Below are 131,375 nucleotides of genomic sequence, written 5' to 3' on the forward strand. Positions count from 1 at the left end.
TGAGTGTTCCTTTTTGGCCTCACCACATCCTGCGTTCTCTTGTGGGGAGCGGGAGCAGAGACCCCGCCGGACGCCCTGCACGACACATGGCGTAGTCGGCAGGTTACGCAGGCTACGGTGCCGGTCAAAGCTCTCTGAAGGTCGGTGGAGCAGTTTCTGGGTATGAACACTCAGTCTCAGGAAGACCAGGAGGAGCAGCTGCCAGAGAGCTGGACCCCGTGGAGAGGTGGGAAGATGTGGACGGCTCTCCAACCAGCATAGGCCGGAGAAAGCGAAGGTCTTTGCGGCCCTGTGGGCTGGGAAGTGCTTGCTGAGGCAGCCTGGATGCAGGACTTGTCCCAGGAGGAAAGGCTTGCTGAGTCCTCCTTGGGAGATGAGGGTGAGGTTAAGGTCATCCCTCACCCCCAGGACAGCCTTGGCGAATGACTATGGACTATGGGGAATTGCCTTTCATCCCTAATTTAATGGACCGCCTGACTGTTTGGGAACATACCACCATGTAGTGGAGCTGGCGGATGTTTGCTTTTGTGTCTTGACTGGCCGTCATTGAGACTATATAAGCACCTTGACTGTGAGTTGCTGTTGTTCTAGCATGGTACCCTGAGAGGCCTAGAGAGAGTGGCAGTGCCCTGAGAGCCCTGGCTGAGTCCAGGAAGTCTGGCTGTTCCCAGAGAGAGTGGCAGTGCCCTGAGAGCCCTGGCTGAGTCCAGGAAGTCTGGCTGCGCCCAGAGAGTGGCAGCGCCCTGAGAGGCCCTGGCTGTGCCCGGGGAGACTAGTGGTACCCTAAGAAGCCCAGGAAGTCTGGCTGTGCCCAGAAGTACTGGTGGTGCCCTGAGAAACTCTGGCTGTGCCCCGAGAGCCTAGCTGTGCCCAGGATATTGCATTCACCTCCAGGCTCCTCTCACAGGGCCCCTCGTGGAAGACGCTTGTCGTGCAGATTGTGAGGTGAGAGACTGTAGGAGTGGAGTGTGGGGACAGAGCCCCAGAAAGCAGTTTCCAGGCTCTCGGCCTCACATAGAAAGGTGCTGGCTCAGGTAGTAAATGGCCATCAACTGTGATTGGATGGCCATCAGCTGTGGCTAGTTGGCTGTCAGCTATAACCAGTGAGCCATTGGCCACTAATACAACTGTTGTGGCTACGCTAGCAACAAAATGGGGGCTAGCAAGAAGATGGTGGCTGGCTGGCAAGCGCGGATTGCAGTTAGGATGGCAGGTTGGGGACAGTGTGGATCCTGCTTCCTGTATCTCCGGCCCAGCCGCCAGTGAGAATATAGTAATATGACTCCCATATCTGTGCTCCGTGAGTGTTCCTTTTTGGCCTCACCAAATCCTGCGTTCTCTTGTGGGGAACAGGAGCAGAGACCCCGCCAGACGCCCCGCACGACAACATGTTTAGCTCAGTATATATTGTTGTTCCTTAAAGCCTTTAGTAAGTGCTCCAGGAAGTCACTACTGGACTTATCCCATAAGTTTTTCCCACAGACCGTGAATCCTGAGAAGTGTGGAATTAAAACAAAATTGGTGTTCTGAGAATCAAACCAAGTTAAAGCTCTTTCTAATTCCATTGGAACAGATTTTTTTGACCAAAGATGGAATAAAACATAAATAGAAGTACACTAAAAAGAATTTTCTCAGTACGTTGGTATCATAGCTAACACAAAGTGAGGGGGTAATGTGAGCAATGGCAATAGCCCAATGAAAGCCCCCCAAACGGATTGTCTTGCCTCAACCTGAGTTTGAAATCTGGACTTATGAGGACAATAGAGCAGACAGCTGACATTTTACCTTACCCTGGGGCCCTTCTACTTACGTCAAATAAGAGATGGGCCTGTTGAACTATGTGATGCTTCTGACCTTAAATAATAATAATAATAATAATAAATCTTTTTGTGTCTGATTTCTTCCCTACTAAGATGCTGGGTCTGTAGGGTAGAAAGAATTGTATGAAGTAAACTTGGTCTACTCAGCTCTCCTTTGGGCAAAGATAAGGCTAGGATTTTTCCAAAAGTTTAAGGCCAACCTCCATTGGAGCCTGTGGTGATAGGACCTGTGGTGAACAGACCATGACTGATGGGTCTGGGGTGGGGTACCCTGTTCCAGAGGAGTACCTTTTATGAGATGCTGAAAGAGAAACAGGGTAAGGCCTCTCAGTTGAGACATTCCAAGGAGTAGGAGCAGTTTAGTTGCTTTTTGGCGACATTTGCATAGCGTAAGGATAATAAGGGGCAGCTACTGGTTTCCATAATCAATTAGGTTAGCTGAGAGTATTGAAGTGGGCATGGGAGGGTGTTATGTGGGTATGTTGGCAGAGATGGGGAACTATTGTGCCAAGTACATTTTTAATGTTAATTAAAAGTAAAGCTATGTGGGAGGGTGAAACACTCTCAAAGATTAATCCACAAGAGAAAAATCAAAGACCCAGCTTGCAACCTGATAAAAAGAGACTAACTACAATTAGAACTCAGTCCTGGAAGTGATCATATCACACTCTACGTGTTAGTGATTCATCCTACAAGCCCCAGAGAGATGAAGGATTAACTTTTTATGTTTTATGACCTAATAGACTTTCAGAAATATAAAGAAGATTTTACATTAGAAAATAATTTACTTTATCACATTAACATAGTAAAAGAGAAAAATCTTGTGATCACCTAAATAGCTGGAGAAAAAGCATTTAATAAAAATTCAACACCCATTTATAATATAAATTCAGAGCAAATTAGGAATATAAGGAAACATTCTGAATCTCATATTAAAGGATTAACTTTAAATAGCCGACTAAGTTATCTCCTGACGGTTTGGTTGACTTCCTCAGAACCATTGGCCTAACCTGATGAGAGAAACATATGAATTACTTCATTAACTGGATTTTTTAATCGATTCTCAGAGTCTTCCATCTCTCTGTCATCCTTTCCAACAAAACGCATAACTTAAGGCTACATTTACAGGATCCTTATGATAAAGAAATTCTCATTTAGCCAATCTGCTTACTTGTTCAATTTCCATCGCTTTAGTCAGTTAAGCAGCTTCCACTATGATTTTTGTTCAATGTTGAAATTATTCAGTTGTTACTGAACCCAAGTTCGTATGCCTGATGTTTCGAAAAGACAAAACTCAAAACAGCAGAGTTTGGAGTAAGGAAAAGGTTTATTGATCGAGAAGTTGCCAACAAAGAAGATGGGAGACCTAATGGTACCTCAGAACTATCTTGCTCACTGGACTAGGTTAAGGGTTTTTAAGGGGCTAGGGAGAACACATATGTGGAAGTACGGGTAGAGCAAGTTTTCATTGGAGGACCTTGGAATTTGGTCATTTATGACAAGGGGTTCTTCCTGGAAACTTTGCTTCTAAAAGCATTCTGGTGTTCAAATTCCAGTTACATCCAATTATTTTGTTCCATGTGGAGGGGAGAGGGGAACGAGACTTCGATGCTGGGTGCAACTGGAGGTCAAAGTTCTCTCCTCTGCTCATGCTTTATCTGCATGACATGAGGATTTGATCTCTTGTCTCTGAAAAGTAACTCAGTATCCTGTTAAAAGGATAGGACCATTTTGAGCTAGTTTTGTGCTTACACATATGAGATGATTTGTTGGAAAGTCCACCAAAAGTTCTGCCCTTTTGATGGTTCCCACAAAGAACAAAATGATGTTGCATAAATCATTTTTACAAGGGTATCATAAAATTTAATTTCATACAAATGAAACAGTTCAATTCCCTTGAGAAATGGTCCCCTTATTGATTATTAACAAGCAGAAGTTGTTTAAACTATGCTTTTTCCAGATGCATGGAACCATTTCAGTTCCAGAGGACTCAGGTCAGGGAACCTGGTGCACTCGGGTTCATGGTCCTGTTCCCATTAACTATGTGTGTCACCTTGACCGGGTCACTTCCCCTCTTTGGGCCTTATTGTTATTTTCTTCTATAAAACTAGACCCGTGACTTTCAGATTTACTCATGTGAAGGAGCAATCAGAGTCAAGGGCTTTTCCTTGAATACCATATTCTTTACTGAACACCATAAAATAACGGCAAATTTAGTTGGACTAAAAGGAATAGAAACAATTTTAGACTTAGAAAACTGTGGGGACAGAGCCAGGAGTGCAGTTTCCAGGCTCTCGGCCTCACATGGAGAGGTGCTGGCTCAGGTAGTAAATGGCCATCAGCTGTGGCTAGTTGGCCGTCACCTGTAACCAGTGAGCTATTGGCCACTAATATAACTGCTGTGGCTACGCTAGCAGAAAATGGGGGCTAGCAAGAAGATGGTGGCTGAGCTAGCACGGCGGGTTGCAGCTAACAAGTGGGGTTGGTTGGTTGGCAGAGAAGCGGACGGCAGGTTGCAGATCGTGTGGCTCCTGCTTCTTGTGTCTCCAACCCAGCCGCCAGTGAGACTATAGTGGTATGACTCCCCTATCCATGGCTCCGTGGGTGTTCCTTTTTGGCCTCACCATGTCCTGCGTTCTTATGTGGGGAGCAGGAGCTGAGACCCCGCATGACACCCTACATGACAAAAACATAACTGTATTATAATATCCCTGTACCGGATCAAAACTAGGATCACAGAAGCCCATTAAAAAGAAGAGAAAGGAAAAGAAAAAGGTCACCCAATTAAACATGGTCAAATATTTGCAAATTACCCTCATAAGTATTTGTTTTCTACTTATTCATTCCATCTTATTGTCAGCCTTCACTTTCGGTGCCATTAGTTTTAGAGAAATGGATGGGAGAAAAACTTTAAAGAAATTCTGCCCACTAACGATTTCTGCTAATTGAGAAAAGTCTGATTTTCAACTGTAGCTGTGAAACCCCTCAATCTTGCTGGGGAAACAGCGATGGCCTGTGAAAAGAATGTCCCCACTACTTTAAAAAGTCTCACATTCTATGCTTTACCATATTTCTGTGGTTCAACGAAACAGCCCACTTGCCTCACATAAATATGGTGTCTGAGAGCCCAAAGAGTTTCTAGTCAAATCCGTAATTTGCAGATGAAGTCACGCCTAGAGAGGTTCTGAGGTTTCCCTGAATTCACCGGGCTGCTTAGTGGTCAGGCGGGGCTTAGAACCGCGGTCTCCTGTTTCCCGGTGTTTTTCTACTCAGTGAGCTTGCCTCATGATAAATAACACACACACCCCAGTGCACATGTAGTTAATTCGTTGTTAATGTTCTATCACCATTTGTGACTTAGCCAAAAATTATTTCTTCACTTGAGAATTTGACATTAGAAATCTCATCCCTGGGGAAAGAAACTTCTACCTAATCCACCTTTTTCTGTCATTACTATAGTCCTTTAGATAACTGAAAAATAGTTGTTTACAGACCAAACCCCATCTGTTAGTGTTGCTGATTTTCACCCACGATTTGAATGCTGCTGAGTCAACTTCACGGCACCGTTTCTTTATCTGAGAGATTAATTCATTCTCTCAATCTTTATTTACTTTGCCTTTGAACTTAGATCATGTCATAATAAACATCCTTTGAAGTTTTACTTAAATAGCTGTTTCATAATCTCAAAGAGCAGAGACCTCTGCAAGCAAGTGTTCAATGTCAAATCATAGTCATATTAAAACAAGACAAATACGTTTATGTTCTGAGTTCACAGTGTAACATAAAAAGCCCCAGAAAGGTGGGCATGTGGACAGTTATCATCTGTCTAGATGAATCCTTAGACTCCTGAGCTGGGATATCTGTTCTAAGTTAGCCTGTTTAGTAGCAAAACAGAACTTTATTGAAGAAAATCCTGCCCCAAAAGAATTCATCAGTCACATCTATTTAAGGAGATAAAAATCAAACAAACCTTAATCAAATAGTCTTAGCTCCAAGAAGCACTAAAAGGAAACCTTATTTAAAATGAGAGTCGCATGGCTTATTTTAGGTTCTTTTTACAAGAGCCTGCTTTCTGTCCACCTTCCCAAAATTAAAGCATGAGCTCCCTCTGCTGAGTGAATTAGTCTTGTGTCGATGAAACACAATCTAAAACATTTGTGCATTGCTTATTAGTTCCATTTAAAAAAAACCTCATGACTATAATATGGAGTGGAAAGGAAAGGTAGAGAAAAGTAATTTATTAAGGTAGAGAATCTTGAGGGTTTTTTTTTTTTTTTTCTCTAAGCACTGACCCCTGGAATGGCAATTCTTTGTAACCACCGATGTAATTACCAGAAAGTGTTTACAAGCCCGTTCTCACACCCACCCTATTATCTGGCTTCAATTCTTCATAGCACTTATGTCTGAAATTATATTACTTATTTATTCATTGATCTGGTTATGGCTGTCACCCCTACTAGAATGTTGACTTCCTGATAGCATAGATGTTGTCTGTGCTTTCAGCACCTAGAACAGTGCCTGGCACACAGTAGGTACAGAGCAATATTTGTTTAATAAATGGAGGGAGAGAGGGAAGCAGGCAGGCCAGCATTTACTTATAGTGTCACTTAGGATTATGATTCAATTAGAGAACGATTCCGTGCCAATCACGGAACTAGATACAAATTTAGTAGGAAATGAAAAAATGAGAAAATTAATGAAGCATAGTGAAAGGTGTGGCATTCAAGCTCAACCTGAAAGATGGAAAGGGTTTAGTCAAGTTAGACAAAGAAACAAGCATTGTGCTAGGCAATAGGGATACAATCTTTAAAAAAAAAAAAAAAAAAAAGGGGGTGGACTCTGCCCTCATGAAGCCTACAGCCTGATGGTGAAGACAGATGTCAAACAAATAATCACACAAATAAACGGTAAATTTGCAACTGGGCCAAGAGCTGCAAAGGAGAGATAGATGATGTTAGAAGAGCAGATAACAGGGTGCTCCAACTTTAATGGGGGGTCAGGGAAGGCTTCTCCTACCTAAGATCAGAAGGTAAGGGGCAATGACCAGGTAAAGAGTGTAGACGCAGCATGTACCAAGTGCCAGAGACCGAAAATAGTGCTGTGGCTGCAGAGTGAGGGGAGAAGGCAGGTGAGGGACCACACAGCACCTGGTGAGGGAGCGTCGTCTTTGTCCCAAGAGCAATAAATGGTCCTGGTTGTTTTAGCAACTTTTTAAGGATTCTAAGTTCTTTTTACGTTCTGTTCCCTATGTTTCTGTATTTATAAGATGGTCTACAACAAGTATGTGTTATTTCAGTAATCAGAAAAACAATAGAACATTTATGAAAGAGAAAAGTATAGTCTTCTTTCCCTAATTGCCTTATTCTTTTCCAGGCTTGCAGAATATTAATGAAGGTATTTAATTATCAGAGATGACCCTAATGGCGGCCCAGGTGCAGGACATCCTAGGAGATAACACCCCAAAGTCTCTGAAGAGAAGACGCGTCAATCATCTGAGAGCTGGACAACAGGTCAGGAATCTGGTGTATATTCTTTTTACAAACATCTGAATGTGGCGACCTTAGTGAGGAAAGTTTGTATCATCTAATACTCCTACTGTTTCCTGCTATGTCCATCTGTGTTTTTCACATGACTGAGTCAGATAAAATGCCTAATTTCAGATAATTCTGGTATAAGTTTTAAGAGGGGTGGCGGGACTGCCTTCCTGGTCCTCCCACCCACGACCCAAATCTTGTCTGCAATTTTCTGTTGAGGATCTATCTGGTCCAGAATGGTCTATATTTCACAACTTCCAAAAGTGTTCTTTAACTTGTTACCTAATAAATACAACTAACGGATTCTTTAAGAATAATTGACCTGGTAACAAATACAAATAAGAACAACACAATTTACTCTACCTTTGAGGGGAATTCTTTATTATAACAACTATGATATATAACAAATAGCTATATAATATTTACTTAAATAAACATATACATAACTATAAATAGCACAGCAGAGTTATTCTGGTTAACCCTCAATCTCTTTGTATAAAAGAATTGTTGGGTTGTCTGTGGCCCAGTCTAAATCCTCTGTTTTGAACACTGTGGCTTTGCATTCCTGCTGGTCTCTTCTGGACCCTGTGCTGTTCACGTTCTAGACTTCCTGCACTAGAATGGTTGCATTTCTTATGAGGGCCTTTAACCAGAGAGGGTAACCTCCATCATTCTGTCTGCAATCCATGCTCACGGTGAACTCTTCAAAGATGGAATCCTCAGCAATTGCCTCCTTGGGAGGCAGCTTCCCCAGACCGAAGGTTGTGACAGTGTGTTGTCCACAATCCATCTCTCTTCCACCCCCTCCCACCTCTCTCCGTGCTTATCAGCTCTGTTCTACTTGTATCTGTACTGCAAGGGTTTTCATAGTGCCCGGCTGGGAAGATAAACATTTATCCTGTTGCAGATGTCACTGTTTCAGGAACGCTGCCTGGTCCTTTCTTTCAAACACGCTCTACCTCAGCAACTGCCTCACCCCACAACTCACTCTCTTGCCTCTTGTCCCCCCTTCTCTACCTTCCTCCATATCGTAGTCCGTTTGGGCTGTTGTAACAAAATGCCACAGACTGGTAGTTTATTTTTCGTAGTTTATTTTTCGTAGGCTGGAAATCCAAGATCATGACACCAGCTAGGTTACATTCTGGTGAAAACTTTCTTCCTGGTTCCAAGCTGGTGCCTTCTTCCTGTGTCTTCACATGGTAGAATGGATGGGGAACTCACTGGAGACTCTTTTATAAGGCACTAATCCCATTCATGAAGGCTCTGCCCTCATGACCAAAGCACTTCTCAAAGGCCCCTCCTCCTAACCCTCTTATCTTTGTGGGTTAGGATTTCAACATATGAATTTGGGGAGTACACATTCAGACTACAACACACACACACACACACACACACACACACACACACACACACACACACACACACACTACCCATCCTGCTAGTCCCAACCGGCTGCAGGCACCCAAGGTGACGCTGCTTAACCATTTCTTGTCTATCATGCAAGCTACACATCCATAGTTTTCCGAATAACTTCTTCATGCATAAGTGATAATTTGAGTCCTTTTTTAAACTTTTTTAAAAGTTTATACATTGGTATCTTTTATGGGAAAATTTATAACTATAGTGGAATCCTCATAAAAGGATTCATGAGGATCGTAAGACATATTTCCTAGTGTCAAGAGCCTAGTGAATGTAAAATATCTAATTTTATCTTGACTTATCAGGTAAATTAATTGGAAAGGGAAGCTTCAAAAGGACCAGCCTGGGGGCAGTGCCCCTATGTGGTGAAACAGAAGACAAAACAGAACACTTCTTGGTTTATAAACTACACAAGAAAAATCAGTCTCTTTTTCACTTGACTTTTGACCAAAAAAAGTGTGTTAGCCAATCTGACCCACGGCCTTATCCATCAAGCTGGCTTCTGAATGTCTTTTACCTCTTACCACGAATCAAACCCATCTTCAAAGGGTAAAGATTTATTGCCATGGAGACCACAGGCTTTCCAAGAACATCCCTCCAAAGAATTCCCAACATGTCTTGAGACAGATAGCACTATTGAGCTAAATGTGTCTTCTCTCCCAAGATAACTACTTCAAGGGGAGTAACAGCTGTTTGCGTGTCCATCTTTCAAGATTTGGGGTTTAAATAATCCCATGACTTTATGGCTGTCTTTCATGTACTGATGTTACTGCTGTCATTTGTATTTCGTTTGTCAACGTCACTGTTCTCATGAGCAATACACCCGTGACTACCATCGAACCTCTAGAGACATTTCAAACTCACTGCGTGCTCTCTCCCACAACATGCCCATCTATCATTGTCACCACATGTACCCACAGACTCAGATCCTTCTGCCCTACAAATCTCACATTGAAACTTTGCCAGTGTGCATCCCATTAGGTGGAGGGCTTCTGCTCGGTCAGCACAGGAAAAAGCCTAGCTTTTCCAAGACAGGGTCCCAAAATATTTCTGGATATAACCCGATCATGGGAGAGTCATGATACGTGTGGTTACTTTTCAATTTCATTTTAACTTTAAAATGCTTTTTTATAATAAGAACACTACTGGACTTAATAAGATATAAAGTAGTTTCAGTAGTATATGTTACCTTTAAGTGAAATGCTTTTTAATTCTTAACAGAAGGAACACAACAATTTTTTTTCAACTGGAGCAACAAATACAAACCTTAAGCCAGAACAAGTCCTGGTGTCTGTTTTCATTCCTGTCTCCGGAAATGTACAAGAATATGAAACGTATGATGTTCACTTTCATCTGTTTGATTTTAGTTGCTTTATTTTTATCTTGAATTAAATTCCAATCATAAAAATAGAATTTGCAGTGAACATTTTATACATTCCAAGGTGAAAACAATAACAGAGTAAAGGTTGATCTGCTTTATTAGAGAACTTCAGGAGAGTGCATGATTTCCTTATCCTTCTTTTTCAAATGCTCTGAAAACCTAGGTTCTTTGGAATCACAAATCATATCATTTAAAGAGACTAATAAGCTTATTGTACAGGTAAGGAGATTGAAATCCAAAGAATTGTGATTATTTCAACACAGTTTCACAGTGAATGGGTGGCAGAACCAGGACCAAAATACGGAAACAATTAGCATATTCTTATATGCCACCAACAGGGGGCAGCAGAGGCCTTCTGTCCTGCTTCCATGTATTTTATGTTCGTTTTTCAAAGTGGCGTTTTCTCTGATGCGGTTTCTGAAGTTTCAGAATGCAGCAAGAAAACACATGTTATCAGTTCTTGTAACAATGAGTAATCAGGCAGTGGCTGGCTAGGTGGTATCTCTGGGGCCTTCTCTCCAGCCTAGAATACGCACATCCAACATGGCAGGAGTCTTGCTGTCGCACCCCTCAGAGCCCAGTGGATGGCAGCACCTCTGTTCCTAGGTTATTACTGAGTCTGGCCGCTGTCTCTGCAGGAAGCTGGCATTGAAAGCACTGGGGCTCAAATCTGGATTTTTCCGTGAGAATCTTTTCCAGTAGTCAATAAATTAAGCGACTAGAAACTAGTTAAGCAACTGAAGCTAGAAAATTTCCGGAAATTATTTACATTCTAAGCAACTACCAGCACAGTCATATTATTTGCATGGCTTCGGGGTTGGAAATGAGGCGTGCTTGGGAGGGGAAGATGAAAGATAAAATCAGAGTGTGAGTGCAAAGACCTAGCCTGAACCAGCTCCCTCCCGTTTGGGGAAACTGAGGTTTAGGGAGTCTCCCTCTCTAGTCCGAGGCCCTCAGGCTCCCTGCCCAGACTGTGGCCCCAGACTCCTTTCCCTGCTGTAGCCCGGTTCCTCCTGTGGTCCTCTCTGCCTGCCCTCTCCTGGTCCACCCTTCCCAGTCCCTCACCTGGGACTCAGACTCCAGTTTCCATCAGTGAAGGGGCATTGTGGGGGAGGAGTGCATTCTTATATTCTTATCCTTGTCCTCACCTCCCACTGAAAAGGCAATCCTGTGCCCAACTCAGCATGGTGGAAATGGATTTTATCAGCCTTAACCTCTTCTTATCCAGCAATGCAGATTGGTTTTCAGGGAGCATAATAACACCTTTTTCTATATGTCCCATGGAGTAAGTATCTGCCCTGTCAACTGCAAAGCCACTTTTAGAAGTCCAAGGGGAGGTAGGCTTTTCACTGGGTACAGGGTCAAGGAAAGCATGGACTGAGAATCAATATAGGACGTGTAGGTGTCCTATACACATATAAACATACACACAGAGGGTGCCAAAAAATGTGTACACAATTTAAGAAAGAAAAAAACTGTATTAAAATTGTAATACTCAGTATATACCAATAACAAAAGATGAATACAAGTCGTGTATACATTTTTTGGAACCCCTGGTATTCGCACTTTCTCATGAGAAAAGTAAGACATGTCCTTCAATGAACATTTGACCAATACAGAAGAATATAAAGACAAAAAGAAAAATCTCTTGTAAACCTACCACCCATATACGTCAAAGTATTTTGAAAATATTAAAAACTTGATTCTCATGTCAACCTAAAGTAAGCGCATGTCAAAGATTTATTTAACTCACTAATGAGGGAACCAGCGAGATGATAAAACTGAATGAAAGTGAACTTGAGAGACAGAATAAACAGGCATTGCAAGAACAATTGAAGAATATTTTTAGTTTAGATACAAAACTGGTTAATATCTTACAGAGAATAAAACTGGAAACTTTGAGGGCAGAAATAATTTAATTCACAACTGGGAAAATATCCACATGTCATCATGTAACTTCGCAGACTCTAGGCTGTAATCAATAACAAATAATAACTTAAAGAAATGTTCTCCTAGGTAATCAGATTATCATCGGGTGGACCTGCTAGACTGTTCCAATAAGACATGTAAGGACAATAAGCATTCTTTGGCCTTTTTTCCAAGTCTCGGAATTTCTTAACATACCATTATAATTTTAATAGATTTCCTTCCAACCTTAGAGTTGTTAGCATATATATAAATATGTGAATAAATAAAACATATTTTTTACAAAGTGAGGATTATATTGTATATATAATCACACATATTTCTCTTTTCACTTAACCATGAACATTTTCTCATGTCACTAAATAGTTTTCAATAACAGGGTTTTTGATGGCTATTTTTTTTATTCAAATAAATGTGCCATAACTTATTAGCCAATCCCCATTGTTGAGGGAAAAATCATATTTTAGTGAATATTCTAGTGCATAAATCTTTGCACACATTTCCAATTATGTCCAATTCGAATTGATTCCTAGAAGTGAAGTTTCTTCATTTTTGCATACTTAATACTAATAGCCTTTAGAAAGATTGTTTAAATTTACCCTCTCAGTAACTGGTATGATTATACCCATTTCATTACACTCTTACCAACATCGGATATTATATATTTCTAATCTGTGATATTAGAGAAAAATGGTATCTTGTTATTTTTCATCAAAATTACTTTAATTATCAATGAAGTTATACTTTTTTCAGATGTTTATTGACCATTTATAGTTCTATCATGTTTTTATGCCATTGAAATCTCAGAAAAATGAACACCACTGACAGACTTAAAGAACAGAAATGTAACAAAAGGGCAGCTGGAAGCCCGAGGGAAATGTAGGGGGAAAGGATTTTAAAGCTGACCCCTGTGGCTGAAGCAGAAGGACTTATGTGACATACAATGATATGCACATGACCTTCAGGATCCGAGGCTAACCCACCACTGTACACCCAAACCGCCAGGGCAGAGAAGACAGAGAAGTGGTCAAATTTCTTTCCCAGATTACAGAGCCTCTTTCTACCACTGGCACCGACTGATCTGCTGTAGCTGGGGTGATTATTGGTCCATGTAGTTTTACCAGATCGCAGAAGAGAACCTTTTATTTGAAGAACGGCCTAGGAGTCATACCCAGGATCAGCGGAAGACATCTGCGAGGGTCGGGAGTGCTCATTACGTACCTGGTTACACAGAGTCACAGAATGTAAGAACCGACACCCCTTAAAAATCTTCTTTCACATATTGTCCCCTTGCCTGATGGGACTTTATCCTCACTCCACCTCCAAATTTTGAATTTCAGATGAGGTGACGCTATGACAATAGTGTGTAGGAGGATTAGTAGCGGCAGCTGCTATTTTCCAGGCACTTTTATACACATGACCACATGTAGTCCTCTTAACAACCTTAGATTATTTATTTGTACTAAGCCTTGCTTCAGAACGAATTTGAGGCACCTACGGACCCTGGTAAGTTGGCATGGATGTCTCCATCTTAAGATGAGGATACTGAGGCTTCCAGAATGCTTGTAAACTTCCTGAGGTCATGTAGCTAGTGGTGGCAGAGCCAGTATTCAAACCCAAGCCTGTGCTCTGCCCTACAAATAACCCCACAAATATAATCCAAGAGTATGTCACCCCCAGCTGACAGGGATCTTGCTGATGTATGTTTTGTTCCCTTCTGGCATATAACGGTGAAGATCGTGTATCAAGAGGTGGAGCCTGTGATGGTGGGCATTTAGTCAGAATCCAATTGGTCTTTTGATCACGAATCTTTACAGAAATTCCCAAAGCATGTTGTTACCATGGTACTTGAGAAACCACTTTATCTTGTGTGGCATTTCCCAGCTGTTGCAGAGATAACAGACTAAAAAGCACAATTAATCCTAAAAATTACAGTCTGCTTTTCTTTCTCTTACTACTGTCTGGGAATGCATCCTCTCAGCAATAGCAGGTCTCTACTTGTGCTCACTGCCCCTAAGTGGAAAAATGTGGAAAAATATTTGTGCAAAGAAAGGTCATAAATATATAAATATATATATATGTAAATTTGCTTGTATTTGCATAGAAGAACTCTAGAGGAACATACAAGAAACTAACAATGGTGGTCACCTTTGGTAGGAGTAAGTTGGAACTAGACAGAGAGACAGGGCTAAGAACAAGACTCTTCATCAAATATATTTTAATTGTTTCATTTTTAAAACATTTGTGTTGCCTCATTTTGAAATATAAATTTAAAATATAGCCTCAAAAAGTCTCTGAAATTGCCCATAAAGTCTAGAACATAAGATTTTCTACATGCGCTCCTACTCTGTAATGTTTATGCAGACTAAAGTTTGAAAACAACTTGACTAAAATAAGGAACAAAGGTTAAGATGCTATGCAGGTGTCTGGGTACTGAAATCATTCTCCTTTAACACACCTACCAAGTCCCTGGTTGGGAGTGGATGGGAAATTCTAAAGAGCATGTGCTTGCCTGCAGGGCTTAGGCTAAACCAATTATTAAGCCTCCAGAACAGGTGAATTTCTTCTTGTGAGGATTAAAGGAGTCCCAATTCCAGAGAAGGTTGAAATTCGTAGGTAAATTAAATATGCATGTAATGGGATCCTATTACATGGTGGTCATCTTTCCTGAAGTGTGCCAGGTCAGGGTACATGGTCTGAGAAGGGCAGCTGTCCCATTGAGGCACTGGATGTACTATCTGAAACCTGTGCTGTCCTAGCGAATTCTAGGAGTGATTATGAACATCACATGTGGTTTTCAGTGTGAGGGATACGTAGGTGACCAAAGTCAGAAAACTTGAATGCACTACCTGGGTAAAAACCCTTTTCTTTGTTACCTCCCACAGGATGCAAAATAACACAAATCATTCACTGGACCTGCAAAAAAAAAAAAAGGGGGGGGAGAGCAAGAGAGAAAAAACAAGGAAACATTGAGGAGGCATTTGATTCTATTGATCAAATCATTGATAGTGAATTCTTAAGTCCCTTATTATCATAAGACTTTTTAACATACTGATGCAATTTTAATCAATGACGTGGCTTCTGTAGAACTTGTATGCTATCACTCATTTTACGTTTTCTCATGGAAATTAGTAAGGAAATGGACCATCCAGAACATCAGACTCAGAGAGGAGAGGTGGTTTTTATGAAGGACCTTGATTCCTTGGCCAAAAAATTAGTACTGGTGCCGTAGACTGTGGAAGACATTTGAGATTTTGAATAGGAACGTGTGTGGGAACAGAGCCCCCAGAAAGCAGTTTCCAGGCTCTCGGCCTCACATAGAAAAGTGCTGGCTCAGGTAGTAAATGGCCATCAACTGTGATTGGATGGCCATCAGCTGTGGCTAGTTGGCCGTCAGCTATAACCAGTGAGACATTGGCCACTAATATAACTGCTGTGGCTACGCTAGCAGGAAAAAATGGGGGCTAGCAACAAGATGGTGGCTGAGCATGCAAGCAGTGCAGTGAGGGTTGCGAACAGTGTGGCTCCTGTTTCCTGTTTCTCCAACCCAGCCGCCAGCGAGAATATAGTAATATGACTCCCCTACCTATGGCTCCGTAGGTGTTCCTGTTTGGCCTCACCATATCCTGCGTTCTTAAGTGGGGAGCGGGAGCAGAGACCCCGCAGGCCACCCCGCACGACAGGTGGGGAGCGGGAGCAGAGACCCCGCCAGACTCCCCGTAGTCGGCAGGATCCCCTGCGTGTCAACGTGGTAAGAGCAAAATTTCCCTCTGGTGAACCTGGCAGTGCAGTTTAGATTGACGTGGGAAGAGACTGTCCACTGGAAACAAGGGTGAAGGTCACTACAGTATGCCACGTAGGAGATGATTGTATACTGTTTTGGGATACCCTTGGCTGTTGGCAGAATATGAAAGAATTCACAAGACTCAGAAAAATAGGAAAGCAAATTAAGGAAGGATGCCCATGGCAGAGAAGACAGCTGCCGTGGGTTTCTGTTTAGCTGGGGTTTTGTATTTTTCTGTGCAGGATGTAGGGTGCTTCTCAGTTTGCAGGGGGTTGCTGTTATAATTGGCTTCTTCTGGGAACTATTCTGTTCCCATCTATGATGGATGTAGGGTGCTTGTCAGCTTGTAGGTGCAGTGCTAGTGGGGGATTCAGAGCCAATTGGTTAATTTTTAAGCTCATTCCTGCTAACTCACAAGCTTGCTCCTGTTAACTCTTTACCTGTATCATCACAAGCTTGTTCCTGTTGCTCATTACCTGTCTCATCAGAGATGACTGGTGCGTTGAAGAAAAGAGGAGAATTTAAGTACAAGTCACCAACTAGGTGTGAAGAGCAAAGTAGAATCAAAGGAAACCTTGAAATAAGAGATTGGTTGGCTGAGGGAAAGAGGCATCATTAATGACATGGGAGACATATGACATGTTTGGAGGCAAGCAGATGAGGGATTTAAGGGACCAGCAGGGCATTCAAAGGGCACTGTCCACAGATGGTCAGAAGGGAATTCTGGTGCTTTGAGAAATGCTGAGGCTGGAGATGGGATGGGAGAAGCCATGAGAGTGAATGAAGTCACCAAAGGCAAGGATAATATCTAAAAATCTTGTGTGTGTGTGTGTGACATTGCACTTTCTTTATTTTATTAATGAATCAATACATCTTAAATGTTTAATTACTTATTTGAAAGCCCATTCAATGAGGTCCCAGAACTATTCTAATGGTGTATAGTTTGCATGCATTTGTAGAGAGTCTAAAAATCTATTTTAAAAATATGTATCTTACCTAGTTCTACAGAGGTTGTTATGTGGCCTTCAAATTAAAAAAAAAAAAAAAGAAAGAAAAAAAAAAAACACTTTAAGACAAAAATCTGAAGTATTAATAAAAGGGGTGGAAAGAGAAGGAATCTGATGAAAATTATAGCCACCAAACACAGAAGCTGGGGGAAAGGAGACCAAGACGAGATAGATAGAGAACGAGAGAAAAGCCCTAAAGATAGACTCTTCAGCAACACTTTCAGTTGGAGTTATTACTAAATTCCCAGAATTCTGTCACCTAAATCATTAAAACTGGATGAACCCAATAATTCCAGGATGCCCATCCTAGACACTTAAGGGTATGAATTCAAATGCTGCTCATATATAAATATTTTCTAATGCCAGGTCAGTATAAATCTGTATTGATGGGTTGATCACTAAATACTTCACCAAGTCATCCCAGTTGCCCTGACACTTTTCTTGTGCCATCTGTAGCTTCTTGAATGCAAGCAAACTTTATTTTTTAATGCCTACGATTCATTACAGATTTCTGAACATTCTACATCCTACTTGGGTAAAATTTAGAACAAAAGATCCATCCTCCCTCCTTCCTCCTCTTCTCCCCTCACAGGCAACTATTTCTTCACAGCTAAGGTCCCTGTGAGGTTTAAAGAGGCCTCTTTCAGTGGTGCCAAATGGTGGTTTGGGTTTAATATTTATAATAAATAGAAAAAGAAAGAAAAACAATGTTGGGTTTCACTGTTGAAGTACAAATTTCTATATGCCATATAAAATCATCCTTCGCGACGTCAGGCTGTTTCATTACAAAAATGGATTCACCCTTAGGTGAGAACATCTTATCTGATGATTGAGTTGTTGCTCACATGAGTGATAATCAGTTTCTAGTTCTTGGGAATGTGGGCAGGTAAGGACACGGAGCCAAAAGTGTAAGAGGTTTTAATCATTGCACATAATTGCTCAATTATCTTGTGTAAAATAATAAGCATCTGTGTAAATTTTGTCATATTATATTCTTTGAAATCAAGACTGGAAAGCACATATTATCCCCATGACCTGAAAGAAAATAATATTAACATTTAGTAAAATGCAGTACATTCTGTCTTGAATATATTTAAATTAAGTACAATGGTACCTTGGTTTTCAAATGGTAATCCATTCCGGAAGTCCGTTTGTGTTCTGAAACGTTCAAAAACCGAGGCACCGTTTCCCCATAGAAAGTAATGCAAAATGGATTAATCCATTCCAGACCTTTAAAAGCAACCCCTAAAACTGCAAATTTAGCATGAACTTTACTATCTGATAATACCATAGATCCATAAAATTTACCGCGTTTGTAAACCGAAATGTTCGTCAACAGAGACAACTGAGGTACTATTACATCTCTAAAAATCAGACCCCCACCTGTTTGCTGTGTTTAACAGGGGAAGTACACCTTGGAGGACAGGAACATTTTTATGGGGAAATTCAAGGCAAAGGATAAAGAAATGGACATACATGTGTCAAGCCAGGATGCAGCATTCACACAGGTTGGTTCCTATCCAGTCATGATTTTGGGGCCATGTTGATGCATTTCTAAATGAGATGTTGTGGGGACAGAGTCCCAGAGACAAGTTTCCAAGCTCTCAGCCTCACGTGGAAGGGCGCTGGCTCGGCTATTAGATGTCATCAGCTGTAATCAGATGGCCATCCACTATGGCTGGGTGGCCATCAGCTGTTACCGGTTAGCCATTAGCCACTAATATAACTGCCGTGGCTATGCTAGGGGTTGGTTGGTTGGTTGGTTGGCAGAGAAGCAGACAGGCAGATTGTGGATCGTGTGGCTCCTGCTTCCTGTGTCTCCAACCCAGCCGCCAGCTAGAATATAGTGGTATGACTCCCCTACCTATGGCTCCATGGGTATTCCTTTTCGGCCTCACCATGTCCTACATTCTTGTGTGGGGAGTGGGAGCAGAGAACCCACATGACAGATGTCATTTTCTTGATTGATAGCTGTGGAACCCTGTATAAGACATAATGTTTAATCAAACATTGAACATCAAGATAGAAGCACAGCTCAGTCCCAATTTTTATTAGTCTTCTTCCCCTCCCCCTAATTCATTAATAATAATAATAATAATTGAGGCCATCAGGTATGAACTGCCCCGATCCCCATCTCCACTTCTCACTCCCACCACACACACAGTTTCAGAGGGTGAGGGGTCCTCCCTCCTTTCCAAGGCCAATCTTTATACCCTCATCTTTGATTCCACTCAGTGTCCACAACTGACTCACTTACAGGTGAGGTGGCTTGTATCTTGGGCATTCCCAGAGCACTCAACTATCCCGTGAAAAGTGTTGGAGGAGCCTTCAGAGGGAAATCGAGCAGGTCTCCTGAGGGGTGGGAGTGGCAAACAAGTATCGGAGAGCCACACACTCACAGAGACTTAGGGGCCCCTATATTCCAGTTATTAGCCCTTCACTCCTACTATGTCTATGACGTCTCTCAAAAGACACTCCAGGTTAACAGCCAAGGGACTGCCATTACCATCAGGCCTCATTAATGAGGCCCAGCTTTGGGCATTCCTCCATTTGTGCTTGTACCTGAGTCGGCAGTGGTGGTTGCATGCTATTTCAATATTCTTACTGCTATTAGCTTAAAGTCATTTTTATTTTCTAACAGCAAAAAAAAGAAAGAGTAAGTAAAACGTGATATGATTTGTCGAAAGAATTTATTTGGTTTAGAAGATAAGATAAGAAAGTACATTCATATTAGCTAAGATAAGAAAGTACACACCTGCTTATAGCTGTGCTTCCTGGAAGAGCTATGGAGCTGCAGGATGGAAAAGTGGGAGCCTCTACAATGAATACCTTTAGAATGTTTTGGATTGTGTAATATGTACATATATTACCTAGTCAACAAAATTATTATTTTTCTTAAATATGGAACCATCACTGATGCACATAGCCCATAAAGGAATGCTGATATGATGCTGGTGGGACCAGATCATAAATTTTGCCTCTTTAAAGCAGACCAGACATGTTCTTATGTAGCCCAGCTTCTAGGTAGAGTATCCAGGTATTCAGGGGCCATGAACCGTTACACAGACACACACACGCACACACACACACCATTTTTCAGAAAAGAACATACATGTAATTAAAAAGGCATGGGGCATATGTTCAATTTTAGTACTCTAACCAAAATTAGGTAGACTGTGATCTTAAGAGCTTCATCCAGGAGGTAATATTAGCTGAAATATTGAATGAAGAAAAGAGTGGGATTCAGTATTCTAAAGGGAAACCACTAGGTTTGTTATGGAAGTCACAATCCAAGTGATGTTTTCTGAGGTTTCTCCTGCTATTTTTATGGAGTAGACTGAAGATGGACATGGTCAGAGAAGACTCTAGAAATTGAACAACTGCAGTAGTCTGGATGTAAGGAGCTGAAGGCCCAAACAAGGGAATGGCTGTTGAAAGAGAAGAATTGGATCCTAGAAATGATGTGAGAAGAAATGAATGGCAGGGTTTGAACATGGTTTAATATTTGGATGAAGAATGTGAGAAATCAAGACTTTAAACCTTGCAGGACAGTTAAATGTTGATGCCATTAATATAAATGGAGAATCTGGCTAAAAGGTAGTAATAAAAGAATCAGAAAAATCACACTACACAGAGGTGATCCAATGAATAGCTGTTGATGACCAATCTTAAAAACTGAGAGTTATGCACAAAAACAATCACAAAAAGTGGTCTATTGTGACTCCTAAAAAAGAGCAACAGAATAGGAACTTCTTAAACATAGAGATAACTTCCTTAGCTGCCTCATTTGTTAGAAAGAACCAAGAAATGTATACTCTTTCCTGGAAGTAATTCTAATCTTTGTCTCTTAACTCGTATAGGCAAGAGGATGACAAGGTTTATGGAACGTTCCACAAACCCGAACTTGCAATCTCAAATCACTTAAATTTGTGATTCTTTTTTTTTTCTCTCTGGGACCAATCCGTTTTATTCTAGAGTGTGGTGATGACATATTAATAACTGGAGGATGCCACCCCTACTTAGGAAATGTATGGTGAGAGTAAGTCATTAGACCCAATTCAAATTCAGTGATTCACTAACTTGCAACTTCAAGTATCTGTAGAGCCTGTGCTCACCCTTATGTCTCTCAGATAATGCGATTGCTACACTAGATGACAATCTAGTGTATTGCTGCACTAGGTGACAGCTGAGTCAATCCACATGAAAGAAAAGGGGACATTAATGCAGGGAATGAGAGAAAGGCTAAAAGCAAGATGAAGCTATGACATTTTCAGATCTCCCTGTTTCTGGGGGTCTCAGGAATACAGACATATTGGATTTGGGGCGACCCTAGTCCAAGCCTGATTCATACTATGCATTTTATGTTGTAAAAGTGCTCCCACCTCGCTGACGGATAGTCTTCTGGCAACTTCAGCACTGTGGAATATAGCCTTGAGTCCAGAAAGACGCAGAAAATGCTGCTGAGAATCTGATAGCCATTGAAAAGCTCAGGTACTAAACCCCAGAGGTTTCAGCCTGTAAGTGGGATATTCGGTTCTCAGAGCCGTATCAAGCCTAATTTATAATCATGGATGGTTTGCACTCCACCATGGAATAGGAAGAAATCTTTGCTCACAAATCACCTTCTCTAGGAAATCCCTGAGTGAACCTGGATTCCCTACACAGTTAGTTCATTTAGCATCATAATTAGTGAATGTTTCCCAATGCCGAGTGCTGTCTTTCCAAGACCTGTGCAGACTTCCAGCCTTGAACATGTCATTCTGAATCAAATGGCTGGTCACAAGCCCATCTCTCTCCAGACCACTGGCTTCTTGTGGGAGGCAGGTTTCTGTCTTTGCATCTCTATTTTCTTGGTATCTAGTACACAAAATACACATAAGGAGGCTCACTAAGTATGTGCTGAAATGCAGTGTGTGATAGCAGAGTATACCGGAGTCGGGGAGTCAGGCAGGAAGAGGCCCCAGATGCCTGCTCTCTTTGGAGTGGTCATTCATTCAACAGATGGATAACCAGTTCGGGGTCTTTTCATAGGACTTGCCAAAGAGTACCAATAAGTCAGCCAGAACAGTGATTGAGAACTACATCACTAAAAATCATGGAAGAAACTCAGAACATTTAGTTTGAAGAAGAAAACTGAGGTGAGAGTGTGGGTGCTCCCATCAAGAGACAGGAATAACCCCAGGGAGGAAAGACTGCACATATGGATGCTCAAACAGAACAAAACACAGAAACTGGTCAGCCAGGACAGAATTCCCACACTTCCAGTCTCACCCCATCCTCTCCCTATAGTCTCTAAGGTGGGGCTCACTGGATTTGGTTGTCACACCCCTCTGGCAGCTACTGTTGTACATAGGAGCTCCTAACACTGACCCTCTGCAACCCCATCTTCAGCTGATTGGGCAGCTGGGATGAGGACCCGGCCCCGGCCAGCCAAAATGCTGTCCCTTCTCAAAGTTCCGCAGGGCTGTGGCAGGAGGGGTAGAGCCATTCATTTCTCTGAGGGAAGGTGCAGCCAGAAATAGTTAGGTCACTGGTTCTCAAAGTGTGGTCCGTGGACCAGCAGCAACAGTGTCACCTGGGAATTTGTTAGAAATGCACACGCTCATGCCCAGGCCTGCTGGATCAGAAACTCTGTGTGGGGGCCCAGACATTTGTTTTCATAGGCCCGCCTTTATAATTTTAATGCAAATTAAGTTTTGAGAACCATCAGGTCAGGTACAGATTAGAGCCTGTCCCAGGAAAATCTCTCCACTGCTTATAACAAGGGGAACCACTTATCTCTCTCCTGTCACTTGGCCTAGATGGTGTGGTATTGGGTGAGGAGGAAGAGGAAACTGGGCGACAATGGTGGATGTGGTGCTGGGTCAAGATGTTTCTTGTAACCTATATATGTCTTGGTTGAAAAATACACACCTTGAAAAGCAAACCACAGAAAGAGAATTGTGATACATCATTATGGCTTTTTCCTTGTGTACTTCTGAAACTGGACAAGGTGACGCTCTCCCCAGTTACTGCCAAACAGATAGATTATCCTAGAATTTGAAAGGGTCACAATCGTTGGAAAGGAGATTCTTCTACCAGTTATACCCTGTGTTTAGCCAAGGTGATGGCATTGTTGGGTACATTAGAAAGGGCTCCTTCCTCCTGGTAGGTGCCCCTCACAGGTCGGGGCCTGGTGGGAGGGGAGTGGAGGCTGGATTTCACCCCATTGCCCGGAAGCCCATGTGCAGGAGCCAGCCTGCACAGCCAGGCAGGATGGGATGACAGGGCCTTCTGCAGAGGACAGGGCGAGTGAGTGCCCCTGACACAGCTGAGCAAGGCCCACGTGCCAGGCTGCTTGGATGACTGGAGAGGGAGATATGTAAAGACATTAGGAGGGAGGGACCAGGACTCAGGATTGTGTGTGTGGAGGGGGTGGGATTCAGGCGGCAGGTGGACCCTAGTCACCATGGTGGGGGTAGGCAGAGAGGAGAAGACTAAAGGATTGGAGAAGGATGGTAAACAATACCCTTTCACAGGAGGAAGAAGGTAGGGTTGGGGGTGTCAGTGGCAATTGGCAATTGAAAAGGATATGGAAACATATACCCTCAGAATACGTCCCAGGGCACATCTAACCCCGAGACCCTCCCTGGCAGGCAGCGCTCACCAAGAGGACACATTGGAATCTCCAAAAAGGAACATGTATTCCTTGAAGGAGGATTGACTCATTGATGGCATACTCTAAGTTTATACTTTGGGGGATAAAGCCGATTATTTACTTAATTTGAAGTAGAGAGGATAAACATTTGGCACAGGCCTGACTACGAGTGTCAGTCAAAAAGTAAGATATTTCTAAAGTTTTCTCATGTAAAAGCTGGGATGGTGTGGATAATGCCTGAAACTGCAGCCAGCCTCACCCATCCCACCGACACAGTGCCCTCGGGCCTGTGCCCTCCAGGACTTGCTAGTCTCCCTCACTGGTTGGCAAGCTGGGCCAGCTACTGGATTACTGCCTGGGCCTACCTTCCTGCAGAACAGAGCTCCTTCAGGGTCTATAGTTCCTTGCACAAATAGAAACCAAGATCTGCAACCAAGCTCAGAGCAGCCCTGGAACTGGTCATAAGGGGCAGTTGAAAACACCATCACGTTAAAAAAAAAAAAAAAAAAAAAAAGAGCCCAGGCAGGCATTTATTTGGAAGAGGCTAGGGACTGTCAGCCAGGACTGACACGTTTAATCGGTGGTGTATTTATTCAACAAGCATTCTCTGAGCCCCTGCTTGGTCAGTAACTGGGTCAGGCTGGAGAATACAGCAGTGAACAAGACAGAAGTCTCACTTCATCTTTTGCTTCCCAGTGGCCTTCCAGCTGTATGTTCCAGGAATGCAAGGGAGGGGACCCGTTCAGATGTTTTTCTAAGTCACCTAGGCAAGTGGTCACTTTGGTCACTCCCCATGGGCTAGGTGTCCTAAGACATGTTTATTAAAAATCTTCCCTTTTGATTTTATCTCCTCTACCCCCAAGGACTAGGTAAGTCAGGAATGTTTCTAGGGTTTTCTGTGTTCTTTACCATAACAGACCCTGTGGCTGCAGCTGGCAGGGCGAGGGGCCTGGCTCCAATTTTGCAATGGACAGCCCAGCCACGCCAGGGCTGGTTCAAATGGCCTATGTGAATCAGTTTGCACACCTGGTATGCGGTCCCTCCTCCCTATCTGGGAATTCTCACAACTCCTTCCTGATGCCTGATGCACATGGGGGCGGGAGACATATGTCAATTTAAAGGTGAACTTGTAAGTTCAACAAATAGAATGCTTTCATTTGGAAAATAAGAGTTACCCGTTTTTAAGTTTCAAATAGAAAGCTGTAAGATGTTTGTATTTATCAAAAGGAAATATGGATTTTAAAGGATTGCGACTTGGTGCTTACTGTCTGTCTAGGCCCGCAATGGCTTATAGGCAGACTATTGATCCTTTGAGCTGTGCAGCAACCTTCAGCCACAGTCAACCTCCTCCACTTACCCCAGGTGTGCTGCACAATATTATCATTTCCAAAGAGTGCCATGGCCTGGAAAATGTTGGGAAGTCCCACCTACAGCTCCAGACCTGCGTTGTCCAATACCACAAACATGAGACACATGGGGTTACTGAGCCCATGAAATGAGGCCAGGTCAGATGGGGACATGCTGTGAGTGCGAAACCCACAGCAGATTTTGAAGACATGTTACCAAAAGAGAAAAATGTCAAATGCTTCATTAATAATTTTATAATGATTAGATATTGAAATACTATTTTGGCTATGTTGGGTTAAGTAAAACATATGATTAAAATTAATTTCACCTGTTTTATTTTTCTTACTCTGGCTACTAGAAAATCTTTGATTGTATATGTGGCTTCCCTCTATGGCTTCCATTACATTTCTATTGGACAGCACTGATCTGGCTATCCCTACTGCAACCTGACCTGAGAAAAAAAGACAAGACTTAGAGGCACTGGCAGTTAGAAGATATTTAGTGGCTGTAGGGGGCCGTGGAAGGAGATCAACCCTTTAATTGTTTAAAAAATAAACTTCATAAGATTCAGAATGAAAAGGCACATACCAAGAAATAAAGAGAGGGAGGGGAGTGGAAGGGGGAGGAAGGCAGGACAGAGGAGAGGAAGGAAAGCGAGAGAGGAGTGAAAAAGCAGCAAAGGCAAAGGACCTCTGTCTCAGTCAGTTCCGGCTGCTGTAACAAAGTACCATAGACTGGGCGTCTCAAACAACATTTATTTCTCACAGTTCTGGAGACTGGGAAGGTCAATGTGTCAGCAGATTTTCTGTCAGCTGAGTGTCGCTTCCTGCTTCACACATGGCCATCTTCTCACTGTGTCATCACATGGTGGAAGGAGCAAAATTGCTCTCTGGGGTCTGTTTTGTAAGAGCAATAATCCACTCATGAGAGCTCCGGTTTGACTCTCGTGACCTAATCACCTTTCAAAGGCCCTGCCTCCCAATACCATCACCTTGGGAGTTAGAATTTCAACACATGAATTTTTATTCAGGGGTGGGGGTGGCAGGCCACAAACGTTGTCTATAACAACCTCCAAACTGTATTCATCTCTCAAGTCTCCTCCCTGAACCCCCCAATGACCCCACTCAGACTGACCGGCTCACATCTGCCCTGTTATTACATTTGTTTTCCGAACAACAACACTATTTAGTAGTTTGGTTTAGTTCCACAAGCACATTTTATGTACCTGCTCTGTGCAATACATTGTTCTGGGTCAAGGGAGAGCTATCGTAAGGACACATGCTCCTGCCCCAAGGCGACCAGAGTCTGCGGAGGAATAGACATGGAAGCAAGCGATTGACACACAAACCTCCCAGTACTGGTGTCTGACCACTGAGGGAACCGAGAACTGAGAGCGCTTTGCTCATCCCCAGTGTTTTCTGATTCTCTCTTTGTCCCCAGCTGCATTGCAAGCTTTAGAGCAGGAAGCTTGTCTTATTTCTTCTGCCTCCAGGACTGAGCTCCAATATTCAGAAAATGCTGAGTGATTACAAAATTTCAAATGACACCGGGACTTTAAAACCAGATTAACTTGATTTGTATCCCAGCTCTGCCACTTAAACCAGCTGTAAGCGTGACTTTGGGCAAGTTTTGACCTACCTGTGCCTCAGCTTCCACACCTGTCAAATAGAGAAAATATGGTACCTACCTAGTAGGGTCCCTGTATTAAATGAGCTTGGATGTAAAAGTGTTTAACCCAGTGCCAGCACACATTAACAGCTAAATTAATGCTACCAGTGATTATTATAATAATGATCATTACTACTCGCCAGCCAGTCCTCTACGCTTCCAGCCTTGTGTTTTCTGATTTTTCTAACCCACAACACCATAATGGAGAACTGAGCAAAGGAAGACTTTCTGAGTCACAGTGGCAAAGAAGATAGGTGTTTAAGGTTTGGCAGGGCTGCTATAAACATTAACCCATTATTCTAACTTAGTATCGGTTGATAATTACTTTAAGCCACTGAATATGTGCAAACCTGATCTGATTAAACATTTTAAGATGCATGTGAAAAAAATGTAGCTCAGTTCTACATTTTTGATCTGTAAATCAGGCAACAGATCAATTGTTCTATGGCAGTAATTTTTGTGGGTTAAACTGTTAGTCATTTCTCTCCAGGAGCTAAGGCAAGAGAGGGAGGAGAGAGCAGACTGAGATGCATAGTCATTCAAATATTTATTCACCACGTTTTTACGGAACACCTAAAAAGTTGTGGCCAGGCATTTAAGGAATGGCAAAAATAAATCAGATATCCCACCTCATGGAGTTTATAATTTAATTGTATATGGTCTTATAATGAAAGCAGCCCAAAGTAGAAAGTGTTGTGCCAGATGCAGTCCATAGACAGTAAGGAGGAGGAGGCGACATGATCTAGAGGAGTAGACACAAGGAAAAGCAATTCCAGTTGGAGGCAAATAGAGCTGCAAAGGCTGGGGGTCAGAAAAGTACCAGGCATGGATCAGAACATAGATAATTCCGTTTGGCTAGAGGATAGAGAATGAATGGGGGAAATCTGGAGAGAAAACTGGAAAACTATATTTTCATGGATCAGGCATGTATCGGATCATGGCTTAAATACAAGTTAAAAGTCCAGGTTGTATTCTGTCAACAATGCAGACCTTTGAAGATTTATTAACAACGAAATTACATAATCGCATTTAATTGTATAACATGACAGATTGTATAACATGAAGTAGCATGGGACATAAAGTTGGAAATCTACTGGAATAGTCAGACGGTGACAAAGGCCTGAGGGAGAACAGTGCCGTTGGTAATAGAGATTCCAGCCCCTGTCATCTGATAAGACAGAGTGGACAGAGGAGTCAAAGATAAATCTAAGATCTGCTCAGGTGAGTGGGAGGACATGGTAGCAATAGGCAGCACAGGAGGAGGAGCTGCTTTCAAAGGGAACAAGGTGAATTTTAGATTTATATACCCTGGTAGTCAGCCAAGGGATTTATCCAACAGTTAATCCTCGGTTGGCAAAGGTTCTCGGATGCAGATTTATGAGGCACGGGTGCACTGAGCACTTCGAGCCCTAAGACTGGAGAAAAGTCACTAGTGGGTGAAACTTCAGAGAAGGAAGAGCGAAAAATGTAGATGGCGAGGAGTGAGAGGGAAAGAAAAGAAGGAAAACAGGGAGGCGAGAGGGGAAGGATTGAGCCAGGGAAGGCTCCACAGGAAGGCAGAGCTGAGAGGTGGGTGTAGGGAAGGGAAGCACTAAGCACCTTGAAACTAAGGGTGGAGTGCTGAGGCTCCGTTCTTACTCATCGCAGGAGCCCCCCTTCAGAAAGAGCCGACCTCCCACCTGCAAGGAGGTTGCTATTAGCCAGCAAGATGTTAAAGGCCCTGAAGAGTCCCCCACTATATGCCTCACCCCCCCATCCCCACGCACACCTCCTTGAAAAACAAAACCCTCTCCTCTGTTGGCCTGAAAACACACACACACACACACACACACACACACACACACACACACACACACACCACCACCACCACCCCCCTCGGATGGAGGCAGCCGGAGCACCAGGAAGCCTCTGTTCATGTGCCCCCAAATCCCGGGGTGTTGAGGGCCTGGGTGAAGTATGAAAGCCCTGTCTCCTGCCTCACGGCTGTCCCGTGCTCCTACCACACCCACGAGACTCCAGTGAGGCGCCATGGATTCCTCTGTACAGACTGCTGGGCAAGTGTCATTTGGTAGTGGCACAGATGAAGCCACTTAATGCCAAGGGAGCTCACAGTAGGACAGGACCGGGAGGGAGAAGCCCTTCCGGAACATGAGGGAGCGGAAGTCACCAGAAATGGGTGTGTGGGCCGCGGGGACCTCCGGGTGACCTGTAGGGGGAGACGTGCAGACTCAGTTTGCCTGCCTCTGTGGCCGCTGCGCGGGAACTTGGTGGTTTGCAGTTAAGCCAGCCCTGGCCAGAAGCCAACAGGCCGTTCTGAGCCAGGCTCTCCCGCTGCCCAAACTCTCGGCTTTGCCAATAATCTGAGCCCGTAAAGGTGTGGCGAGGTCCCCGCGGGGACGCGGAGCTCCTCGTGATGAGCGCAGAATTATGGTTGGGCCTGAAACGTTACTGCTTAGCTCAACCGACATTGTGCGCTGCATCGCGGATACACCAACAGTCAACAGACTGTGGCCCTCCCTACACCACACCGGGATTCTGTGGTGTAAAGACCCCCGGGAGGGGGGGTCATCAGGACCTGGGACTGAGACTGGGCAGCCGGGTAGGGTTTCATAGCCTCTCACCTGGGGGCCCACAGGTGCCAACGTCCGCCCCTGTAGGCGCAGAAACATGCGGTGGTTGTGCACGCGGCGGGCGCTGTTGTCCTGGTGGTGCCGCTGCTCTCAGTGCTGGGGGCCAGGATCTGGATCCGCCAGTCGGGGCTTCTTAGCTCAAGACCACAATCTCAGGGGCTTGGTGACAGCGACCAGGCCAAGCAGCAGCCACTCCTCAGTACTGCCCCCAGGACATGCCTGTAAAGAGCACACCCAGTGCACTTGAGGACCCTAAAGCACAAGGTGAAAGGGGTGGCATTTATCCTTGTGCTCTGGAGAAAAGAGAATTTAAGCAGAGCATGTTAAGTCATTCTGGCCTTTTCTGCAGTAGATTCAGTGGTTCTTAAAAAACATCTTGGTAGGAAACAGAAACTGAAAACTACTTGGCAGAGGCTGAAGGAATCCATTCTATAAAGAGAAGGGTCTTAAATAGATACCTTGAATGTTTCTTAAACCCAGTCTTAAACCCGAGTGTCGAACTTCTCAAAAACTCAGTAAAATATTATACAATTCATTTGTGTTTTACCGATGCAAGTACAAATGGATGTACAAGTATATTTGGCTTCCAACAAATGGATGTTTCTTCATCTAGTGCCTTCTGGATACAGGTAAGAGAGTTTACCTGAAGCAGGTACCTGGCTTCCCAAGTGTAGGAAAGGTCTAATTCCTCCCTTGAAGCTAAGCAAGGACAAAAACGTGCCAGCATTAATTTGAGGATTTTATCACCAGTGGTCTGTCCTCCCTGGGAATATTGGACAAAGCATTTCACTATTGCAGGGCTGTCCTCATTTTTAGGGTATTGGTTTGCTATGCTCTGGACCTAGGAAACAAGTGAAGAAGAACTGGAAGGAAAAGCCTGAAATGCCAGAGGAGCTGCCCAGGCTGGTGAGTACAGCTGGTGTGCACTGGTTGAGCTAAGTTGTCACTTAAATTGTTAGAAGTATTTTTGTAGCTCAAGACACTGAATGCGTTATATGGTAGATCTGTATGCTTATCACTTTGCAGAACCAGTATTCAGATTACATTCACCCACTTTCCATAGTGTTGAACTTGAACAGTAAAATTCTTCTTTGTGTGTCTGCTTATACTTTCCTGTGTACGTAACTTCCTGTATATATATCAGAAAACTGCAATTGACAAAACTGCTGACAAAGCTATAAAATGCAGAAAGATGACTGTTTCATCAGCTGGAACTTTGCAAACTTGTTCGCCTGCTTTAAATTTAATGACAACACTTCTAAGGTGACTAACAGTGAAAAAAGCCCTCTTTTAATAATTTTTCTGATTTTTTAATTTTTCAGTTACAGTTGACATTCAGTATTACATTAGCTTCAGGTGTACAGCTGTAATGATGAGCAGGGAAAAGAAAAGGGGAGGAGAACACTAGAGAGGGCCTAATATTTATTTATTTATCTATTTATTTATTTAGCAATATCTAATTTATTTAGCAATATGCAATAGCAAAAGACAAAGGCAATTAATTGAATATGCTAATGACAGGAAGTAAAGGTGGTTAAGACCAAACTATTTATATTGATAACAATTTCATGTCGAAGGAGTGCACATACATATAAGTTTAAGAGATCCCAACATATGTTTACTATTGATCAAAAATCACTTGGCTAAATACACAAATAACATCGATAAGGAGTATCCAAAAGCAGTAATAAACTCTACACAATAGTAACTATTACAGTAGATGACAAAAGCTCATCAAACCATAGGAACAACAACATGGAACAGTCAGGAATCAAAACCTTGCCAGGTCTGCAGCTGAGAGAAACTCAGGCGTCTCCCACTGCTGCTTGCTGGTTCCCAAGAATGCTGCTGCTGTTGCTGCTGTTGTTGTTAGAAGTTAGGGAGTCTTCTGATACTGCAAACTGCAAGCTGTATACAAGTTCCCAAAGATGCTAGAATGATGACAATTCACCAACAAAAGAAGTCTCTACTGTCCATTGAGGCAAGTTCCGATCTCTTACTCTGAAACAATCCAATCCTGAAAGGCAGTCCTGGAACAACAAGTCTTCTGAATAGCAATCTCTTGAAATAGCAATCAATCAATCCTTATGCCACCTAAGGTCTGTCATATATTTTCTCACATGTACCTTAGAGCCAAGCTCCTTGTTCCTGCCTCCCCCTCTGGAAATGGCCAGTTCCGGGAGGGTCCGGCAGTCGATGATAAAAATATTGCTTATTCGGCTGAAGGTCTAGTTCATCCAGACAAACAACATCTACTGTTCCTGCTTGGGACCATCGGCCCAAGGTCTTCCAAAACCTGGCAACATGCCTGTCACATCATCCTGCTATAACTTAGCTACTTCTTTACTTCATCTGCTGATGTGGGCGAAACAGACAGAAAGCAACATTATCTCGTATATAGAAAAGCAGCCTCATCCCATATCTCGCCTGCTCTGGAGATTGAGACCCAGAAAGCAATATCATCTCGTACCTCCCCTACTCGGGAGAATGAGACCAAAGGGGGAATGTACTCAACCCCTAATCACAGCACAGACTTCTTTTAACCCTAAGCTAACCATTACCTCATATGTAGTAACAGACAAAAGCGAATAGACAAAAGCTCACATCAACCAATGAAGGCAAATTTTCTCCAACATCTTCTCTATAATTCAGCCTCAAATTTTCTGTTCATTGGTAATCACATGCAGTCTCTTATGTGAGAAAACAAAGAGTCAACAGACAAAATTTAACCATCATCTTACATGTAATCTCTCATGTGAGGGAGCAAAAAAACTAACCAACATGTAGTCTCTCATGTGAGGGAACAAAGAAACAGACATAAGCTAACCATCACCTCACATGCAGTCTCTCACGTGAGGGAGCAAAGAAACAAACAAAAACTAACCATTGTCTCACATGCAGTCTCTCATGTGAGGGAACAAAGAAACAGACAGATAATACAACCCTAACCATCACCTCATGAGGGAACAACCCTAACCTCAATGGGGGAGAAAAACAACATCACCTCAATGAGGGAGAAAACAGATAAAAAGAAACAATGGAGTTACATCAGGAGACGTGAGGGAGGTGTTTATGGGGTTCATACCTGTGGTTAACGCTGCATGAAGAACATTGGTACAGACACTAGCGTGAGACCACCCTACTGTAACATTTGCCCAACCATGATTTTGAACACACCAATGGCCAATATCAGAAGGGCCACACTGCCAAGTCTAATTTTTAATAACGTCCAGTCCAAATCTTTAAAGTCCAGTTTGTGATGAAGTCCAGTTTTTCATAATGTCCAGTCCAAACCTTTGAAGTCCTGTGATGCGGGCCAAGAGGGAGGTTCAGCTGCACCAAGCTCACTGCCCGCTCGGCCTCTGGCAGTTCCATTTATCAACATGGGTGGGGTAGAAGGGTTGAGCAGGGCTGGTCCATGCAGTCCAATACGCTTGACTGTGCCCTTCCAAGACTTCCACGTGGAGGGCTAGGTAGTACTGTTTCACATCATTGTCCGTTCGGATTGACTTGCCATATAGATACTCCAGGGAGGTCTTCCTCCAGCAGATGTTGGCAATTGTGCATGGATCCAGCACTGGGACTGAGTCTTGGCTTTAGCTGTGGAGGTAGTCCAGTCTACAGAGGTGTTCCCTGGACAAGGAACAAAAAGAAGCCATCCTACAACAACAGCGTAGTGGTTCGACATTTATATAATTTACAAAACAATCCCCCCGATCAGTCTAGTATCCACTTGGCACAATACATAGTTATTACAATATTGTTGACTATATTCCTTAAGCTGTACTTTACGTCCCCGTGATGTTAATTACTTTTATTTATCATGCTCCTTTGCACATATAAAGATTTAAAGCCCAAAAAAAATGTCTTTTAAACTAATTATGCTGTGAAGATGTCATTTTGTGCTTTGGGTTTCTCATAAACAAGTACTGAAAAGAATTCGAAATTCTATTCTGTGTGATAAATACAAATTTACTTTTTTAGATAAAGTTTGACCCTACTGAATATTGGTGAATTCCGGTTATCCATCTGTAAATTTTTTCTTTATTTAGATAAGAGGTTGTTTAGAGAAGAATTTGATAGAATAATATAAATTCTGTTTTACTTATGTGTTTAGCTTTTGGCTTTTATTACATACTGACTCCTTCTTCAGTTCCCATATCCCTCCAGTGGGTACTTGCTTTTAAAAGTTGCGTAACTCTTTGGTTTTTTGGAAACTAAAGAGATGGCCTTTTTAACTTAAGATAACTTTATGCTAATTTGATTTCACTTTTACTTAATTTGAGCTTTCCTTACAGGAAAAAAAACAAAAACCCTCAATTTTAATCTTGCAAACAAGCTCACAAGGGAAAAAAATATCCCTAGATTTTTATGAGGCCATTCCTTTGTTTTATGTGCTATTTCTTAAACAAATTTTATACATTTTTTAATAATTATGCATAAATATGATGCACCTAAAGAGTATTTTCTGCCTTTCATAATTTTTTTCTTTGTTTCAATTTTGATAAAAGTCTAGTTCCCACTTAAACTGAAGAATGTGAGCTTCTGAACTGATTGCAGTTTACTCATGCTGATAGGAACCTCATAAAATGATACTAATGTCGCAAGATCTAACATAGAAGATTAAACATAGAACATTTTTACATATATTATTAGTTTATCTTTAGCTAAGTAAGTACTGTGTACATTTAGTCTCTGCTTTGGTATGTGAAAGAATTAGGAATCCTTTTAATTTATCCACAAAAATAATGACTACCAACATGTTTGGAAAGGGAAAATAAGCTTATACAAGTTCAACAAATCATTTTTGAAAGATGCATAGATTAAATGTTTAAAAACAGAAACTATTTTCCTGCTAATTAATTATACTGGTTGTTTTAATTTTTTTATTTACTGTTTTTAAACCTTGTCTTCCAAATTTTTGTCTTAGATTCCGTGATTGATTTTAAATGCTGTTGCCTAATGTTCAGAGTTCAAGAACAAAAGTTGATTTTCTGAATAAGTTAAAGACTTGGCAGGTCATTAGTATAAAAATCTTTATCTAAAGTACATGTAAAATAAGGGCAACTCAAAATTTGTAATTCTTATTTACAGAATTTTCACATTTAACTGTGTTTGCCCGAAAATAAGACCTAGCTGAACAATCAGCCCTAAGGTGTCTTTTGGAGCAAAAATTAATATAAGCCCTAATATTATATTATATAAGACCATGTCTTATATTATAGCAAAATAAGACTGGGTCTTATTTTAATTTTTGCTTCAAAAGATGCATTAGAGCTGATTGTCCGGCAAGGTCTTATTTTCAGGGAAGCATGGTAATACTTTTAAAATATCATGCAATCTCCAATTATGTGTATAAGCAATTATGTTCCTGGAGCTTCAACAAAAATAGGGTGTGTAAGTCATTATAGCATTTATTTTCAATTGTATGCATTACTTCCATGCTGATTTTATAAAGAAAATAAAAGCCTACACCAAAACATTTCTGTTCTTTGGAAAAATGGGAGAACAGAAGGCTTTTATGGTTATTTGCTTAGTATTTGTAAAGTTTCTTATTTAAGATGTTATGCCTAAAAAATAATTTTATTTAGCTCTTATCATAATGAGTGATAATCTATGGTGACTGTAAAAGTAAATACTCATTTATTTTAATGCACAATTCACTTGACTTTCTAAGGCTCTCAGTTATCAAAGATCATTAATTCACTCAATTCACTGGATAAAGCATAGTCACCACCTAAGATGATTTTTTTAGGGCATTTAAGAGAACCGTAGAGAAAAACCTATGGAAATATTTAACACCATAACTTCAACACAGTAACGTTTAGCCTAATTCTATTCATTGAATACTTTCCCTATGTGTAGGCTCAAAAGGAAGATTGGTTGTATTTCCTACTGAAATAGTTCTACTGTGTTAAGTTGAGAAAAGGCAAATAATTGCAGCCAATGTACTTTAGGTCATGTTCAAAAGGCATAAACACTCAGTAGTTTTAGTATCCAAAGCATACTCAAAAGTTGTCCAGTCTGAGGGTTGCTAGATGGGAGGGGTTGTGGGGATAAGGGGGAAGGTGAGGGAATTAGAAAGCACAGTTAGTAACCACAAGATTGCCACGGGGTTACGAAAGTCAATTTGGGGAATGTAATCAATAATGTTGTAAAAATTTTGTAGGGTATCCAATGGACACTCGTCTCGTTAAGGAGAACACCCCAGGGATGGTGTAGATGCCTGATCACTGTACTGTACACCTGAAGTTGAAGCTGAACAATAATGAATGTTAACTACAAATATATATATATGGTTACAAGAAGCGGAGTACAGCATTAGGAACAGAGACAGTGGAAATGTAATAGCTGTGTGCGATATCAGAGGGGTAGTAGATGGGAGAGGGGTGTTGTCACTGTGTGAGGGATATAAATGATAAATGACTATTACATTGTTTTGTGCACCTGAAACTAATAAAAAAAGAGAGGGATCAAAATGGCTGCATGAGGTGAGCTTCTGTAAAGCTCCCCTGGAATTTACAAATAATTGAACAACAATAACTCCACAAAGGACTCCCTGCACAGCAGACAGGCAAGATGAAGAGGCCCACTACTGAATTAGCGCCAGCAGGGGAGGAGGGAAGGAAGAAGTGCGGAGATGGAGCTGCGCGGGCACAGGATGCAGACCAGGCTCAGTGCGCCGAGCTTGCTGCTTCCCGGAACTACCGTAGCTGTGGGAGAGGGAAGAACTCGGACTGCTAGGGCTCCGCTTATGGCCCACAGGGCTGAGGGGGTAGCATATAACATGGCTGAACACAATGCTCATGGCAGAGACCTCAGAGAAAAGACTGAGGGAAGAAGGCTGAAAATGATGGTTTAAGCCCTCACTGCCAAGCAGAGAATGGAAGCCTTAGGCACTGAGACTGGCTGCCCCCTCCCTACCCTCCCATAGCTCACCCTGCCCCCACCTGCCTGGTGCTAGAAGCAGAACAGTAGCAGTGTCAGATCAAAAGAACAGAATATTTGCTGTTCTGAGAACTGTGGACCCAGACACAGATTCACAGCCCAACTACTTCCGGCAAAGGGTGGGAGCTGTGGAAGCAGGACCGGCTGTGGTGGTGGTTGCCGCCATTGCTCTGGGCCACCTCTCACATCTCACCCCGCCCCTGGCCCCACCTATCTGGGCAGATCCCTGTAGGAGTGAAGAGAACTGCTGAAACATACGGGCACTGAATCTGGTGCAGGAAGAGCTTTGGAACTTCAAAAGCTCTCCGCATACCCACATGGACATGGCGCCCTGTGACCCAGGCGAACTATTAACAGAGGAGAAGCCCATCCCCCAGGGAATCCCCCCATTTTGTGAGAACCTGAAATAGTACAGAGAAAACATAGCACTACTGTGTGAAAAAGAAAGAAAAGGCTGCAGTCGGAGAGAAAATAAAACATTCTACCAACAAGTACTGCAAAACAAAAGAAAGATCGCTTCCTATCTACCTGTTGCAGTAGCCACTCCTGTAGATGTCTAGGAAGAGAAATAATAAATCATTAATTGCCATGAATAACCAAGGCAACAAGACAGCTCAGAAAGAAAGTGAAAAGTCTCCAGAAAAGGAACTTAAAGATATGGAAACATATGAGTTAAATGACAGAGAATTCAAGATTGTAGTTCTGAAAAAACTCAACAAGATACAAGAAAACACAAAAAGGCAGTTAAATGAACTCAGAAACACAATCAAAGAACAAGATGAGCATTTTACGAAAGAGATTGAAATTTCTAAAAAGAACCAAAGAGAATTTCTGGAGATTAAGAACTCAATAGAAAATATTAAGAATGAAATAACCAGCTTAGGTAGTAGAGTTGACCAGATGGAGGAAAGAATCAGTGACATCGAAGATAGAAACCTGGAAATTACACAGATGGAAGAAGAAAGAGACTTGAGACTTAAAAGAAATGAAAGAACTCTACAAGAACTTTCTGACTCCATCAAAAAGAGCAATAGAAGAATAATGCGCATACCACAAGGAGAAGAAAGAGAGAAGGGAACAGAGAATATATTCAAACAAATTGTTGATGAGAACTTCCCAAACTTGTGGACAGAACTGGATCCTCAAATCCAAGAAGCAAATAGAACACCTAATTACCTCAATCCCAACAGGCCTTCTCCAAGGCACATTGTATTGAAGCTGTCTAAAATCAATGACAAAGAAAGAATCCTCAAGGCAGCCAGGGAAAAGAAGACGGTAACCTACAAAGGAAAGCCCATTAGATTATCATCAGATTTTTCAGCAGAAACTCTACAAGCCAGGAGAGAGTGGAACCAAATATTCAAACTATTGAAAGAGAGAAATTATGAGCCAAGAATAATATATCCAGCAAAGATATCCTTTATATATGAAAGAGGAATAAAGACCTTTCCAGACATACAGAAGCTGAGGGAATTTTCTAATACACAGCCGGCACTACAAGAAATACTAAAGGAGGCTATTCGACCACCATCAACAGAGACAATTTGTGGCAACCAAAACATAAAAAGGGGGAGAGTAAAGGCCTGAACCGGAATATGGGAATGGAGACAGTAAGCATGCTGAAGATAATGGAATACTCTAAATATCAAACTTTCTTTTACATAAACTTAAGGATAACCACTCAAAAAAAAATCCAGAACTGAAATACATACTGTAATAAAAGAAGAAACAGAGGGAAACATCATAGAATACCACCACACAGAAATAATAGACAACAACAAAAAGGCAAAGAAACAATGGAGACACAGCCTTACCAGAAAACTAAAGATAGAATGACAGGAAATCCTCACATATCAATAATCACCCTAAATGTAAATGGACTGACCTCACCAATAGAATGGCACAGAGTAGCAGATTGGATCAAAAAACTAAACCCAACCATATGCTGTCTCCAAGAGACACATCTCAGCTACAAGGACAAGCATAGACTCAAAGTGAAAGGGTGGAAATTGACACTCTAAGCAAATGGTACCCAGAGAAAATCAGGTGTAGCCATAATAATATCAGATGAAACAGACATCAGGGTGAAAAAGATAACAAGAGACAAAGATGGACATTTCATAATGGTGAAGGGGACTGTACAACAAGAAGACATAACAGTCATCAATATTTATGCCCCCAATCAAGAAGCACCGAAATATACCAAGCAACTACTAACAGAACTAAAGGGAGAAATTGACCAACACACAATTATGCTAGGGGACTTAAATACATCATTGAGCGCTATGGATAGATCATCCAAACAGAAAATAAATAACGACACAGCAGCCCTAAATGACACATTAGATGAAATGGACATAATTGACATATATAGAGCACTTCATCCTAAAACATCAGACTATACATTCTTTTCTAGTGTACACGGAACATTCTCAAGGATAGACCATATATTGGGACATAAAATCAGCCTCAGCAAATTAAGAAGATTGAAATCATACCAAGCATATTCTCTGGTTACAAGGCTTTGAAATTGGATACCAACTGCAAAAAGAAAGCGGGAAAAAACACAAATACATGGAGATTAAACTCATACTTTCAGAGAACAACTGGGTCAAGAAGAAATTAGAGGAGAGATCAAAAGATACATAGAAACAAATGACAATGAAAATACATCCTTCCAAAATTTTGGGGATGCAGCGAAAGCAGTTTTGAGAGGGAAATTTATATCATTACAGGCCTATCTCAAGAAACAGGAAAAATCCCAAATAAATAACCTCATGTTACACCTTAAAGAACTAGAAAAAGAAGAACAAGTGAAACCCAAGGTCAGCAGAAGAAAGGAAATAACAAAAATTAGAGCAGAACTAAATGAAATAGAGAACAAAAACACAATAGAAAAAATTAATGTGACAAAGAGCTGGTTCTTTGAAAAGATTAACAAAATTGACAAACCCTTGGCTAGACTCACTAAGATAAAAAGAGAGAAGACACTAATTAACAAAATTAGAAATGAAAAAAGGGAAGTTATCACGGACACCACAGAAATACAAAGGCTCATCCAAGAATACTACAAAGGACTATGTGCCACCAAATTCAATAACCTAGAAGAAATGGACAAGTTCTTAGAAACATATAGCCTTCCAAGGCTGAACCATGAAGAACTGGAACATCTGAACTAACCGATCACCAGTAACGAAATTGAATCAGTCATCCAAAACCTTCCCAAAAGCAAAAGTCCAGGACCGGATGGCTTCACTAGTGAATTCTACCAATTAGAGGATCTAATACCAATCCTGCCCAAACGCTTCCAAAAAATTGAAGAAGAGACAGTACTCCCTAACTCATTCTATGAGGCCAACATTACCCTCATACCAAAACCTGGTAAGGACAACACACAAAAAAAGTAAACTACAGACCAATATCTCTGAAATACAGATGCAAAAATCCTAAACAAAATTCTGGCAAATCGAATACAACAATGCATTAAAATGATTATTCATCACGACCAAGTGGGGTTCATCCCTAGGGCACAAGGATAGTTCAACATCCGCAAATCCATCAATGTGATACATCACATAAACAAAATAAAGGACAAAAATCATATGATTATATCAACTGATGCAGAAAAAGCATTTGACAAGATACAACATCCATTTATGATTAAAACACTTAATGAAATAGGTATAGAAGGAAAATACCTTAACATAATAAAGGCCATATATGACAAACCCTCAGCTAATCTCATAATTAATGGTGAAAAACGGAAGCCCTTTGCTCTACGTTCAGAAACACAACAGGGCTGTCCCCTATCACCTCTGCTTTTCAACATAGTGTTGGAAGTCCTTGCCAGAGCAGTCAGGCAACAGAAAGAAATAAAAGGCATCCAAATTGGGAATGAGGAAGTTAAATTATCACTCTTTGCAGATGACATGATGCTATATATAGGAAACCCTAAAGACTCCACCAAAAAGCTATTAGAAACAATCAACGAATACAGTAAAGTTGCTGGCTACAAAATCAACGTACAAAAGTCCATTGCATTCCTATATACTAACAATGAAATCTCAGAAAAAGAAATACGAAAAACAATTCCTTTTGCAATTGCAGCAAAAAGAATAAAGTACCTAGGAATAAACTTAACCAAGGATGTGAAGGACCTATATGCTGAAAATTATAAGACATTTTTGAAAGAAATTGAAGAAGACACAAAGAAATGGAAAGACATTCCGTGCTCATGGATTGGAAGAATCATCATAGTTAAAATGGCCATATTACCCAAAGCAATATACAGATTTCATGCAATCCCCATCAAAATCCCAATGGCATTTTTTAAAGAAATAGAACAAAAAATCATCAGATTTGTTTGGAACCACAAAAGACTCTGAATAAGCAAAGCAATCTTGAGAAAAAAGGACCATACTGGAGGTATCACACTCCCTGACTTTAGGTTGTACTACAGGGCTACAATAATCAAAACAGCATGGTATTGGCAGAAAAACAGACACGTAGACCAATGGAATAGAATTGAGAACCCAGAAATAAAACCACATAAATATGGACAGATAGTTTTTGACAAAGAAGCTAAAAACATACAATGGAGGAAAGACAGCCTCTTCAATAAATGGTGCTGGGAGAATTGGATAGCCACGTGCAAAAGAATGAAACTGGACTGCTATTTGTCACCATGTACCAAAATTAATTCAAAATGGATCAGAGACTTAAGCATAAGACCTGACACAATAAACTGCATAGAAGAAAACATAGGTACTAAACTTACGGACCTTGGTTTCAAAGAGCATTTTATGAATTTGACTCCAAAGGCAATGGAAGTAAAAGCTAAAATAAATGAATGGAACTATATGAAACTTAGAAGCTTCTGCACAGCAAAAGAAACCATCAACAAAATAAAGAGGCAGCCAACTAAATGGGAGAAGATTTTTGCAAACAGTGCCTCCGATAAGGGGCTCTTATGCAAAATATACAAGGAACTCATGAAACTCAACAACAAAAAAAAACAAACAACCCAATTGAAAAATGGGCAGAGGACCTGAAGAGACATTTCTCCAAAGAGGACATATAGGTGGCCAATAGACATATGAAAAAATGCTCAACATCTCTAATCATCAGAGAAATGCAAATCAAAACCACAATGATATCTCACCTCACCCCAGTCAGAATGGCTATCATCAACAAGACAAATAGTAACAAGTGTTGGAGAGGCTGTGGAAAAAAAGGAACCCTCATACACTGTTGGTGGGAATGAAGATTGGTGCAGCCGTTATGGAAGGCAGTGTGGAAGTTCCTCAAAAAATTACGAATAGAATTACCATATGACCCAGCAATCCCTCTCCTGGGTATCTACCCAAAAAATCTGAAAACATTTATACATGAAGACACGTGTGCTCCAATGTTCATTGCAGCTTTGTTTACGGTGGCCAAGACATGGAATCAACCAAAATGTCCTTCGATGGATGAATGGATAAAGAAGTTGTGGTATATATACACAATGGAATACTATTCGGCGGTAAGAAAAGATGATATAGGAATATTTGTGACAACATGGATGGATCTTGACAGTATAATGCCAAGCGAAATAAGTCAGACAGAAAAAGCAGAGAACCATATTATTTCACTGATATGTGTTACATAAACCAAAAACAACAAAAGAATAAGACAAACAAATGAGAAACAAAAACTCATAGACACAGGCAATAGTTTAGTGGTTACCAGAGGGTAAGGGGGGTGGGGGGTGGGATATGAGGGTAAGGGGGATCAAATATATGGTGATGGAAGGAGAACTGACTCTGGGTGATGAACACACAATGGGATTTATAGATGATGTAATACAGAATTGTACACCTGAAATCTATGTAATTTTACTAACAATTATCACCCCAATAAATTAAAAAAAATTAAATTCTCTCCAGATGAGGCATTACAGGATATTTTTAATCAAAAGAACAAACAAACAAAAAAACACATACCTAATCATGGCACATATTTAAAACCATGAAATATTTACAATGCAATGCCTAAGGTAGACGATGTATAGTTTATTCATTCTACAGCTCAGTAAATTCTGTATACAAAGACTCAAATTGATGCTCTCAAGTGAGTGTGTCAATGCAAAACAACAAAACAAAACAAACAAACAAAAAAAAACAGTCCTTACAAAAACAGTTCTTCATCTCCAGAATTTTATTTTCATGCTGAAATATGGTGTTTTCTAGATATGTCTTTGATGACATAAATGTAGGTAGGCTATAACTCTTTCCTACAGCCATCAAAGTACATTCTGCCTTGTGACTGAATCATTTCTGAGCAGGTGACACTCTTCCTGCTGTTCCTAACATGTTAGAGCTACCACATAAAAGGCTACATCTAAGTCCATGTCTGCCAAATGCAATAAAACACCTCAGTTGAATTTTCCACAGCTCTGAACAAATCCCACGACTGTTTTGATGTCTCATAGAAAGTGAGTTTGTAATCCTGGGAAACCACGAGGACCTGGTAGTAGACGTGTTTTGAAGTGTGACATGCCAAGAGCCTTTCTTTATCAGAGACTGAGAAACTGTTTCACTAACTTCTACATTTTATTCATTTGCCTCTTTAAATCATGTTGCCTCTGCAACTTTCCTTTCTCCAGTGATTCTACAGTCATTATCTTTTGGGCTTTTTATTCCTTTCTCACTTTGTACAATAGTCACTAGGATCAATTCATGAGTACTCAATAAATATTTGTTGAATGAATAGAAAAAAACAAGTTGCCCAGTCTGGAGTATTCTAACATAAATGTTCAAACACTGAAAAACACATAATATCAAGTTTCTTTTTGTCCAATTTTTATATACACAAACAAACTGATTTTGCACATGGCACCACCATAAACCCACTCAACACAGTAAATCCTGTCTAAATTCCCACTCATTCCTTCTCACTTTTTCCTTTGGGGTGCTCTCCTTCTGCAGCTGTCATCTTCCACACTGAAGCACCTCGTATGTGGATGATGTGAAGGGTGAAAAGGGAGGCTGACTACAGGAAGCAGGAGTTTGAAATTAGGGAGGTAATTTACATTCTCTGCAGGTCATGAGAAATTTCTGTTGGAACTCTGGCAACAAAAATAACAACAACAAAAGTAACCATGTTTGCATGCCACTTTTCCAGCCCTGCAAGTTTGACTCTGGGTACTTAACAAAATCTTGCTTCGTAATTTTTACTGAATCATTATATGCAGGTGCCAATTTCTGGAGGGTGGGAGCTATGACTTGAATTTCATAAACACCATACATATATATATACTTTCCTTTCTCATAAAAATATTTTATATATACACATATATATATAATTTTAAATATAAGACATAAAAATATTTTATATATACAAATATATATATAATTTCTTTTTTGATAGCTATATATACCATATATATATTATATATATATCCCTCAGAAATAAACATTCTTAAACTTACTGCCAAGCGGTTAAGAGCTTCAAGTAAGAGATTTGCTGGATTTGATGATGGGAGACATTTCAAGCCTTCAGGAAATGAAAGACACAATCAGAGGACTGCAGGAAAACGTGTGGTGAATGGGCAGAAGGAAGGGGGTGGAACAGAGTGGAGGGACTGGGGAGAGAAGACTCTAGGAATCCCCCTTTGGAAGGATTAATACTGGGCCATGGCCCTTCACATCCTGCATATAGAAATCTTTATTCTTTTTAATGGCTAAAATTTTTTTCCATAGTATCTCTATATCATATACATATATAGTTAGTACCTCTATATCAACTATTTTTTACATTTATTACAAATGTTTGGTACCATAAGCAATGCAAACTTATAGGCATAAAGTTGAACATAATGGTTAGATCCTAGTTCTTATTCCTAATTTTGTTTGAATTTTCTCATTTTTCCCTTAAGCAGACTTGTTAGATATTTAATTATTAGATTTTCCTAAAAAGTTTTGGTTTTCTTTATCGATTCTACTCTTCCCATTTTCTAAATATTTTTTCTGCTTGTATCTTTGTTACATACTTATTCCTAGTTTCTCTTGATTTATTTTTCTACTTTTTTAAGTTGAACGTTCAGGGTTTTTTTTAATTTTCAATCATTCTAGGTTAAACACAAAAATATTTGAAGTTATGAAATTTCCCCCTGAACATAGTTTTAGTTGCTTCTCATAGATTTTGATATATAACTTTTTTGTTGTCATTTTTGTGGCTTTATTTTTTGTTTTTATTCTTTCTTTGAACCTAAATGTTTCTAATTTTATTTTAAAATTTATCCATGGTGTCTTTTGTCATTAATTGCCAATTTGATTGAGTTATGATCACAAGTGATTGCTTAAAGGAAAAATGAGTAGAAAATAAAATAAGGAATAAACTGGGGTGGGAGGAAATAAGCATGAGACATAGCATTAAAGAGTAAAAAAACATAATGAAGACCAGGCACAAATAAGAGGAGAAAGTGAAAGGGCCCAAGTGGCTGGACAGAGCAGAGGACTTGCTTGTCAGTTATGGGCAAGACGGTAGACTTGGATTGTTGAATAGGGTGCATGATGTGAGATAGTGTTAGAGATCAGAAGGTCATGAGGAGAGAGTATCAGAAGAAATGTCCAGGAGAAACAGTTCTCAGAGAAAATCCAACTGCTCCTGGGTTGTGATGGGGTTTTGAAGCCCAGCAAGGAATGTCTTACTTGATCTGCTCTTGATCTGCTCTGATAGTGTAAATGTTAAGACTTAAAACTAAATGATCCTTTTCCCGCATCATTCCTTGGCTGTATTAATTAGTAGACTATGACCTTGGGTAAGTTACTTAAACTCTAAGGCCTCAGTTTTTCTGATCTCTAAATGGGGATGGTAATAGTCCTTGCCTCATTCGTTTTGTTTCAGGATTAAATGAGCTAATGTTTAGAACAGTACCTGGCACATAGAAAGCATTCAGTAAAAATAAACTCTTATTATTGTTATTCCAGAATGCAGGTACCTTGCCCACTGCACAGTCATGGAGACAATACGGGTCCTGCAGAGAGAATGAAGCTACCAAAGAGAACACAGATACAGAACACAGATGCTCAAGTTAAGCCAAGCCACAGCATCCCCCTGTCCTTTTCATTAAAACATTGAACAGCCATCCAGGAAGATGCCAAGCAAATTGAAGGGAGGCCAATACTTCAGTAGAAATCAACTGATAGAGATTTTGTACTAAAAGACTTTTCTTTGAGCAAGATAAAAACTGTCTGTGATGAAAACTAAGTGCCCTGAAATGGCGGGACTCATAGTGGGACAAGAAAAACAGATCACCCAGTAGGGGGTCTAAAAAGAACATAGATTATTCTCTCAGCCATGCTGTGTAGGCTTATTATCAATTCTTTAGAGAGAAAGAACAGGAAACCCATAGCAGACTCACTCCAAAATCTTACTGTAAACATCTCATTATAGTATGACTTCAGTCATTCTTCTAAAAAAACAACATTCTTTTGTCTTTGTAAAGTCTTAAGTGAACTAAGCTTTGTGCTAGACGTTGGAGACACATGGTGAACAAGACAGAGCAGCCCCTGTGGAGTTCACGATCCAATAGAACAGACAGACATTAAACAAGTAATCACACACGTCATTGTAAGCTTTGATGGTGCTCAGAATAGGAAGTAGTCAGTGAAGATAACATCAGGGGCTTTTAGATTTCGGGGTCAGAGACAACTTTTAGAGAGAGTGATCGTAATGCCATTCCCTGAAAAATAATGGAGCATTAATTAGCTGGGGAAAGAACTGCAGTAGTTCACGCCAGGGAAATCCATTGAAAGTCTCTGGAGTGGGAAACGTGGGTGTGGTCCAGGAAGAGGGAGAAGACCTGTGCTGTGAGCATCAGCATTAGGATGAAGAGACTGTGGGGGGTGAGGCCACTCCCTCAGACTGTGTGGCTGCATTAGCATCTAGTTTTCTCCCAAAATAGGTCAAGTCACTGCAGGGTTTTAGGCATACACAACTGACATGTTCAGATTTGTGTTTTTAATCCATCATTCCAATTGCAGTGTTGAAAATGAGTTTGAGGGACCCAATAGAAAAGAGAAGTCCATGTGCGAAGCTTGCAACCTGGCCATGAGAGTCAAGGTTATGGTGAGCATGACGACATACGAAGACCCCTTTGCTGTAGCAGGTCCTTAAGACCTCCTATCTTCCTGGGTGCCCCATGCTACAGAGTGGCATCCAAACCATAGGAGAAATAACTGAGGTTCCTCAAGCAGTAAAACTTGTATTTGCATTAAATTTAGTTGAATCAAAGCCAGGGAAAGAACTGCAGTAGTTCACGCCAGGGAATTGCACTGGAAGTGTCGAAAATAACTTTAGCCATATGGAAGGCTGTGAAAGAATGGATTTGACACACTGAAATAAGTAGCTGGAATGTGAGACTGACTGAAACTGTGAAATGATTAGTTTCGCTGATGTGCAGAGGGTTTGAAGAGGCCACCGGAATTCAGGACAGTTGAGCAAGAGAGGAATTAAACAGATGAAAATCAAATTGTCATACTGAATTTATTAAAAGCAAAGTTGAAACATTTGGCGTAGGTCTGTTGACAAGCATTGCCGCAAATGTTTCACCCCTGAGTTCAACCTGCCCCAATGGTAGTGGGCCCTGCAACTGGGGATGCAGTGCAGGGTTGGGCCTGTTGGGGGGCTTTTGCCGTTATGGGCTCCTTCATAAACATTAAAAATTATATTTTACAGCTGTACTGATACAAAAACAAATACAATCGAGGCTGGTTTATATTCCTTGTTTTATGATTGTGATTTTAAAAGAAAGGAAAACATTTTCATGAACCCCTGACCTGGGCTACATCAGCCCAGCAGAGGGCATAATCCAGAAAGGCAGGCGGGTGGGTCCCAAGATAGAGGAGACTTGAGCTGAAAGTAAGAAGCAATATTACTCTCATAGAATCCTCCCCAGAGAACATGACTGGCTGTCCCTTCAACAGAGTACACTAGGATCCAAATAAACGTTTTGGTCCTGGGTGGACAGAATCGTGTACCAACAGATTCCTGTTCCCACGGGTCCATGTACCAAGCAGCACTAAAAAATAGTCCGATAACCAAAAATAATGCTCATATGTTGCCAATATTTGTGTATTTGAAGAATGTTAACTGAGATTAATAACTCATCATAACACTTTTAGAAAGCCTGTTTCCTCCTAATTCTCCAAAGCCCTGCAAATGCTCTTTCTCCAAAACCCACCAAATTCTGACCCTAGTCTGGCTTGTCTGTCTTCCAGCTCTGTCTTCCTTTTGTTTCCTCCCCACCATCAGAGACCAGTGGGGAGGAACAAAAGACCTTAAGGAGGCGAAGAGAGGAGGAAGGAGGGCTAGGGACACACCTACTTTGTCAGTCTTTGCCTTGTCCTAGTTGCAAAAGACAAAAGCCTTTAAAAATAACTAATTTTGTTACAATGACAATATGGAATGCACTAATAGAACTGCCCTCTGTGGAGACCAGTTGTCTACGTGGAGGTAAGAGAGGCAGTGAGCACAGGGGTAGGTAGGAAGGAGAGTTCTTCACTGTTTCTCAGGTCCGATACACTCATGGAGAATTGCTTCAAAAAGAGCCCATTCTTGACTAAAGAAGAAAAAGGCAATGTTATCCTGCCGCCATATGGAAGTTTGCTTGAGCTCCTGGGGTAGGTAGCAACTGTATGGCCGAAGAATGCTAAGGGATTCTTGGCCAGCCACTTGGTAGCAGAACTGAGGGCTCCATATTATAGATGAACCAGAACTCAAAAACACCAAAACAAGTACAGATTGTAAATTATAGACAAAAGCTGTGGAAATGTTTGAGGAAAACAGTATGCTTTAGACAATTCTGTCCCAAGGAGCCTTATTTCTGCCTGGGTGTTTGATTTGCTACATATGGACACATGGTAAGTGTGTGTTTCAACATCTGGTGCTTTTAGACTTGAGAGGGTAGTCCCTTGATGAGGTCTCCAGGCCTACGAAGCAGCCAAGCTCCCAACATGGCCTGCATTTTCCGGGTGGTTCAGACTTCCCACTGTGACAAGGAAAAATCTGTAGTTTCACATCTTTGAACAAACAAGTTCCAAGCCTACTGACAAAGCAGAAGCTCAAGAAATACCTAAAACTCCCTCACATATTAGGAGGGAACACATCACTGTATTACCACACACTTAAAGAGCCTTAGGACTCTGAAGCATCTTTGTGCTATTACATCTTAAAGGACAGTCGCTGTTCTGTATATACACATTTCTACTCACCAGGGAGACACTGCAGCTTCATCTGTTTGAAAAAGGACATCAAAATAGCCTGGACCTGGAATTGTCAACACATCTCAGGAGAACCGTGCTGGGTCTTCCTACCAAGCACATCCCAGCAATGGTAAAATTAAGCCAACTCAGTCCGTGGCTACAAGACACCCAGAGTCAGGTCTTGGAATTTTTGAAAACTTGAGGGATGAAAGCTAGCGGATGAATTGCCCTGACATTTAAACCTGCAATAGTTTCTATTTCACATGCAGCGAAAACTTTATTACTCAGTTAGGGGATACTACCCAACATTCCCAGGGAAACAGAATTATTTACTGTCTCACCAGGTGGTTAAGGAAACAAGCATGTGAGATTATAAACGAGAATTTTGTAGGACACAAACAAAACATGTAACTATCTTTCTGTGGTGCCTCAGATCCTTCGTTTGTAAAGTAGAGATTATATTCCCACCTCTAAGGTTGTCATGAAGATTAAAATGAGGTAATTTAGGGGAGCATTTCACTTGGCATTTTCTTGGATACTGAATAAAGAGGTTAGCTATTACACTAATGTAAATACACACACGCGCACACACACACACACACACACACACACAAGGTGTGACAATTAAGTTCACGAATTCATCCTAAAAAAAGTACCACATACCTCATTGCTGAACATCACTACTGTCACCTTCAAAGTGCTCCCCTTGGGAAGCTATGTGCCTACACCAGCGCCTAGTCCATCCTTCAAAGCAATGTTGGAACTCTTTTTCAGAGCTGTTGTATTACCCTTGATGTCCTGAATGTCATCAAAATGTCTTCCTTTCAATATTTCCTTTATCTTCAGGTAAAGAAGTCATTGAGGGGCAGATCAGGTGAGTAGGGAGGGTGTTCCAGTACAGTTGTTTGTTTACTGGGTAAAAACTCCATCACAGACAGTGTCGTGTGAGCTGGTGCATTGTCATGATGCAAGAGCCATGAATTGTTGGTGAAAAGTTCAGTTTGTCTAACTTTTTCAGGCAGCCTTTTCAACACTTCCAAATAGTAAACTTGGTTAACTGTTTGTCCAGTTGGTACAAATTCATAATGAATAATCCCTGTGATGTTAAAAACGGTTAGCAACATCGTTGCAATAAGTTCGCGAACTTAATTGTTTGACAGCACGCGCGTGCATGCATGTGTGTGTGTGTGTGTGTGTGTGTGTACAGAGCGTGCCAAAAAATGTATACGCATTTTAAGAAAGGAAAAAACTACTAAAATTGTAATACTCAATATATACCGATAACAAAAGATGAATACAAGTCATGTTTGACTTCTGCAATTACAAGAGGTGCTCAAAGTAGTTACACTATGGTTACATCAGCGTCCACACACTTCTGATTACCACGAACTACTGCTTGAGCAACGTTGATCAAAGTGTCCATTTGTATACATTTCTTGGCACCCCTTTTATAAATTATATACTTGCTTGATCAAACATATATATATATATATATATATATATATATATATATATATATATATATATTTAAATTCTATCTCAAGCCCCATTCCACTGGCAGCAGAAACTCAATAAGAACACAAAGTTCCTATAGCAGATTAAGGACAGTTTGGCATATCTGTCCAGTGTCACCTGTCTTTGTTCCTGATGTCTCTGCCAAGAGTTTCGAGGCCTGTTTCAAAGCTCAGTCTGAGCCTTCATTAGATTCTTCTTGCACTCCTATTCCTAACATAAGAATGCCACACTGAAGGCCAGGAGTGTTTAATGCCCTCACTGATACCTGAAAAGTGGGGAAAGGAATGGCAAGCGGGAAGCACATCAGATAATGTTTCAAAATATCCTGCCACAGTAGAAGTGTGAGATTTTCCGCCATACATTACAATCCCCACAGGGTTTTTGCTTATATCATCCCTGAGCTGATGACTCTTAGGTTTGCACCCCAGTCTAGGTTCCTCCCCTGACCTCCGGATTCCTATGTCCAACTGACATGTGCACTTGAAGTCAAACAGGCAACTCAAATTGAACAGACCCAAGAGAGGATCTTGGTTCCCTTGGCTCCATCCCTAATGTCATGTCCCCACTCTTCTTATCTCCAAAAATGGCTCCACCGTTCACCCAATTTCTCAACCCAGAAACCCAGGCCTCATCCTTGAGTCCTCTTTCCATTACCCTGACCCTCATCTAACCTATTAACTGAGCCAGTGGGTTCTACCTCCGAAATTCATACTAAATCTTTCCCCTTCTTGCCATCCAACATTTTTGTTCATTACTCCCTGGCTTTAAACACATTCCCCTTGGGGAAAAAAAACAATCTTGGACTTCAAAGGGGAATGGCAAAGACTCTGATTTGGCTCACTCATGGGAAAGAAAACAGGGCGTTGCCAAGAGCTGTTTGAAATGCTCAGTAGGTGGGGTGAGCAGAGAGCCCTGGCTGGTGCTCCTATCTGGCAGTGTGGCTATAAATCATCCTGTATCAGCTGCTGCTGCAGCTTGGGCTTCCCCAAGACTGATTGACATCCAGGCTTTTGCCCTCATATATCGGCTGTTTAGCAGAAAAAAACTTCTATTGTGGAAGCATTTTTTTCTGTCATAATGCCTTCTCTTCCTAATTCTGATGAGCTGATTTTTTTTGTGAATGGAAGAAAGGTAAGTTTGTGAATGATTGTATGAACTTTTGTATACCAGGAACAAAAGCCAAGCTAATTTTTACACTATCATGCCATTTCTTATTTCTTCAACCTCTCAATTATCTCTTTTTCAAGTCATATACACTGGGGGGGTGCCAAAAAATGTATACACATGACTTGTATTCATCTTTTGTTATCTGTATATAATGAATATTACAATTGTAATACAGTTTTTCCTTTCTTAAAATATGTATACATTTTTTGGCACCCCCTGTATATAATGGTATGAACTTGAACATGGCTTGTTAGTTCAAGGTTTATTGCAAAATTATTAAAGCATAGGGGCCTTTGATTGCTCTTCACTTTTCTTTTGGAATCAGAAAGGAACTCTCATTTTTACTTGTTAGATTACAATGGGAGTGAATTCTGACACAGGTATGAAAAACTATGTCTTTCCCCTCTTTATTTGGCTATTAGCCATACTCAAGTTCACCAATGCTATTTTAATAGGAGGCATGTATGACATTGAGGATGCAAATAGGAAAGAACAATTTTGTTTTGCCTTAATAAATCCCCTCAGGCTGATCAATTGACCTAGAGCCTGAAGCACCTCTGCTCAATGGAATAAGTAGCCTACATTTTCCACTGCAGAAGAAATGTGGCAACGCTAATGCTCAGTTGTTCTCAACCCTGGACTTTAATGAGCAAGATGAGTAAACGAAAAGTTTGAGGTGCTTTGAGGAAAAATCTAGTAAAATGTTAAACTAGGAAATTATCTGGGGAAGAAACTTTGTGTTAGTGATTTTTCTTCTCAAGCCTCAGTTATACTGGATTATGGGTGCTCTTCCCTAAACGAGGAAACACAACTTCAATCAAGGAAACATTTCTTGGCAATTTTGCCTGTCAAAGAGCAGGGAAACATCATTGTTAGGAAACCTCTGAACTGAAAAACAAAAAGTGGAAACAAAAGAAGAAAAAGTCTGGGTTTAGCGATAATGTTTACCCATAGGTGAGGATCTTGAATGATCAGAAGCCAAGTAGAATAGCAGAAAAATAATTGCTGAGTGACAATTTGTAATAATTCAAAAGCGAAGAACTTTTCTGAGTGCAAGGAAAATGGGCTTTGCTACTTTACCTTTGTTGGTGAATGAAGCCATTTATCACATTAGAATATTCCCTCTCCAGGTCTCTAATCTTGAATTCACATCTGGTATTTTGATGTTTTTACTACTTTTCTCTGTTTTACAAATTTCTAAGACAAGTTACAGATGGCAAAAAAAAAAAAAAAAAATGTAGAGTGGGTGAAGAAATATATACACCTCTTCAAAGAAATTGGTTTTGTTGTTAAAAATTTGTGGTTGTATTTCCTTCCTTTAGACCCAGTGGCACAAAATTGAGCAAAGCATACTCCTTCAATGACACATCATTCTCTGTCTAGATAAGGCTCTTCTTTTGCTTTTCATTATTTTATTGTTTTTCTTTTGATTTCCTGTTCTCTTTATTTTCTTCCCCCCATGTACATAGACTCTGGTGTGTTTTAAATATATATTCTTCCCTTACACTTTCCATATAGTTATTTAGATATATAGATGTATCCTTGAAATTTATACAGTTGATCTTTGAATAACACAGGTTTGAACTGCACAGATCTACATATAGGCAGGGTTTTTTCAATAAATCCTGTAAATGTATATTTTATATATTTTTCTTTTCTTTTTTATTTGAAGTTTTCTTTTTCTTCATTAAAGTTTATTGGAGTGACAATGGTTAGTAAAGTTACATAGGTTTCAAGTGTGCAATTCTGTAATACATCATCTATATATTACATTGTGTGTTCACTACCCAGAATCAGTTCTCCTTCTATCATCATATATTTGATCCTGTTTACCCTCATCTACAACCACCCTCCCTCCTTACCCTCTGGAAACCACTAAACTGTTGTGTATGTCTATGAGTTTTTGTTTCTTTATTTGTTTGTCTTGTTCCTTTGTTGCTTTAAGTTTTATATCCCACATATCAGTGAATATGTGTGCTCTGATGGTCATTGCAGCTTTATAAATTTTTTTATTAGTTCCAGGTGTACAAAACAACGTAATAGTTAGACATTTATCATTTATATCTCTCACACAGTGATAACCCCCTCTCCCCCATCTACTACCCCTCTGACATCACGCACAGCCATTACATTACCACTGCCTCTATTCCTAAGGCTGTACTCCACTTCTTGTAAATATATATATATATATATATATATATATATATATATATATATATATATATATATATATAAAATTGTAGTTGAGATTCATTATTGTTCAGCTTCAGCTTACTATTTTCTTAATAGCATTTTTTCTAGCTTACTTCATTGTAAGAATACAGTATATAATACATGTAACATACAAAATATGTGTTAATCGACTGTCTGTTATCGGTGAGGTTTCCAGTCAACAGTAGGCTATTAATAGTTAAGTTTTGGGGGAGCTAAAAGTTATACACAGATTTTCAACGTTGCAGGGGGGATAGGTCGGTGCCCCTAAACCCCGTGTTGTTCAAGGTCAACTGTACAGTGTTTGGCTGTGCATGAGCATGTGTATATTCTTAACTTATACAAGTGGAACTGTGATTTATGAATCTCCTTTTGTTTTTTTTGTGACTCACCACTGTGTTTGCGATCTATCCATGTTGCTCCTTGAACACCTGGCTCATTGGTTCTGCATGCATAGTTCTCCAGCCTGTGAACATCTTTCATTCCACTTATCCAGTCCTCTAGTGATAGACACACGGGATGCTTCCAGTTCCCCACCATCCCAAGAAATGCCACAGTGAACATCCTACCATGTGTCTCCTTACCGACACTGGCAAGAGACTCTCTAAGTGAAATTGTAGCATGCTGATTTCATAGGTCCTGCCAGGGGGCTATCCAGAATCCTGCACAAGTTACATTTCCCACAGTTCACACTGCATGATGGGTGCCACTTCTTGGCCAATATATAATTTGCCAATCTGTGATGTACCAATACTTCATATGAACAGATTTCCTGAGATTTGCTAATCTGATGAGTGTAAAGTGGTATCTCATTGTGGGTTTCTCTTGCATGTCTCTGGTTACCAGTGAGGTTGCTCCTGCTTTCATGTACTTACTAAACAAGGATTTATTTCCTAAGTGTCTACAAATTATTGGGAAAAAAAGATGGCACCAGTACAATTTTGTGAGTGCAACTAATGTTATGACCAGCATTTCATATGATTCCTGAAATATTTACTTTAAATGGCTGGGAATACTATGGATTTCATACGTCAGAATTGCAGTTAGCAGCTTTTAGTTAGTTTCCCAGAGTCTAATCTTGCTTTCTCCATGTTCAGCATTGATTCTTCAATTCCATAATGGGTGCTGTGCTATCTCTGGCTACTCAGATCCTCTGAGGGCTTGGAGGAGGCTTAGAAATAGGAGGCAGTTATGGAAAATAAAGTCATTTTTTGCTTTTTCAGGGGTAATAACAATAAAAACAGTTTTAGTAGAATGATACCCTTTTTTTCTGGGTTTACTGTTACCCTTCCAGGTAAGTTTCTCTCCATTCTCCTCTCTAATCATGCTTAACTATACCCAGCAGAGGAACTGCTTGGGCAAGGGAGGGCAGGTATCTTTCATCTCATGTGCCAGCTTGATCTATTGGCAGCTGCAGCCTAAAGTACAACATGAGAGACACAGTGGAGACTCATGCTCCCTTCTGCACTTCCTTCACCTACTGGCACCTCTAGTTCATTGGGGAGGACAAGTTGGGGACACAGTGTGGATCCCCTATAATATACTGCCTTATGACCTTAGGAAATTATCTCTGGCTAACCTTTTTTTATGACTTTCTATGGCCACGAGTTACCTAGAATCAATTTTGGAATCTTTGCATCCATTTCCCCATCTGGGTTCTTTCCAGGTAACTCCAAGGATAAAACAACCCAGAATTTATAATTGTCATACATATTAGAAAATTCAGAGACACTGAAATAATGCTCCATAATTTCTTCAAAATTCTGGTTCCAGGTGTTAAAAAAGATTTATTTTGTTGTTTTTTTCTCCCTGTGAAGCCTCCACCTATCAGAAACATGCCCCCAAACAATGGATTGTCATAACATGTTGATATTATCTCCCTAAATTACTTCTCTCATTTCACAATCTAGGTCATAGAGAAGAGTGCTGATCCGGAACAAAATCTACTGTTCTACCTGAGGAAAGTCCATATCCTTACGTTTTACTGTCGTCAGTCTGGATTGGGTGGTGAAAAGTGAACATGCTAAGGCTTCTGAAGAAAGTCACTTGGTATTTGCTCTGGGTAAATAACCCTGTGTTCAATTTATAGAGTCCAATTGCATCTAAAAGTGATAGATTTGTACTTTCGTTGTTGTGGTTTTCACCTAAGCAAAACCAAAAGACCCCCTCCAGTGAACCACGAGTGTGACAACTTGAGAAATAGCTTTAGACTTTTGAGCCCCATAGTCACCCTGGTGATGGTTTCGTATTCAGGAGTGTGAATGTAAAATTGTCCAGTCAATTGCTCAGGGGTGCATATCATTTGCAAGAGTTTTCCACAAGGGCATTTCATTGACTTGTCGCCTATTCCTTTCATAATCCTTATTACAAAAAAAAAAGTTTTAGAAAAATATTTCAAACTTGCAAAGTAGAGTGAATGCACTCCCAGATCTCCGTCTCGGATCGGGACCTCAAAAAGAACTTCTTGGGTTTGGGTGCGACTATAAAGACGTAGCACGAAGGAGTGATTGTGGCGGTGATTACACAGATCTATTTATGAGATAAAATTGCACACATGGTGTGAGTGCACTGATAAGTGGTAAAACCTGAGTAAGCTCTGTTGTGTGGTTATCAGTGTAGTGCTGACGCATTTCCCAGTTTTGATGTTGTACTAGAGCTATGTGGGATGTCCTCATTGAGGGAAGCTGTGACACAGGCACATGGGACTACTGTCTGTACTATTTTTGTAACTTTCTGTGAGACGATAAGTATTTCAAAATATATAATGTATAAAAAATGTGCATTTAGTATATATTTATTATATAAGTTTAAAAAATGTATGTTTGTTACATAAGTTAAAAAAATGTATATTTATTGAGTACCTATTAGGAGCCAGGCACTGTGTGGGGCTCTAGGGATTCAGTGATATACAAGACAATATCACCCCCTCTTTCTCCAGGATCTTCATTTCCTTCCCCACTCTGTCTTTTTGCCTCCCAACATACACACCCCAAAACACTACTTCATTTCTCCCTGTTTTTCCTTGCCAAACGTATCTAACAAATTACGTGTGCCTGATGCCTCATTTTCTATTTAAGCCATTTCAATCTGGTTTCCTACTCAATCATTTTACTACTCTAGCCAATAATATCCCTACTGTCCTTATTCCACTCACTATTTCAGGAACTGGGCTTATAGCTAGAAAACAAAGAAAACCAGAACACAGGCCAAATCCTCCCTCACTGATTCCACCATCTCCCACTTACCCAGCTTCAAAATCTCACTGTTAGTCAGTACACCCTATCACTTCCCTTTTATTCCGCTTCTAAATCCACCACACACTTCACCATGCTTTCTCTGCACACCCTAAAATAAAGAGATTCATCTATATTAGGAGCAAGCTGAAAATTCATGGACTGCCAAGTAAACATGGCCAAAAGCAGCTCTAGGCAGAACCACCCTACACTCCTAATTCCCCGTCTCCCCAGTGTCCTCCTCTGTTCATTCCTTTCTGGTGCCTATCATCATAAACAACGTGCTCTGAGTAAATAGGACTCACCTGAGACTTCTAGGACCCACCCTCTGATTACAGAGTCAACAGTTATGAGATGGCATCAGAGGCTTTAAGGTTAACGTGTTCCTCAAGCAGGTGATTCTCATGAACATTTGTGAACAACCACACAGATTTTCTGCCAGAGTCAACCCCTCATGTGCACATACAAGCACCAGCCTGCTTCACTTTTCACAGGACTCCAAGGCCCTGTACCTAATTTATATTCATAATTTTTTAATTTTTTCCTAAAGGCAGGTCTCCAATACTATAAAAACTTTAGGCACCAAGAAAACCCCAATTGGCTACTGACTTGGAGCCTGGCTTGGGTGTCATTCCCAGAATGGGACACAGTTACACAAGGAGCCAAATTTATTTAAGCGTCTCCCCACTCCCTTTTACCATTCCACTCTTTCCCAAGGTCATGGCCTCCCACAGAGTCACCCCACCTATCCCAGCTGCCCAGCCCAGACCTGCTGGGGAGAGATCCTGTATCACTTTTCCCTCTTCTCCCTCCCTACCTCCGGGCCTGGTTTGAAGCAATCTAACCTGTGGAACCAGGTAATACACTGCTAAGAGTGAATGGTCCACAGCTAGTACTAGGGGCAAAGAGGGTATGTCATTTGAAAGCTGCTAAATCTCCGTGAGATCCTGGCTCTAGGATAGAACTGGGAAACAGGATGTCTCAGAGGCTCCCTAAACATGTGTGCTTGTTTCCCACACCCTTCTCATGCCTGCCACTGAAGCCCTAACACGTCTTGCAGTTCTCAGAACAAGTCCTCATTCAACTAACAAATTATGCTAAGCACCTAGTGTTCAGATGTAAGCTAGAAGACACAGCCTCTGCCCTCAGTCTAGGGAGGGAGACAGTCAGTGAAGAGGCAACAGCAAGTGTGATGAGTGCTATGATGTGGGGACACAGGCAGGGCACTCACACCGGGTTTGGGGAGGAAACGAAGGAGTTTGACTAGGAGTTTGCTGGATAAATGGAAGGCTTGGGGGCAAGGATATTCCAGTCAGCAGTGCAGGGGGTGAAGGTGGGCGTGGAGGCAGAGGCAAGAGAATACAGTGCTTTTGAGGAACTGAAAAAAATTTATTCTGATGTATGTAAAGAGTTGTCAGTAGGAGGTTGAGGCAAGAGATGAAGGAGGAGTGAGATCCTTGAGGCAAAAGATCAAGTTTGACCCCAATGTCACATTCCCTGCCTGGCATGGTGGGACACGATAACTCACTTTTGAATGACCAGATCCCATTGGAAATTCTAGGGTCAACTGCATACATTGGCTGCCAGCACTTAGTCTCAGGTTCACTTCTGGATATGCTTTAAGGCTGTGTATCTTGGGGAAACTGAGAAAGCTCTTCTCTTTAAAGACCAAATAGTAAACTTTGATATTAATATATTACCATTTGCATTTGACCTAAGTAGGGTTGCCAGCTTTAACATATAAAAATACAGTACATTCAGCTAAATTTGAATGCATGGGATATACTTATCTTAAAATAGTATTCATTACCTGAAATTCAGATTTAACTGAATTAAATCTGAATTTATTTTATCTGGCGTCCTAGATTTTATCTGGCAATCCTACGTAATGATGATCTTTAGGATGAGCCAACAAATATGGAAGTAACTGAGTCAGGCAGTTCTGGTGGGAGTGGAGGAAGGAAACATTAAACTAGTTGTTTGGTGATCAGAGGGCAAAACAGTTAGTTGAATTTTTCACCCAAGGCCACTGTCATGCAGGGTCTCTGCTCCCACTCCCCACATAAGAACGCAGGATATGGTGAGGCCAAAAAGGAACCCCCAAGGAGCCATAAGTAGGGGAGTCATATCACTATATTCTCGCTGGCAGCATCCGCCTCTCTGCAATACGCTCTTGCTAGCTCAGCCACCATCTTCTTGCTAGCCCCCAATTTTTCCTAGCGTAGCCACAGAAGTTATATTAGTGGCCAATGGCTCACTGGTTACAGCTGACGGCCAACTAGCCACAGTTGATGGCCATGCAATCACAGTTGATGGCCATTTACGACCTGAGCCAGCACCTTTCTACGTGAGGCAAAGAGCCTGGAAACTGCTCTTTGGGGCTCTGTCCCCACAGAGGCCAAAAAGGAACACCAATGGAGCCATAGATAGGGAAATCATGCCACTATATTCTCACTGGTGTCTGGGTTGCAGACACAGGAAGCAGGAGTCAATCAATGCGTAATCCACCTCCTGCTTCTCTGCCAACCAACCAACAAACCCCACTTGCTAACTGCAATCCACTTGCTAGCTTAGTTACGGCAGTTATATCAGTGGCCAATGGCTAACTGATGGCCATCTACTGTCCAAGCCAGCACCTTTCCACGTGAGGCCAAGGGCCTGGAAAGTGCTCTTCTGGCTCTGTCCCCACAACCTCGTATAAATGTGCATCACAAAGCTGTCTGACAAAGTGAAAAGTGAAAAGTGGCCTCTATTCACCTTTGAACCAGAAAGCTCTGGATTCCTTTACTTGGAAATTTTAGGACACCAAAAGCAGGAGGAAGGGTTTCTGTGGGGACAGAATCCCAGAGAGCAGTTTCCAGGCTCTCGACCTCACGTGGAAAGGTGCTGGCTCGGGTAGTACATGGCCATCAGCTGTGACTAGTTGGCCATCAGCAGTTACCGCTTAGCCATTAGCCACTGATATAACTGCCGTGGTTACATTGGTTGGTTGGTTGGTTGGTTGGTTGGTTGGTTGGTTGGTTGGTTGACAGAGAAGCGGACAGTGGATAGTGGATCATGTGTATCCTTCTTCCTGTGTCTCGCCTGGCTGCCAGCGAGACTAGGGTACAATAAGACCCCTTGTTGGGGCTCAGGCGGATGTTTACTTCCTGTGTCTCGCCCAGCCAATATAGTGGTATGACTCCCCTATCTATGGCTCCGTTGGTGTTCCTTTTTGGCCTCACTATATCCTGCATTCTAATGTGGGGAGCAGCACCAGAGACCCTGCATGACAGTTTCTTTGCTTTTTCTGCCCTGTTCAATGGGGCACTCTAATTAAGGTATTACCCACATGACTTTAGGCCCTCTGCCTTACAAGTGGGAAACTTGACCTGCGTAAGCAGGAATAACTATCTCAGACAGGGGACTAAAGAACAGAGAAGGGGGTGTGAACCCCTCTGGACCTCTGCAGAGACTCTCTCAGCTCTTTACTCCAGGGGAGTCCTGACCCAGTATTACATCTCCGTGTCAGCAATTTCTAAGGTGAAGTTAGTTTTAACCTCCACCAAAGCCAATTATTACCACGCATGAAATCCTTTTTAAACCTCACTCAGAAAAGGCCTCGAGCAAATTTCATATTCTTATAGAACATAAAGCAGGAGAGGATTTATATATATTATTTGTTCTCCCTTTGTGAAAATATGCAAGCGTCTTACAGGGGGAAATTATGCAACAGTTGTTGACATTACTGGCTCAGGAACCATGGTTATTAAATCAATATCCTCTAATTCCATAAGAAGGTAAAAGCATTACATTGCTGAATCAGGGAAAGGTAAACCTCCTAAGGGGATTGTGGGGACAGAGTCCCAGACAGCAGTTTCCAGGCTCTTGACCTCATGTGGAAGGTGCTGGCTCGGGTAGTAGATGGCCATCAGCGGTAACCAGTTGGCCATCAGCTGTAACCAGTTAGCCAATTAGCCGCTGATATAACTGCCGGGGCTACACTAGGGGGTTGGTTGGTTGGCAGAGAAGCGGACAGTGGATTGTGGCTAGCAAGTGGGGTGAGCAAGCACGCATGGCAGATTGCGGATCATGTGGATCCTACTTCCTGTGTCTCGCCCAGCCGCCAGTGAGACTGGGGTGCAGGAAGACCCCTCATTGGGGTACTGGCAGATGTTTGCTTTTGTGTGTCGACCAGCTGCCATAGAGAATATAGTGGTATGACTTCCCTGTCTATGGCTCTGATGGTGTTCCTTTTTGACCTCACCATGTCCTGCGTGCTTGTGCAGGAAGCGGGAGCTGAGACCCTGCATTACAGGGATTTTTCTAAGTTTGTAAACACTCCACCTCCACAGCAATAAGGTAACACGAATCGATAATCCATTTCCACATCTCTGAATTCAACAGGCTTTTTCCACTCATTTGGATATAAATCCTGATCTAAGTAGCAGGACATTCTCTGTAGTTAAAGTATCCCGTGCAGTGTGAATATGCAGATGGTGCACTATAGAAATAGTAATGTGTTGGGTTACAAGGTGTTTCTCTAGCCCTGCTTGGGGACAAAAATATGGAAATTTTTACATTTAGAAATGCCTCTGGCTCTGAGGGTTTCAGATCAGGCAGTGTGGGTCTGTAAGGATTTCTTCTCACCTTGGCATTTACATGCAAAAAGTGGAACTCTCTGAGCAAGAAACCTTGGTACCTTCAACCCTAGAGAACGTGTTACTTGTTATCAGCATTCGAGGCAGAAAAGTGTGAGAAGCAGAGGGGCCCGAGCCCGTTTTCCTTGACTCTCTTCCTTCCAGTCCACCTCACAGGCACTAAGTACAGCTGTGGGGAAGGAGGCTGTGGCTCCTGCACCGTCATGGTGTCAAGATACAACCCCAAGAACAAGAAGATCCAGTATCCTTTGCATTGGCCAGGGCCCTGCTCGGGCACATCTGGGAAGGATGCGAAGCCTCCCACTTCTCTGTCCCCATGCGCTCTTCCCCTCTCTCCAGGTGTCTGTCACTCTCTTGTTGCGTCCAGGCCAACTCTCTCTGCAGCTTCCCAAGCTCCAGAGCTTTCCCACCGACTTTCTGACCATCAGGATATATTTAACTGGCCTAATGTGCAAACAGAGTACCTGTACTTTTAAAAGCTTCACATGGTTGAGAATCACTGGGATTAACTACCTCATGGTGCTTAACATAAGTCAATATATCATTTTATGAGTATAAAGCTTCCTTTCCCTACAATGAGGAAGGAAAAAAGGAGAATGAGGGTCTCTTGGTGATCCTACACAAAACTCTTTGTTATTTTTTTTTCCATTTCTCTCTACCATCCTACACCAGCCATATGTAAGTCCTTTCTTGGACTCTTCCAGAACTTTATGGTTTTATATCTGTGTTCTCTGTATTCTCAAAGAAATACAGTCTCATGACTCTCCTGGACTGAGATTACTCCCTGAATTATGTTACCCACTCCCTATGATTCCGGTGTGTTCTCTTTAATCCATCATAGCCATTATCCAGTTACTGCGTGCCTGGTGCCCATCTGCTCTCTGTATGGAGCTGCTGTCACCACAGTAGAAGGTGTAGGAAGCATCAAGACCAGGATTCACCCGGTGCAGGTAAGAGTGTGCTGTGATTGGCATCCCACATGGTATCCCACATAGTCTAATGTACCCCAAATAGGCTACCCATCGTGAAATCCTTTGTGATTATAAATTCTCATTTTATGAGATTCAGTGCTTCATACCTAGGGATCTTCTCAGACATTGGTATATAAACCAAGATTCCTTCACTGATTTTAATATATCTTAACTTCTCAACCCTATCCTTGCCCGAAACTAAAACACGGACACCCCAGTGTGACAAGAAAAGAAAATTAGATGGGAAACCAAAAGTTTATAGAATATAGTAGCTGTCTATTTCAAAGTTCCTGAACTCTTACTAGGAGGCAATTATGGGTTCACACACTCTCCAGATGCTCCCCAGATGTCTCGCTAGTAACTGAACACCACGCTACAATAAAACACAGCTAACATGACAGCGTTTACTCAAGTTTAGAGGACTTTTTAGAGAAATGGGAATGTTATTTTTATATACTAGAATAGGAACTTCAGCAGAGGTTAAGTTTTAAAAGCAGTGCGTAGAAAGAAAACTATGAAGAGCCATCGTTTCCCTTGAAATTCCTTTTCATAGAAGATTGTGTTTAGAAAGTGGAGGCTAAGAGCTTTCTCTGACAGTGTGCTAATTGCTAAATTTTCAGGAATTTTGTGAGCCAGTCTTTAAACACAGCCAGTATTAACAATTAAACTATACAAACTTAAAATTAAATAAGTAATATTCAAAAAAGGTAATAAATATCAACATTCATCATCTCCTAATTATTTTAATACATTTTACTATCTATGCTTTTGAGATTATTTGTCTATTGTGTCCATGTGGTGGAAATGCCATAGAATGGTATTCCCCTGTGCATTTCCTCCCTAATCCACATTGTGACCTCATGTTGGAAGCTTGGCATCAGCAATAGTGGAAATAGTTGTACAAATAAAAATGTTAGAAATTATAAATCAGGGCTTTTCCCCTTAGATATCCAGTTGTTAAATATTTACCAGCACATTTATAGCAAGGTTTAAATACCACATTTCAAACAATTTGCCATCTGCTAGATAAATCCAACACAACCATACTTCCCTGTAACATTAGAAGAGTGTCTGTCCTTTCTTTTTTTTTTTAATCTACATTATTTTTTATGGTTACATATGTCATTTTTGAATTAACATAATTAATTCTTTTTTAATTTTTTAAATTTTCAATTACAGCTGACATCCAGTATTATATTAGCTTCAGGTTTACAGCATTGTGGTTAGACACTTATATAACTTATGAAGAGAACCCCCCGATAAGTGTAGTACCCATCTGACACCATACACAGTTATTATAGTATTATTGAATGTCTGTCCTTTCAGTTGAGCCACAGATGAAGGAAGTATTTGGCTTTCATCTTAGGAGTCAAGCTGTTTGAAAAATGTTGTTGCCAACCAGTTGAGCACACATCTAAGGACACATGGGACAAATGCACACAGAGGAACCCACAGGGTCATGTCTCCCTTCTAGATCTTCATGGCACAGGGTCTTGTATAGAGTGGACAAAGTACATTGTCAATTCTCCCTCTCTTTTTATTGTTGTATTTTTAAATCATTTGTTGATTACACAGGGTAATGGATAATACACAAGCTTCAATATCATCTATAATTTTATCTGGTACCATATTTCAATTTAGTTATATTACATAAAATGTGCCAATAATCATTAATAACGAAATAAATTCCATGACTTTGCTTGGGTGACTGACCCTTTTAACGGTGACAGTAACTGTCAATTCAACTACACCAAGGTTTCTGAAGACAATGGCTTCTACACCCAAGCAGGTTGAAAATAAATTTCAAATGGAACCTGCCATCACCCTGAAGGAATTCTAACTTCATGCTGTTAGGGTTAATTTACCAAGAAGGCTTCAGAGTAGACTAACTTTACACAGCACTTTTTTAAAAAGACACATTTATTAAGCGTCATGATCAGACTAGTACATTTAACTAAATGTACAACATGGGTACAAAAAAAATTCTACATTAAAACCCTTTGTTGGGAAGGCTTTACACTTCCCACAGAACAGAACAGAAACTAAAATAACCTGTTATACAATTAGTCACAAATACAGTCCTCGAGTTCTTTGCCCATACATGAGTATTGTCTAAAACATGTCTTTTTTATAGCAGGTAGGCCTTGCCACCACTGTGCTCAGCTGAGTTCACAAGTCTGTTGTAACCTGGAGCTTCCCTGTCACTTCTCTGGCTCTCCTCTCCTGCTAAGCTTTGTTTCCTGACTGCAAGTAAAATCATCTGCCGTTGCCATAGCTACTGCTGCTGCTGGAACTGCCACAGCCACCTTGGTTTCATGGCTTGGCAAAGGATTGGTCTCCACCACCATAGGGGCCAGAGCTTCTGCCTTCAAAGTTTGCTCCTTTCATGGGTCCACAATTTGAAGATTGATTGTTGTTTTAATTGCCAAAATCATTTTACCTTCAGCCCTCCAAATTGCTTCTATAATTATCAAATCCATTATAGCCATTCCCACTGCTACCATATCCTCCACCACCACGATTGCCACCAAAGCCACCTCAACCACAGAGCTTTCCTCCAGGACCAAAGTTGTCATTCCCACCAAAACCGCCTCCTTGACCACCAGTGAAGTTTCCAGAACCGACCCCTTTGGCTGGATGAAGCACTGGCCATCTCTTGCTTAGACAGGGCTTTCCTTACTTCACAGTTGTGGCCATTCACAGCATGGTATTTCTGAATGACAGTCTTGTCTATAGAGTCATGATCATCAAAGGTCAGAAAAGCAAAGCCTCTCTGCTTGCCACCACCTCAGTCAGTCATGATTTCAATCACTTCAGTTTTCCCACACTCTTCAAAATCTTCTCTTAGGGGATAGTCTTCAGTGTCTTCTTTAATACCACCCACAAAAATCTTTTTCCCAGTTAAGTGAGCAGCAGGTGTTTGAGAATCCTCTCTTGAGACAGCCCTCTTTGGTTCCACAATTCTTCATCCACCTTGTGTGGCCTTGCCTTCGTGGCTGCACCCACCTCCTCCATGGTGGCAACAGGTAACGAACCCAAAGCCTCTGGAGCATTCAGTGTTTGGGTCTCTCATCACCACACACTCTGTGGGTGTTCTCCATTGCTCAGAATGGCTCCTCAGACTCTCATCAGTCATTTCAAAGCTCAGACCTCCCATGAAGAGCTTCCACAGCTGTTCAGGCTCTTTGGGAGACTGACAGGTAAAACAACAGATTGCAGGGAGACTTTAAGACACTTAGTGGCGTCCACTAACAGAATGGCTGGTGTTGTATTTAAATGCGCAAAGTTGAACGTGCATAAATTAAATATATGAATGGAGCAATACTACTAAATAACACTTCACAATTTTGAAAACATTTGTACAGATTTTGTCATTAATTCATCAAAAATTCTATAATATAGCTGGAGCAGAGGATGAAAATGACTTGTCAGAAATTGTTAATGATTTGCATATGTTCATTCATTTATTCTCACAACCATCCTGTAAAGTAGATACCATTATTATCCTAATTTTAAAGATGAACAAAAGTCAAGTAAATCACCTAAGGTCGCACAATTAATGAGGTACAGTAAGCACTGAAAGTCACATGAGCGCGATTGCATAGTATTTTATCTGTTCCCTAAACTACACTGCCTATTTCACAGATAAAGGAAACAGAATCTAGAAAGCAAAGTGACTTAATTAATATCTGTCACTAGGCTTTTCTTGAGGGGGAAAAACAAGCATATGATTTCGAAAAATAGAAACATGTTTCTTCCAGAGTGACATTTTTTCCCTGAAGTTATTTGTGGAAAGCCAAATATATAAGCTTCTCGCCTATCCAGTGTCGAAGGTAGGGAAACAAGAGGCTTAAAGCATAAATAATGTACCATTTTCTCCCAGGAAAGACTTGCCAAGTGTCATGGCACTCAGTGTGGCTTCTGCAGCCCAGGGATGGTGATGTCTATCTACACACTGCTGAGGAACCACCCAGAGCCGACCCCTGACCAGATAACCAAAGCTCTTGGAGGTGAGCCGTCTTCCCCCATTGCAGGCAGGAAACTACCCAAGCAACTAGGGAAGAAGGTCCCAACCCATGGACAGAAGTCATGGCACAGCTTTGAGTTTCCTCCTTGGTACCTGTCTTTAGCCAAAAGTTTTCCAGGATGTGATGCCTTCATTTTGTCAGCAGTGATGACAAAAATTGGGGCAATACTGGTTTCATTACAAACCTTTCTTCCTTAATGGGGCCCATTGTCACTCTGTAAAGGCATTCAAATGGGCTGTTTCTAATACTTTCACTATAATCTTTTCCAACTGTGGAAATGTGGGTAGTATGGAAAAACGAGACCCTGGTGTTTTTTTAATTAATCTGTTAGAATTATTTATTAACTCTGCTTATTAAAATTAATTTTACATAGAGGATAAACTTTCAGATACTTTACATGTTTATATTCTGGTTGGGTTCATTATACAATCAAGAAGATCATAAACAGCAATTAGTTATCACAAATAAGCCTGGTGAACAATTTAGTATACTATGGCAAACAGCTATCAAATTTAAATGAACAAACACAATTTTCTACCCAAAAAAGCATGTTAGCAAATGTCATTTTATGTAACAGACATATATAGTTTCAAGGTAACTGGTCACTAGTTCTTAAGAGAGAGCGTGTTATTATTTGCCTTGTTGATGATAGCCATTCTAACTGGTGTGAGATGATATCTCATTGTGGCTTTTATTTGCATTTCTCTGATGATTAGTGACATTGAGCATCTTTTCGTATGTCTATTGGCCATCTCTTTGGAGAAATGTCTATTCAGGTCCTCTGCCCATTTTTTAAATTGGATTGTTTGTTTTTTATTGTTTAGTTGTATGAGTTCCTTATATATTTTGGATATTAGCCCTTTATTGGAGGTATTTGCAAATATCTTCTCCCATTCAGTTGGCTGCCTCCTTATGTTGTCAATGGTTTCTTTTGCTGTGCAGAAGGTTTCATATGGATGTTTGATATAGATCCCATTCATTTTTTTTAGCTTTTATTTCCCTCGCCTTTGAGGTCAAATTCATAAAATGATTTTTAAACCCAAGGTCCATAAGTTTACTACCTATGATTTTTTGTCTATGCAGTTTGTTATTTCAGGTCTTGTGTTAAGGTCTTTGGTCCGTTTTGAGTTAATTTTGGTACACAATGACAGATAGCAGTTCTTTTGCACATGGCTTTCCAATTCTCCCAGCACCATTTATTGAAGAGGCTGTCTTTTCTCCATTGTATGTTTTTGGCTCCTTTATTGAAAATTATCTGTCCATATTTATGTGGGTTTATTTCTGTGTTTTCAATTCTATTCCGTTGGTCTGTGTGTCTATTTTTCTGCCAATACCATACTGCTCTGATTATTGTTGCTCTGTAGTACAAGCTGAAGTCAGGGAGTGTGATACGTCCAGCATTATTCTTTTTTCTTAGGATCGCTTTGGCTATTCGAGGTCTTTTGTGATTCCACACAAATCTGATGATTTTTTGTTATATTTCTTTTAAAAATGCCATTGGAATTATGATGGGGATTGCATTGAATCTGTATATTGCTTTGTTGTTTGTCTCTTTGAATATGCACAGTCTTATAGAGATGGATCATTTCGAATCCCCGATTCGATGCCTGTAATTCACATAATGACAACCAGGTGATGGTGTTGTAAAGGTTGGATAAAGTAATGAAGTAGATAACCTTATTCTACTAGGAGTGGATAACTTGAGTATATTTTAGTTCGCAATCCATTTACTTGAGCTCTTTCTAAAATCATAATGCTAGGCACACTGACAACCTTTATGTTCATATTTTAAGAAAAACAACAATATAAAATAAAATTCAAAGAAATGCTATTAGGTATGGCATGTACCTTTTAAAATGGTCAACTGATATAAATCACCATTCATTTCATCTTGTCTTTCCCTTCAAGACTAAGGAAGTAAATTTTTTGAGGTTTTATCCTTTTCCTTAGAATCAGAAGAATTTTTGCAATGGGTGTTATTAGCACTCCCTTGGTGGGCCTTTAGTAGGGCTTAGCACTGATTATGTGGCCAAGAACAAAAACAAAATAGAAAACTCTGACATTAGCTCTTTCTATGCTTTACTGTTTGCTTACAGTTTATCAGAAAGTGTCCATTGCCATTTAAATACGCTATTTCATGCCACGTAGTTATGTTCCAGATATTTCAGCTCCTTTCCTTTACTCCAAAGAGATATTCTTAATTCATACATCTTGTATATTCTTTCTTCCTAGCAAAAGGAAAGGCAGATTATGAATCTGAATCCATCTTGTGCATGCAGTTTCTTCCTAAACTATTCCCATTCTATTACAAAAAGGAATATAACTATTAACCAAGTTTCCACATGACTCACTACCATCAAGTTTCCACACAACACTTTCTTTCTAGGCGTTTAAACCTGCCCACTTGACACATATACATTTCTTCTGAAATGTTTAAGTTGTATTTCAATGTAATAACTTGAAATTTATTTGGGGTGTAAAAATAACACTTTCCCATTAGGAAAAAAATGAAAAGCCGAGGAAAAAACTCATTCATATGTCTGCCCCCAGGAGACAACCACAATCAAATACTTCTATTTTCTTTCAGCCTTTTTATGCTTAGTTTTTGTTTGCTTTCTTTAAATACTTGTGACTATTATATACAGAGGGTGCCAAAAAATGTATACACATTTTAAGAAAGCAAAGAAAACTGTATTAATTGTAATACTAAATATATACCAACAACAAAAGATGAATACGAGTCACGGTTGACCTCTGCAATTACAAGAGGTGCTCAAAGTGGTTACCATCAGCAGGCAGACACTTGTGATTATGGCGAACTACTGCTTGAGCATAGACGCTTAAAATGTGTAGACATTTTTTGGGCACCGCCAGTATGTAATTTTATATTATAAACACAATTTTAACAGTATGACATAAGAATGTTCCCATGTTAGTAAAACATCTTCATAAATATTATACTGGCTGCAAAATTTGAGTATACTTTTTAAAAAGATAGTGGTTTCCTCACCTTTCCACCATGCTTTGGAAATGCTGACTGATTAAAATTATCCCAGGTAGTTATTGAACACCTAGTATGCTGTCCTGAGAGAGTTCAATAGCATCTAAGACAATCCTTGCCTTCCCTGGGAGCTTAAGATCCAATGAGGGAGGTAAGTCATGTACATAAACGACCCTGCTCCAGCATAGTCAATGATAGGCCTGCAGAAGGATCCAGGCAGTGAGTGGTACAGCTCTGACTGGGACGTTGGAGCAGACGCCATGGAGAAGAGGGGCTGGGGCGCTGACAAACGGATACACTTTGCCTAAGAAGACATTGAGGGAGAAGAGACTACATGAGAAAAGCTTAACAAAGGACTACATCTGAGATGTTTTGGGGGCGACAGGTTATATGAGTTAGGACAGGGTGGGATTAAGGCATGAAGAGTTGGTTGGGAAAAATTGTAGAGATCTTTGTGCTATTTCAGAAACAAAATATAATCACAAGATCTATTTTTGAAGAGTATCTCTGTTCCAAAGAGCCATTTTGCTGGTTTGGGAAACAAAAAAGAATCTAATTACTAATACGGCCATCCACTGAAAACATGAAGCACAAATGTGCAATATATTTCTATCTCATCCATCAAAAACTGATCTCTTCTCAATCAGGAAATTTGTGCCGCTGTACTGGATACCGACTAATTGTAGAAAGTGGAAAAACTTTCTGTGAGGTAAGTTAAAATGAAAAATACGTATATAATTTTTAAGCTCCTTTAATACATTAATAAACCTATCCATAATCATCTATTGCATTTAATTATCTCTAAAATAACCCCATGTTGACCTTTCTAACCACTGAAAGTTGCATGCCACTGTTGATATGGTTTTTAATAAACATTTAGCATCTATTTTGTTTATAGCTTTAAATTAGGCAGTTATGTAAGAAGTAAGTATATGGTCCATGACTTCAAAAGATGCAAACTCTATTAAAGTAAGTGAAATTAAACCATAATTGAAAGGCAAAATAATTAAAAGCTCAATATATCCTCCATACCACGTGTATAAATTTTGAAAGATTGTAGAATAAAGAGAATTAATGAGCAGGAAGAGAAGACACAAAGGAAACTTATTGGAAAAGGGGAGTGTTGAACCAGATCGTAAAGCAAGTGATAGAAGTGGATAGGTGTAGAGAAGGCACTAGAAAATTCCAAGTAAGACAATACATGGATGTAGGAAAAAGAAAGATGTCCAAGGTTCAGCTAAGACATTGATGTGGCTGAAGCATTAAAGAGTAAAAAGGTAATATTTGGGGCTAAGGAATTTAGACTTAACCAATGTATAGTCATCATCATCTGTTCTCAAGCTAGGAGAAACACGAGAATAGTATTTCAAAAGAAAAATTCTTGGTACATGCCTGTAGGAAGGATAAGCCGGGAGAGACATGGTGGGGATGAGGGCATGGACCAGTGCAGTATCCAATACATAAGAGAATGAGGACCTAGATCAATGTGAGAGTATGAGCCCAGAAAGAATACTTGCAGGAAGGAGATTGCCCAAATCATGACCTCCAGGTATAAAGATGCAATAATAAAAAAATCCAAATCACCTTCAAAGTTGAGAGATCTGGGAGTCAGATAGATGAAGGAGTTCGGAAAAGAATGATTTAGTGTATGGACGGGGGGATAGTTTGGAGATATATTAAGTTTTAGAAAGTTAAATGTTAATAAGAGACACACTTTTGACACAGTTTCAGTTAGGGTGTTTTCTCAGCACTATTTTTTATGGAAAAAATAAATTGTGTATAATTTTGGTTGAAAAAAACAATTCAAGGTGCACAAGTTAATTCCAAATACTAATTTTTTGAAGGAAAAAAACCCACTACTTTTAGACCAATAACGAAGAATTCAAAAAGCTCTTACAAACTACACTAGTTTATTTTAAATCCTGAGTAAGATACTATATCAGTTGAACCATATGAATGGCCAATATTCCACTATTTTTGACACAGAAAAACAGCAACTTCATATGATTCAACCTAGTACTATGTAATCATTTTTCTGGAGACAACAATCTACGCAAAGATAGATATTTTTGTCTCATTCACTCTGGGTCCCCACATTCAGCCACTTGCAGTTAGTTCCAGTATAGTGCATAGCATTGTCATAAAATCCAAATCCCTTCTTACTCTGTAAAAAATTACCTTAGAAGTAAAAATATCAGCCACCACTTCAGAACTTCCAATATGTCAGATACTATACATGTCTATTGCATATTTAAATCTAAGAAATTTGTTTTATGTTTCTAATTTAACAAACTCAACCCAGCTAGTATGTGTTACAGTAAGACCTGGAACCCAGGTGTCCTTCAGGTCTCCTTGGCTCCAAGTATGAAGTCAAACTATAGGTGTGCAAATAGCCACAGACTCTTCGGCTGTGTCTGCACGTGAAAAGGGCAAACAAGAACGAAATAATTTCAGAGTTGTAATAACTAACTAGTGAATTCAGGCCAAATACACTATTTTGGGTCTGAATGAAATGTTCTGAAAATTAAGGTAAAATGGTTTGGGATTTGAATTATCCAAATAATTCAGACTAGCTCCAATAACATCCAAATAAATTCAAGTTTTCAGTGTATTTATATTTGTGTGTAGAAAGTCTTAAAGGCTGTTTGTCTTCCCAGGACTTCATTACAGATACATGCTGTTTCATCCTTACAGTAAAGAAGAGCCATCTTTTTTGGTTTTTTAATTACCAACTATACTCCATTTATTTCACTTTAAGTAGGAAGCCTTAGCTGCTGACCCCATCCCTCCTTCTAACCACTTGGTCCTCCCCTGTTACTTGAGTGGCACCATCAAAAAGTCGCTATCATGAGCAGAGTGCACACTCCTTGTAATTTTCCCTAATTGTTCAGTGATGGAATAGCTCATCTCCATCCCACCCTACCACAGAGTTTTTGAGGTCAAGGACACACTCGATTACTTCTTCCATAACTCCTCTGGGGTCTGGGCACTGCCAGGTACTCAAGTTAGTATTTTAAAAATCAACCAGTGAATTTGTTTTAAATGGCATTGCTTTCTAAGGAATCAACTGCGTGTCAAATGAAAGGATCAGGAAAATGTTGCATGGATCAAGAAGAGAAGTCTTTTGTGAACAGAGAGGAAAAAGTAAGTATCTGGTGTTCCACTTCAGTTGGGGATTGACTGGAAAATACCTACAAAGATCCAAATTTCTTCAAGCTTTCTATACTTTTCAGTGAGTCAAGTACAAAGTTAGTGAATTCAGGGCATAAACAGCCTTTAAAAGTTCCAAAATTAGCAAGCCCTTGACTTTCATGAGGCCGGTCACCACAGAAGTCTGTTTTCCTTCAGAAGCACTACAACTTTCTCTGTCTTTCTGGGTTACCTACCCATCCACCCCCTACCCACCCCCTAATCAAGTACTTCAAGAGACATTAGCAATGGTGCATATTCATGCTCATGGCAAATAATTATCTGCAACCAGTATCTGACACCCAGTACAGAAACTTAAAACCCAATTCCTGACACCAAAAGAGGAAGCCCAGTGTCCAGTAACTCTGCCAGGGAAACCCACTGTCTCTGAGGGGAGAAGAATTCCACTCAGGGATGCCCTGTGGCTCTGGTACCTCCATCTTGCATCAGGGGTGTCCGAGGTTTAGGCCCTGACTCGGGAGTCTCTGAAGTAGAGATTCCTGTACATCTCTCAGAAACTCGGAAGTTGATTTGTATTTTGTTTTGTTTTGTCGAGATATGTACCAAACTGTATAATGAAGACGAATTCCAGCCCTTCGATCCATCCCAGGAACCTATATTTCCTCCTGAACTGATAGTAAGATACTTTACTTTTGTTGTTTCATAACATGATGTGGTATAAGCTTTTTTGTATTACACTGGAATTACTGAGTTTTAGACGTTAAATCTGGATTGTGTCCAACACGATAACCCGTTTATAGGCACTAGTTCGATTCCACTATAAATAATTAGAGAAAGACAGCCTAGAAGAGTGGTGCTGCCAGGACCTCAAAGATGCTTTGATTCACCCCTTCGTTAGAGAAGCTAAGCTCAGAGAATATAGGCAACTTACCCAAGGTCACACAGCTACACTGTGAGATATGTTTAAGGCATTGTGTAAAAACTGGTAAAGTGAAAATTAAATGATACTTATTATAATGGAATTATATTACTCTTATTATTAACCTCTGTGATTTTCAACTCAGTAGGGAGAGTATAATATAAATAGTGTGATATGCCCATCATTCTATTCCATGACTCTGCTCTGAAGAGAGCCTGAGATGAGGGATATGATTCTACTGGCTTCTCAGAGGGTCTCAGACTCCACACACCCCTCAGAGTGTGAGAACTTGGACATACCTAGTATTTAAAGATTATATGTATGCATAGAGATATAGATATAACGACATACGTGTGTGTCTACAGAGTTGTAAAAAAAATCTATTTATACTATACCTGGTGAATGATTTAAGAATTTTTTTTTTCAAGAATCATTTTGCCTTTACGCACTTTCTGTCCTACTGAAAAACCTAATCCCCAAAGATGAGGCCCCTGTGAGTCACTGTTAGGGCAGAACTAGAACAAGACACCTGGCCATTTTGCTCCAGGCTGAGACACTTTCACTATACCCTGCTGCCTCCTCTTCATATAGTTCACAAATGCAGATAGAGTTTGCTCTATTCTGTAACAAACTCAACCCAGCTAGCAGGTGTTAACGGACAAACACCTATTGTGATGTTTATTCAATGGTGCCCACACGAAAATTATCAGTCTATTTTCAAACAAGGCCACCCTTTCCTACTCGCTATCAGTGAGGTCGCCTCAGAAAGCTAAGATGACCAGCAGGCCATTTGGACTCCCAGAACGGTGGATATATTCATACTATGTAGTTCAGCAGCCTTACTTGAAAGCCTGCTGGTTTTGCTTCTGTGCAGAGAATGGCAGAAGATCCAAACAAGAGACGGCTGACGTTCCAAGGGAAGAGGACTACCTGGATAACCTCCGTGACCCTCAGTGACCTTCTGGAGCTGAAAGTCAATTTCCCCCAAGCCCCCCTTGTCATGGGGAACACTGAAGTGGGTGGGTGGTTTTTAAGTATGTTCTTTAGGTAACCCAACATCTGTGTCTCTTTTTAAACTCTGCATAAATACAATTCATTTTTATTCATGGATACCTATGATCTTTAAAATGCTTTGCTGTTTTCTTTTGCAAATAAATCATTTGTGTCACATCAATCATTTGATGTCAGTAAGTGACATCTATTAGCAGCCATTGCCTTCCTGTTCTAATTACCTCTAATGCTTTTCTCCTGAAGGACCCAGAATTAAATTTGAAGATGAATTCTACCCAGTTTTCATAACTCCACTTGGGCTTCCAGAACTATATTTTGTAGACAGCACAGATAATGGTACGTGCCTTCGTTTTCAAATAAGATGTAATGATTGGCTTTTGGTAAGCTGTTAATTATATTCCCTGGGCTGATTTAAGCACTTCATAGAAGATCTGACCTCATTTATTCATTCAAAAATATTTATTGAGCACTACTATGTGTTTTCCATGAGCTTTTTGAAACTGACCCTCTCAGTTGTGTCACTGAGTACTACATTCTCATAAGAGCCCTAATAGTGGGAAGATACCATGTGGCTGCCAGGTATGGAGAGAATGACTGAATAAATAGAAAGACAAGACATTAGCAAAACAGTAGGAAAAGGTCTTGCCAGACATTACTCCGTGATTCACAAATTTGCTCAAGGCTCATCTATACCCCCACACAGTCAGAAAGAAAGAAAAAAATATCTGGGCCACACATTTGAAATTTTAACTGTCAACAATGCTATTTATTTTATACTCTTTTCACAATTTACCAAGTGCTTTCATATCTTCTTCTCCCTCTTTTTTTTTTTTTTCTTTTTTTTTTTTTATCCTCGTAACAACCCTGGGAGGTAGACCTAGCAGGTACCTTTGGTATCTCCATTCTCCTGAAGAAGATATAGAAGCAAAGGGCTTAAGTAATGTCCCCAAGTTCACAGAGCTAACACGTGGTCAAGTCAGGACTAGATCCTAGGTCTTCTTACTCCTAGCCAAGTACTCCTTCCACATCATGCACCAAATCAGGCTGTCTGAGAAATATATCCCACCGTCCACTACCCAAACTCAACATTTGCATAGATAACAGGATGTAGGAGCTAAAAATCCTACATAAAATAAGGTTTAGCCCAGTGAGTAAGCAGAAATCAAATGGAAAATTGTCTGCTTTCCCTTCTGACCTGCCAATATTAAACCAGTCTGCCCATTATTCTTTTTTCCCCTGTTGGAAAGTCCCTATCAAAGGACTCACAGGAAGAGATGGAGCCAGGGGAGGCCATGCTGGTACAATAGAGGGTTGGAAGGAAGGTGTGGAGGTACTTAGTTAAGGTTGGGTGGGTGTGGAGGAGCTGAGCTAGTAGATAGCGCTTGTAGAACTAAATCAGTGTTTCTCAGTCTTTTTTGTTGATTGGTTGCTTCTCTAAGAAACGATAGACGTTTCCTCTAATCATCCTCCATGAAATTTTAACACCACAGATAGACCATACATCTGTTTATGATATATAGGATGTATATCAGAGCTTTACACATAAAAAGAATAAGTTTTTTACCCCCACAGGGGTAGCACTGCCCCCTTGAGAATGCATGAACTAGATGATATCATAGCTACTCAAAACATTTCCTGTAAATGAAACTGAACCAAGGTACAGGCAGGTGTCAATTCTTATTGTTCTGATGAGGGAACAATGGGAACAGATGGCTGTGAAAGAAAGGCAAATGGGCAATGCGGATTTGCATGTCAATTCACACTAAGGTTTAATGATCTTTTAAACATCTTATAGGATCTTGGCTGGAATTTTCACCTTTGATCAATTTATTCAGGAAAACACTAAGTTAGGAATAAAGAAAGCAATCAATTTTAGATATCTGTGATTGGTGTTCCTAAAATGTATGGCATATTTGACTGTATACATGACTGAGAAGAAGATATTTGGGAATAACACAAATGGCCAGAAATATCTTTATCTTTAGTTTTTGTCATTCTAAATTAACACGAAAAGAGAAGACATATTTGAAAGATTGTTTCCATGCCACCCGTGCGTCTTGTTACAGTTGACTTTAAGTTTTTATTCCACTATCTTATTTTTAGGGGTGACCATAGGTGCAGGCTACAGCCTGGCCCAGCTGAATGATGCCTTAAGTAATATTGTTTCGGAGCAACCGAAGGAGAAGACTAAGACCTACCGTGCCCTCCTGAAGCATCTGAGGACACTTGCCGGACCCCAGATTAGGAATATGGCGGTATGTTTGTTGCAGGAGGCTGGTCAATGCCTTCGCCCAGGGAGGCCGGGAGGTGGGTCCACGACCCGTGGGTTCTTGGCCGCACACAGGAAACAATTCAAGCACGAGTCAAAATAAAAGCAAAGCAAGGATCAGTGTTTCAAGCAGAGAAAAAGGAAAAGTAGGCTACTCCATAGGCAGCACTCCTGCTGGGGTTTGAGCCTATTATTGATGTCCCTTTAATTAAGGGCTGAATTAGGAACTGCACATTCAAATTTGTAAGAGGAATATTCAGGAACTTTGTGGGAAAGGGCAGAGATTTTTTCTTTTTTTCTGCAGCTGGTCTGGTGATAAGTTTCAAGCACAAGTTTCAAAATGGGCTGAGATTTCTTATTCTGCAGTTGGTCCTGCCTTTCATCTTCTGCAACAAGTCCTGCTTTTTATCTACCTCACTTTCTCTAGCATTATGGGAAATGAGCTGCAGTTATAGACAGTCATACAGTTCTGTTCAGTTTAGCAAACATTACTCTGAAGAGGAATCCCAAGTCGCTGTCGGATGAGTCTCTGCAACATGAGTGTGAGTGTGGTGTATGAGCCCAGAGTGAGAGGCATCACACTGTGTGTATGCGTTTGCCCAAAGTGAGAAGCATCATATTCTATTGCACGATGATGGTCCTGGAGTCTGAAGATGCCCAAATTCCAATCCCAGCCTGTCGCCTGTGAGTGGTGTGATCCTGGAGAAACCACTTGACCTCTTTAAGCCTCTGTTTTCTTCATTTTAAACATTAAGGCTCAATCAAATGGATTATCTCTAAAATCCTGTCCAGCTCTAACAGTGTGTGAAATATGTCTTACCCAAAGATTAGTAAACAAGAGCCTACATTTCCAAAATGCTCTTTTATGTCTGGTTCTCCTCTTAGACCTTCGTACTAAAGTCAGTTTCTAAACATGTGTATCCCATGTGTCTATTCTTGGATGTCCTCGTTATCTAGCTTAATGAGGTTTCCTTATTATTTAAGATTTCCTGAGAAATTGGGTCCAACCACTGGCCCATTCCACACATGATGGGTGTAGTTCAGCAGGGTCAGGGTGGAGGATATTTCTCCTCATTGACTCTGGCCCTATTTCTGCTGACTCTCAAAATCTGCCATATGTTTTCACCTTCTGCATCTTCTGTCCCTTTTTCTGGACCATGTTCTTCCTCTCAACACCATCTTGCCCCCTTGACTCCCAACAAAAGTCTTCATTCAAGGCTATGTCTGAAGCAGCTTTATTGACGGTTTGGCGCAATAGAGAAGAATTCTATGGCACAGCAGCGCAGCAAACATTTTGAACGTGAAGGCTACACATCCGGGTTCTCTGGAGTGCACTCAGGCTCCAGTCTCCACCTTCCCCTGTGCTACTGAACACTCATACTAGGGTCAGTTCTCAAGGAAATGTACCTCCTCATTGTACCTGGAAAAGAAATATTTTCTCAAGCAGTAAGTTTGAACTGAGAGCAGAGTGGGAGTCTTGCACAATATGTTGTTTAAATCTATCTAGTAGCCCTGAAACTCTGCCAGATCTTTCCCTGAAGCAAAGAGGATTAAAAGCTTATACAACATCCCTGTGTATATAATTGCTTATTTGTTGAAGAACTAAGTATATGTTTAAAAAAAAATGTCATCTCTGTTTTTATTTAGACTTTAGGAGGACATGTGGTGAGCAGGCCTAATTATTCTGACCTAAATCCCATTTTAGCAGCAGGAAATGCTATCATCAATCTCATATCTAAAGGTAAGAGATGAAGCTTTAGGCATTCTATTTTCTAGTTATCACTGTCAGTTAGGTAGTTCCTTCTATAAACCATGAACTAGGAACCCAAGTACATCTAACTTAGACTTACAAAATACACATCAGCTTTACCTGCACTACCTCAAATGTAAGGATGGAACAGATCAATTATTTTGTTCTCTAGATGCTCTCTGTTTTGTAGATCAGATAGTTACTGCACCTGACAATTTTTCTTAACTATCTGGCCACATTTTTGCATAGTCCAAATCATATCAAAGCAGTTAACCAAAAACTTAATGAGATGTATCTCTGTGGTTTTAAAATTTTACGGCACATTTTATTTCAGAGTTTCATAAAGGTGGAAATTTTTCTTCTAGGACTTTTCATTTTAAACAAAATCAAGTTGGTGAGGCATATTACTCATGACTTCTCTCTTTATTCAAAGACAGTTTGAGCTTTCCCACGGAAAACAATTTAAACTTCAGGAAACAAAAACAATGCATGTTATTTATAGGGCTGTTGATGTGAGATACCCTCACTTTGATTGAAATCACATTTTTAAAAATATGGTGGATAAAATAAAAGAGTATGGTAAACTGCTTAAAGAAAAAAAGCTGTATATCAGGCACCCCACAAATGCCACTAGTCCCACCTCTAGCACTTCGGATAGGTCACTTAACCTCCTTGGACATCTGGACCTCAATTTTCCCATTTGTGAACTACTTTGTACCCATTTTCCATTTGTGAACCTATGTTGTACTAAGTTGTTCCCACATAGCTTTAAAGTTCTTCAAGGCCAACATTTGTGAGTAGCATATAATGGGCTCTAAGAACCAGAAAAAACTCTTCAGCTTCTCTGGTCCAACCCTGTCATTCTGCAGATGAGGGACCAGGAACCCCAAAGCTTCTGTGACTTTCCTAGGGTGACTCAGCTTGGGAGCTGGAACTAGAAGCCACATCTTCTGGCTCCCAGTCTGTGCTCCCTCTTTCCACCACATACATCACATTTGTCCCATGCTGCACGGTCTCCAATTAGATAAATTCATTCTAATCAAAGTCATTTCCTCTAATAGACGGAGAGCGGCAGATTCCTTTAGACAGCAAGTTCCTTGAGAGAGCACCAGAAGCCAACCTTAAATCGGAAGAGATTGTGTTATCTGTTTCTATTCCCCATTCTTCTAAGGTAAGGACTCCCTGACCCGCCACCCGCCCCGAGGGAGCCCCACTCATCCTGTGTCCTATGCAGGACCCCCACAGAGGCTTCAAGGGGATGGTGTCCTCTCCATTTCCAACCACCTGCTGCAAGGACACTATTGGGGCTGCTCTCTGGAAGGAGCAAACTTCCAGATGACCATTTGATTTGCTTTTATATCTGCACTTTTGCCTTCATGGGTCCCTTTCTCCATAAAAAATAGAATAAAATAAATGACTGTGTCAGTATAAAGATGAATACAATACAGGCTGCATTAATGTTATATATTCATTATTATTGTATTCATTTTTTAATTTTGATTTTAAAAGAAATTAAAAGAAAAGCATATCTTTGGGCCCTATCTCTCTGTAAAAGGAAAGCCTTTTGTGTGAGGAGTTGAATTTTTGGTTTCAGAAAATATGCATCTTAGCCAAGACTGAGTACAACTATCATCAACATCATCTACAGCAAGTTCCTGGTAAACTCACAGTTCATTATCATAAAAATACTTCCAACTCAACCAACATTTATTAACCAAATACTTTTTTTCTGTTAATTGTTTATTTTTTTTTTTATTTAAGTGTAGTTGGTATACATAACCAAAGTTTTAAAACAAAATAATTTCTTTATTACCTGCCTACCACTCTACATGCCAGATATGGTCCTAAACCCAGAAGACACTACACAGATTTTTAAGACATGGTGTCCTGTCCTCAAAGGTCTCTAAATCTAAGAAAAAGGGCTTAAATAGGAAATAGCTAATCATCTTAGACAGGAAATGAATGGACAAATAGCGGGAGTAGTTCTGGTGGTAGGGAGAGCCCTCCCCGGTGTTGTTCAAAGGGCAAGGCAAGCAGTTGAGATCAAGCGTAGATCAGTGGAGAGAAGGGGGTGGTTATTCCAGATGGGAGACCAGCGTGAAGGTGGGAGGTCGTGGGAGAATGGCAGGTTGAAGGCTGGGCAGCCGGGAAAGGTGGTTGGAGAGGCCACGAGGCTGGGGCTCCATAGCCATTGTTCCATCAAGGAGTTTGTATGTGTTCTAGCAAACAGCCACCTCTGGAACAGTTTAAGTCACTTGCCCGAGGCCATGTGCAGTGAATCTGAGTTGAAAATAAAAAAGCATAGACTCTGGAGCCAGACTGCTTGGATTTGAACCCCAGCTCTACTACTTACTGTGTGACCTTGTGCAAGTTACTTAATTTCTCAGTTCCCTTATCAGTAAATTGGAAATGAATAGAGTGTTGTGAGGATTAAATATTAACATGTCTGAAGCACATAGTCAATAACAGTACCTACGTGAGAACTCCTGTCCACTCACGGGATCCTTTTCATCATGAATAATCATCTAAGTTATTTCTTCATCAGACAGTGGAGATAAACACTAAAGATTCTGAATGTGTTTCTATTTCCAGTGGCACTTTGTGTCAGGAATGCGGCTGGCCAAATGTCAGGAGAATTCCTTTGCCATTGTCAATGCCGGGATGAGTGTGAAGTTTGAAGATGGCACAGACACGATCAAGGATCTTCAAATGTTCTATGGAAGTGTTGGCCCCACCGTGGTCTCTGCAAGCCAAACCTGCAAACAGCTCATTGGGAGGTATGTCATAGCACATCCAGAACGAGAAACTCAAACATTTCTATTTTACTACTTTAATGAAAATAGAACTTGGAAATTTTTTTCTGATTACAATATATGTATGTTCATTTTTAAAATTTAAACACTGTACAAAAATGTAAAAAAAAATGAAAATCACCCAAAAGCCAATCACCTTCAAGATATAACCATTCTTTTATTACAGTTTCTATAATAACATTAATGCACAAATTAATCTAAGTAGATATTTTCAACATTTCACTTTTAGTTAACCTGCAAAATAAGTAAATGATTCCAGTACTGTGTCCTAAGACATCTGAAAATGTCATTAAACCACGTAAAGTAGATGAAATGTTCCAAAAGGTTAAATGGCCTTCCTCTTGTCACTCTCATTATTTCCAGCATTTGGAAGGTTAAGTTTTTAAAATTCTTCCAATTAGTGCTTTCATAATAATTTTTATCCACCCATCGTACTCATTATCAACAATTAGAACTTAATGCAAGTTTTTTTCTCAGACACTAAAATAACTTGATGCTTCCACAGCTTTTACGTAGAAACTTTCATTTGTGAAATATTTTACAACCATCATCAATAATTTGGTCATTTACCAGTCATTACCTGTGGAGCGTATGTGTCAGCTGTGGTCTAGTTGCTAGAGATACAGCATTGAACAAGATGAAGTCCTGGAGCTCAGGAAACTTGCTTTTCATACTTTTGTTACCCAAGCTATTTGAGGTAAATCAACATTCCCAGGCCATGAAGTTAAAAATAATAAAAACAAACAGTCCAATTTTAAAATTAGCAGTGGATCTGAATAGACATTTTTCCAAAGATGACACACAGATGGCCAATAGGTACATGAAAATGTGCTCAATATCACTAATTATCAGGACAATGCAAATCAAAACCATAATGAGATTATCACCTCATACCTGTTAGAATGGCTATTATCAAAAAGACAAGAAATAACCAGCGTTGTCAAGGATGTGGAAAACAAGGAACCCTCGTGCACTGTTGGTGAAATTGTAAATTGGTACAGCCACTGTGGAAAACAGTATGGAGGCGCCTCAAAAAATTAAAAATAGTACTAACATATGATCCAGCAAGTCCACTTTTAGGTATTTATCCAAAGAAAATGAAAAACCAACTCAAAAAGATACATGCACCCTCATGTTCATAGCATCATTATGTAGAATATCCAAAATATGGAAGGAACCTGTGTCCATTGATGGATGGATGGATAAAGAAAATGTGATATATAATATATATAGTGATATATGTATTGTCACTCACACACACACACACACAATAGAATATTATTCAGCAATGAAAAGTAAGGAAATCTTGCCATTTGCAATAACATGGATGGACCCTGAGGGAATTATACTAAGTGAAATAAGTCAGAAAGAGAAGGACAGATACCATATGATGTCACTTATATGTGAAATACGAAACAAAAACCAAGCCATGGATACAGAGAACAGATTGGTGGTTCCAGTGGGGGAGGGATAGAGGATGAAGGGAGTTAAAAAGTACAAACTTCCAGCTGTAAAATAAATAATGCATGGGAGTTTGTACAACATGGTGACTATAGTTAATAATACTGTATTATATATTTGAAAGCTGTCAAGAGAGTAGATTTTTTTTCATTTATTGGAGAATATTAAGGAACAGTGTGTTTTTCCAGGATGTCAAGTCGTTGTTTTTCAACTTAGTTGTGGAGGGCACAGCTCACTGGTCCATGTGGCACTCAAACAGGCGACCTTGGTGTTATGAGCACTGTGCTCCAACCACTCAGCAAACTGGCCATCCATTGGTGGCTCAGCTCCAAGCTCAAGCCATTGTTCTCAATCCAGTTGTAGAGGGCTCAGTTCACTGGCCCATGTGGGAATCAAACTGGCAACCTTGTTAAGAGCTCGTGCCCTCTAACCAACTGAACCATCCAGCTGCCCCCAAGAGAGTAGATCTTAAAAGTTCTCATCACAAGAAAAGAAATTTTCTAACTCTGGGGATGCATGTTAGCTAGACTTATTGTGGTGATCATTTCACAGTATAGTATTCAAATATTGGATCATTATATTGTACAGCTGAAATTAATATGTTACATGCCAATTATATCTCAATGAAAAAGTAAAAATAATAAAAAGATTTTAAATAATAATAAAGGAGGACTTGGTACGGATAATTTGGGAACCACTGCATCAGATTCTAAAGAAAGCCAGTGAAATACGTGAGGTTATTTTGTGTAAACCTCAAAGATGGCTACAGATGGCTCTCCGTCTTCCCTTGCCCTATCTGTTTAGTCTGTCTTTGCCTCTTCTGTGAAATGTTCACATTCTTTTCTACTAGACGATGGGATGATCAAATGCTGAGCGATGCATGCCGATTGGTCCTGGATGAGATCTACATTCCACCAGCAGCTGAGGGTGGCATGGTAGAATATAAGCGAACCCTCATCATCAGCTTACTCTTCAAATTCTACCTCAAAGTGAGGCGAGGACTGAATAAAATGGTAAATGACCTCTCTGTCTCTGGGTGCGTTGATATTCGGAGCATGTGTCTGCACATGAAAGACTTGCTTGGTTTTGATAATGCATCAAGGGTACCAGGGATGGAGCCCTCCGTGTGGTGCTCCAGCAGCTTCCTCCTGGCCCTTCTTTGTTCTTCTCCTTCCCTCACCCTTTTCCTTCATCCCTGGGCTAAGAAGGGGACGACCTTGTAATTCCATTTGCCCTGTAATCTGTGTGACAAATACTAATATGCAATATAAAATTGACCTATAGTTGCAAAAATCCTTCAATAAGTAAATTATAACATTTTTTCCTATTTTAAAGAAAATTTTCTTGTCAATATAATACCTTCTTTAATACTTAGAAAATGTGAATAAGCCAAAAAGGAAAAGAAAAGCATTTGTAATCCCATCAGCAGAGTTAGTCACTATTAGTACTTTGGTTTGTATCCTTCTAAACCCTTCTTTATGGATGTGTGTGTTTATATTTGTCACACACATACGTCTATAGAACTGTTTAGTATAGATTGCTTATTTCACTTAGTAACAAACATCTTTCAGTGTCTTCAGTGACTTCATGACATAATGATTGTGTGGCATGTTTATGGCAAGATGTACTATTATTTGATCTATTCTTCATTTTTAGACATTTAGATTGTTTCTGGTTTTTGTTAAGTATTTCTTTCTTATATAGCCTAGTTTTAAATGACTTCCACAGCAGTGTTTCTCAAAATATGGCCCATGACTTTGAGTGTCCCCTTGATAAATCACGAGCTGTCTCAAAAATAGCAGACAATGACTATACCACATTTTATGGCTGAGATCTTTACTCTCTTAGTTCAACCAGTCCTTTTTTATTACTTTATTAACATTATTTATTGTTAGTATTATCATATTCTATTTTATTATTTACTGCATTATATATTACATAACATTTTCAGTATACTAATATATAATTAGTGTAGATCTATGATACATAATCTATTAAATATGTTTTTTACTTTATACCTTTTCATCTATTCTTTCACATATTACTATTATGTTATGTATACTGTCATCACAGAAGAATTCAAAATACAGAGAAGCAAAATTTTAAAAAATCAACTCTAATCCAGTAATCTACTATTAACATTTGAATACATTTATATTTTTTAGATAAAAAATAGGATCATACTGTACACAAAGTTTTGTAATCCATTTTTTTCACTTAACTGTATTTCATGAGCATTTTTCAATGTCAATAACTACATTATTTTTAGTGACTGCAGAATATTGTAGCTTGTGGATATACTATAACTTGTTTTGCCATTTCCTTGTTGTTGGATATTTAGTTTAATTCTAGTTTCTTCACTATCAATTACAAATAATCTGTAATTGGACATCCTGGTAGATGACTCACAAGTCCATTCCTTCAATCGTTTCTTTGAGATACATGCCCAAAAGATTGGTCTGGGTTTGAAAGCACAGAGCCCATTTACAAGTGTACATATTTCCATTCATTCAAAAGGAGACCTTGCTGTGAAGGGAAGTCTCCACTTCCTGGAAATAACATTCACTTTTCTGTATACATAAGTAGACGTAGTTATTCCTCAAACAACTGCTACTAGTCCAGGAAACTTGAAGCCCAGGGCTTTTTCCCAACAGAACTGACATCTAATATCTGGGAGAATATATTGGGTAATTGTATTTCTACATATGTTATTCCAAGCTAGTCACTCAGATTGTAAAATTAAATGTGAAATAATATTTTCAGGATCCCCAGAAATTTCCTGATATCCCAGAAAAGTTCATGAGCGCCCTGGAAGATTTCCCCATAGAAACACCCCAAGGAATTCAGATGTTTCAGGTTGGTGGGTAGGGTTTTTGTTTTTTAATCTGTTTATTCATTCGGATATATGTGTTATGACTTTATCTCCCTCCCGTCAACAGCTATATTTTGTATTGCTTGTAAAGATAAAGTCTGCTAAAGCCATTGTCACCCACATACTACTTGTTTGGTTTAGCTTCTATGCTTTTACCAAAGACCACACAAGAAATTCAATTTTGAATCTCCCTTCTTTCACTGTTTTCAGTTTTGTAGCTTAAAATTTCCTCCTTTTCTTGGCCAATGTCAGTCCTTAACGTTAAAAACCTCACTCAACATTTACTGCTTCTGGAATGCCTTCCCTACTTTATTACAGCCACCCCGAATCTCCCAGGAAACCGTGTATTTTCCTTGTACCATATTGGCTGTGCAAATGATTCTTTATTGCTCTATGAATTTGATCACATTATTGTAATGTGTGTTTGTGTATGTTCTGATTCCTAAACAAGGTTGTAGAATCTTGAGGACAGAAACAACGTCTTCTCTTTTTTTCGTTGGGGTGGAGGGGGGCAGTGCTATAACCAACATATATTCTTTACCCTAATAATACTCAATGAATATTTTTAACTTTGACTCATGGGTACGGATACCCAATTGCCTCTAGTTTTCCTTGATTTGTGAGTAAACCAGATATATCAGACCCAATTCTCAGTGCCTGAGAATGTCTGGCAGTAAAATAATGTGCTTTGTTCATTAACAGTGTGTGGATCCCCGCCAACCCCCACAAGATCCTGTTGGCCACCCGGTCATGCACCAGTCAGCCATTAAACACGCCACAGGGGAAGCTGTGTATGTAGATGACATGCCCCCCATCGCCCAAGAACTCTTCCTGGCTCCAGTCACCAGCACCAGAGCTCACGCAAAAATCATGTAAGGAAATAAAAGATGTTCCTATACATTACTGAACTGCATTAACAATTTCATATTCAAATTGAGAGATTATTATATAATGAAGCCAATTAATATTATTTGTTTCCTCTTCTGGATGGGAATCAGTCCTTTTTTAAGAATAGTTACGAAAGAATCTATGGCCAAGAGTCAGAACACCGACACAGAATGTTGCCCGATTCAGTTATGAGGTCTTTGTAGTTTTTCCCTGTGCTTGAGGAATCGTTGCTATTGTACCCTGAACTTCCCCCTGCAACTTCATTGTGTACTGTTCAATTTTCCCTCCTAGATTAATCGATGTTTCAGAAGCCCTCGCACTTCCAGGTGTTGTTGATGTGATAACAGCAGAAGATGTTCCGGGAGATAATAACCCTCAAGAAGAGATTTTCTATGCACAAAATGAGGTGTGTGATTTGTGTGTGGCTTACTATTCAATTACTTTGCTGGAAATACCAAAACAATTATTGGTTGTGTGTTATAAATTGTTAATCTATTGTTAAACATCCATAAATACATTTTTACATCACAAAGACTTGCAGAGAACCAATGACGCCACCTCAGTGATGCTCAAAATCTCTCTTGAATTGTGGACCCTGTTGAGATTCTGATAAAAGCCATAAGCCCTCTCAAGGGAGGCTTCTAAAAAGTCATAAAAGTCATAGAAGCAATATACAGCATAGGACATTAAAAGAACCAGCAGAATTTCAGGAATTTCAGGATGACTGAATTACTGTGTGTAATTTGGGAAATGGTGAGAAATGTGGCTGAAGACAATCATAGGCCAGATAATTAAGTTCTGCATCCCATTTCTGTACCCCCTAAATCCCACTCAATTTATCCTCATAGGTAGAAAATAATCTTTCTTTTGGTCACAAGAACCAGTGGGTAAAGGTAAGAATTTGGGAACAGTAAATCCTTTTTGTGATTCATTTATGTGGTAGCTAATTACGTGTGGCTTTTCTGCAGGTCATTTGTGTGGGTCAGATAGTCTGCACCGTAGCTGCTGACACCCATGCTCACGCGAAAGAGGCCGCTAAAAAAGTGAAGATCACTTATGAAGACATAGAACCGAGGATTATCACAATAGAGGTATTCAGGCCGCTCTGGGTGTTCTAGAAGGACTAGGGTGATGTACTTTTGGCAAATTTGGCCCATGGAGTCACAAAATAGTATAATTTGGGCTTCATCCATACTTTCTCAAGAGTTATCTGTAGTTTTAGAGACCAGGCTCTAGCAATCTGCACCTTGAGACATAATACTGAGAATTTCCCTGCCTGGAGCCCCCTTTCTTTCCTGTGTCCATTTCTCCTTGTGTGGCCTCTTGCCAAGGCATGGCCTGAGAATCTAGATAAGCGACACTAGAGGAAGGTCCTTATGGCCTCAATACAAAACTGGTCAGTGAGAAAAATCCAGAGCACTGTGAAACTCAGAATAGTTTAACATTTACTGAATCACAGCTTGGGTCCTCGGTCTCCCTGCCCACTTCCTGCTTAAGCACAAGCTCTGAAGATAGAATACTCAGATTCATATTCTGATTCTGCCACTTAATAGGCTAATAATAGCACTGAAAGCTGTGATGAATTATTTAAATTCCTCATACCTCAGCTTCCTTATCTGTAAAATGAGAACTATGAAAATACCTACAACCAAAGGTTATTGTGAGGTTTAAATGATAGAATCCAAGTAAAATGCTTAGAACAGCACCCAGGATGTAGAACGCATTCAGTTAATATTAGCTGTCAATTTTGTGTTTGTTATTTGTTATTAATAAAGTCAAGAACATGTCCATGGTGCTTTATATCCCCAGGACCTAGTGCAGTGCTAAACCCACAGTAGGTGCTCAATAAATGTGTGTGATGGAGGGAGGTATAGACTGTTAACGTAGGCATGAGCAATATAAGATCAGCCAAGCAGGATGCAGTCTTTATCATCCTCTGATTCTCCCCTGTTCTTTCCAACAGTTGCCAAGTTCAACTCTTCCCCAGTTATCCTGTAAATGCCTCTTTCTTTTTTTTTCAGTTCAATTTTTTTTTTTAACGTTTCAATTATAGTTGACATACAATATTAGTTTCAGGTGTACAACACAGTGATTAGACATTTATATAACTTATGATGTGATCACCCACATAAATCTAGTACCCATCCAACACCATTCTTTCTATTCTCACTTTCACCCCCATCCCACCCTCCAGCCCACTCCTCACCACCTTCTTACCAGATTTACTACAATAACTACTTAAAGAGGCTCTTGTACTTTATCTCAATACATCTACCTATCACATTAACTTTTCTAAGCCACAAAAGATCATCGGATCACCTTTCCTAAACAGCAATGTACCCTTAGTTAAGGTTCTTAATATGGAACTCAAGATTCTGCATAGTCCAGTCGCAATCCACCTTTCAAGCTCATCCAAGTTCTCTTTGATAATAAATAAATAAATAAATAAATAAATAAATAAATAAATAAATAAATAAATAAATAAAAAACAAATAAAACAACCTCTCCCAGCCAGCCTGGCCTTGTCCTCATTTTGGCCCCTCGGTGTGGTTTCAACCTCAAACTATTGTTGTATGAGGTTTCCCTGACTTCAAGTGATTTCCCATCTCTTCTCTAACTGTCCTAATCCCATCCAATTTAGCACATAATTTAGGTCATCTACACAAGGCCACCACCACCAGCCTCCTCTTTCTTGGCCTTTCTTTATTATCTGCCTCCTCAGCACAAAGTTGGCACCTTAATACCAAACTGTCTAGAGGCTAGGACCATGTTTTATATATCCTCATCTCCCCTAAGCTTTTCCTCAGAACCCTGAACAAAACTAAGCTGTCACCAGTGCCTGTAATCCATTTTAACTTGATTTCTGCTGACTCCACATTGCTCAGATAGTGTTGGTAGGTAAAGGTCTGATAGAGCAGGAGCCTGGGAGTTTGATGGGAGATGACTGGCTTATCAGAATGGAAAAAAAAAATTTTTTTTACTTGTTTGCTGTTGTTTGTTTGTTTTTCCCTTGCAGCAAGCCCTAGAGCATAATTCATTTCTTACTGCTGAGAGAAAAATTGAGCAAGGAAATGTAGAGCAAGCCTTTAAACATGTTGATCAAATCATTGAAGGTAAGTGGTCTTGGGCCAGAAAAATGAAGCCTCTGAAGTTGAAAACTCTAAATTCAATCAGTTGGTTTGAAAAATACTGAAACTCTGAGTCAAAACTTCTCAACTCTAGTGTGAATTTTAAATCATAATTTAAATGCGCAAATAATAAACTTACAGCTTGATGAAATTTTACATAGGTAGAAATCCACATCAAAATAAAGAACATTTCCAGCACCCCAGAAAGTTTCCTTGTGCCCCCTTTAGGTCAGTAACCTTCCAAAAGGTCTTAGTCTAACTTTTGTCACTATAGATTAGTTTTACCTGTTTTGAATTTTATATAAATGGAAGCTAGAGTGTAACTTCTTTTGTGCCTGCTACTTTTATTCAGTTTTATGTATGGAAAAATTCATACATGTTGTTGCATAGATCAGTAGTTTTTTGTTTTTTTTTTTTCTTGTTCAAGAGTATTCCATTGTATAAATATAACACAATTTATTTATTTATCTATTCTGGACATTTGAGTTGGTTTCAATTTGGGACTATTATGAATAAAGTTTCTAAAACACTACTGAGGATGAAAAATGGGAGCCATAATAAATGTAATTAAAAGTAATCTCACAAGGTGATCTGATCATAAATTCCTGCCTGGGCGGGTCATGATGGGTAGTCACACCCCAGGCATATACCGTATTTTGCTGTATATTATGTGTGCACTTTTTGCCCAAATTTGTGAGGGAAAAATAAGAATGCACATTATACATGAGTAGTACTAATTCTGTATCTACATAAATGTTTTTAATTATTTTATGCTTATGAGTTAAAGTGTAACTCTAGAAATCAATACGATATCCATATGCAAAATAATACCCTGGAATACGATAATCGGTTTTGTTGAACTTACGACAAACTCACAATGACAGAGTTCTTGGCCTTCTATGATGCACAAATGTCATAAATGTGTTACCAGTACATAAAATTTCTTGTATGTTGTATCTGTTCTTGTCTTTTGTAATTATTTGTTACATAAAATTTCTTTTACCATAATATGTTAAAAAATAAATGCTAAAAAAAATAAAAATAAAAATAAATAAACACATAAATAAATGCTAAAATTCCTTTATAATACAAAAAAACAAGTACCTAAATGTAAACAAATAAAAATTTGAATTAAAAATTAAAACAAAAGATTTTGTTCCCATGAAAGTTTAGGCCAAAAATGTGGGTGCACGTTAAACATGGGAGTGCATTATACACAGCAAAATACGGTAACTCCTTTAGTAAAAGGTTTCTCTTTGCCTTAAGCAAGCCCTGTCCTGTCCATTGTTTCTGTGCATCTAGGTTAATACACCTTTTTTTTTTAGTTTCATGTGTACAAAACACTGTACTAGTTAGACATTTATCATTTATACTCCTCACAAAGTGATATCCCCCTCACAAAGTGATAAATACACCTTTGAAATGCATTTTTTTCAAACCACCCTCAAGGAAATACATAATCTGTTAACTATCCTGTAATCCAATCCTCCCACCTTCATGTACTCTTCCTTAGGTTTTCTTCTTAATTCCAAATGTATAAAAGAAATTATAAAACTGTTATTCTCTGAAGCATTTAAGGTCTTATTTCCCAGCAATGTTGTCAGTTTGACTTAAAAAACTCATAAAAATTCTCCATAGGTTTGGACGTTTTCATATCGACACTATTACACACGTATTTGGTGAACATGGGCACTCGTTTCCAATGGAACATACCCAGGAGTAAAATTGTCAAATAATAGTGTTTTTATATGTTTACCTTTATAAGTTAATGCCAAACATTTAAAGAATCATTTCAATTTTATTCCTATTAACAATTATGAAAGTTTCATTGTTCAGTTGTTATTGTTAGTTTTTTTAATTTTATGTAATTGATGGGTGTATAGTAGTATCTCATTGTGGATTTAACTGAATTTCTTTAATGACTAATGATGAAACTTTTTCATATGTACATTAGCTTTTTTAATGTGTTCTTTGGTGAATGGTTGTTCAAGGCTATTGCCTGTTTTTTAATTAATTAAATTTAAAATGATCATTAATTATGATTATATATTATTGATTTTAATTTATAATATAATAATTTATTTACTTACAGATTTATAGAAGATTTTATGTTTTTGAAATGAATTCTTTGTTGGTTATGGGTATTGCACATTTCTTTTCTCAGCCTGCAAATTGCATTTTCATTGCCTTCGTGGTTTCTTTTCATGAACAAAAGTTCATGATTTTCATGAAGTCCAATTTATGAGTCTTTTTTATGGTTTGTGCTTTGGTGCCATGAAGAAATTTTTGCCTATTCACAGATCATGAAGATGTTTTCCTATGGTTTCTCCTAGAAGCTTGATAAAATGTTTAGCTTTGACATTTACATCTATGATCCATCTCAAATTAACTTCTCTGTATGGTGTGAGACAGGGGTCAAGTTTCAATTTTTTTCAAGTGGATATCCAATTGACCTAGCACCGTTCATTAAAGACTGTTTTTTCCTGTATTGAATTGCAGTGCAGCTTTTCTTGTTTTCCAGGTGTCTACATATTATATATATTGTTCTATTTCTGAACTCTCTATTATATTCTACTCATCTGCTTATCTATCTTTCTGCTAATATCACACTATCTTACTTGCTGTAACTTGAAATATGATAATGTAAGGCCCTTTTGCTACGTCTTCTTCAATATGACTTTCATTATTATGGGTTCTTGGCATTTCTGTATGCATTTATCATCAGTTCATTAATATCCACTAATAATAATTTGCTGGGATTTTGAGGGGGATTGCACTGAAACAATATCAATTTGAGAGAACTGAAATTTTAACATTAAGTTCCAATCCATGAACATGGTAGACCCTGCTTTTACTTAGGTTCACTTTAATTCCTCTTAGTAAATTTGTAGTTTTCACTGTAGTGACCTTGCACATGCTCCCTAATGTTTATTCCTAGTATTTGATGTTTTTGATGCTGCTATAAATGACATTTTCATTTAATTTTCTACTTGTGTTTAATATATAAAAACACAATTAGTTTTTGTATATTTATCATATATCCAGGAACTTTGCTGAATTTACTTACTACTTAATAGTCTCATAGATTCTCTTGAATTTTCTATACAAATCATATCACAACAGTTTTGTTTATCTTTTCTAATCTTGATACTATTTATTTGTTTGTTTGTTTGTTTGTTTGTTTTGACTTACTGCACAGGCTAGACCTAGTTAGTATGATTTTTTAAAATACCAATATCCAGATCCCAATGAAATCAGAACCTTGTAGTATAGGGTCAGAGTATTAGTATTTTCTTTAAAGCTACCTAGGTGGGTGATTTCAAGGTGTGGCCAGAGTTGAGAACCACAACTATCTCTACTAAGAGTATCACTACTGGTCTTAGGTAAGAGAAAAATAATGATTTTCACAGGATCTATTACCGACTTCTAAATAACTGGAATGGCAAGTGCTATAAGCTCTTATCTTTTACTAAAACATCAGAAATACCTTTAGAATACTTGTTTCCCAACATCATTTTGTTTAAGCAGAAAATGTAGGCTCTCTTCCAATTATAAAAAGTATTCACTGCCTTAGAATAGTTAGATACAACGAGGAAAGTCATGAGCGATGCTCAGAGTTTTGACAGTATCTACTACTTGTGCCAAACATTCATTACTTCGTAATGGATTTTATAAAACTAAATGAGATTTTACAAAGCCTATAAACTTAAAGGTTAGTTAGTAACAATAATAATATCAGATGGCATTTATCAAGTACTTACTGTGCCAGACACCATGCTAAGTCTTTTATATGTATTATTTAATCCTGACTTCAACCCTAAGAAATGAGTTATTATTAAACCTATTTTAAGCTTCTTAGTATTTACTCCTTACTATTAATATACAAGCAGAACAACTCTGAAAAGAAACATATTGGTAGCTCTATTTTACAGACGAGGAAACTGAGGCTCAGAAAAGTTTGGTAATTTGTTGAGGTCTCATATCTAATTAGCAATAGAACCAGGACTGGAGCCCAGGACTAGATGACCCAAAGGTCCTTGCTCTTAACCACAATTGTATATTTTCTTTTAATTTTTATACTTACCCTAAGAGCATCAGAGTGACAAGGTGCTAGCTCTTTGTCATTCAGGATTTTGACCATTGTGGGAATTCAAAATTTTGGCACAAGTGGGAGATTTGAAATACAAAGGAAATTTGGAGTTTAGGTAGAGTATGCCAACATAGAAAAACAGTGTAGTTAAGAGCATGGATCCTGGACTCAGGTGCCTGGGTTTGAATCCCAGCTGTTATTTACTGGCTGTGCGGCATTGAACAGCTTAGCTTACTTAACTTTACCATGTCAGTTTCCTAGTAATACTTGCTTCATGAAGTTAGTATGGGGATTAAATGAATTCATTATCTGCAAAGTGCTAAGCCTCAGAGCAATGCCCAGCATATTGTAAAAATTGTAATTGTTAAATAAATTTGGGTGTAGATTAAATTCAGTCTATACATGCAAAGCTTTTTTTTTTTTTATAGGGCTTTTTGCATGGCTCATATTCTATTTTCCCAAGAAATAGTTTCAAGAAATCCTTTGACCCCTGGCAAAACAATTCATGTATTTTAACAACACAGGAGTCTTTTGGCAAGTTTTAAAGTTAAAATACTGCCTTTGAAATATTTAAACTAAGGCCAAACACCTCTCTTGTTACAGCCTACAAAATGATAAGGATATATAAATAGGCAAAAAAAATCTCAGACAAAACAGTAAGAACAGGCTAGTTTTAGTGTAGGGAACAGTTCTGCCATTTTAAACCTTTGTGTCCTTTAGCAAGCTACTTATCCTTTCTGTAATCCTAATTCTGTAATTCAATTCAATAATCCTAATGCCACCTAATTAAGGTACGTGTTATTATTACCCACCATTTTATAGATGAGGAAATGAGGGTTTAATAACTTGGCCAAATTCACTGAGCAAGGAGATGACAGCCTGGATATGTGGTCAGGGTAATCTGTGCGCTCAAGTCCAACACACCGAGGATCTCACCACCCCACTAGACAGATGAGGAAACTGGGGCCAAAAAAAGGGGAGTGAATTACCCAGGGTCATGTAGCTGGTTGGGCACAGTGAGGCTTAATTAGAAAACGTGTTTTAACCAAATGGTACAAAGTTCAGTTCTCCGTAAGCTGAAGCAACTCACTTTTGATAAACCAAACACTGAGAGCCCCCAAATTGAGATTTTCAAGTAAACATTGTCCTGTGTTTATGCTTTACAGGTGAGGTCCATGTGGAAGGACAGGAACATTTTTACATGGAAACACAAACTATCTTGGCTATCCCAAAAACAGAAGATAAAGAAATGGTGATACACCTTGGAATGCAGTATCCAACTTATGTACAGGTAACAAGGTATTTTTGGAAAATGAGACTCCAGATGACTATGTGACGTGAGGCCCTTACAACCAGGCATTCTGCTCTAGGGGCCTTTTGACTCCTCACACTCCCACGCCTCAAACTTGCTGCCCACTTGACATTAGCTAAAGTTTGGAATGAAGAAATGGGGTAAACGTTTACCTACGAAGCTAGACCTTTCAAAGAGATCTGAAATTCTTGCTGCCTTCCAAAATACAGGGCAAAGTTTATCTTTCTTTTATAACAATTGATAGTGTAAAACTTAATCTCAGGGGAGGTCAAAACCTTAGTATTATATTACATTTACATTTCCCTTTGTGGTTCATTCATCTGCATTGCTTTTCTTTTTCTTTCCTTCTTTTTTTTTTATTAGTTTCAGATGTATAAAGCAATGTAATCGTTAGATATTTACACCCCTCACAAAGTGATAACCCTCCTCCCCCAATCTATTACCTCTCTGACATCGTATATGGCTGGTACAGTTTCATTGACTGTTCCCTATGCTGTACTCTATATCCCGTGAATTGCTTTTCGGTACGAATGTTGTATTGGTGGTACACCAATTCATGTATTGGTGGTACACGTATATTTAAATTTCTCTTTGTGGTTCATTTGTGTTGCTTCTCTATATGAATGTTTTCGTGTATTGGTTGTGCATATGTAAAGCGATTGCATTTCCAAGATATTTCAGCCCGGCACAGTAGCATGTGAGTTAGTCCTGTTCCAGTGGTTGGGATGTAAGGCATTGCCATCCCCAGGCAAGTAAAGAAAATCCTCTGACATTCCTTTCTTCTGAAATGTGGAGTTGTAGGTCCTAGAAGAGTACCAGACACAGGGGAATACTTAAAAACTTATACTGGGAGGAGGCGTAATGACAGCATCACTGCGGGAAAAGCTGGGGCTTCCTGGTGGAGCACAGTGAGTTGGTACCTTACGGTCCTAAGACAGTGGACAGGTTTGATGGGAGGATGAAGCTACCAGCTGCCATTCAAGGCAAAATGAAAGGGTAGGGGACTGATGTCGATCTGGGATTTGGCTGCGGCCTCCACAGTTGCAAGTTTTGAAGTGGACAAAGGAGTGAGGCGATATGGGCTTTGTCCCCAAGCAGCTACATGGTCTTCTACTAGTCATTGGGCAGCAATATCTTTTTCTGTAAATTGAGGAAGGTGACAAATATCACCTCTGAGGTCTCTTTTAGTAGACAGTATCTGGCTCTGGGCTCCAAAGGGATAACGTGTATGTGTCAATGTCATCCTTGCTGTCTACCATCAATACCTCTTAGGGTACAACCAGTCAGCTCCATGACAGAAGGCATTTCCCAGGGGTAACTAGGACACTGGGTACTCATAGCCCACAGGAACCTGAGGCAGTATCAAAAGCAGGCCCAGTAAGGATTTGAATAGACATTTCTCCAACGGTCTGTGAATGACTAATATGCACATGAAAAGATGTCCAGCATCATTAGTCACTAGGGAAATGCAAATCAAAACTACAAAAATACCACTCCATCTACACTAGAATATATAATCAAATGACAGACAATAACTAGTGTTGGCAAGGATGTGGAGAAACTAGAACTGCCATACATTGGTGATGGGGATGAAAAATGGCACAGTCACTTTGGAAAACAGTTTGGCATTTTCTCAGGATGTTAAAAATAGAGTGACCACATAACCCAGCAATCCCATGACTAGGTATCTATCTACCCAAGAGAAATGAAAACATCTGACCACACAAAAACTTCTACACAAGTGTTCATAGCAGCACTGTTCACAATATCCAAAATTGGGAACAATGCAAACGTTCATCAACTAATAAATGGATTGTTTAAAAACTGATAATGCTATACAATGGAATATTACTCAGCCATTAAAAATGGAGTACTGATATATGCTACAACATAGATGAACTTTGAAAACACAATGCTGAGTGAAAGAAGCCAGTCACAAAAGACCACATATGGTATTATTCACTTACATAAAATGTTTAGAACAGGCTAATCGATAGGAAAGCAGATTAGTGGTTGTCTCATAGTGAGGGTGTTAGGGGGAGTTGAGGTTGGGAGAGACTAGGAGTGACTGCTTAACAGATCTAAGGTTTCTTTGAGGATGCTTAAAACGTTCTAAAATTAGATTGTGATGAGGGTTGTGTCGTTCTGTAAATGTTGTATTTGTTGAATTACTGAATTTCTTTTGTTAAGCAGAGGGGAAGTACATGAGTGAAGAAATATACTATTAAATTGCACTTATGTGGCTTCGGGGACTTACCTCTTGCAGGAATTTGTGGCTACAGCACTAAACGTCCCAAGAAGTAGAATCGCCTGCCACATGAGACGAGCTGGAGGAGCATTTGGGGGGAAAGTAACCAAGCCCGCATTGCTAGCTGCTATCACTGCTGTGGCCGCCAACAAGTAAGAGTCGCAGCAACAGCTATTGATGTCAGAAGTCCTAGCAGGGCAGATGCCACCCACACCCTTCCAGCCTTGCATCCCAGCTTTCATTCCATAGGCCATAGCCTTTCATTTCCAAAGGATATGTATGGTCAGCATGTGGGTGAAATGACATTGGACCTGGAGCCAGAGGATCTGTGTTCAAGTCCTGCTCTCCTCACTCGTTCACAAGGTCACGTTAGCAAGTCGCCTCAGTTTCCTCACCCGTAAAGTGGGGAAAATAATATCTACCTGTTTCACAAGACAGCTGTGTGGAATGAATGCAATCATTGTAAATTTTGACTCATTGCACACACATAACTAGTATTACTTTTTCGTGAACTGCATTGACTTTCACTCTTTAAAATGCTTGTTTTAAATCATTAGAATAAATCAAGCATGAGATGGCTGAGTGGAGGGATGGTCAAAGCCCCAAACTTACAAGGGACACGTTTGGTCATGAAATACACCAGAGTCTGCTGGTGCCTGGGAATGTTCATTTAGTCTCTGTATCATCCGGATGTAATAACCAGACACAAGAATAGCCATGACTTTTGTGAACCTGTACATACCAAAGTTCATTAAGAATGTTCAGGAAAAACTTAACTTATCCCAGTCTATAGCTGCAAAAAGAAAACTGTGAATATCTTAGTTGTGTGGTACTTCCAACGATAAAAGAACATTGTCCTAAAGTACAGGTGTGTAGTTACTGGAAGCATTCCCTTAGAAGCCAGAGGAGTCTTTAATGGGTACTTTAAGAAAGGGAGTCTGAATGCAGGGGGTTAAGCTGGATGGGGCATTGGTTTGCAACCCTTTCAGCCTCAATATTCCCCTTATGGAAAGTATTTAATGCCCCCTTGAATACCCAAATTGATAAATTGATAATAATATAACCTGATACATATAATTGCAAAATATTCATACAATGCCTTAATGTAATATAAAAAACAAATAAAAGGAAGGTAACTTTTAACCAAATAATGTATCATTTCAATAATTAAATTCTCAGATATGACTAAACTAGAATGATAATAGTAATAGGTTTTTGTTTGTTTCTTTGTTTTTATATTTTAATGCCCTCACAGCAACCACTATTGGTTTAAGTTATGTTACTGCCCCCATTGAAAGCCACTAACCTAGATTATCTCCAGACGCCTTTCATCATCTCTATGTTTCTACAACTTTATGAAGCATCCAGCATATTAACAGTCGTTTCCTATAGGACTGGCCGCCCAATCCGGTTTATTCTAGAGCGTGGTGATGACATGCTGATAACTGCTGGCCGTCACCCACTCCTCGGAAAATACAAAGTGAGTGAAAGCAAAATTTTCAGGAACCTGCCTAAAACACTGTTCAGTGATACCTAGCCAATAGTAAAGACAATTACTAACTTCCACACCAATCGAAAGGGGTATTTGGATGCTACCTAAAACTAATCAGAACTTGCTGTTGGAATCATGGTCAACTTAGTCACCATCTTCAGTGTTCCTCTGGTGACTGTCACATCAATTATGTGCAGAAGTTGGGTGTGGATTGGCAACTGTGATCAGACGTGTTTGTGTACAACATGGTCTGCTTTTAAAGGACGGTTAAAAAAATTGTTTTTACTTGTTATATCACTTTTCAGATTGGATTCATGAACAATGGTGTGATCAAATCTGCTGATGTTGAATATTATATCAATGGTGGATGCACTCCTGATGAATCTGAGTTGGTAAATGAGAAATACACCTTTCTGTAGGTTATCTCTTAGCTGTATGTGCCACCCTTTATCTGCAGGAATATTTGTCTTATAAATTAGATAGATTCTGTGAAAGATTCAAGTTAGAGATAAAATGTGATTAAGTGGTTTTGAATATTTGATAAATAAGAAGTTTTGTTTTGTTTGCTTTAATTCAGGTGATAGAGTTCATTGTGCTGAAATCTGAAAATGCATATTATATTCCTAATTTCCGGTGCCGGGGCAGGGCTTGCAAAACCAATTTGCCATCCAACACTGCCTTTCGAGGATTTGGCTTTCCCCAGAGTACAGTGGTAGTTGAAGCTTATATAACTGCTGTGGCATCTCAGTGCAACTTATCACCTGAAGAGGTAAGTAATCAGTCAGAACCCCCTAACAAAATTCTGACATCATTTGGTTCAAATGTATACGGAGCACCTACGTATAGCCTTATATCAGCTTCTAAGTAGATTTAAAGAAATAAAATATATTATCTATCAGTTAGCTTTTGCTGGGTAACAAGTCAATCATAAAATTTAGTGTATTAAAACAACAAATAGTATTTCTTCTGATGCTTTAAGTCAGCTGCTGGGTAGCTCTTCTGCTCTGGGTGATAATTGTTGGTAACATTACATAGATTTCAAGTGTACAATTATATAAAACATTATCTATATCTTACATTGTGTGTTCACCATCCAGAGTCAGTTCTCTTTCCATCACCATATGTTAGACCCCGTTTACCCTTTCCTAGAGCCCCTCTCCCCCTTAGCCCCTGTAACCCCTAAACTATTGTCTATATCTATGAGTTTTGGTTTCTTCATTTGTTTGTCCTGTTCTTTTATTGTTTTCAGTTTTGTATACCACATATCAGTGAAATCATATGGTTCTCTATTTTTTTCTTTCTGACTTATTTCACTTAGCATTATAATCTCAAGATCCATCCATGTTGTCATAAATGGTACTATTTCATCTTTTCTTGCCACCGAAGAGTGTTCCATTGCGTCTATATACCACAACTTCTTTATCCATTCATCTATTGGAGGACATTTTGGTTCTTTCCATGTCTCGGCAACTGTAAATAAAGCTGCAATGAACACTGGAGCACACATGCCTTTATGGATAAACGTTTTCAGATTTCTTTGGGTAGATACCCAGGAGAGGGATTTCTGGGTCATATGGTAATTCTATTCTCCATTTTTTGAGGAACCTCCACACTGCTTTCCATAGCAGCTGCACCAATCTGCATTCCCACCAACAGTGTATGAGGGTTCCTTTTTCTCCACAGCCTCTCCAACACTTGTTACTATTTGTCCTGTTGATGATAGCCATTCTGACTGGGGTGAGGTGATATCTCATTGTGGTTTTTATTGGCATTTCTCTGATGATTAGTGATGTTGGGCATTTTTTCATATGTCTATTGGCCATTTGTATGTCCTCTTTGGAGAAATATCCCTTCAGGTCCTCTGCCCATTTTTCAACTGGGTTGTTTGTTTTTTGTTGTTGTTGAGTTGTATGAGTTCCTTGTATATTTTGGATATTAGCCCCTTATCAGATGCATTGTTTGCAAAAATCTTTGCCTCTTTAGTTTGGTTGCCTCTTTATTTTGTCGATGGTTTCTTTTGCTCTGCAGAAGCTTTTAAGTTTGATATAGTCTCATTCATTTATTTTAGCTTTTGCTTCCCTTGCCTTTGGAGTCAAATTCATAAAATGTTCGTTGAACCCGAGGTCCATAAGTTTAATACCTATGTTTTCTTTTATGCAGTTTATTGTGTCAGATCTTAAGCTTAGGTCTTTGATCCATTTTGAATTACTTTTAATACACGATGACAGATATCAGTCCAGTTTCATTCTTTTGCACGTGGCTTTCCAATTCTCGCAGTACCATTTATTGAAGAGGCTGTCTTTTCTCCATTGTATGTTTTTGGCTTCTTTGTCAAAAATTATCTCTCCATATTTATGTGTATTTTTTTCTGAGTTCTCAATTCTATTCCATTGGTCTGTGTCTGTTTTTCTACCAATTCCATGCTATTTTGATTATTGTTTCCCTGTGGTACAAGCTAACGTCAGGGAGTGTGATACCTCCAGCATTGTTCTTTTTTCCTAGGATTGCTGTGGCTCTTTGGGGTCTTTTGTATTCCATACAAATCTGATGATTTTTTTTCTGTTTCTTTAAAAAATGCCATTGTGATTTTGATGGGGATTGCATTAAATCTTTATATTGCTTTGGGTAATATGGCCATTTTTATCTATGTTGATTCTTCCAATCCATGAGCAAGGAATGTCTTTCCATTTCTTTGTGTCCTCTTCAATTTCTTTCAAAAATGTCATGGTTTTCAGCATATAGGTCTTTCACATCCTTGGTTAAGTTTATTCCAAGGTATTTTTTTCTTTTTGTTGCAATTGCAAAAGGAATTTTTTTAAATTTCTTTCTCTGAGATTTCATTATCAGTATATAGGAATGCAATGGACTTTGGTACGTTGATTTATAAATTTCCCTCTTAAAACTGCTTTCGCTGCAGCCCAAAAATTTTGGTAGATGTATTTTCATTTTCATTTGTTTCTATGTATCTTTTGATCTCTCCTCTTATTTCTTCTTTGACTAGTTTGTTCTTTATAAGTATGTTGTTTAATCTCCGCATGTTTTTGTTTTTTCCTCTTTTCTTTCTGCAGTTGATATCCAATTTCAAAGCCTTGTGATCAGAGAATATGCCTGGTATGATTTCAATCTTCTTAACTTTGCTGAAGCTAGTTTTATGTCCCAATATATGGTCTATCCTTGAGAATGTTCCATGTACACTAGAAAAAAATGTATTGTCTGATGTTGTAGGATGAAGTGCTTTATAAATGTCAATTATGTCCATTTCATCTAATGTGTCATTTAGGGATGACATTTCCTTATTTTCTGTTTGGATGATCTATCCATAGCTGTCAATGATGTATTTAGGTCCCCTACTATATTGTGTTTTGGTCAATTTCTCCATTTAGTTCTTTTAGTAGTTGCTTGGTATATTTCAGTGCTCCCTGATTGGGGGCATAAATATAGATGACTGTTATGTCTTCTTGTTGTATAGTCCCCTTTATCATTATGAAATGTCCATCTTTGTCTCTTGTTACCTTTTTTATCCTGAAGTCTGTTTCATCTGATATCAGTATCGCCACACGTGATTTTCTCTGGATACCATTTGCTTGGAGTGTAAATTTCCACACTTTCACTTTGAGTCTGTGTTTGTCCTTGTAGCTGAGATGTGACTCTTGGAGGCAGCATGTTGTTGGGTTTAGTTTTTTTATCCAGTCTGCTACTCTGTACCTTTTTATTGGTGAGTTCAGTCCATTTACATTTAGGGTGATTATTGATATGTAAGGATTTCTTATCATTCTATCTTTGGTTTTCTGGTAAGACTGTGTTTCCATTGTTTCTTTGCTTTTTTGTTGTTGTCTATTATTTCTGTGTGGTGGTATTCTATGACGTTTCCCTCTGTTTCTTCTTTTATTACAGTATATATTTCAGTTCTGGATTTTTTTTTTAAAAAAAGGGTTACCCTTAAGTTCATGTAAAAAGAAGTTTCATATTTAGCGTATCCCATTTCTTCAGCACGCTTACTTTCTCCATTCCCATATTCCAGTTCAGGCCTTTATTCTCCCCCCTATTATGCTTTGGTTGTCACAAATTATCCCTATTTATGCTGGTCGAATAGCTTCCTTCAGTATTTCTTGTAGTGCAGGTTGTGTGTTAGAAAATTTCCTCAGCTTCTGAATGTCTGGAAAGGTCTTTATTCCTCCTATGTATCTAATGGATATGTTTGCTGGATATATTATTCTTGGCTCATAATTTCTCTCTTTCAACAGTTTGAATATTTGAATCCACACCTTGCTGGCTTGTAGAGTTTCTGCTGAAAAATCTAATGATAATCTAATGGGCTTTCCTTTGTAGGTTACCATCTTCTTTTCCCTGGATGCCTTGAGGATTCTTTCTTTGTCATTGATTTTTGACAGCTTCAATACAATGTGCCTTGGAGAAGGCCTGTTGAGGTTGAGGTAATTAGGTGTTCTATTTGCTTCTAGGATTTGAGGACCCAGTTCTTACCACGAGTTTAGGAAGTTCTCGTCAACTATTTATTTGAATATACTCTCTGTTCCCTTCTCTCTTTCTTCTCCTTCTGGTGTGCCCATTATTTTTATGTTGCTCTTTCTGATGGAGTCAGAAAGTTCTTGTAGAGTTCTTTCAAGTCTCATGTCTCTTTCTGCTTCCATCCGTGTCATTTCTAGATTTCTATCTTCAATGTCACTGACTCTTTCCTCCATCTGGTCAACTCTACTACCTAAGCTGGCTATTTCATTCTTCATTTCTTTTACTGAGTTCTTAATATCCAGAAATTCTATTTGGTTCTTTTTTAAAATTTCAATCTCTTTGGTAAAAATGTCATTTTGTTCTTTGATTGTGTTTCTGAGTTCATTAAACTGCCTGTCTGTGTTTTCTTGCATCTGGCTGAATTTTTTTCAGAACTGCAATCTTGAATTCTCTGTCATTTAAGTCACATATTTCCATGTCTTTAAGTTCAATTTCTGGAGACTTTTCATTTTCTTTCTGATCTGTCTTGTTATCTTGGTTATTCATGGCTATTAATAATTTATTATTTCTCTTTCTAACCTTCTACAGGAGTGGGTTCTGCAAAAAGTTGGTAGAGGCCTTTCTTTTGTTTTCTAGTAGATGTTGGTAGAATGTTTTATTTTCTCTCCGACTGCGTCTTTTATTCTCTCTCAGGCTGTAGTGTTATATTTTCTCTGCACTATTCCGGCTTCTCACACAATGGGGGAATTCTCTGGAAGATAGGCTTCTCCTCTGTTAACAGTTCTCCTAGGTTATAGGGCATTGCGTACCTGTGGGTATGCAGAGAGCTGCTGAAGTTCCAAAGATCTTTCTACACGAGGTTCAGAGCCCGTGTTTTTCAGCAGTTCTATTTACTCCTGCAGGGATCTATCCAAATAGATGGGGACAAGGGCAGGGTGGATTGTGAAAGGTGGCCCAGAGCAATGGCGGGGACCACCACCACAGCCAGTCCTGCTTCTATGGCTCCCTCCCCTTTGTGGGAACTAGTTAGGCTGCGGACCACAGTTCTCAGAACTGTAAATATTCTGTTCTTTTGATCTGACACTGCTATTGTTCTACTTTTAGCACTGGGCAGATGGGGGCGTGGTGAACTCTGGGAGGGTAGGGAGGATGCGGCTAGTCTCAGTGTCTAAGGCTTCTGTTCTCCACTCGGCAGTGAGGGCTTAAACCACTGTGTTCAGCCTTCTTCCCTCAGTCTTTGCTCCGAGGTCTCTGCCGTGAGCATCGAGTTCAGCCGTGTAATATACTGTCCCCTCCTCCCTTTGGCCATAAGTGGAGCCCCAGCAGTCTGAGATCTGCTCTCTCCCACAGCTGCAGTAGTTCTGGGATGCAGCGAGCTTGGAGCACTGAGCTAGGTCTGCGTCCTGGGTCCGCATGGCCCCGTTCTGCACTTCTCGATTCCCTCCTCTCCTGCATGCACAATTTGACCCCCTTTAGGTGAATTCAGTAGTGAGCCTCTTCATCTTGCCTGTCTGCTGTGCAGGGAGTCCTTTGTGGAGTTATTTCTGTTTAATTTGTGTAAATTCCAGGGGAGATTTCCAGAGGCTCACCTCATGCCACCATTTTTATGACAACTCACAAGCACTTTTCAAGTCTTTGCCTGCATTACCTATGTCTTGTTCCATTGGCCAAAGCAAGTCACATGGCCAATCCCAGAGTCAGTGTGAAACCGCTCAAGGGCATGAATAGGAAACATGGCATTATTACAGCCATTTATGCACACAATTCTACTGTAGTTCAGATTTGAGAAACTAATTTGAGGACAGTTGAGAATAATGAAACATTATGTAAGAGTAAAAGAAGTTTGAGTCAGAAGAATTTTGTCTCACCACTAACAAATCTTGTCACAGGGCTCATAATAGTACCTACTATGTTTCAGGATTACTGTAAAGTTAATTGAGATCATACACTTAGCCTATATCCTGGAGCACATAAAGTATTCAATAGTAGTTTCTATCATTATGATTATTGTTATTATCATTATGTATATATATTTACATTTGCATTTACATATTTATAGCCATTTAAGTAGTTGTTTCTTTTTTCAGAAAGACTTTCTTCATATCAATGTATAACAAAAACACATCTTCCATATAGAATAAGCATATATCTTTGAAATCCTTTTTATTTTCTTGTCTTTCAGATTAGAGAAATAAACATGTATAAGAGAATTAGTAAAACAGCCTTTAAGGAGATGTTTAACCCAGAACCCTTGCGAAGATGCTGGAAAGACTGTCTGGAGAAATCTTCATTCTATGCTAGGAAACGGGCTGCCGAGGAATTTAACAAAAAGAATTACTGGAAGAAAAAGGGGCTCTCCGTGATCCCCATGAAATTTACCATTGGGATGCCCCAGACCTACTATAATCAGGTGAGGTTGGGAGAAATGTTTTTCCACCAAAAACCCTTCTCCACACGACTAGCTATCTGAAAAAGGCAATCGTGAGCAACTACGTATGGTCCCCATCAGGAGAAAGAAGAAACTGGGGCAGTTTCCTATAGCAGGAAACAAAGTGGATTTAGGCAAGAACTTGGGGACCATGGGTATCCTCAGGGAAGACCTGGTGTGATGCACTACCTGAGACCTCAGAAAGCAATCAACTGATAAAGTCCAGCTCAAGGGGGTCTGGTCTTGGGCAGCGCTCCAAACATGAGTATTGAGGTACGAGGTCAAATTTCAAGTTCATGAAAGAATAGGGGAAAGCAAGAGGATCCCTTTCTCTCTTTCCTAACTTCTTAATGATGGCAGTAGGGTCATTTGAAGACAGAGCTTTCAAAAACAAATGAGTTTTGCTTTGTCTTGTGCACCTGAATCTAATTAAAAAAAAAAAAAAAAAAAAAAAAACAAATGAGAACATGCAGAGCTTCCCCATTCACACAGAAATCCAGAGTTACCATATTGAGGTTCCATGACTATTGTGCTTTCTGTTTAGTTTCACCTTAAACAGTTTTTTGTGAGGTTCTGTTACTCATTCTGCGTTTTATTTTATTATTATTATTATTATTATTATTATTATTATTATTATTAATTAGTTTCTATCCCCATCAATCTCTGAAATGTCCCCATAAGCAAATCTTTGCCAAGGAAAGAATATAGGCTTCCTCATGGTGTAGATGAGGGGTACCCAAGCTGTCTCTTATCAAAATTATATTCTGCCACAAGCTTCCTCAGAGTCCACTGACAAGGTAGCAAGCAAAATGAGAAGGAGGGAGGGGAAGGCCACGAGCCCTGAACACTTGGAGCAGACGTTCAGTCTTTCTCCCAGGGAGTACTCCTGAAACAAGAATAACAAACAAACAGACTCCCTTAAAAGGGAAAAATAAAATTTTGTGGTCTCTAAATGGTTGCTTAAATTATTTATTTTATTTTATTTAATCATGTATAACCACAAAGCAAAAATAAGCTTCTTATAGCTCTTATGCCTTTATAAAATACAAACAAATTTGGAAATTAAATAAAATAGTACTATAAGTGCCAGTAATATTCAAAATAGTAATGTTAACTTAATGTGGTAGATGATGTTGCTTTTCCAAAACTAAATATTCACAAAGTGATGGTGGTTCTGGCTTTTGATGCACTTCAAGTCATTTTGAAGTCTTTATCCTAAATGTTTGTGTGGGGTGTCCCACCTTTTGTCTCTAATATGCCCCATCAATTAAAGTAGTCCTACTTGGTGCTTCTACGATCATCAACATAAAATCTGACATGGGCTCTGAAAGCATGCGGTAATACCCTTTGATACATGGTCATCCATTACTCTTCTTAAATTGCCATGATATGGAAGCACAAAGTTTAAAAGTTCCTACAGAGAACTTGATGGTCCTGAGACTACAGTCTCAGACCCAGGAGACTGGCTTAGCTAAATTAGTTGACATTTTGAATGTGTGGTAGCAAGGACACTTGTGTATCCTTGTGGTATCAATATGGGGATAGAGGTCCCAAGGGGGTAGATGCAGGATGCTGGGGCACGTACGTGAGCATATGATGAGGACTTCTCTAAAGAAAAATTCTAATAATTTGCAGAACCGCCTGACATAGCCCAGCCTCCCACCTTCATCCCTCCTTGGTCTGGTTCCTGGAGCCACATGCCCAACCCCACAGAGGGACAAGAGCAGCTAGTTTGAAGGTGGCAGCATGGGATGGGTGTGGAAGATGCTGGGCTCAAGTTAGGTGTTGTGGTTTCCATTCCTGACTTTACCATGAACTAGGCACTGGGTTTGGCCAAGCATTCTCCTCCCTAGGCTTCCATTCCCCCACATGCAAAGTGAAGAATTTGAACTAAATCAATCGATGCCAAAGTTGGCCAATCATCAAAAACACCTGAGAGCTTAAAAAAAATATATGGGCATCTGGGCTCCACCTCCAACTTTCTAATGAATTGGAATTCCCAAAATTTGGCCATACCACACCCCCACCATAATTAAAAGGTCAGAAGTATTTGGAAACTATTAAAACATCCCAAGGTTCTCCCCGCTCCTCTAGTATCCAGTGAAAGTTGTGCCTGGAAATTTACTCATACAGGTTCCACTTACTTTAAAATTAATCTTTACGTGCAGGGAGGAAAGAATAATAAAATATTGTACAGGTTGGTGCTTTGGAGAGGCAGCTCCAAGGCAACCACACAAGTCCTCCAGGTGGGCAGGAGATGGTGGGAGTAGAGACAAGCCACCATTCACAAACCTACAGTGCTGGTTTTCAAGTCTGGGGGATATTGAAAGCGATTGTCTATGGCCACCAACCATAGCTTTCTTCTCCAATAAAAACAATGAGAGATTGGCTCAATGACGCAAAACCATTCCCTTGCAGCCTCAGCTAAACTCACAGCAACATTTGGCCACATCAGTTTCCAAACTGGTATTATAATTATTCCCCACCAGGCTGCCGCTCTAGTCCACATCTATCTCGATGGTTCTGTCTTGGTGATTCATGGTGGCTGTGAATTTGGACAAGGCCTCTACACCAAAATGATACAGGTGAGATAAGTACCCATTTTCTCTATGGTGGAAGACTAGCCCTGTATAATCACTTTAACAGCTTTTTTCTGTTGAGCAGGAGAAATACTGTCACACTAAATGCACAGCTCAATTATAAGACTCATATTTATATCAGACACACAAGACTGCATGGGGCTGATGGAAGTGGGGTGTTCAAATTGAGGAAATATGTTATATTATTCTGTCTGCATACTAAAGAACCAAGTCCATAGGTCCTCTGAAACATATGATTCAAATTTTCAAAATAAAATACTTTTCAGCTTTATGGCAACTGCTCAAAGCACTATGGTATTAATTCACATCTTCATTCAAAATGAAAACATTGAATAGGATGAGAAATTATGTCCTTAGAATTCAGTCTCCTTAGTAACTCCACGTGATTGGCTGTTATGTGTGCTAATTCACAGAAGTCGTTGAAAGAGCAAGAGATTGTTTGCAGTAGGAAATTTTCTCTTCTAATATTAAATAAGAATTTGTTGAATATGAAATTTGAGTAAAAAATGTGGGTAGATGGGGGCAAAGTTTTTCTCTCAATGAGAAATATAGAGAAGACATGTTCTTTAAGGAAATAATACTATTTAATAGTGTGTTTGGAATTAGGAAATCACAAAAATCCACAGGGCCTTCTTTAAACAGATCTTGCTTCTTTACAACAAAACCCTTATGCCTACAAAATGTCACATGAATGAAACATAATCTGCTAAATGTCTATACACCGCAGAAGAAGATGAAGGCTAAACAATGAGACTGTATGTATCTTCTAGCTTGAAGGGACTTCAAAGTTGCCTGTATGTATATCATACTATACTAGATGTCTCAGAGTGACATACTGCCACATGGCTTCTATGAAACTGGTGAAAGCGCAAGAAGATTCTTCTATGAAAGCACAAGAAGATGCTTTAGTTGGCAACATAGCTGTAGAAAGCAATGTATCTTTTACGGTGCCAATTAAAATCTTCAAACTTATAATCTACATGTAAGACCCAAGATGCTATCTTAAATGTTTATTCCTATAAGACAGCCAAGTTTGATACTCAGTTAAAAAAGAATTTTAAAGTTTTCGATTGGAGAGCAAGGGAGGCTTAGAGTCAGTGAAATAAATAATGTTTTTCTTCTGCTTCTGGCAGGTGGCTAGTCGAGAACTGAACATCCCCTCATCGTATATACACCAGTATGAAACGAGCACAATCACAGTCCCCAATGCTCTCCTCACAGCGGCGTCAATGGGGACAGACATCAACGGAAAGGCCGTGCAGGTGACTTTTCTTCCATTTCTCAGTCACCCAGGGACAATGCTGGAAGGATCCTTGTCCAGCCCCTTCTTTTATGGAAGCTGAAACTGAGGCCAGGAGAGGTCAAGTGGCTAGTTCTAGGTCACTGAGCTAATTACTGGCAGAGCAGAGACTCCAAATGTTTGGAGCTCCCTCTGTGGCCTTCTTCTGCCCTCCCCTTGCATAAAATCTACCTATAATTTTTCTAATCACTCTAAGATGACTAAAAATCCCTTGATCACTTTTATTTGCAGAAAATATCCCATTTCAATTATTGAAATGTCCAGTTCAAAATTCCAAAATGCACTTCAAATTGCAGTGTCTCTGCTACTTCCCTGCTTGGACCTGCAGGTAGAAAGCAGGTGGAGTGTCTTCTCTCCATCCCTGCCTGTACTTTGTCCCCTCTCCCCACCCAGATTCCTAGCCAACATTTCATTAATAAATAATAAATCATTAAATAATGAGAGAGAGAGGAAAGAAGGGAGGGAGGGAGGGAGGGAGGGAGGGAGGGAGGGAGGGAGGGAGGGAGGGAGGGAGAAAAGAGAAACTGAAACAGTGACAGGTGTTATGAATCAAAATAAAGAAAGTTAGGAAAAGAGAAAGTGCAAGAATTGGAGCTGCCGTCTTAGGCAGCAGGGAAACCAGGCCAGGCACTGACTGGTCATCCGTGAGCCTGGTCCTGAATGCAGCAAGGAAAGAAGCCATGTTGGTGCTTGGGAGCAGAGGGAGCTCGCTTACTGTGCTTAAGGAGCTGCAGCTGGAGCAGAAAGAGCAAAGGGGAGTGAGGTGGGAGAAGAGGTAAGACAGATAGCTGGGGGTGAGGTTGGGGTGTAAATGCTCATTGTTGAAGCTGGGTAAAGGGTTTAAGGGGGAATTGTACTATCCTCTCTACCTTTGTGTATCTTGAAATTTTCTATAATGCAAAGGAAACTGGACAAATTAATATCTGGCATTTGGAGCTTCAATAGGGGGAGGCGACCCTACCAAGGAATGTAAGGTGAGAGAATTCTCCACACAAAGAAAGCAGTTCAGGACGTCACAAAAGAATTACAAATGTTCTCTGCAATACCTCACTTTCTTAAAGGAAAACTTACCTCAGGAGAGTGTCAGACTGTTGTGTGTAAAGCTGTGCACAGGAGTATTGTGGTCAGGGCACGATAAGGGGAAGAACATCTGATATTTGGACAGGCAGGAACTGTGCTACTTGGGTTTGCCTTGGACGTGGCCCTCTTTTGGAAGGCGTCCATTTGTAATGGGGTCAGTGATTGAAAACTGAATGTACCAGCAAAGATCGATTTATGAACACTGGGATCTCGCTAATGCATGAGAAGCCAGAGACCATAACCCAAAGAGGGGATGACAGAACAGAAGGAACAGAGATGAAGAGAGGGCATGAGGTGCGTTCTAAGGCTGCGATAAATAAGTCAGGGCACACATATAAACAGATTTGTATTTGAATTCAGAGAGGAAGCCAAGCTGGGGCCCACGGACACCCAGGGGTTGGCAGCTATAATCTCAGGGGATCAAGATTTCACAGCAATAATTGAAATTGAAATTTAATTGAATTTTCCATTTCAATTAAAACAAGCACCTTTTGCATCATCAGCATGACGTTTTATAAGTGGAGTACTGCCATGAAATCTCTTTGCCTACATTTGGGACCAAGAAGTATATTTTGTATCAAGGCAACAAGGGCAAGACTTTATACGTGAATGATGTTGTCTTGAAGAGCAGATGATAGCAAGGTATAAATGCCAATGAAAATTGAATAGCAGTTTAAATAAGAAGAGTGGAGAGAAAATTGATCCATTAGCTTACACGCCATAGGCACGGTGAACTCCAAAGTATGAATGCCACAGCAGTCAAGACATCTTCTGTATTCCAGGCAGCAGTTTAGCTCCAGAAAACATGAATGACGATTAATGTTGTTATTTTGGTTTTTATTGATATATAGATTGGTCTACACACTTTGCCATTTTTGTTTTGGCTTTATCGCTATTAAAGAGCTATAACTCTAAGAAGACTCAACCTAGATTTATGTCAGCATGTACTTAAACCACATTATAATAAACATAATTTTAACACTGCAGGGTCCACAGGAATACTTGCTTCTTTCCAAGGTGTTCCATGTATTACTCAAGTATAAGAAACCCTGCTTTGAAGACTGGGAAGCAGGTTCTTCAACGGAACATCAAATTGATTGACATTTGACATTTGAATTGATTTTTAGCTATTTAGCATGTTGCTATTCCCCGTGGCTTTTATATCCTATGCCATTTGAAATATTTATTTTTAGAATGCCTGCCAAATTCTCATGGCCCGTCTTCAACCAATCATCAGGAAAAACCCTCAGGGAAGATGGGAGGACTGGGTGAGTGTTCCCCTCATCATCCCCACCAGGAAAAGGCAAGTACATCCTGTTGGGTACATGCCCCAAGCGCATGGGCTGGCTGGTGGTGTCCATTCAGGAAACGAAGTATTTATTAACATGCACTTCTGCTTTTCCAGAAGAGTGAAAGCGATGTCGGTGTCCATTGACACTTGCCTTTATCTCAGAGCCTAATTTCTCACAGAGCCTGCTAACAGCATTGGCTTGAAAGTAAAAACATACTGGCGTTGCTGCCCCAGCTCTGTCACAAGTTCCTGTGGAATGAGTTCCTCCTCCGTGTCTCAGAGCCTTGGTGTTCTCACCAGAACAATGGAGATAATAGCAGTCCTAATAGCAAAAGATTACTCTATTTTTAATAATTATTCCAATTATCACTAGTATTATTATTCCCAGCCCTACCCAGTTTGCTCCAGCTGGAAAGCTGACACATTATATCTACTGAGACAGCCAATTGAATTCTTTGGGGAAAAGCAGGTTAAAAATGCACACATACATATGTATACATGTGTGTGTGTATATACATATACATCTTCCTGTGTACATGGCTATGCACATAAGTACATGAATATGGCCTACCCCCTCCCTAATTTAGAAAGCTGAAAAGGGTGAAAAAATAATAACCTTTACACTGTGCAACTCCAAAAACTAGAGGGTCCCAGAGCACAGCTAGCAGCTGCCTTTAAGCACCTCCCTTGAAAAGCATAACCTATGGCTTTTACAAGGTGTATTGTGCTCGAGATGAATGTGGCTGCAGTGAGCAAACAAGAGGAGGCAAGCTCAGCGTGGAATTTTTCATTACTTTTCCTAAACATATTTCTTTGTAACCAATCATGCCTTCCAGATTGAAAAAGCCTTCGGAGAATCCATCAGCCTGTCAACGACTGGATATTTCAAGTAAAGGACGTTTTCACCTTGGTTTAGATCATACTTGGGCAGAGATGGTGGGCACTCATCAATCTGAACAGTGCCTGGAGCGCACTGCGGCGCTGCTGTGCCCGGTGTGAAACCTTCAGTCATGGGTCCTGGGGGTGGGGATGGAGATCCGGGGTTGGAGGGGCCAGGGACTCCTGGGTCCACAGCTGTTTACCAACCAGGAGGGACACACATCTGACCCATCCCAGTAACTGTATGCTGCAGAGTAGGGCTCAGACACTAATGGACCTTCTCCCCGTGTCCACAGTGGTACTCTTGCCTCTCTGATCACCACAGTCCCCCTCACAGAAGGGGAGACAGGCCTTCACCCAGTGGGTAGGAGCTCTGTTCATCCCCAGGACCCAGAGCACCACAGGTGATCAGACCACTGGTGGGGAAGTGCCTTTTGTTTCACTCCTGATTTCTCTTCTCAGAGGCTACCAGACAAATATGGACTGGGAGAAGGAGGAAGGTCATGCTTTTCCGTATTTTATTTACGGAGTTGCCTGTTCTGAGGTTGAAGTCGACTGTCTGACCGGGGCTCACAAGGTAAAGAGCAACATTGGTGTTCACCTTCTTCATAGTTGAACATGAACATGGATGCATTTTCTATGCTGTGAACAATAACCGCCCTGATCCTGCCGGTGGAAGATCCAGGGACAGGTAGTAAAGATCTATTTTAAATCAATAATATTAACATTTTCCATGATGTATTTTCTCTTGGCACAGCTCCTTAGGACTGACATCTTCATGGATGCTGCTTTCAGCATAAATCCAGCCGTGGACATTGGGCAGGTGCGTGATACCCGACCACCCCAAAGGGACTTTCGGTCAATTCCATTCAGAATATTATTTCCCAGAGTTCTCCAAATGGCATTTATACCTGGTGCAAGTGTTCTGCAATATGTATTATATTACACACACAAAAAAAATAGATTAAAAATCAGAAGAAAATTCAAGAAAAAGTAAACAATGGTTGTCTTTGCGTGGCAGCTATATGTGTGTTATCCTGCTTTATAATTCTCCATGACTTCTAGTTAATTAATGTACAATTAATTAACATTTATAATTAGTTACATTACATGAATACATAATAAAATTACATTAGTATTCAAATTTATATTGAATTCAATATTTAGAGAAATATAAGGGAAAAAGAAATACTTAAACACAATTTTTCCCCTTTGCTGAATTTTTGACTTTTTATCTCACAGATAAATGAAATTCATGCATCCAAAGCCTTTTTTTTAAGAGTGAAATCGTTTTTCTTGTTTATTTTGTTTTTTTAATTGGGGAATATTGGGGAACAGTGTGTTTCTCCAGAGCCCTAAGCTCCAAGTTGTGTCTTTCAGTCTAGTTGCGAAGGGCACATCTCACTGGCCCATATCAGAATCAAACCGGCAACACTGTTTTTCAGAGCTCGTGCTCTAACCAACTGAGAGAACTCCCCTCCCACCCACAGGCTTTTTAAACTTTAAGTTACAATCTTTCCAGCTATTGGTGTAGCTTTGCTTTTTTTTTTTTTTTTCTAGCCTTGTTACTCAAAGTGGGGCTAACAGACCAGCTGCATCACCTCACCCCAGACCTGCCCACCAGCTCCCAGGTGAAGTGAGGCAGCTGGTCCACAGCCTAGACCTCAGTAGCTGGACAGGTTGAGCAGCTTGGCATTAACCCTGACAGACTTGTGGTAGTTTCGTCTACCAACAGCTACCCACCCTCCTAAATCCTAAGAGATTGGTTTACCTAGATTGGCCGTTGGGTTTTCTGAGGAAAAATTTAACTGTCCCCTTAGAGTTCCTCAAAATGTGGTCCTCAGACTCTGCAACAAAAGCACCTATAGTGTTTATTGGAAATGTGGATTCCTATGCCCACCCAGGCGCAGACTTCTCCATCATAACTTTGCTAAACTGGGACTTGTAATCTGCCCATTTAATCCGTACCTGAAACTCATCTTAAGTCTGTAAAGTTTGAGAACCAAAGCTAGCCTCAGGCCTCAACTCCCTTTCCGCTTCCTATCTCCTCCTCCCAGCTTGTTCCTGCCTCTTTATTGCTTAAGCAAAGGCAAAAATATAGATGTTATGATAGGGAAAACACTATGTTGGTCCCATTGGAAAAGGAAAGAAAACCAGAAGTGTGTTAGACTGGAACTCTTGGACTTCAGTCTTTCCTTTAGGGGCAAGCATTTGGAAAGACCCACATGCAGCATCTAAGTTTGTTTACAAATCAATAAAATGCAAACTGTGACTTTCCTTCAATTTGTTTAACCTCAAGGCAGACAACCCCTTTAAATAGGACCTTAAGCCTTTTTCTCTAAGATCATAATAGCTTGCAATTAAAACTCAACATGGCTTTTAACAAAAAAATATTTAATTTAATAGAAATATTTCTTCCAACCCACCTTGTTTAACATTGATCTACTCTCCATGGTAATTTATAAAAGGAAGTTAACAAATCCAAATATTATAATAAATAGTGTCTTGATTCCATTTATTCTAGTTCCAGTTTCTTTAATGTTAGCTTCTTTTTTATCTAATTCAACAGAAGTTTATTGAGAATTTATGTACCAGGCACCATGCTAAGTACACGATACAAGAAGGCCAGGACTCAGTATACTTATAAATTAGCGAGAGAGAGAGAGAGAGAGAGAGAGAGAGAGAGAGAGAGAGAGAGAGAGAGAGAAGCAAGAGCAAAAGTGAGAGAGTTGAGCAAGGAAAATTCCCTCTGAGTGCCACCCTGATGGGGGAATGGGTTCAAATGCAGTGAGCCCGGAAGAAGCAGTTTCTAAATCCACCCAGGAGATGGTGGGAGGATTCCAAAGGCTCCAATGAGGCAGTTATGCTTCAGCTGGAAACTTGGAGGGTGAATAGGAGTTTACCAGGTGGACAAGCTGAGCTGGGGAGCAGTGGAGAGAGTCAGGGGCAACTGTCTTCACAAAGACTTGGAGGTCTGAAGGAATCTGGTGAGCTTGGAGGGTTCCCTGGAATTTGACAAGTGTCAGGTCCCTGGAATGCGGGATAGCTGGGCAAGAAGAGCTAGGGATGAGGCCATGCAGGATGGCAGGCACCAGATCCTGAAGGACCTTTTGTAAAGTCTGTCATAGAGCTTTCCCAAATGGCTCACTATTGCTCAGAGCGCCATGTGCGATCCCATGGGAGTATTTATCCAATCAATATCTTTTGCTTATAAACTGGGAAAATTTTGCCTGTAGGTTGAAGGAGGATTTATTCAAGGCATGGGATTATATACCACAGAAGAACTGAAATATTCCCCAGAAGGTGTGCTTTATTCTCGGGGTACAAATGACTACAAAATCCCCGCTGTCGCTGAAATACCAGAAGAGTTCTATGTCACTTTGGTGCATTCCCAAAACCCCATAGCCATCTACTCATCCAAGGTAAGAACTTGAGATCTCTCTATTCGCTTGCTAGGGCTGCCATAGCAAAATATCTGACTGGATGAATTAAAAAACAGAGGTATATTTTCTCACAGTTCTGGAGGCTGGAAGTCCAAGATCAAGGTTTGATTTCTTCTGAGGCCTCCCTTTAGCTTGCAGATAGCCACCTTCCCACTGTGTCCTCACGTAATCATCTTTCTGTGTGTGTACATGTCTGATGTCACTCTCTCTGTGTCCTAATTTCCTTTTCTTATAAGCAACCCCAAAGACCTCATTTTAACTTCATTGTCTCTTTAAAGACCTTATCTCCAGGTATGGTCATGTACTGGGGTACTGTGGTTTAGGACTTCAGCACATGAATTGGAGGGGTGCTTAGTTGAGCCCATAATCCTTCAAGAAGTAATGAAACAGTCTCCTGAATTTGCTTACTCCTTGGAATTGTAGATCCCAAAGGGAGATGGGAAAAGAAAAACAAACTCATGACAAAGTGGTGCTCACTGATGTTCAGAAACCCAAATAGAATCTTCACTCTTGAGAGATATCATGAAACTAATTTAAATCAAACAAGGTGGTTAAAGGAGGAGTCAAACATCTTGATTCATTAGGCTAAGTGCCACCATGAGATAAAACTGAAGTTTTAGGCAAATTTCACCAGCCCAGAGTTTTCTTTTGTGCACCCTTTCCACATGTCCTCCAGACTCAATTCTTCCTTTCTCACACCCTTCCCAAGTCAGCATGGGCTTTCAAACAAGTTTCTCCCTGACCATTGATTTTCTCTGAGGTTTTAATAGACACTGATACAAGAGGTGTTGACCCATGTTCCCTGTAGCCAAGGGGGGTCTCAATGGCCCATATAGACTTAAGGGAAAGGTTCTCGAACGCAAGTACACAAAAACACAACTTCTCCAAAGTAAGTGCTATTCTGAGCCCATATCTGGCCGTACAGATGGCATCTTTAACCTCAGGTTTACAGGGAATTCTCCCTCTTTCTCAGGAGTAGGTCAAAGTTGGAAGGAAGGTCAGACTTCCTGTATGAAAGGCCTCTATCTCCACTTGTGCACCAGACTTTGGCCAGGGACATCTCTAACGACTATCCTGACTGACCCTGCCTCTTGAGGTCTAGCCACCTTCATGCTGGTTCTGCTCCAAATAGGGCACAAGACATCCCTTCCTCCTCACCTCAGAGGAAACCACTTCTTTCACCAGCTCCCCCTGTCCTTCCACATCTGCTTCAGAGTAAAAACCACAGCCTGGGGTAGTCTTTATTTACTTAGGGTACTTTGTCCCATTTCTCTTCTAAAGCCCTGGACATAGACCAAAGACCAGACGACTTTGAAGAAAGAAAGAAGAAAAATCAGTACGAGAATTATTCAGAATACAATGCCCCCACACTTTTAATTCAAAAGCATCCAACCCACACCAGGGAAGTGAGCACATGTGAAAAGTCAGCAGTCCAGAGGCAACCATCTCACTGTCTTTCAAGCTCAGCTACAAAGATTGTGGTTTTGTTGCGGTCTTCGATTAAACACAAATGGTCTGAAACCAAAGTTGGAGTACCCTACAGGGCACCAAGGGCTTTGGTCTTCTTGACCTGGGTGGAGGAACAGGAGTTTTTAGTTGCCCTGCTACCCTGATGTCCTGGGGCATTTTCATGGGCTACCCTGAGGAGGACCCCACACACAAATCGTCATGAGGGGAATCAATTCTGGCAAGTCAGACACACTCCACTCTGAGGGCAATAAAGTCAGAAGAGGTGAGTGAGTGAGTGTGTGTGTGTGTGTGCGCGCGCGCGCATGTGTGTGTGTGAATACAAATTAGTGCTAAAACAACCATGCATTTCTGATGGCCTTTTGCACTCCTTCTCAGGGACTGGGTGAGGCTGGAATGTTCTTGGGATCCTCCGTGTTCTTTGCCATACAAGATGCAGTGACTGCTGCCCGAAGAGAAAGAGGGTTGACCACGACCTTCACCCTGAATAGCCCAGCAACTCCTGAGTTGATTAGAATGAATTGCATGGATCAGTTTACGGAGATGGTAAGGGTCGTGAGGAGAGGCTCCTGTTGTAATCTTTCAGGTTCTTGGCGTAAATTTGGTAACCATGACAAACTTTACAGGGCAGGTTCATCTCTTCCAATGAAAATTCTCATTTTTCCTCCACTTGCTTCTACTATATGCTTCAAAGCAACTGCAAAGTGAGTGAACCTCTCTAAATGATGGTTTCATTGTTTCTGACCCCAAAGAAAAACACACCCAATTCAGTCAGTGCTAATAGCAAATGGAAATAGTAGGTTATTTCTTTAAACATTTGGTTGAAATGCAGTTGATGTGATATTTTAATTACCTCAATAACCAAATTAGATTAAATAGAGATCTGATCTGGTCAATTATTTGTAAAGTATCTGTTAAGCAAATTAATAAAAATAACTTAAAATATCAAGTCACTGGGTACACATTAATAGAATATAGTTCCATTTTCCAGCTGCTAAAAACATATCTGGAACTATCATCAGAGACTATTCCTGTATTCAGCTGCTTACTGCAGCCCTAAATGAGTTGCTGGCATAAAATTAGATTGTACTTTATGCCTTTGAAATTACAGGGCCTCCGAATAAGATGCATCTTATTCCAAACATAAGAAGTTTATGAGAAGTTTATCACCACCAAACCAGTATTACAAGGACTCTTAGAGGGACTTCTTTAAGATGGGAGGGGAATTAAGGATGGGTGAAAGGGGAAGGGACTAAGAAGAACAAATTGGGTGTTACACAGTTGTCATGGGGATGTAGGTTATAGCATAAGGAATATAGTCAACAATATAGTAATAAGTAGGCATGGTGCCAGATAGGTACTAGATTGATCAGGGTGATAGATGGGAATGGGGTTGGGGTCAGGGTGAAAAAGGTGAAGATATTAAGTAATACAAATTGGTAGTTAATACAGTAGGGGGAATACAATCAACAATGTTGTAAAGATCAGGTAAGGTACCAGACGGGCACTGGACTTATCAGGGGCATCACATCATAGACTGTGTAGATGCCTGACAAATGCGCTATAGACCTGAAGCTGAAGTAGAATAGTATTGAATGTCGACTGTAAATATGCAGGTATATATAGTCACAGGCTGTGGAGTACAGCATAGGGAAGACAGTCAATGGCATTGGAACAGTTATATACGATGTCAGAGGAGTAGTAGCTTGGGGGTGGGTTATCACTTTATGAGGGGTTTAAATGTCTAACTATTACATTGCTTTGTACACCTGAAACTAATAAAATAATAGTAATAATAATAATAATAATAGGGACAATAAATCAATCCAAAAAAATGATGTTTATGAGAATAAGGAGATTTATGACTCAAGAACTAAAAGAAACATGAAAATTATGATTTTGATAAGGATAAAGTGGACATTGATTTATTGTTTTTTAAAAATACAATTTTTCTTAAGTACAATTTTTTTCATATAACAGCAATTTTTTTAAAAACAAGACAGAAATTTATTTTTCAGAAACAAAAAAAGTTCTGGAGCCCAGGGCAGTCCAATAATGCCATCTGGGATGTAGGTTGCTTCCCTGTTCCTGTTCCACTCTCCTCAGAGTGTGGCTTTCATCTCACGATTACAAGATGCTGGCTGCACTGCTGATGTCATGACTGTGTTCCAGGCAGGAGAAAGGGATAGAGGCCAAAGGCCCCACGGGCACACCAGCAGAATTCAGACCCCTTTTGTTTTTTAACAGCTGTGAATTTCAGAAGCTTTTATTTTGTTGCGATGATTAAACAGATTTTCTTCCTTGACCTGTTTATTAAGGTTTTTGTTTTGTTTTTTCATTTTTTCAATTACAGCTGACATTCAATATTATATTAGTTTTAGGTGTACAGCATAGTGGTTAGACGTTTATATAAATTACGGAGTGCTCTCCCCAATAAGTCTAGTTCCCACCTGATACCTTACATAGTTATTACAATATTATTGACTATATTCCCTATACTGTACTGTACACCCCCATGACTATGTCGTACTTCATAATCCCTTCCCCTTTTTCACCCATCCTCCCTGGCAACCATCAGTTGGTCCTCTGTGTCTGTGAGTCTGTTTCTGTTTTGTTTGTTCACCATAACAATGTGTCATTAGTAACCATCTTCCTTCTGTTGATCTTTTTCAGATACCCAGAGATGATCCTTCAACATTTACACCTTGGTCCATCCGTGTGTCTTAATCCTACATTTTCCTTAGAAAATGAAAGAGTTCGTGATTGACCTTAACATTTTCAAACCAGAGCAAAATATAAGTTGGCTCCCAATTGTCAAGGGTAATTTTTGCATGTTTTAATTATTCTCTGTAGTTTAGGTCACTGCATGATTATGTTTTAGGATGCAAATTTTCACCAAAATCTATAATAAAGGGTCAAAATTACTTTTACTTGCATTATCCTGAAGATCTACAACATCATGGGGGTTTGTCTCAGTCCATTTAGGACTAAAACATAATACCATAGACTAGGTGGCTTATAAAAAACAAACATTTATTTCTCACAATTCTGGAGGCTAGGAGGTCCAAGATCTAGGTACCAGCAGATTTGGCGTCTGGTGAGCACAGACTGCTATCTTCCTACTGTGTCCTTATTTGGTGGAAGGGGAAAGGGCGCTCTCTGAGGTCTCTTATAAGGGCACTAGTTCCAAATAGGAAGGCTCTACCTCATGACTTCTTCGCCTCCCAAAGGCTACACCTCCTACTAACATCACTTTGGGGGTTAGGATTCAACATATGAATTTGGGGGGACACAAACATTCAGACCATACTATTCCACACCTAAGCCCCCAAATTCATGTCCTTCTCATAAATAGGCAAATTGCTCTCCAGCTGTGAACCTAGGAAACCAAACATGTTATGTGCTTCCCAAATACATGGCAAGTATCCCAAAAACAGATACTTTTCAAATAATTGACCAGATCAGATCTCTATTTAATCTAATAGAGCATAGCATAGACATTAGCATTCCAAAGGGAGAAATAGGAAAGAAGAAAGGGACGGCAGGTCCCAAGCAAGTTGAAATTCTTAAGGCTTGAGAATACTCCTTTTTGGCCAGATGTTCTACCGTCCAGGCCCACTCCTCATACTCATCCAGACCCAGGGGCAGGAAGGGTACATGCGACTCATTTGGCAGGTGACCTCCTAGTCACACCAATGTCAAACTCTCTCTATGCCCCACTCATACTCCAAAGGAGCAAACTCTCCTCCAGATTCACAGTTCTCAAGGTACCGATTTTCAGGACTTCCCTCGACTGTGGTGGAGAGAACCCCTCTCCCTCACAGCCTGAGGCCTCACTGGTACCCAGCTTCCCATAAGCCCTGTGGCCACCTGGAGCTGGGAGGGAATGGGAAGAAGCCTCATAGTCAAAAAGGTTGAGAATGGACGGTCTGGAACATGGGCATTTAATGACCAACCCAAGGGTCCTAAAAAGTGTTCCACTGTTGATTTGCTCACATGTTTTCCATCTTTGGCTTCTGAAGAGCTCACAACAGACAGCAGCACACCAGGGACACAGAAGTAGTGGCCAGTACTTTTCCATTTACGTCAGTGAACAGGATTCATTACATTTTTTTCCCAGAAATAGATTTGTTTAAGTTATGGGGAAGGGCAGAATCATTTCCAATGTTAATTCTGTCATTGAGTAACATGATTCTTTGGTGTAACTCATAATACCTTTTCATAACAAACATACAAGCACCTGAGTCAATAGATTTGAGTTTCTGTCACCCACCAGAACAATCCATTTAAAAGTGAAGAAATTTAGTCTTCCTTTTTCCTTTAAAAAAAAAAAGAAAAGAAAAGATGCAGTGGCTGCTTTTCCCATGGTCTTGGATGAGATCTGAGAGAAACATTTGGCAGAGAAAGCCTCCTACCTTGATCAAGTCTGTCTTCACTCTGCAGTGAATGATTTTTAGACTGAGCTCCCAGAACCTGGGGGGTTTCTGAAGGAAGAGAAAACCAAAGAACTGCAGGCCTCACCCCCAGCCCACTCAGCCAAGCAGTAACCTTTGTGTTTAATTTGTTCACACTTCATAAGATTTCATTCAAACAAAAGGTTCCCTGGCTGAAACAAGTTTGAAAATATTCAAGGTCAGTTTTCAGTTTCTCAGAAATTAACATATTTGGTTCCCTTAATCCGAAGTCCTTTTATATCTTCCAACCCTAACACCATAATCTGATTATAGTATTCTAAAGCTGTTCTTATACATTAAATGCTTGTATTTTATATCAGCCCTGAAGGATTTATCCCAAGCATTTTGAAACACAATGATCCATGTTTTTCATTGGCAGCATTCCTGCTCCTATAAATGGGAATCTTGTGCTCTTTGTGTTCACTGGTTTCCCTTTTTTTAAGGCACAAAGTAAGGTGGTGAACTAACTGTGGACCCCTAAAAGCAATCCCTGAGTCAGTTTTTCCCTAAGTGGAAGCAGCCATAAGAAGGGCCTCTGTCCAGTCTCTCTTTCCCCAGCCGGCCCCCCTCCATTACCAATTCTCATTGAATTAACTCCTACTTATCTTTCAGGACTAGATGTCCCTTAGGGTCTTCCCTGATCCCTCTCCCCAAAATAAAGCTAATTCCCCTGTTCTATGCTTCTCACAATGGTAAATATTTAATCACAGGTTAATTGTCTCTCCTCTTAACCATAAACTCCTTGGAGTAAGAAAGTTGTAGATCTTGTTTTCCACTGTGCCTCTACCACTTTGGATAAGGCCTGGTGCGAGATAGATGTTCAACATCTACTTGGTGAATGAATGAATGAATCACTAATGTTCATTTAAAGTAGTTTAGGTAATCAGTCAAGCATTTATTAACCCCTGCAAAGAACAAGTTGTCATTCATGCTGAGCATTGTGAGGGATACAACTAGCTATTCTAATCTCCAGAAGCTTATTACCTAATTAGAAAATTAGACACAAACATTGAAAAGACAGCCAACCATTAGTGGCAGATAAGACCTAGTTTCCTGGTTCCTGGTTTGTTAAATGAAAAGTAAAGAAGCAATTGGTTGGATCTACTGGTGCTTTTGGAATTAAGAGAAAGGAGAGAAGGGAGGTTTGATGCTGCTTTTTGGTGTTAGATAAAGAGGGAGGGAGGGCAATCACAGTGGGACAGGAACCAGGTAGTTAGCATTGCAGACATAGAAGAACCTTCTTCAGTCATTCAACAAATACTCATGGGGCATTTACTCTAGGGTAGGCACCTTTCTAGGCCCAGGGATATAGTGGTGAGTTGAAAGTAATGTCCCTGACATCATGGAACTTACATTCCAATGTGCAAAGCAGCTAAAAAGGTGAACAAGAATCCATGTCAGGTAAACATGAGTGCTATAGATGGAATGAAATGGGGTGGTACAGAGAGCGTGAAGGAGGTGCTACTTCAGACTGGGTCATCAGAAAAGAACTCAGACTCAAATAAGAAGGCATCAGCCCTGCCAATGTCTGAGAAAAGAGAAGTTGAGGCAGATTGCAGAACATACACCAATGCCTTGGGACAGGAAAGAATTCAGCACTGTCAACAAGCAGGGAAAGGGCCAATGTGGCAGAGATTACAAACAAGGGAGAAAGCGGTTGAAGATGTGCTCAGAGAGATGGGCGGGGCCAATCCCGTGAGGCCTCCATGGAAAGCATATCAGGTTTTGCTAAGTGTGACAGGAGCCATTGGAAGGTTTCAGGTAGAGAAATGCCAGGTTTAAGCAGAAGAATTATGATGAGAAGAGTAGTTTGATTGGGGCAGAAGATTGTTTTTGAAGAGCAAGAGAGTCTAAGGCCAGAAGCAGGGACAGATTGTGGAGGGCTTTTCACACTGGGCCAGGAGTTTGCTCGTTATTTTTGAGACCTCAGAGAGCTGTTGGGGGTATTTTTAGCAAAGGTGGCATAATCCGATATCTGACTTGAAGACCTTAATTCACAGCATCATCTCCAACTTCTCCTCTCATGACCTTGTTATGTATTTATTCAGCAACTATTTAACACATGTGAAACTGCCACATACACACCCAAGTACATGCACATGTTCGTAAACACTCATCTCCATAGGTGCATGAAGATGGGACCTAGGTATTAGAATTGTAAAGAAAGTTGGAAGCTGATCAAGGAAGAATCCAAGATGGAGGAATAGATAAACACTGTGCTTGCCTTCTCCAGTGACCAGATTAAAATTACAGCTAAATTATAGAATGATCAACTTGGAGAACCATCTGAAGTCTGCCTGAACAGAAGTTTTATAACAAAGGATATAAAGAAGCCGCCATGTTGAGACTGTTAGGAGAGGCAGAGAGGCGGAACAGGTCAGCCCCACACCTCCTCGTGGCAGTTCAGAATTCGGAGGGATATCTCAGCCACGGAGGTTCCCCACAGAGGAGGAAGGGACCCCAGCCCCACACCAGGTTCCCCAGCCTGGAGTATTTATGCTGGGAAGAGGCCCCATGGCATCTGGCTGTAAAAAAGAGTGGGGATTCCAACTGACCGGATTAGACACAAGGCTCCAGGAAACCCAGATGTACCCTTAAAGGTCCCACTCACAGACTCACTCACAGGAACTCACCCCGGGCTCTGGTGGAGGGATAATGAGTTGGGAGGTGTCAGAGACATACAGGAACAGACTGAGTTGTGTGACGTCAAGATGAGGACAGAGTGAGTCACAATTTTCCCTGTGTGGAGTCCTTCTCCTGTGTAGCTAGCAGGTGGAAACCATCTTTCCTGTGTTGAGCACTCCTCCACACAACCAAATCTGAATTTGTATTGGCCTGGTAAGCTCCACTCACTCCACCCTGGTCACTTCCTGGGACCCCACCAAACTCAAGCAATGCCAGAGGCATTTTCTCAGCTACTGTGTTTCCCCAAAAATAAGACATAGCTGGGCAATCAGCTCTAATGTGTCTTTTGGAGCAAAAATTAATACAAGACCCTGTATTATTTTACTATAATATAAGACCCACTCTTTAATATAACATAACATAACATAACATAACATAACATAACAATACCGGGTCTTAAATTAATTTTTGCTCCAAAAGAAGCATTAGAGCTGATTGTCTGGCTAGGTGTTATTTTCAGGGAATGAGCGTAGCAGCCAGCCCTGCCCACATTGCACTCTTTTTTGGACAATGCTCAGGGGTCCATGGTCACCAGGTGGGCAGCAGCTGGCCTCAGTGTGCTCTGAGACTTTTGCTGAGTAACTCCAGGCTCAGCACTGTCACCAAGCCAGACCACAGCAGAGCACCATCCAATTAGCCCCACAAGTGACACACGCAAAGAGCAGTCACAACAGGCAAATCCCACTGAGGCAAATCCCATTCCATAGGGTAAGCCCCCTCAGAGCAGTCCATAAGCTATGGATATGGCCAAAGCCCACAGCCAGTCAGTGTGAGGGTCAATCCCACCCACTAATGTGCTAATAGAAATCAAAGTTCAAATACAATAGAAGGGCACACACAACCCACACAAGGGACATTCCTGGAGCATCCGGAGCAGGTGCCCAGGGAGTCTGTGCCAATGGGCCCCACAAGGGCACGTACTACGTAAAGTCACCCAGCCAAGACTTGGAGAAGTAGCAGATCTACCTAATACAAAAAAACAAACATAGAGAAGCAGCTAAGATGAGGAAACAAAGAAATACATACCAAAGAAAAAAACAGGAGAAAACTCCAGAAAAAGAACTAAACAAAATGGAGGCAAGCAACCCACTGAGTTCAAAATAACGGTTATAAAGATGCTCAAGGAACTTAGTGAGAACTTCAACAAAGAGATAGCAAGCAAGATAATAATAACAACAGCAACAATAATAAATAAATAAATAAACCATAAAAAAGACCCAGTCACAAGTGAAGAATAAAATAATTGAAATGAAGAATGCACCAGAAGGAATCACCAGCAGACTAGATAAAGCAGAGGATTTAATCAGCGACTTGGAAAATAAGGTAGCAGAATGCACCCAATCAGAACAGCAAAAGAAAAAGAATCAAAAAAAAAAAAAATGAGGATAGTTTAAGAGGCCTCTGGACAACATCAAGCATAACAACATTGCATCATAGAACTACTAGCAAGAGAAGAGAGAAAGCAAGAAATTAAGAACCTATTTGAAGAAATAATGACTGAAAACTTTCTTCACCTGATGAAGGAAGTCCAGGAAGTTCAGCCAGTCCCAAACAAGATAAACCCAAACAGGCCCGCATCAAGACACATTAGAATTAAAATGGGAAACGTTAAAGACAAAAAGAGAATCTTAACAGAAGCAAGAGACAAGCAGTTAGTTACATACAAGGGAGTTCCCATGAGACTGCCAGCTGATTTCTCAACAGAAACTTTGCGGGCAAGAAGGGATTGCCACAAAATATTCAAAATGATGAAAAATAAGGACCCACAACCAAGACTACTCTACCCAGGAAGGCTATCATTTAAAATTGAAGGAGAGATATACAGCTTCCCAGACAAGAAAACACTAAAGGAGTTCATCACCACCAAATCAGTATTACAAGAAATGTTAAATGGCCTTCTTGAAGAAGAAGTGTGTGTGTGGCAGGGGGGTGAGAGGGGTGGAGGGGGGGGAAGAACATAAAAATGAATCATAAAATGACAATAACTGTGCATCTATCAATAATCACTTTAAATGTAAATGAATTAAATGCTCCAATCAAAAGTCATAGGGTAGCTGAATGGATATGAAAAAAACACCCATACATATGCTGTCTACAAGAGACAAACTTCAGATTGAAAGATACACAGACTGAAAGTAAAGGGATGGAAAAAAACACTTCACATGAATGGAAACGAAAAGAAAGCTGAGGCAGCAATACTTATATTGACAAAATAGACTTTAAAACAAAGGCTATATCCAGAGAAAAAGAGGAATATTACATAATGATAAAGGGATCAATCCAAAAAGAGGATATACCCCTTGTAAACATTTATGCATCCAACATAGGAGCACCTAAATATATAATGCAAATATCGACCAACCACAAAGGGAGAGCGCAACAGTAATTCAGTCATAGTAGGGACTTGAACATCCAATTGACACCAATGGACAGATCTACCAGACAGAAAGTCAACAAGGAAAGAGTAGCCTTAAATAACACACTAGACCAGATGGATTTAATTGATGTTTTTAGAGCATTTCACCCCAAAGCAGCAGAATATACATTCTTTTCAAGTGCCTATGAAATGTTTTCCAGGATAGACCACGTGTTAGGCCACAAAACAAATCTCAATAAATTTAAGATTAGAGGAGTATCAAGCATCTTTTCTGACTACAATATTATGAAACTAGAAATCAATTACAAGAAAAGAACTGAAAACACACAAACATTGGAGGCTAAAAAACATGCTACTAAATAATGAATGGGTCAACAATAAGATCAAAGAAGAAATTAAAAGATACCTTGAGACAAATAAAAATGAAAACACAATGACCCAGAATCTAAAGGACACAGCAAAAACAGTCCTAAGAGGGAAAGGCATAGCAATATAGGCCTACCTAAACAACCAATAAAAATCTCAAATAAACAATCTAACCTTACACTTAAAAGATCTAGAAAGAGAACAGGAAACAAAGGCTAAAGTCAATAGAAGGAAGGAAATAATAAAGATCAGAGCAGAAATAAATAAAACAGAGTCTTAAAAAAACAATCCAAAAAATTAATGAAACCAAAAGCTAGTTTTTTGAAAAAGATAAACAAAATTGCTAAACCTTTAACCAGACTCATCAAGAAAAAAGAGAGAGGACTCAAATAAATAAAATCAGAAGTGAAAGAAGAGAAGTGACAACTGACAACAGAGAAATACAAAGGATTATGAGAAAATATTATGAGCAATTATAAGCCAACAAATCGGACAATCTGGAAGAAATGGATAAATTTTTTAAAACATACAATCTTCCAAGACTGAATCAGGAAGAAACAGAAAATCTGAATCAACCCATTACTACTAACAGAATTGAAGCAGTAATCAAAAAACTCCCAACAAACAAAAGTGCTGGATTATATGGCTTCACAGGTGAATTTTACCAAACATTCAAAGGAGAATTAACACCTGTCCTTCTCAAACTATTCCAAAAAATTACAGAGAAGGGAAAGCTCCCAAGCTCATTTTATGAGCCCACCATTACCCTCACTCCAAAACCAAAGACATTACAAAAAAAGAAAATTATAGGCCAATATCTCTGATGAACATAGATGTAAAAATCCTCAACAACAAATTAGCAAATCGAATCCAGCAATACATTAAAAAGATCATACACCATGATTAAGTGGGACTTATTCCTGGGATGCAAGTTTGTTTCAATATTTACAAATAAATTAATGTGATACACCACATAAACAAAATGAAAGGTAAAAATCATATGATCATATCAATAGATACAAAAAAAGCGTTTGACAAAATCCAGCATCCATTTATGATAAAAACTCTCAGTAAAGTGGAAATAGAGGGAAAATACCTCAATATAATAAGGCCTTACATGATAAACTCACAGCTAAAATCATACTCAATGCGAAAAAGCTAAAAGTGTTTTATTTAAGATCTGGAACATGACAAAGATGTTCACTTTCACCACCTTTATTCAACATAGTGTTGGAAGTCCTAGCCGCAGCAACCAGATAAGAAAAAGAAACAAGAGGCATTCAAACTAAAAAGAAAGAAGTAAAACTGTGGGGTCGGCCCGGTGGCTCAGGCGGTTAGCGTTCCATGCTCCTAACTCCAAAGGCTGCCAGTTCGATTCCCACATGGGCCAGTGGGCTCTCAACCACAAGGTTGCCAGTTCGACTCCCACAAGGGATGGTGGGCTGTGCCCCCTGCAACTAGAAAACGGCAACTGAACCTGGAGCTGAGCTGCGCCCCCCACAACTAAGACTAAAAAAAGGACAACAACTTGAAGCTGAACGGCATCCTCCACTATAAAAATTGAAAGGACAACAACTTGACTTGGGAAAAGGCCTGGAAGTACACACTCTTCCCCAATAAAAGTCCTGTTCCCCTTCCCCAATAAAAATCTAAAAAACAAAAAAAAAACTGTGATTATTTGCAGATGACATAATACTATACAGGAAACCCTAACGATTCCACCAAACAACTATTGAACTGATAAATAAATGTAACAAAGCAGCAGGATACAAAATTGATATTCAGAAATCAGTTGCATTTGTATACATCAATGATGAACTTCAGAAAGAGAAATTACAAAAACAATCCCATTTATAAATACATTAAAAAATAAATAAAATACCACAGCATAAATTTAACCAAGGAGATAAAAGACCTATACTCAGAAAACTATAAGACACTGAAGAAAGAAACTGAAGAAGAAACAAATAAATGGAAGCATATCCCATGCTTGTCAATAGGAAGAATTAATATCGTTAAAATGTCCCTATACCCGAAGGAATCTGTGTGTCTGTCTATAGAGTCAATGCAATCCATATCAAAATACCAATGGCATTTTTCACAGAGCTAGAACAAATAATCTTAAAAGTTATATGAAACCACGAAACACCCTGAGTAGCCACAGCAATCTTGAGAAAGAAGAACAAAATTGGAGGTATCATGTTACCTGATATCAAACTATACTAAAGGCTATAGTAATCAAAACAGCATGGTACTGGCATAAAAACAGACACATAGATCAGTGAACAGAAGAAAGAGCCCAGAAATAAACCCACGCCAATCTGGTCATTTAATCTATAACAAAGGAGGCAATAACGTAGAGTAGGATAAAGATAGTCCATTTAATAAATGGTGTAGGAAAAATGATAGATACGTGCAAAAAACAATGAAACCGGACCACCTTCTTACAACATATACAAGAATAAACTCAAATGGATTAAAGATTTAAATGTAAGACCTAAAACCATAAAACTCTAGAAGAAAACATAGGCAGTAAACTCTCTGATATTGCTCTTGGTGGTATTTTTTTCTAATCTCCTCCGGCAAGGAAAACAAAAGAAAATATGAACAACTGGGACTACAACAAACTAAAAAGTTTTTTGCACAGCAAAGGAAACCATCAACAAAATGAAAAGATGGGAGAGATAATTGCCAATGATACATCTGATAAGGGGCTAATATCCAAAATTTATAAAGAACTCATACAACTCAACACCAAAAAAAAACAAACTATTCCATTTAAAAATGCACAGAGGACCTGTATAGACATTTTTCCAAGGAGGACATATAGATGGCCAATAGACATATGAAAAGATGTTCAACGGCACCAATCATCAGAGGAAGGCACAATAAAACCACAATGAGATACCACCTCACACCTGTCAGAATGGCTATCATCAATAAATCAACAAACAACAGCTGTTGGGGAGTATGTGGAGAAAAGGCAACCCTTGTGTAGTGTTGGTGGGATTGCAAATTGATGCAGCCACCATGGAAAATGTTTTGGAGTTTCCTTAAAAATTTAAAAATAGAACTACCTTATGACCCAGCAATTCCACCTCTGGGTATTTATCCAAAGAAATCCAAAACCCTAATTCGAAAAGATATATGGACCCTAGGTTCATTGCAGCATTATTTACAATAGCCAAGATATGACACCAACCTAAGTGTCCATCAATAGATGACTGGATAAAGAAGATGTGATACATATGTACAATGTGATTTTACTCTGCTATAAAAAAAAGAATGAAATCTTACCATTTGCGACACCTTGGATGGACCTAGAAGATATTATGCTAAGTGAAATAAGTCAGGCTGAGAAAGACAAATACCATATGATCTCACTTACATGTGAAATCTAAAGAACAAAATTAAAAAACAAAACAGAATTAGACTCATAAAGAGAACCAATCATTGCCAGATGTGAGAGGGGTTGGAGGGCTGAGTAAAAGAAGTGAAGGGATTAAGAAATACAAATTGGTAGTTACAAATTAGTCATGTGGAGTAAAGTACAGCATAGAGAATAGAGTCAGAAATGTTGCCACAAGTATGTGTAGTGCCAGCTGGGTGCTAGATTAATGAGGGCATCACTGCATAAATTATATACATGTCTAACCACTATGCTGTACACCTGAAATTAATATAAAATAATATTGAATGTCAACTGTAACTGAAATAAATAAATAAATAACCCCATCAGAAATATAAATGAAAGTTGAAAGCTGCCAACTGCATCTAATTAGAAATGTTTCTGGACTAGCCACGGTGGGAAGGGTTCTGAAAGCACATCTAGACCAGTGGGGAAGAGGATCTTCCTCAGTTAACCAGGTCTAGGTGATGCCAGGTACTTGTGGTCTCTGGGCTGAGGCACTTGTCACACAGTGAGCTTGACTTAAGGTAATGGGTTGACTCCAATGATAGCAAGCCAGGACTCCACACACTCATGAAGAAAGTGTTGAGTAACAGAGGGTTTTTGCCTCC

At 39.9% G+C, this 131,375-nt stretch overlaps 1 protein-coding gene and 1 pseudogene across 1 annotated transcript; one reads left to right on the plus strand and one right to left on the minus strand.

Moving 5' to 3' along the window:
- The first annotated feature begins 6,748 nt into the window (after positions 1 to 6,748).
- On the plus strand, positions 6,749 to 120,397 carry LOC109455121 (aldehyde oxidase 4-like). The gene is made up of 38 exons (XM_088793953.1): positions 6,749 to 6,849; positions 7,194 to 7,330; positions 18,275 to 18,379; positions 29,970 to 30,059; positions 55,153 to 55,231; positions 61,260 to 61,356; positions 61,957 to 62,065; positions 65,970 to 66,096; positions 69,763 to 69,824; positions 72,176 to 72,259; positions 72,861 to 72,941; positions 74,059 to 74,203; positions 74,439 to 74,531; positions 76,299 to 76,450; positions 78,112 to 78,205; positions 79,276 to 79,385; positions 80,807 to 80,991; positions 83,339 to 83,501; positions 85,252 to 85,344; positions 86,063 to 86,232; positions 86,540 to 86,654; positions 87,217 to 87,339; positions 89,265 to 89,361; positions 94,633 to 94,757; positions 97,045 to 97,178; positions 98,419 to 98,506; positions 98,824 to 98,910; positions 99,096 to 99,287; positions 105,168 to 105,395; positions 107,903 to 107,998; positions 109,147 to 109,275; positions 111,587 to 111,661; positions 112,521 to 112,573; positions 113,026 to 113,140; positions 113,321 to 113,386; positions 115,800 to 115,985; positions 117,852 to 118,019; positions 120,147 to 120,397. Exons 2-38 carry the CDS (start codon positions 7,232 to 7,234, stop codon positions 120,198 to 120,200), a joined length of 4,269 nt encoding a protein of 1,422 aa, XP_088650079.1. The 5' UTR covers positions 6,749 to 6,849; positions 7,194 to 7,231; the 3' UTR covers positions 120,201 to 120,397.
- On the minus strand, positions 63,772 to 65,566 carry LOC148754893 (heterogeneous nuclear ribonucleoprotein A1-like 3 pseudogene; annotated as a pseudogene).
- Positions 120,398 to 131,375: the final 10,978 nt, after the last annotated feature.

The sequence above is a fragment of the Rhinolophus sinicus genome, chromosome 17, assembly GCF_057876585.1.
Source record: "Rhinolophus sinicus isolate RSI-liver-muscle chromosome 17, RSI-T2T, whole genome shotgun sequence".
In the NCBI taxonomy this organism is placed as follows: domain Eukaryota; kingdom Metazoa; phylum Chordata; class Mammalia; order Chiroptera; family Rhinolophidae; genus Rhinolophus; species Rhinolophus sinicus.

What these genes read in the sequence shown, in the direction of transcription:
- LOC109455121 (XM_088793953.1), top strand. Translation starts at nt 7,232, where the DNA reads ATGACCCTAATGGCGGCCCAGGTGCAGGACATCCTAGGAGATAACACC. An exon ending in TCTACACCAAAATGATACAG is followed by an intron (nt 107,999 to 109,146) that starts GTGAGATAAGTA and finishes TGCTTCTGGCAG; the next exon opens with GTGGCTAGTCGAGAACTGAA. An exon ending in TAGCCATCTACTCATCCAAG is followed by an intron (nt 115,986 to 117,851) that starts GTAAGAACTTGA and finishes ACTCCTTCTCAG; the next exon opens with GGACTGGGTGAGGCTGGAAT.